This window comes from Aulostomus chinensis, chromosome 9 (assembly GCF_037954235.1).
Source record: "Aulostomus chinensis isolate RoL2024-O1b breed Wild chromosome 9, RoL_Achi_v1.0, whole genome shotgun sequence".
NCBI lineage: Eukaryota > Metazoa > Chordata > Actinopteri > Syngnathiformes > Aulostomidae > Aulostomus > Aulostomus chinensis.
In genome coordinates, this window is record NC_141328.1 from 22,971,507 (window position 1) to 23,083,073 (window position 111,567).

At 41.2% G+C, this 111,567-nt stretch overlaps 4 protein-coding genes and 1 long non-coding RNA gene across 6 annotated transcripts; 1 reads left to right on the forward strand and 4 right to left on the reverse strand.

The window, feature by feature from the left end:
* Positions 1 to 7,940: 7,940 nt before the first annotated feature.
* Positions 7,941 to 23,208, reverse strand: LOC147256384 (uncharacterized). The gene is made up of 3 exons (XR_015117761.1): positions 22,974 to 23,208; positions 22,399 to 22,797; positions 7,941 to 7,994 (listed from the first exon to the last, which is right to left on the reverse strand). It is a non-coding gene; the product is annotated as an uncharacterized LOC147256384 (long non-coding RNA).
* A 599-nt stretch (positions 23,209 to 23,807) lies between these two features.
* Positions 23,808 to 26,151, reverse strand: LOC147256385 (transmembrane protein 26). Its single transcript, XM_086215010.1, has 3 exons — positions 25,958 to 26,151; positions 25,054 to 25,198; positions 23,808 to 24,545 (listed from the first exon to the last, which is right to left on the reverse strand). The coding sequence occupies exons 1-3, from the start codon at positions 26,149 to 26,151 to the stop codon at positions 23,808 to 23,810; spliced, it is 1,077 nt and encodes a 358-aa protein (XP_086071136.1).
* Positions 26,152 to 31,164: 5,013 nt separating this feature from the next.
* Positions 31,165 to 53,253, reverse strand: gabrd (gamma-aminobutyric acid type A receptor subunit delta). 2 transcript variants are annotated; one of them, XM_086214318.1, is made up of 9 exons: positions 52,848 to 53,253; positions 39,917 to 40,032; positions 37,846 to 37,913; positions 36,931 to 37,151; positions 36,005 to 36,087; positions 35,339 to 35,476; positions 34,690 to 34,845; positions 33,525 to 33,736; positions 31,165 to 32,136 (listed from the first exon to the last, which is right to left on the reverse strand). In XM_086214318.1, exons 1-9 carry the CDS (start codon positions 52,913 to 52,915, stop codon positions 31,879 to 31,881), a joined length of 1,320 nt encoding a protein of 439 aa, XP_086070444.1. In that variant the 5' UTR covers positions 52,916 to 53,253; the 3' UTR covers positions 31,165 to 31,878. The 2 variants fall into 2 exon arrangements, with proteins under 2 accessions (XP_086070444.1, XP_086070443.1); XM_086214317.1 differs by having other exon boundaries at positions 31,165 to 32,202.
* Positions 53,254 to 56,340: 3,087 nt separating this feature from the next.
* On the forward strand, positions 56,341 to 106,310 carry cfap74 (cilia and flagella associated protein 74). The gene is made up of 39 exons (XM_086214319.1): positions 56,341 to 56,451; positions 56,809 to 56,894; positions 57,002 to 57,107; positions 57,365 to 57,517; positions 58,920 to 59,018; positions 59,115 to 59,219; positions 60,636 to 60,809; positions 61,049 to 61,159; positions 62,216 to 62,318; positions 63,149 to 63,306; positions 63,504 to 63,717; positions 63,795 to 63,938; positions 65,455 to 65,601; positions 65,741 to 65,859; positions 71,536 to 71,602; positions 72,238 to 72,327; positions 72,485 to 72,670; positions 73,322 to 73,400; positions 74,551 to 74,666; positions 75,948 to 76,070; positions 76,151 to 76,272; positions 81,524 to 81,652; positions 86,209 to 86,296; positions 89,386 to 89,559; positions 97,832 to 97,965; positions 98,077 to 98,317; positions 99,524 to 99,640; positions 99,832 to 99,965; positions 100,380 to 100,514; positions 101,387 to 101,496; positions 101,579 to 101,634; positions 102,134 to 102,253; positions 102,495 to 102,650; positions 102,866 to 103,004; positions 103,579 to 103,733; positions 103,858 to 103,990; positions 104,868 to 105,001; positions 105,110 to 105,244; positions 105,940 to 106,310. The coding sequence occupies exons 1-39, from the start codon at positions 56,348 to 56,350 to the stop codon at positions 106,051 to 106,053; spliced, it is 5,010 nt and encodes a 1,669-aa protein (XP_086070445.1). The 5' UTR covers positions 56,341 to 56,347; the 3' UTR covers positions 106,054 to 106,310.
* LOC147256388 (uncharacterized) lies at positions 89,568 to 92,819 on the reverse strand. Its single transcript, XM_086214321.1, has one exon. It carries the CDS (start codon positions 92,699 to 92,701, stop codon positions 90,983 to 90,985), a length of 1,719 nt encoding a protein of 572 aa, XP_086070447.1. The 5' UTR covers positions 92,702 to 92,819; the 3' UTR covers positions 89,568 to 90,982.
* Positions 106,311 to 111,567: the final 5,257 nt, after the last annotated feature.

Here is a 111,567-nt window from a genome sequence, read left to right on the forward strand (position 1 = left end):
CATAATAAAGTCATTCCACCTTCAAGCTTAAAGAGTTTGCAGGAATTTTTTAATGTCCCATTAGCGCTATCCCTGGAACGCCCGGAGGGAATTTCTCGAAAACAAACATCCGCTGGATTGAGGGATGACGTCAAGGCCACCGTGGCAGGCCGAGAGTGATGCGATAGTTTTTGTGACTGATCTCCCTCCGACTCCCCTAGTCTCACATGTAAAAAGCGGTATGTATGTTTAATATGTAGATTTTAATACTGTGTGGAATTCGATTGACGGCGTTTTGAAGCTAAACATATCTGACATAAGTAGCATAATTCTGCCTAAAGTAAAGCTGTTCACACGGGGCTCATATCTGTCCTCCTGTTGAAGGGATGACTCGTAGCAGTAGTAGTAGTAGTAGTAGCAGTCGTAGTACGCCTCAACACTGAACAATACCTTCCACTTCACTCTGTGGATTAAAGATCTAATGCTTGTAATAATGCAACCTATAATCTACCGCCAGAATAAAAGAATGCTGACAACTCAAAAGAAAAAAAAAAGACAATTTATACAGTTGCTAGACACTGGATACGGCTTTAAGAGGCTTTAAGGGCATATTAAACTAATAACAATGGATTGGTGCGCCGCATATGGAATGAATATTAACATGTAATGCATTCATGTCTAACTAATAAGGACTCAGAGTAATTTAATAATGATGGCATTAGAGTGATTAAAGCTCATTACCATTAAAAGTAATCACTTTGGGTTTGGTGAATTCCAATGTAATTAATTAAGTCCAAGATGTAGCCACCTCTCCCCATGACAGTCACAATGTAAACACACACACACACACACACACACACACACACACACACACACACACACACTCTGAAGATTGAGGAACACAGACAAACATGGGACAAATGTACACGCTGCGTTCTTGTTTCCCTGTTGCCAAGCGACTGAAGCCTAGCTGATGAGCTGCTGTCAATCATGCCGCCAGCTGTTGTTTATTGTGTTGAGTTAGAGTGTGTTAGCCTCACAAGTATTATATAAAATTAAAAAAATGGTTCCAAAACTTTTTTTTTCACTTCCAGGCTTCTGTGGTCCGCCCTGAAGGGCCATTTCTGCATTCATACAACTGGTGACCAGAGAAAAGACAAACAAAAACAATGCATTGAACTTGTTCCCACTTTTAGAGCCCAAGGCACTCCTCTAAAAATAAAATTAAAAAAAAAAATGCAAAGGTGCCTAAAGCAGAGGGAAGCAAGCTGCAGCAGAGCCTGTAGCAAACACAGAGTATGAGGGGCCGAAGGCAGATAGATTGGAGGCCCCTCTGTATGCTCTCCTCTCCTCTTTCACTCGCTAGACCTTCTTTAAAATTCACCAAACTCTGGCGTGCAGCAAAGCTTCAACCATCTATTGGTATTTAAAACGAAAAGTTAAAACAGCGCCGCAAAGGTTAGCAAGTGCAAGTGTGTTTATCTTGTTTACCTTGAAATACAAATGGGCCAAAGTGCACTTTAGAAGACGGGCTGCCGTCACCATTATCATCAGCAGCAGGACTGTAAAGAAAACAAATGTTCATTCCAAGCATGTACCAGTTCCTCTGCATTTTTACCTCCCAGTCTCTCAGGATGCTTGTACGCTCGGTTGTTTTAAGCAACATCTTCAAACCAGATTGAGGATATAAAATGTGGAATGAATCTTTCAAAGTCCCAGGTGAGGAGAGATTAGCTGATCTTCTCAAACTGATGGTATAGAAATACAAGAAGCAACCATGACCTCTCACTGCTGGCGCATCTGTTTAAATAGCATGGCAGCGCCGCAGAAACAACCCTAAATAGAAAATCAAATAAACAGCGCAGCACTCTGTTGTTTTGTAGTAAAACTTGATTTTATCCACTGACGGCAATCACTGAAAATGACATTCACTGCTGAAGCACAATACTCAATGTGTCAGTGCAGTCAAGTGTCGTTTCCTGTCGTTAACGCAGGAAACACACACACACACACTGGACAAAAAACTGTCACAACATGTGAATATTTCCACCAATTTCCTGATTTTAAAGCTGCGGTGATCACTATTGAATTATATAAAAGCGGAATTGTGAAAGGTGTGGCTCATCGTGACAAACCGTCAAGACAATTATCATCCACGCTTGCGTTTTTTCCATCAGCTTTGCAGAGCATTTTAATATCTTTTCATCTCATTGTATCAGTGTCATCTCAGGTTTCACAGTCTGTAGCTACTCTGGTTCACTCTCACCTCCCTCATCCCGGCAGCAGCACACAGATGTTTTCACTGAGAAGGAAAAAAAAATTTTTTTTAAATGTCTGCACGCTGCCTGCCCAGGAACAAGAGGCTGACATCAGATATGGTGGTGCATATAGCAATTAAGAAACAGATTTCTGTCTGTGGAGATTAGGTCATCTGAAATGTGCCTTTGTGTCTTCTTTATTGCGGTGGGGGGGGGGGGGGGGTAAGGATTTGAATTAGAGTGACATTTTTCACATGGACACATTGTGAGCTCCAGGCAGTTGTCCTTATATCTGCCTGTGTGTGTCACTCACATAATACGTCTCCCTGAAAACGGCAGCTCTGTTGCTAAAAACGTCTCATCATGCTGGAGAAACTGCTGCCAAATCCAAAGTAATGGCTATGAACTAAAAGGCTCCAGACCATTAGTGACCATAGAGCCATTGTTACTGCACAGTAGCCCACATGGGGAAGCTTAAACCCCAGTTCCCAAATTCAGATAGATTGGAGCACTGCACACTTTCACATTAGACCATTAGTGGGTATCAAAACTGGACTGCGGAGGTGTATCTTGTTGTTTCTTGTGCAAAACAAACTTATCACCCACATGAAGAGATTTCTGCATTTGGGATATCTGTTAAAACGAGTTTATCTTGTAGTGAAGTGATTTTTCCAGTATGTCAAAGTGAGAAATCATACAGAGGAAGCTACTGAAATGAGGTTAGAACTCTGTAGGAATTGTTTGCTCTCTAAAATTGTCTTCCACTGGACTGTTTTCAACCCAGATTATCAACAGATATATGCTGGAATATATCTCCTTTAGCTGAGTGAATAATTAAAACCCCTGGCTTCACACGTCAGGAAAGGCTGATGTGTACTTCTCTTTGAACAAGCTGGGGAGGAAATGAATAAATACATAAATAGCGTGTGTGTGTGTGTGTGTGTGTGTGTGTGTGTGTGTGTGTGTGCGCGCGCGTTTGCAAAAGATACACACAAGCAAGGAAGACACAGAGTTGAAATTACACAGGGGGATGAAAGCGAGAGGTAATTTTAACATAAAGCGTGAACTGTCAGGAAAAGCTTTCTAACTCTTCAACTGTGTGGCCTGTTTAGCACTTGTGAAAAGACACATCCAGCTCATCACTAACAAGAAGCACCGCAAACACACACTGGAGTTTGGCTTGACATCCACTTAATTTACACTTGATGGTCCAGTATCACCAGGATTAAGACAACCGTCTCTTCAGTATATTCATGTAAATGTGATCAAGTCTGTGACAGCAAGGCTAATGTAAAATACAACAACATATGAGATTAACCGCAATTCGCGAAACACACAAAGACAAACGGGACTACACAACAACAATTAAACTTAACATAAGACCAGACAACAAAGATCAGAAAACAAAAATGGGTTTGTGTGTTTTGTTTTGTTTTGTTTTTTTCACACAAAACAGCAAAGCTACATGCCTGGTCTGCAAAACCATGAGCTAATTGTCAGTTTTCAATATCATACGAAATTTTTTGAGACTTCATACACAGTTCCCCACGAAAATCAAACAGGTGTCGGCCTTTTCTCGAACACAACCAAACCAGAATCCATCCGCACGTTTCTCACAGGTGCAAACACTAACTGCTGAATTGATCACTAACCAATCACTTCTTTTGTATTTGTGTTTGTATTTGAAGGTCAAAGGTCAATAACCTGTTTCAAGCAATGGATGTGAAGATTGCAACAAAGTAACTGGGCTTTTATTGAAATCTGTTCTCATACACTTTGGGTTTTGTTTTTTTTGTAACCCTCAATTTAGTCTTACAGACAGGAATCAAAGCCGGCCAGTGAAGCTCCTTGCTCCTGACATCTATTTTGGTCACCTTGTATCAGTCCTCTCCTCCCATTCATGACTGTGAGACGAAATTCAAGAACAAATTTGTATGTAAGCTCATTTTACGAGGGAGGCCCAGTATTTTTTTACTCCTCTAACATTTTGCTTTTGGTTATTTTGTTTTTGTGCAAATTCCCATATGGTTGTGTTTACTGTGTCCACAAAACTACACAATAGTGCAGTAATGTTCTGGAAAAATAAATATTTGAAGTTTCACCACTGCATCTGTGTTTACTGTGTACATTTCAACCCCCGTCCAACCCTGTCCCTTCATTACTTTCACGCTAGAACGTTCTACCGAATTGTAGATATGCAAGAACAGAGGAGAACAGCAGAGTGTAAGCGGCATATCTAAAATAAATTGCAATGATGAAAGCAGTCTTGGCTGTTTGATACGTACAAATACTTGATTTTGAAAATACAGCGTTTAATTTGGCAGCATTCAGGATTTTGTTTGTTCAAATCTTTTATTTGAACAAATGAGACCTTGTTTGAAAAAAAATCACGCGTAGAAGCAGCTGACAATTCGAATCTCATTTCATTTGCAAGTTTTAGAGGCCAAAGTGTAATGTTTCTGAGATATTTGGATCTACATATCTCCCAAAGATCAAGGCAAACTCTCTGTTGCAAACTTTCAAACAGAAAACCTCTTTGTGTACGTGTGTGTGTGCGTGCACGTGTGTGTGTGTGCATGCTTGTGTGTAAATGCATGTCGTGTCACTGCGTGGGCACTGATGCGTTTTGTTGAAGTGGTTTAGCTCTACAGTGGATTTCTGATATCTCGTGCTTGCTTCTTCATGACAACTTTGCCTCTCTAATTGGTCACAGTTCAACTTTGTTGTAGACAGCAGTCTGTTCTCTCCATCTGAAGGTCAAAGGTCACTGTATAATAACAAAATTTTCCCTCAGAAAGGAAGCAGATTACATTGGGATGAGTTTCCCTTTTAGTTTATATACACACACACACACACACACACACACACACGTGAAGTCAAAGAGCAAAGCCTCCAAGATAATCCGCATTGATCAGTCTCTGTAATTGATTTCATGATAAACAATATACTGTCACTAATTTGCTCAACTCAATACAGCATTCAGTTTTTTCATCAAAGCTTGCATTTAATTTTTTTTTTACTTTAACCCAAATTAAATGACTCCCAAAAGCATTACCAGTGATATTCACCGATAAAGTCGAAAAGAAAACAGACGAGTTTCTCCAGAAACTATCTGGCACGTTTTTATGTTCTAATCAGCAATATGAACAGCAGGAGCAACAGAGAAGGGATCTGTACATCACCCATATCTATTATGAGATTGTTAGATATGTGTGTGTGTGTATATATATATATATATATATATATATATATATATATATATATATAACAGGCTGGTTGTATTAAAAATGGACTTAAAGCCATGATCAATGAACTCTGCATTATCTCCAGTAATAATCCAATCTACAGGCTGTCAACTCTGTAGAGGATTAGATCTCTCATGGTAAAATCATAATAAGCAAACAACACCATTCAGGTTATTGAAGTGTGTAAATTACTAAAGATGTGCAGCAGCATATTAAATGTCTATATCATATTTATTTGAAACATAATTCTTGAGTTTGCCCATAAATTCTAATACATCCTTGATATCATTGTCTGTATAATTTGTTCCCATAAAGTACTCTCATTGGAGAGACTCTACTCTGTAGAAAAAAAAACACATTGTGGTTGTACGCTTCCATAAAGTGTACCGTGACCTTTGACTGCAAAATATTTTTCAGTTCATCCTTGAGTCCCAGTGGATGTTTGCATCATATTTGAAGAGATTTCCTCAAGGTGTTCCAGAGATATCATGTTCATGTAAAGTGAAAGTGACCTTTGACCTTTGTCAAACCATTTCAGTTCATCTTCTGAGTCTCAGAGATCGACTGTGGCAAATTTGAGGAGATTTCCTTTGTTCGGCACATATGAGCCCCGAAGTATTTTGTTAATGGGAATGAACATTTTTGACAGCCACTTTCTGTTTCAGCCTATGTGTCAAAGTAAAATGGTTTTAGATTAACATTGTCTGGACACATACACTGCCAGTGGTGAAATTCACCGCAGAAGAAAACTGAAAACAATACCCTAATATGATGAAACTGGTAAAAACAACAAATAAATAAATACACAACAACCATGTATGATGGTCCACTCACTGGTGAATTTATTAGGTCCTTTTCCATAAAATAAATGCAGTATAAGACAACAAATTAAAGATTAATTTTTATTAAAGTGCAGCTGTGGTTGTAACAAAAAGAAAAGAAAAAACAGCCCAGTGAGGTACTCTGGTTCTCTAGTGTGTGAAGTGATGCTTAAGAAAACCTAAATAAGTCATCCTCCTCTAATACTTCTCTCCAAGTATTACAACGTGAAAGTTTTCTCTTCAAAAGACTGATGCAAGGCAGGATGTAACACACTTGTAAACATTTTAGCTCACATCTTAAATAAAGCGAATCTAGTGGGAGTCATTAAACAAACTCTGACCCAATTACAAAGAGCTTACTCCTGAAAACAAAAGATAGCCTGATATAAAGTAACTCCACCTGAGTAAAAGCCTGCTACTTCTTCTTCTGTGTAATTCCAGCGTGTTTGAGCAGATGTCTCATGTACTAGAAAGTCAAGGCCAAAGGGACTGTCTCCAACAGTGTAGTGGGCCTGTCATTCAGCCTCCATCTGTGTGGCTCCCTTACCTCCCTCCATTAGGCGGAGTAAATGAGGTGCCAATCAGACAGGCGGGGTTTTGACTCCACACAGAGCAGAATAAGCACCTCTGTCTGTTGTCTGGTTATGGTGAAATCTTTTTGAAGGCGGGCAGGGGGATTCGCTTCACACTTAACGTTGTGGGAGCGACAAACAGAAGCACTCACGGCGGTTGCAGGCTGGGATTTGGGTGTGTCTGCTTATTTTCAGGGTGAAAGTGCTACACAACAGAGAAGGGGGGGGGGGGGGGGAAAGCACACAGAGAGGAAGAGAATAACCGTATATGTCCGATCTACACAAAGCATTCAGGGCACCTCAGGGTGTTTCTTTCTGTTAAATTGTTTGAGATGTTTAACATCCTCTCAGATGTTGTCTCAATCCAGGCAGAGTTGCAGGTTTACATGTATATCATATGCCCACAAAGTGTTTGGTCTTTCAGTTTCGTCTCGTCAAACATGTGCTCCAGCCTCAATGATAAACCAGTGAATTCGTTACTGCCGTCAAAAAACACCCGTTTCAATGTTTTCTGCAACCCCTTCTCATAGTACATTGTCAAGTACATTGAATAGCCACAGCTTCTTAAAGGAACATGCCACCTTTTTGGAAAATAGGCCTACCCTGAACATGCACCAGACCGGGTGGCATTATAGATGCAGTCGCGCAGTACAGAAAGCTAGCATTCCTTGTACATTCATATATGAATCTTACTCATACGTATTGCTAACTCGTCTTCTTCTCCGGAGCCTTCAGGAGATTCCGCTTCCCAGATCCCGGGTGCTGCTGGAGGAGGCCACAGACCTGAAGAGCCTCAAGCTGCCACCCGTAGCTCCACCTGCTCACCTCCCCGTCTGTCCATCAGTCTCTCCTCCTTTCTCTCTCTCTTTATCTCTGTCCCTCTCTTTCCTTCTGCATATCTGTCTTCCTCCATTCTGTCTTTGTCTCTGTCCCACTCTCCTGCTCTCTTTCCCCCCAACCAGTCAAAGCAGAAGGCCGTCCCCATTGAGCCTGGATCTGCTCGACGTTCCTGCCTGTTGAAAGGAAGGTTTTCGTCGCCACTGTTGCAGGATGTGCTTGCTGATGGAGAATTGTTGGGTGTAGATTCATTGAAGGAGTGAGGTACTGGACCTGCTCTACCTGTAAAGTGTCAGGAGATAACTTTTGTTGTGATTTGTCGATATACAAATAAAATTGACTTGACTTGACTACAATAGATAAGCTAGCTGGTAGTCAGTTGTCCGGTGGTTGTCTGGAGTTTTTGCATGCAGAGAGGAAATAAAGTTATATGCCTGTCTGACACTAAAACTGATGGACAATAAGCACACTTTGACGTGACGTGACGTGACGTGACGTGACGTGACGTGACGTTGCTCAACCAAGGAATTCAAAACTACAAGCAAAGATCCTGCCTAACTTACATTTGCATTGTTTATGCTCAATGAGGATGTTTATTCATGTCCAATATCATCACCACTTTCTGACCCACCTCCTCTGTGGTGTATTTGGTTAATAGAAAGTCAAAATTAAGAGAAGCCAAAATTGGCTGGAAGCAGGATGCAAACCACAGTATCACGTGTCAAAGGCAGACGCTTTGCAGAGTTGATACTATAAGAGTCTGAACATATAGTTCCACTGCTGTTGTTGTCAGTAATGAGATTCCTCCACTTCGCCTCTCCATTCTCTGGAACAATGGTAGCAACAGAGAGACAAAATAACTATAGAGACATGCCAGACTGATAGTGAACAAAGATTGCCTCAATCTGTGTGCCTTTGTTTGCTTGTATGAACGCCCTTATAGACTTGGCAAGAGGAATGGTAAGGCAAACTCTTCTCAGACTGCGAGGCGAAACTTTATAGCAAGGTGACAGAGGGAAATGACGCGAGGCGTAGGGAGGGATGGGCTCCTGGGGTCTGGTCTGCTGGGGTCTTAACTCTTGAAAAGCCCTGCTGAGCTCTTCCCCTCCACAAGTGGCTGAGAGCCTTAGCCGTGCATACAAGAGCCAAAATGATTAATGTGCTTATAAAAACGGCCGGGCCAATTTTTAAGTGTTACAGTAGATCATCTACAAAGAGAGCTCCAACATGTGCACTGGAGCGATGCAAAACTGGGAGTAGAGAGAAGTGCATCGGAAACAAATCTCTCACCAAACTTTGATGTACTCCTCCACTTGAGAAGAAAATCCTCCTCTGTCATCTGTCTGTGAACATCCTTATTGTCTCTAAAGTGTTGCGCTGCTGAGGTTAATATTTTCCATCCGTCATTCTGTACTACCGCTGTTCTCACATTAGAAGTTTAATTGGGTTTTTTTTTACTTTAAAGAGGCAACAAGTATGAATTTTATACTCCCATGACGCAAAACACAGCATGTTACAGGATTGTGGATGAGTCCCTTTTGAATGATTCAGGAATCTTTTTTACTGCGAGATGAATAAAACCCACTGCCTGCATACATGCGGATCCTTCTCCTCAACATTATATTTACAGCAGCTTCGCAAAGGACAAAAAAGAAACACTTCTGATAGCACACTGGGTTCCTCTTTATTTCGATTCTTTTGGCATCATTTATGCAGACTCTTAATTTGGTGTTAGATTGCTCTGATAGTTTTTAGCTACACATGCTAATGATGATATGACAGCTCTTCCTGGACGGGGCTTCTTGGCCTCTCCCTGCAGGAGCCTGGAGGCAGAAGCCAAGGAGGGAATTCGGCTCACCTGACTACCTGATTACTTTATAAGCCCCTGGATGTCAGCCAGCTTTTCATTCTCCCCTGGCTTCCATCGCTCTGATTTTCTTGTAGCTGGTTTTGCTTTTTGTTCAAGTTCAGTACAATATTCTTACTGGGTCCTATGTTGAGCCAGATGCTAACAACAGCTAGCTCAACTGTGGATTTGGGGGGAAGTTTTTGTGCATGTTTTTTTTTTTCTTTTGTTTTTTTTTAGTTGATATTATTCCTATATCACATAAGAACACTAGAGGGGTTCAGCAGCTGATGATCTAAAAGAGCCACTATAAAGCACTGCAGGGATAACATCTTAGTCCACTAACCCAGAGGTTAGCATTGCCAAGGGTCCCTTCCACATGAAGCCAATGGGATTCTCACGTTTAATTTTGGATTCTTGACAAAATAATCTTTGCGGTGAGCAAAAATTCCTGAGATGTTCTATTTCACGAGTTGATCATCACTAATAAACATGGGATATTTGAAGCGTACGTGCTGTTGCGCGGACTAAACAGCTAACTTAATGCTCATGAGCTACACTGTGGATGCTTAATATTAAAGTTGTCATAGTTAGGTTCGAATTTCTTTTTCCGCTTTTCTCAAGACACATGGATGCTTCCAAATTTACAAGTACAGTATTTTCTAACCTATTTAATGCCTTCCAAGAAAATGTTGAATTCTAAGTTTGTGCTCACCACTGATCTTAGTTCAGGCATATTCCTGACAATCCATTCATGAATAGTGACATAACATCTGAAGTCCCCATCAAGTTTAACTTTAAAAGGAAATTACAGTCTTTTTCAACCTGGGTTCCGCTGTGTGTTCCAGTGTTTTTCTGTCTAAATGTTTCACAGGGACTTGTTCAAATTGTTCCATTACTGAATGAGAGCGCTAAAGCCAGCACCTGAAATATTGCTGCAAAATAATGTTATGAGGCAATTATCCGAATGAAAGTCTGTTCACAACAAGCATTTGTTTTGTTTTTGTTTTTTTTCCTCTCCAACTGTTATTTTCAGTGTCTGACAGCATCATTTAAAGAATTTATGCAGAAAGCTTTCTGTTTAAACCTTCTGTTTATTTCTCTGTCCTTACCAGTGTGAGGGGGAGACTTTTGTCAATGTTGATCCCTCAGTGTGGAACACTTGAAGAGTTTTGGTTTTGTGCCTATTTTGACCCAGAAACATAAGAATTCAGAATGCAGAATTATTCCTGAATTTTCCTTTACCACTTGTCAGATTCTGACCAAGGTTTTGTGATTGTAAGCCGGACATGCCTCTGAAAGGGTTAGATATACAGCGTATTCACATAATGATATGCAGTAAAATAACATCTATATTGTACTAAATATTTAATGTTTATCGTCAAAAGCTGTAGAAAAATACTCAGAATTAAACCCCCTCCACATTTTTTTGTCTGTCAGCAGTGAAGATAAAACAACAAGAAACTGCCGTGCCTGGTCATGCAGATCGCAACAGGTCCACAGGTTCCAATTAGTCGACACTACATGATAGCGAGTGAAAAATCTCCTGCATTTTAAATGTCTGATAGACTCAAAGGAGACAGAAATAAATGTTATATTGCAATGAGGTCTTCCAGGCCAAAGCAAAAAAAAAAACATACCTGTAAGAAAAAAAAAGGCACTTGGTGTCCTTGTCCAATGATCAAACTGACATTTTTAATGGTACTTTCAGGGTAGCAGCTATATCTCAAATCAGACACTGGATCCCCCCCAAAGGTTGCAGCCTATGAAATTGGGTCCTAAGGGATTTTTAAAAGCCAGAAAAATTCTGTGGCTTCCCTGTAAATGAGATGTCTAGCCTCACAGACCACACACACACACACACACACACACACACACACACACACACACACACAATTTTTAAAAAAAACTCTGGAGCGGCTTATCTTTATCAACTTAAATTTACGAGTTTGTGTCAGGAATTTGTGTGTTAAGATGGGTGAATGGATGGGTCACCAGAAAAAAAGCATGCATTACGGCAGCAAGTTTGCCATGTTAATGGCAATATTTCACTTCCAATCATCAGGAACGTCAACTGTGCTAAAAATGGTAAAAACGCTACTCTCCGATTATCCAGACTAACTTTAGATAAGGAGACAAGTTAGGGTAGTTTTAAATAGGCTCTATATGTAACTGAAATCGAGGTAAACATCATGGAAGGACTGGCCTAATGTGCATTCTCAAAGGGAACAGTGAGAACGTCACAGTGGCCGGAAGTCATTTATTTTATATGAAAGCTGAAGTCTGAGTTGAGCAGCAGCGTATAAAAATCCACTGAAGTGTGGCCACCAACAGCCAAGATACAGACCCAGGTGTCAATGGTGTTTCTGAGGTGGAAATCTGGGTGACTTTATGGTAATGAGTCATGATGTGGGCCATTGGCAAATAAATGGGATGTGGAGAGCCTATGCTCGAACGAATTAGAGAACAAAACTACCTTTTTTCACACCTGGAAGCTACTCGATACCTCAGTCTGACTTGCAGAGCAGTCGGGGTTGGGGGTCTAGCACCCCACCCAGAATCATCCTGCCTGACAGAATATTGAACAACCCGTCCTCTAGTCACGAGACTTCCTCTGAGTTTTTTGAATAAGTTACAGTGAAAAACCTGAAACCATTTTTTTGGAGTTATTCCACTGATGTGAACCCCCCCCCCCCCGACAAAATCTTTCTGTTACTAACATGTAAGTATGAGTTGCGTTTTCTTTGAACAAAGCTCGCGCATGTTTCACTAAGGACATTAGGGAACCATATTAGGGATCACTCAAAAATACCAAATTCACACATGCCTTGACCTTTGACCCATATTTTGTTTCAGGCCATCCTTTAGCCCCAGCTGGGGTTTTTACCATAACTGAAGATATTTCTTCAAGGTGTTCTTGAGATATCGTTTTCAAGGGAGGTGACAGCGACCTTGATCTTTGACCACTGGAATCTTTTCAGTTCATCTTTGAGTCTCAGTTGACCAGCCTAAAGGCATATCTGCTGTTGCAGGCGAGGAGACATAGAAATGAATCTTATCTAAGTTCGATTTTATGGCGATAACTGAGGGAAATGAACACATCCTGAGAGGAGAGTTTCATGAGCAGGGGATGGATACACTTCAACGATCAGCAATCAATTTTAGACCATGGATTTCGCTGTCACTTACTGTTTTATTTCAAACCATTGCGCTGAACCTGAACAATAAATATCACCTATGTCCTTGTTCATCTGCAGAGCGTGAATGTAGCTTTCTAATTGAGTTTCTTGAGGTTTGCTGATGTTCCCGATTAAAATGAAACGCCATTAATGAAAATATTGCTAATCTCTCTCATCTCTTCGTGTGTCACTCCTTACGTGTGTGGTTCTGATTGAAAGTCTTGACAAAATTAGCGATGCTGTTGAATTCGCCACATCCTTTTAAAGTCGGTATGTATTGACACGGCTCCCCGTCTTCTTTCCTTCCTAATATCCTGAAGGCGTTGGGGAGGCAAATACAATTATTTGTTGAAAAACAAGGGATCAGCGAAAGGATTCTGTTCAGGTCTAAGCAGTCGTTTAGTTAGCTGTGGGGCACGCATCACGCGTGTTCTATAAGGAAATGATTCCTTTGTAAGTAAAGCAGATCCTGTTTTTTTCCTGCTCCTTGTTCATGCAGATTTCATATTCTTCTGAATATATTGTGTTGGTTTATTCCCCACATCGAGGAGCAGCGACACACTCATATACACATGCACTCTAAGCCTCTTTGCTTGTTATCCAATGCCAAATAATCTGTTTGAACAAAGTCTCTCATTGCTGCGGATACGTTGGATTCATGTGGGCCAGTATTGACATTGACATATGAGGCCTGGTTGTTTTTGGATGGATGGGAGGTTACAGAGTCTGCACTGTAGCTACAGCTCCCTCCTCCCTCTGAGCTACTGCTCTCCACTCCTGGCGAACACACTGGGGGAATGCTGCCGAGGTTGCCTTCAAAGGCTTGTTTTTAATACATACCTGCAACTCAGCACATCAAAGTGAGTCTATCAATTAGAATATAAGTAACACGTTTTAATTCACCTTAACTAGTGCAGAATACTACACCAACACCCAACTGGTTAACTGTGGATTTATGTGCACCTGCGTGTGATGTCATGTTAAAGAAGTACGAACACAAGTCCCTTCAAAAGCATTAGCTTGTCAAATTGTTTTTGACTGGCTTTGATTTCGCTTTTATCCTCGTCTGTCGCTCAGTACGAGTGAGGCGAAGCTGTTATCATGCGATGGAAATGGAAATCAGGTCTTAGCCCACAGTACAAATGCATGGGAGGCTCTTTGAGTGGGGCATAAAAAAGAATAGGCTTTATCACTTCACAGTAAGTGGGTTTCAAGGACAAGTCCAATAATACTTCAGTAGCGCATTAAGAATGCTGTGATTAAATTAATGCAGACAGATTATTTTGGTTGTACATCACAAGAACTTCCGTTTCGACATAATTTTAGTTTACTTTGATGGTAACTAGACGTGCCTCAACTATACTGCAAGTTTTGATTTGAATATGGGGAGTTTTACTGAGAGCAGCGAGAAGAGTTCTTTCTCCGATAGGCTTTGTCCTCGAAGGCTCTGGCTTGTGGACTTCTCCTTCAAACTGGACTGAAGGATTTTAATCAACTTACCTACACTTTGGGCCTTGTGGTACCACATGGACCTGGAGGAATATAGACCATGTCCTACTTTGCCCTTTATTCCACAAGCTTTAGAGGGCAAAGTCTTTCATATAAACTTCTGCAGGGATGATGTATTATTGTAGGCCAACCAAGAAGCTAGAATCCCCATAGCTTCCCTTGACCAAAGGCCAATGGGTTTTTCACGCTGGATTTTCAACTGTTGCAATTGTTAAAAGTACAAAGTCAGTGTCGGGCTACGCACGAACTATGCTGCATGGTAATGTTTGTGGTCTGTTTTAGCCACTTAGCAACTACAATTTTTAACACATTAACCCATCAAAAATGAAGCGAAGTATTTTGTTTCGTTCCATAAAAAACATGAAATATAATTAGCTTGTATGAAACACTAAGCTTATTTCAGGCATTTTACCCCAAAATACCCGCTGACTTAGAGGTGAAGCAACAAGACGTTCAACAATGCTAACTTACTTCCGGGTATTAAGACTCATTCATGTGCCGCCATGTATCCTCTTTCTCATCAAAATTACAGGTTACACCTATGTATGACCTACTTAACTTAGATATTTGTTAAGTACACTGGTACACTACACTAGTACAGATTTAAAAACTGCAGCTTGGTGTGTACCTTCTGGATGAATTTAGCGTGCTTAGCATTTAGCGTGTGGAAACAGCTAGCTTGACTGTCCCAAAACTGAAAACTAAATCTCCCAACATAAGAACAGAAAATAATTAAATAATAAATTGGTTGCTTTTGTCAAAGAAACAACAACCCTGCTATACACATAATATACAAATATTGGGCCTCACATATCTGTTTAGGCTGTATATGCTTACTTTACCCATATGACACCCAAAATGTTAATTATTGAACTTCATGCGCTGGTAGGTATGTTTTCCACATTGGGACAGGCCAAGGTAACTGTCTAGTCTAATCACCAAGTAATTCGTTATTGTTTAAAGGATTTTATAAATGAGAACCTACTCTGAGAGCTGCTCGCTCTCCAGGACATGAGTCATAGTATGACTTAAGACGTACATTATACAACACACCCGTTAATGCTTTTATCCAAGCTGAGATGTGCCTGATATGGTTAATCTCACCATCTACAGACTCGGGAGCACCAGGGGCTGTATGGTGCAATAACAAATATCCTAATGTGTAAAATATGTGTTTATTCTCTGAATCAAGCCTCTTCCCCTCACCACTAACCCACTTCCTGAAATAGATCTGCGCCATTCACTCTCTGAAGTGTTCCAAAGAGAAAAAGCGCTTCTGGCTGCCCATGTCCTACATAATGTAATTATTTAAACCAAACCAAGAGAAGGAATCCGTGCACCAGACAATCTACCACAAGTTCAATGGCAAATCATCACTGAGAGCTGCATTGAGATGGTTGAATATGGTGTTGTATCCCGAGGAGGCTTTTTTTTTATGGCCTGCTCTCGCTATGAGGTTTTAATTCTGATTGATTAAAATGTCTTTTATTTATGCATATATTTGAAGGTGGTCTGCTTATTTATGACCACAGCTATTTTACGAACGAAACCACAAGATGTCTTATGTCTTGATGAAACGCCCCCTTTGAAAAGTCATCATTGTGATGTTGGCAGTGCCATAATATTCTCACACACACGCATACACACACACACACACACACACAGACACACACACTCACTCATGTATCACACATGCAAATATCCAACTCATGTTCTGGATTTTGCATATGTTGCCACATACGTCCTAGAATATGGTTGAGTGTGGGGAATTCGGAGATTATAACTGGTTTTGAAATGGATATCTAGATGTGAGTAGAGGATTGTGGTGGTCGAGGGAGACGAAGCAACAGGGACGTAGGCTGGAGGAAGAGCAGCACTGCAGCATGTCTGTAGCACAGCTCATTGGCCCAGCCATTAACAGGAAAAGACCCCTCTTCCCATCTGCAATGCATCCATTGATTATATTGGCTCACTTGAGGACAACTTGTGCCTTTACAGAGTGGTTCAATCTGCAAGCGTGTACAACATTCATTTACCTTCTCTTGTTAGAAGCGGTAGTTGACAAACAGGAAGTTTCATTAAAACCACTCTCATTGGTTAAGTTTGTTTGGTCAGAAGATGAATAAATTAAGGCAATGAATGTTTTTTGGTTGTTTTTGTTACCCAGTTGTCTGTTTTTCCTTTCCACGAGGTGTTTACACTCTGAAGTTCGTGCTTAAGTTTAAAAAAAAAAAAAAATTTATTACTGAAAATTACTTTTGTGACTGGAACAATATAAAAGGAGAATATATACATGTAGTAGACCACTTTAAAGATGAAAAATGTTACAAATTTGTAGGTATATAGCCCAGATATGATTAAGTAATCATAGCAAACAGATTATCCAAATGATTAAGAATATAGTTTTCAAATTGAACTATCTCTGAAACTTGAACAGCAGTGAAACTAGAATAAAACTCAACTCTGAAGCTGCTTAAGAGATGAAAGTATTAAACTATGACATACCATAACAACAAGATAAGAGCTGTTCATCCTGCATCTGCAGGGTCTCTGAGCTTTACAGCAGGCAGCTGTTTCCAGGAGCACTCCCTTCAAAATCAGAAGATAGTGAACGTCCACTCACAACCGGCACACACCGAAAAACCCCTCGTGCACCAGTCTGGAGATGACTGGTTCGGAAATGTCTTAATGGAACTGTAGTGTCAAAAAACTGACAGTGTGAATCCAAATTTGATAACCTTAATCCCAGTATGATCCCATCTGAGATGACATGATGAGACAGAAGAATGAGGCAAAGTGTTTGGAACATCCGGCCGAGTACCTTGAAGAACTGCTCGTACTCAGGAGTATTGCTGCCATTTGAGAGGCATCCATCCATCCATCCATTTTCTACCGCTTATCCTGTCAAGGGTCGGGGGGGGGGGGGGGCTAGGGGCTGGAGCCTATCCCAGCAGCTTCCGGGCTTTTAGTGGGGTTCACCCTGGACAGGTCACCAGTCCATTGCAGGACCAACACATAGAGACAGACAACCATTCACACTCACAGTCACACCTACGGTCAATTTAGAGTATCAATCAGCCTCGTCCCCTCTTGATGTCTTTGGACTGTGGGAGGAAGCTGGAGTACCACAGAGAACCCACGCAGGAACAGGGAGAACATGCAGACTCACACAGAAAGGGCTCGAACCCTGAACATTCTGGCTGTGAGGCGACAGTGCTGACCACTGCACCACCGTGCCGCACCATTTGAAAGGCAAAGGGTGAATTTTGATTTAAATTTTTTTTGTTATCTTCCCGTTGTATGAATAAATAAAAGCAGTGTGACACCTGGCTAGCGCCACATCATCTAAAAACTCTTGTTTCACATATTCATTAATGATCTCTGGTGAAGGATTTAAACCTCTATGGCCATGGACATTAATGTTCCTGTATGGGACTTCTTTTTTTTTTTTTTTTTTACGTCCTCATTTATTTAAGAGCTCTTGCCTCTTGTTCTTCCCTTGTTTATATCATCACTTGTCCTTTGTGTTGACAGTCCAGTTTCCAGGGGTTAATACATCTTCATAATAAATGGCCCATTTCCAGTCTTTTGCCTAAAAGATCCTAAAGGCTCCACTGGTAACAAATATAATTTGGAGTGTCCAACCCCAGCTGGAGAGGACAGATTCAGGACTTCAGCGTCTCTCTGTAGGATATCACAAGACATATGGCTCAAACACAACTCCAGCTAAATTCTACTGTGTGTTTGTACACTGAGTTCTCTCAGCTGTCCTAATTACGTCGTCCAGTCCGACTGTATTTCCTCATTAGAACTGGTGTCCCGACGTGGCCTTGGCCTCTATGACCAGAGGCCATGTTGTAGGAAATGAGTGAAGTGGCAGCTCTCCCAGCTCAGAGGGGCTGGGGGATGGCAAAAGTTATTAATATTTCAACAATACACCCTCTGTGGCCTCAGATTGACTGACTAAACTGTTGGCTGTTAGAGCAGTTATCTCCCAAACTGCCATGTGGGTTGGAATTCCGAATGCTCTGTTTAGAAAGGGATTTCATATTCCTTACTCACTTTTGCATTCTGCATGAAATTGGTGACAGAAGCAATTAACGCTGGAGAAAAATGGAATGAATATGAATAAGGCTGAGAGACAACAAGTCAAAGTAGCTAATAGTCTTTCCCACTCTGGTTTGTTTCTTTGGATCAGCAATTAAACGTGACAACATTTGACAACAACAGTTCAGTCTTGGCTTTGAAAACAGTGAAACGCCGCTGGTTCATGATATTTTGTATGAACCAAAAAATATTATCATCACGTTGATATTCACATCAACTAGAGGGGCAATGCACAGAGCGCAACCTGAGCCAAGATCCATGCAATATTTCATACTCATGTCACACAGCAGGCCCTGTATAACATATTATATCTACACTGCATCAAGTAAAATGTATATCTCAATTTTCCGGATAGATCAAATGTATGTAGCTGCTATGTAGCGTCTTCATTATCATCAAGGCTCTTATCTTTACCTCTGCTTTTTCTCCACAATAAGAATAGTGAAGAAGATGAAGTGGGTTGAGAGCTCTGACATCCCTTGACATGGGAACATTTGCACATACTGAAGGATGAGAAATGTGTTTGCTCCGAGCCAATAAGTGTGTTCATTATTTAATCAGGCATATGGGTAGATTTTAAAAATCACAGCCACCACATCTACTTTTTCCTCATACTATAGGAATTACCGCTTTAAACCTTAGTGGGGTTTTTTTATCATTAATGAGCCAATATTGAAGATAAACTTGATACTTAAAAAAAAAAGAAGAAATATTTGGCAAGTCACACTGAATTACTCAGCCCACCACCATCAACGGTGTGTTTTGAAGAACTTCAAAGCTTCCATCCCCAGAATTCTGTCTTTGATGCGAATACTAGAAAATGAGAGGTTGGGCTTTGACAAGCAGCCACCACCAACAGCTGGAGAAATGTTAACCTCAGTGAATTGATGAGTGATGCACACTGAATGCTCTCACAGCCTCGACAGCAAGGTTCCTCGATGTGGCCGCTCCTCTTGGTGATGTTAGCAGGCCAGCTAAGTCCTGCTATGGTGCTGTCTGGCTTGGATACATTTCTCCTTATTTTTTTCCTGATTACTAGGTTGTTGTTTTTTTTTTTTTAGCCCTAAAGTTAAGCTACCGTTTTATTTTTGAAATCCACTCCCCACTTGTCCTTCCTGAATTCCATTTCCTTGAGGGAGCCATCCCAAAGGGATCAATAAAGAGAAGTCTAAGTCTATCCTTGTCTGTTTTGTTCACAGATCACCTTTGCCTCCTCAGCTGCGCTCCTGGCGTCTCCTATCCAGTCAGATCCTTCCTTGCCCTCACGTTCTCCCGCCTGTTTCTTGTTGTGTGATTGGTAGAGTTTGTTTTCCATGTCAGTTGTATCATCTGCTCTAGTTTACAGTACTCATGTTCCTCAGGTTTTATGTAATGACATGTCGGGGCCGGCATGGCTCGAAGGTAGAGCGGCCGTCCACCAACCGTCCATCCATCCATTCGTCCATCTTCTATACCGTTTATCCTTTAAGGGTCAATGGGAGAGGGGGGTGCTGGAGCCTATCCCATCTGACAATGAGTGAGAGGCGGGGTTCACCTCGGACGGGTCACCAGTCCACCGCAGGGCCATCAGGAGCATTTAGGGGTTCAGTATCTTGCTCAAGGACACTTCGACATGGTCACCGAGGGAAGTGAGGATCAAACCAGCGACCCTTCAGACTCCACCTCCAAGCCATGGGGCCTCTCCATTTTCCGATGTGATGCTTCAAAACGTGCATAAAAACAGGGTGATGGAGACCCCTGCTACAATCAAGAGTCCACCTTGTCCACTGGTCGAGGCAGAAGGCCGCCCATATAGAGCCCCTGTCAGCGGCGATGTTTCTGCTTGTTAGAAGCCACTTTTTCATCGTCACTGTCACCAAGCACTTGCTCATCTGGAATCGTTGGCGCCCTTGACCTGACACGATCACGTTGTTCTTCAGACCGCCCGATCCCTGTGGTGTATTGTCAGGCAAGGCATTAACAAAACCATAACTGCAGTAAAAAGACTGTGATTTTCCAAACATTAATGGAACCCTGATGTCACGCCGTTGTCTGTCTGACAAGTGTATATGTTGAGTCAGAACAAGACAGGCCGGCACAATTCGTGGTCAACAAGCAGCGAAGTAAAGCTCATTATTTTGCCGTCCATGGTGTTACAACCCTCAGCTGCCTGTCAGAAAGTTGTGTAGTTCAACTGGATATTGCCTTTGCTTCACTCCTCCTCTATCTCTGTAAGGGTTCACTGGCATGTTGACGGGTTCATCTGTAGGACTGGAGGCTGATGAGGCGCACCTTGGCGTGTTTGGACTTTCTGATTAGTTGACACAAAATAGGGAAATTGTGGCATGTGGTGAAAACACTCATGGGAAATGAACGTGCTCGGTTTGTTTCTCTCAGTCTCTACCTCTGTCTGCTTTTCTGTCTCCAGCTTTCTTGACTTCTACACAACTCAGATGCTGTTTGAAATAGGAGTATGTCTACTACAAATGTTAAGTGGTTAAAACGTGTCAGAGTCTTGTTTCTGCCTCTTTTTTGCTACAGCTTACTCATAAAATTAGCTGCTATGGGTTGAGGAAAGTTAGCTCATGCAGCTAATTTCGAATTTGCAAAGCGATAGGAACCACATATTGAATCTGTTTCTAGTACTGCAGTATTCAGTCACCTATAACGATGCAATGCCCTAAATATATTCATGTTTAATCAGACAATAACAGACAAGCACCGAACCCAGTTTCTCTGTTGGTCCTTCTAGTAGCATACAACAAAGTGCATGCTATGCACTCCAAAAAGAGAGCACACATAAGACAGGGTTGAGGAGGGCAGCCTGGCCCTGGGGCCCTCTAGAAGTCCAGCTCCGCCAACTTAGCCACTGTAAAAAAAAGTGGGTTCATTTTGTAGTGAACCAGATTTTGAGTAAAACTCACCTAAATGTGCAACTGGTTGCATGCATAAATCTCACTTCCACTGCATTTCATTCACATCAAGACAACGTTCTTAAAACATTACAGTAATGGTGTCATTTAAAAAACACGCACACACACATTAAGTGTTTTTATCTTTAAAATTTTACTTTTTTTATCTTAAAAAGCACCTTCTACAACATGTAACGGATTCATTGAATTTAATCAAATTAGCAAAAAAAAATAAATAAATAAACAAAATTCTCTTGGAGTTCCAGAGATAAAAAGATTTACTGTTGATTACATAGCAGAACCATCATCCTAGAAGTATTTGTGAGGAACAGCCTGAGTGTATCATAGGCTTCCTTGCTCTCTGAAGGGCTTAATTAATTGATGTAATCAGTGATGTACATGCAGGAGCTTTTAGGAAGCACCTGAAGGCAGCAACACTCCACATGTGAGCAGACACTCCAGGGCTTTTGAGGGTGTTTTTTTTTTTTTTTTTTCATGCATGTGCACTAGAGTTGCAGGGTTTTGGTTTCCACGCTCCCTTCCTCTCACTGTGTCTATGTAGGGCAGCCCGTGGATCAGCTGACATCCCCATCCTCCCACATGCCCACACAATCTTGTTATAGCATGCAGTTAATCTGAAGAGGAAGAGGACTCTCTTCACAAGCAAGCGGCTCTTTCATCACCCCATTATATGGCCAACATCACGTTGTCACACAAACTCAGGTGCTGGGAAAGGGGTTACGCCATCCCATCGGCTCTGTGTGATGTCCTTTTTGTGGGGGGGGAGTGGCTTTGCACAATGGATATAATCTTGCACTTTAAGAGCAGAGGCAACATTATAAGTCTGAGGGAATTAATATTTCATTTGAGACACTATTAATTTTTCGCTTCCTTTTCTTAAAACTTGGCTAAAGCATCGATAATTTACACCAAAGCGCTGCCATGAAGATGACACAGAGGGAAAACAATTGTACTCTGGAGGCAGCCTGCAGTTGTCGATTTAGGGAATCATGCTCACACACTGTGCATATATATGTGAAATTACACATAACATAGGGAAGAAAACACACACACACATATGCTCTTCTAGTCTGGCTTTTTATGTCTCGCTCTCTTTCTTTCATTGAGAGCTCATTGAAAACAAAGTGTTCCACCTCATTCAGAACATCGCCAACTAGCTCCATTTTGCAGGCCAAGTGAAGTGCAGCAATTTGACGGACAGAGACACAGGGCAGCCTCTGATTGAATCGCCACTCAGTGCCAACGCTGCTCCTTTTTTTTCTCCCTGCTTGCCCAACACAGGGTGAGCGACATCGAGTGAAAGGGTCATCCATAAATGCAGGAGGGCTGCATCCCATTCCTGGTTTGACAGGAGAGGCATTGCCTGGACTGAGAGTGGGAATGTGCTGCGTGTGTTTGTCCCCTCGTTGAAGTGGCTCAAAGCCTCGAGACCCCGGGCTTTCAGCTCAAACACTTATCTGTCCTCGTAGGCTCTCTGAGATCTCTCTCTTTTTATGGGCTGCAGCAGCATCTCTCAGAAGCACCTTCCATCTCTCAAAAGACAGAAAGGGAGAGCAAATCATGTCGAACTTGAACAACTCCCACATAATCACGAGTGTGCTTTTTCAGACATAATAAAAATGCAGCGAGCTCTCAAATAGTCTTCTGCAGGCTGATTGTGCTCAAGAGGAAAATGAACCTTGAAAAATGAAGAAAACCTCTTCCTCACCTCCTACTTGTTCCTGTAGAGGATAAAGTGTCTCGAAGCCGACTACATCTGAATACTGATCACACATAAACATAACCTCCGATTCATTTACCACGAGTCGTATCCTCCTATAACTGTATCATCAGGTCTTACTGAGGAGCCTGCAGGGAGATTTTTCATATCAAACACCACAAAAGCTTAAGTTCAACACTGCTAGTGTGCTAATGTCTTGCTGTCTCAGTTTATTTTTTTCTCTTTTTTCCTCCATCTACGTAACTGCATGCATGTTCCAGTGAAATAAACACTCCAGGCTGTGTTTGTGTGTTGCTTTGGTTGACTTGGCAACACTGCCATCTCATGGTGATCAGAATAACAAAACAGCACACTACTTTTCTGAAGCATTTTTATTATAAAACACATGTTATTGCCATAATCGGTTCTTAGCCATCACCCAGGACTCACATAGATAAGATAATGAAATCAGCTGATTAAACGTAATACAAATATGCTCATTTGGTTTAAATTGCCTTAATATTTCCACTCATATTAGACTCATGCTAAAATTATTGAGCTAATTTTCTTCAGAGAAAGAACATCCACTGATGGAATCACCACTTTCTCTTTTTTTTCTTGAGAGAGAGAGAGGTTTTATCAAATGAGTTGTATAAATTCAACTCTGATCTTTTCAGCGGGGATCTACTCTCTCCTCTCTTGTGGTCTATTTCTATTCCCCGAACCCCCAGAGAGCAGAGACTGTCTCTGAACCGAGTTAAAATGCAAGAGATGACAGATGGATTCAACTTTTCTTCTGGTGTGTAAAATCCATCTCTTCCCCTTGAGGGCTGAAGTCATGCCTCATGGCATTTTAAGTCTTTCTATACCTGGACGCCTCTCTGAACTCCCAGTCCCCATGTTTGTGTCTGTATGACAGCTCTGCTCTCCACAACACTCCTCGCTGTCCCCTCCCTCCTGTTTTTCATCCTCACCGCCGCCCCCCTGGGTTCTACACCGCAACACCAGAGCAGCACACCTCTCCAACCCCGATTCCCCAGGCCGCTGCTCGCACTGCACCACAAAGATTCGATAAAGTTCCAGGAGGACAATGAGGATGTTCTTGCAGGTGAAGAAGATCATCAGCTGGTTGAGTACTTGCTCTTTCACCATGAGATACAGTCGATAAAGAAGGAACGGCCCGTCTTGGAGTCCCACTGTGAGAAGCAAGCTCCACACGTCACTGGAACAGCAGGAGACCAGTGCAGACGAAGAGGCAGGGCAGCAGAGGAGAGCCTGCGGAGGATCGCCCTTTGGGGGGCGAGTCTGAGTGAGCACCAGGGGAAACTGCATGAGCGCCCAGGAGAAGAGGGTCAAGCCGATGATGACAACCGCCCGGTTGGTTTTGACCTCAGGTTCTTTGAAGGTGTCGAAGATGTCCAAGATGTCAGCTCCCAGTCCCACGTAGACCATAAGGAGCTGGGAGAGTTGGTCACGGGACATGTCCCCCTTTGGCATCAGCCAGCGACCAAGAACCAACACTATGAGCATAGTCTGCTCCAGGCCAACCACCCAGTTCTCCGGATCCAGATCTACAATGCCCTGGGTGAAGGAAACATCATTTTTCAGAGTGAAGAAGAAAGTTTCTTCTTCTATTTAATTTCTTTTGTATCATAAAGGTTATGCATATTTAAAAAAAAAAACTTATATAAACAAAATATCACTGTAATCTTGTGAGTCAGCTCCTTATTGTGTCAGGGTTCATTGAGTTTATCCTGACAGCACCCCTCGACATTTCAGAACGTTCCGGAAACACTCTGTCTTCACGTTTCAAACGCTGCCACCCAGCCTCGAGCACAGCCATGGGGCAAAAAAGCTCCCAAATCCTACATGAAAGAAACTGCACTAAAACCACCCCAGAAGGAGGGAGAGATCAGAGTTTTTTAAACAGGCGCCTATCTGTACTTCATCTCAATGTGTCACATTTCCTGCAACTAATAGTTTATCCTCCCCCTTGCTAGATTTAAATCTTATCTGATGTCAGGTGTTGCTTTAATGTGGCTGCATGGAGGCTGTGGCGGCCAGGGCAGTTTCGTGCCGGGATGCCTACCGCTGTGATTGGGATGCCAGCCAGTAAATGAAGCTCAGGGCCTGAGGAATTGTTGACGGGCAGCTTGGACTGCAGCAGGCTCAGCTCCAGAAACCAAATGGAGGGGATGACAGTACTGAGGTAGAGGAAAACCATGGGGGAGAACCTAAAAGAGGACCGCCAAAGGAGAGGGAGAAGGGTGGGGGGGGGGGGCGGTTCAAGTTATTTTTAGTTACAAGCTTGTGTTTTAGCCACCCACTAAATAGAAAGAGGACTGCCCCCCCACCACCACCAACACACACCCCTCCAAATAAAAGAAGCATCGAATTTCAGAAGGGCAATTACTCTCATCATATATGCAAATCCCACTTGACAGTGCAAAGCCGTCTCCACGAGGAGAACTTCAAAGTAAGACTCGGTGAGACGGGGGGGGGGCTGGAGAAAGCTCGCGACTGACGGTGCTCGGCGCGGGGGAGACGCGTCTCCGCGTTGAATGAGGTGTGACACTAAACGCTCGTATCATTTTTTGAAGCTCGCAAAACGGAGGTCGGCTTCAGTTTATGTTTACTCGAGCCAAACCTCCTCCCTCCCACTCCCTCCCACCCTTTCATAATTTAATAAATAAATAAGTGTAGCTGGTCAGAAACGACTCGAACGGGAGGGAGGCTTTTTTTATGCGAGGAGGAGAGGAGGGAGTGACACAGGCTCGGTGGCGGGCTCTCAGAACCAGCTCAGCGGAGGACAGCGGAGGAATACGTTTGTTTTTTAACGGAGGAATGAGCTACGGAGGAGAGCAGAGAATTTGGCGGAGGAGAATATTACAGGCCGTAGCGGGGCAGCCTGTCAGTACCTCGAGCGGATGGGTCGCAAAGTTTTCACGCAGATTAAGAGGAGTTAGTGCTTTGCATGACCCGGTGGTTGTTACCATTTCCACTCTGCGTTGCGGGTGCACTTGAGAGTAACGGCCATCTCCACACCCAGCAGAGCCACGCCCGTCAACAGCAGCCAGTAGAGTGGTTCTCCTTTAATGGCCACCACCCTCCACACTGTCACCACCCCATGGACCACGAACAAGAAGCGACTCAGCAGAGCCAGCAGAATGTTCAGGGGGCGACACATAGTTTACCTGGGTAGAAGAGCTTAAACCTAAACGAGGGCGATAAGATGTGTGCAGTCGGGAAATTAGAAATGATGGTAGTTAATAACGCTGTAATCAGATGTGACACTACTGGAATCCAGTCATAAAAAAGCGAAATGCAAAGGAGACAGTCCTCTGCAAGAAAAAAAAAGAAAGAAAAAAGTGAACATGCAAAATGTACAACCAGCAAATGGAAATAAGAAAATGCAAAAAAAAAAAAAAAAAAAATTAAAAAGAGATTATTTCACCAAAAAAAAATAGTTTTTCCAAAAGAAATATGATGCATCACTAAAGAATTTGAACAAATTCAACACCTTCATCCTGCTTTTCAGATATTTGGTAAAGAACAAATAAATATACACAAGTGATCACATGACCTCATTGGTAGAAAAAAAAAAGAGAAACGTGCATGGAAACACATGCATGGCAGTAAATGTAAGAATTAAAAATATAAACAAATAAGTAACTGAAACTAAAATAAATATACATATACAAGAAGGATTGAGACAATGCAAAGCTAAAAAAAAAAGTGCTTCATATTTTAAAGGTGAACTGACTGTAAGGTGGAAGCTCAATGGCACATCTCCATATTTCAAAAGAGTTTTTGATTGCTGAGTCAGCTACAGAGGACACATCAACCCTTGGATCATGAGTAATAGTTCAGTCTAGCGTGTTGAATAGAATCCATTGTGCTCTGCACCTTTAGGCGTCATCCGCATGTAGATTAAAATGACCTAAATTCATAATGATGTCCCAAATGAAAAAGCCTAATATGGTGACCGGGGTTATAACCAGTGCAGGCAGGATTTAATCGCAACAGAATCGGGATCCACAGAGCAGAAATCACCAAAATGGATGTTTCTGTAGCTCAGGGCGTCGGTCCTGGAAGCTAAAAAGAGGCTGGCAGTAAATATAAAGCTCCGAGTCAACACTTTTAAAGGTGAAATTGATCATATAAGTTGTGAAAAGAATGAAATCGGCTTTACACTTTGAAAATTTAAGAGCAATGCGTCAATGCAGCAATGAAGTGTTTTACAATGTTGTTTTGAAGCTATTGTAATTTCCCTACTTCACTTCTGTGATAAGCTGAATGTCTGATGGTAAAACTCTTCATGCAGTAAAGATCGGACAGGCGCCAAAGGCCTCTTCAGCGTGATTGCATTTTTCCCAGAACTTTCAAGGCGTAAACTAACCCACAACGGGCAGCGCTAGATGGGAAAAGTAAACCAAAAAAGAGAAACGGTAAGAAACATAATAACGCTTTATATCAAATCTTTCATTATCACTTACGAGCACACAATGCCAGCGTACAAACAGTCCTCGCTGCCAATTAGCGAGCCGGATTAAAGCCTCTGAGCTGCGAGGGAATTCAAAAATAAGCGGTGATTAGAAAGCAAAAGTTGGGGGGGACTGATCTGCAGTCAATATTAATAAAGGAGTCTAGGAGGCATTGCGTGAAATTGCTTTTGATTCTCGGGCTGTTGGTGGATCATTGATCAAGAGTCGGTCTTCTAATGAGACAGGTTTTAGTACAGATAAGCCTCAACATATTATGATAAACAAACCCACGATGAGGCTTTAGACAAAGAGAGTCCACTAAGAACAAACTCAAAAATAGAGGGACGTAAAATGGTACAAACACTTGCCACCGGAGAGGGTGTACTTCTAAAAGACAACTGTGTACCTCTCAGTTCACTTTGTACTATTTCTGTCAGTAAAAGGTGCTTATCTGGGAGACCGATATTGTACTTTTGAGGTAGTAAATGTACCTTTTGAGGGAACATTCTTCAGTAAACACTCCTTTTAAGTGTGATGAGCTGAGGTAGAAAAACATGAATGAATAATTGCAGGGTTTTGCCATGTCATGTTGTTAGCAAAGTTCTCTGTAACTCCAAGTCCTTTTTTTTTTTATTAATGCCTTATAAATTAAAGCATTCATAAATCTTCAAATGCATTAAATGCTTGACAGTGAGCCAAATTTAAAAAAGTCAAATACATGCCTGTTTTTTTTTCTTTCCCTGTGGTTTGTGTGCAATCTGGTAATGAATCAGTGGAAATGCCAATCAGAGAATTAAAATTAAATAAAATACCTATGGTGCAGTTGCATACCTACAGGACTCCACGCTGATGTCACTTCGGTTTCTTCAGTGTGGCTCCAAAAAAGTTCTCCAAATTTAGACACACCACCACACAGGCAGTGAATTAGGCTGCATCTGTCTGATTTATGCCTTTTAAATCACAGCCACCTCCACTGAATGAGGGGCCGTATCAGCTTTGTGTGTATGGGTGTGTTTGTGCGTGTCCATGTGTTCACCGGGGAGTGACTGCTGTTCACTGGAGGAGCGTATCAGTTGTGTGTCTCCGTCCCCTTGGTGCCACTGTAGGAGATAATGCTTCCTGCCCCGTGCGCCTACATCTTCATCCTCATCTGTCATGATGTCATCTCTCCTGGCCCAGAACAAAGTTATCTCTCTGGGAGAAGCTGGTCGGCCGCGCTCCCTGTTCAGAGAGCAGCCAGCCCTGCCCTGCTCCCACCCAGACCCGCTCTGCTTTCACACTCCTGTCCCTGATAACAGACTGCTGGCTTCTGCACACACCAACACACGGTGTGACGACAGACAGGGAGAGAGAGAGGGGAGATGCCGATGGCCTTGAGGGTGATCGATACCAGAGTGTTTGGAGATCACGTTAGTGTCATTGCATCAGAATGATGATGCTGCCCGGGAACATTTAAAGAGGAAACAAGACAGATGACAAATAGTTTTTATTCATTCGACCAAAAATTTATCAGAAAGGATGGCGATGATGGAGGAAGAGGCTGAGAGAGCCTCGCAGTGGTGCACCTCATCGAGTCATGGTGAATAGGCGCTTCACTCGCGGTCGGGTACGAACCCAAAGTTAGAGGTTTTGATTTGTGAGCAGGTGTTTTGGTTAGTTAAATGACAAAGAACACCTTGACATGCGGACATACAACCTAGTTCTGTAATCGTATTTGAACATAAAGTGTCAGTAACACTTTTAAACTTGTGTTTCTATCATCACAGTTCTATATGTACAAGACGGAACAGTTAATTCCCTCAAACGCTCACAATATGTCACCCAGCTGCTACCATTCACCACGGCGAAAGAGAACGGGAACCCTGGTGTAGATGCGGATGGAGCAGCTTGTCCTCGCCACAAAAGACATTTAAGAAGCAAAAAACTGATTTATGTATTGCTGACTGACGTCATCTAATGGCCATAGTAATTATGACCCCAGGAATGTAAGGAGTCACATGAGGTCGATAAAGGCGAATCCTCGGAGGAGGTGGAGGGAGCGGTGCAGGATTTCCTGAAGGATTTTTTTTTTTTTTTTGATACTGTACTATCCCTGACGTGGCGTTGATACCGTGTAGCTCATTTGAACCCAAACTAGGATCTTTTTCAGAAAACTTACCAATTTTGTTGGTGCCTAAACCCAACCAGACCATACTAAAAAAAAAAAAAAGTACCAGACAACTACGAAAACTTCTAAAGCTGTTGGAGGACTCCACGCGGTGGTGTCAGGGTCAGTGTACTTGGAACAGCACTTCTCTCATGAAGAGTGATTGCAGTGGCATCTCCACATCCTTGAAAATCACATCTTAAAAGCGCATTGCCTGGTTTAATGGCATGAATAAAATTTAATCACATAAATGTAACAGGCGTGTTCCTGTCTTTTCAGCTCATTGCCTGACAAGAATTGGATGAGAGTCCTCCTGATACAGGATTTTACAGTCAAAGACACCCCTGAAATATCGATATTCTAGATAGCACCATATTTACAATACTCTCACTCTCTTTGCTGTCACACTTCTTTGATAACTGAAGAGTTGAAAACTTGTCTGTGCCTCAAAGGATATAGTGTGACATTGATTCTCAAGTAATATATCTTCAGCATTCTTGTAGTGCCAAAGAGATATTTCATAACAGAATATCCAGTTTACAAGCTGCTCCCAAAAATGTGTCCTCGCACCTTACGTGGATTAATAAAAGCAAGTTTTACTTCAATTTTAACTTTTAATCGATCGTTTTGCATCAGACGATAGACCGGTCTGATATTTACTTCACTGCTTGTTGGTCTAAAGATCTGGTCGTACCGTATTCTCACGTTTCCTTCTTCTTTTACAGTCAGAAGTCTGAGGGCCAGCTTCCTGTCTCCGAAAGGGGGCGGAGCAGCCCAGAAACTCATGTGACACAGATACTGGAGAGAGTTCTTCAGAAGGTCGTCCGGGTTCTAATCTGTATCCGACTGTGGCTTCTTGCTATCTAAATACTCCAGAAAAAGCTATGAACTTCGTTGCTGAATTGGATGTTCAAAGTCCCCAGATGATGAATCTTCATATTTTAAGGATGCCTCAACATTTTCTGAAACCAGCAGGGTTTTTTTTTTTTCCTCACCTTTCCCATGGGACACACTGGCAGCTTTTTTTTTTTTTTTTTCAATTCAACCCACAGCAGGAGGCAATGGTCGTCAGAGTCCGCATCCCCAGAAGACCCGCCCACATCCCCTGTGCGTACTCCGGTTTGGGACTCATGGTTTTAAACTACCCAGGACTCATTTATCTTCATTACAGACTGAACCATTTCATGCTTACCAGGGGACGGCTCATTCACATTTTGGCTAGAGTGCTCCCGTAATCTTATAGTCCTGCCAGGATCTAACAACAGCAAAACAACCATATTTGTGGTAGATTTGGTTGATATACTGAGTATACATAACATGCGTAATCCCTCAAATTAGCACTGCTGCCATTTTTAATTGAGGATGTCCGATCCCAACATGATGCAAAGACAATGCTTCAGTGCCAAGTGGTTTCCTTCATATTTTTTTCTTTTTAAATCACATCCAACAACTTTTTGAATTTTAGGGGCAAAGTGACGATTTGAGGCCAGGAGGAAGAGAGATACACACGCACGCACGCACGCACGCACACGCACACGCACACACACACACACACACACACACACACTGGTAGTGGAAGAAATCTTTTAATGGTGAGGAAACAGGCAGAACTGGAAGAAGGAGATAAGAAACTCCAGACGGTGTCCTAAATGAAAAAAAAAATGATTTGAAAGAAAATAGGTGGTGGACCAAAGAAGAGAGAGAGAGCGACAGAGACAGCGAGACAGGAAAAGGTGGACGGGGAGGGGTGGTGGAGGAAGAGAGTGAGAGAGTTATCAGCCATGCAGAATAGTAGTACACCTCATCTTGTTACACTCTTGTTTGGGCGTTGCTTTTTTTTACTTTTCCCGATAACAGGCGGTTCACTCCAGATTGTGGCTTTGAGTTAAGTTAAGCTAACAGTGCTTATTTGTGTATGCATGATGTGAGCTTGTGGTCAGGACTGCAGGTGTGTGAGCAGGATGAGTTACTACTGTGTCCTGTGTTGAGTTCAAATAACAGGATGACGTGTAGTAGTCTGGACAAACCTCCAACAGGCAATGCAGTCCTTTATCTTTGTACAATACATCTCTGTATTTAAAGATTAAAAAAAAATCCTGCTAAGACTTTTTTAAGCTCTACTTCCATTAAAGATCATATTTCCGTATTGACAGGCTGGAACTCTTCTTCTGCAGTATGAATCAGCTGCACCAGTCTGCCAGCGCTCGAGCGGCGCAGCTCCAGCAGTTTCTTATATACAGCCTTGGATGGAAGCCTTTCCCACAGATCGACCTGTTGCCCCTCCTCACATGGTGTACGCCACCCAGTAGATCACATTCACCACGGCAAAAGTGAAAGGGAACACGGCCCTGGCGTAGATGTCGATGGTGTCGGCATCGATGGGCTTGCAGACACACTTGGAACAGCACTTCTTCTCCTCTTCGCTCTCCTCCACCTGTCTGGACCTTCTCCTGGACTCCGACTCCACCTCAGGACCACCCTCCCCAGGGATTTCACTGCTCGATCGCTGCGTCCGGCCATGGCGGTTGGAAATCATCACTCCCTGGTTCATGCCGGTGACAGACAGGGAAAAGAGAACCATAGCCTGTTTGCCATTCTTCACGATGGACTGCAGGGAGACAGAGAGAAGGCTAAGCTGTCAGGTAAATATGATATTTGGGGTATCCAGATTGCATCCAGACTGACTTAAGATAGTCTGGACAGCCAAAAACCACATGGAATCTGATCTAAAGTACATCTGGTGGAGGTCTGAAATCAGATTCAAATCAGATTTCTAGGAATGCGTCAAAAGCCTTGTTTAGACTGCAGGTAAATCAGATCTCTTTCTTTCCAAACTTATTTGTAAGGGTGAGATCAGATTTGTTGTATCAACTGTATTTACAAGATACAAACTTAAGTCAGCCAATATCAGTGGAGAAACGAGTTGCAAGAGATGCAAAAGACACTGAAAAATCCTATTTGCGCATTCAGACTGAGACGCATCTGTGGAATCTGATCTGAATCAGCTGGAAACCGCCTCCAAATTTGGATTTGAGGCAGATTAACAAAAGTCTGATTTCATGTGGTTTTTGGCTGTCCAGACTGTCTAAAATGAATCTGGATACACCAAGTATCACATTTGGGGTGGCAGTCTGAACAAGGCCTTAGACTCAACTGGTCTCTCCATCGATACACTATATGCAGTCTGACCAAGTTTTACATTTATCGTGAATAATCGAGTGTGAAGTATTAAAGTTTCCCTATTTTCTAACATGAACACTTAAAAGCACTTATTGAAGTTTTGCATCCCTTTTACTTTACATTAGCAGGACTTGATACTTTTAATTTGTGCCTTTTTATTCTAACCAAACACTTTAACTGCCTTCATTATAGGAATAAAAACACATTCAAGGGCACTTGTTTTGATAAGAACACATTACAGCAGCATAGAACCACTCCAGAACCACCGCAGATCATGATGCCTTTACCTATCATTAATGGCAGTATTAAGTGAAGAATGTACCGTTGATGTTATCTTAGCTGTTATTAAAGTAGCTGTGGTCATCATTTTCAAGACTGTCACATAGCAAGTAAATGCTGAGAATGGGATGACATTGAAACGCTTTAAAAGTCATTCTACTCATCAGCCATATATGCAGTGTGTTGGTAAATAGCTTTTTTTTAGAGACAATCTATCTCAATGTGAAGGTAAATCTCAGTGAGATGCCTCAGCAGCCAGGGAGACAGCCGCGATGATAAGATCACTCTTAGTCCCTGGAGGGAATTTCACAGTCTCGCTGAAGGTCAGTGGTTCGGATGCTTGTCAGCGCCGGGTTGTGAAGCCCACCCACATGTCTATGTTTGAAAGACATGCTCATTATTTCGAACACCCCCCTGAGCGGCGCAGGATTATCAGATGATAGGGGTACATGATGGGAATGGATTCCTCACCTCTGAGCTGAGCTTGCTGGCCTTCACCTTGGCCTTCTCTTTGAGTCTGTAGTCAGCGTTGTAATGAGCAAAGGCGTACTCGATGAGCGCCGCAAACACAAACACGTAACAGATCCAGAAGTAGACGTCCAACGCCTTGATGGCTGACGCGCGTGGCAGGGATGAGCGGGCGCTAACCATCAGCGTGGTCATGGTGAGAACAGTTGTGATGCCTGGTGGGAGAAACGTAAAAAGGCAGATGGGGATTGTGTGATAATGACGTGGCTTGATTCACAACTTCTAGCTTGGCTGCTGATGCAGGCAGACTTCTGCAGAAGCAACACAGACCGTGACAGCCATGATGTCAAATTTAGAAAACCATTATTGATTCTGCATTTATTCTGCATTTTCTGCTCATTTTTTCACATTAGTTCCATCTAAACCCTTGATTTTCCTTTCTGACTCGTGTATTTACTCTGGATTTTGATTGTGTCTCGGGTCTTGTATATTTTGAATCCCTCCTGTTTGTCTTCAGCTCTCCCCCCTCGCCTCTTCTTCATCGTCCTCAATAGACCTGCCCTTCCTGTGTCTTTCTCAGCCAATCAGCTCTCCTCCTGCTCACTTGTTCTCCCTCCCCCGATTAGCTCTGTTTATCCAGTGTGATCCAGTAAACTCAGAGGGAAAACAAATAGACCTCTGGCATGGAAAAGTGCAATGCAATGGCCATTCAAATGGGAACTTCAAGTCATGAGTTAGCAAGATTAAGAAGCGCTCCCCTGAACGCCTACTACCGAGTCCATTTTTTGAGTGTCGATGGCACCACACACACACACACACACACACATGCTCTCCCAGTGCTGATCTGACAGAATGCCACAAAAGTGAGCAGATCAGATTTCACCTTGAACTTGAAATATCTGCCTCAGCGAGCTGCATCATTATGGCATTTGCAACTCTACAAGGATGAGATACTTCATCATCTTTTGCACAGCAATAGACATTTTCCTTTAACAGGGATCAATGTTGCACAATTAATGCTCCTTTGAATCACACAAAAAAGCAATACACTCCCAGCTGTAAAATTCAACTAAAACCTGCTGTGAGTACAATTAAATTGACCAGTACGCCTCACTAGATTCACGTTCATCATTTTAAATGCCGAAGTTAAATCAAACTAAAAACCTACCTAAGGAAACACGAGCTGGCACTGCAGACTGGCTGATCCAAAATGACACCCAGGACATGGCAACCAGCAATATGGACGGCATGTATGACTGGATGATGTAGACACCTCGGTTACGTCTCAGCTGGAAGCGCAGACTGAGCCTTGGAAATCGTCCCGCTGCAAAGAAAGAGAAAGAAAAAAAAACCCAGTGTTTAATTGCTTTGTGGGGGGAGGTAACGAGCAATTACGAAACTATCTTTTGGTTGTTCTTCAAAAGCACTGAGGACTGGGAACGCCTGCCTGCTCGCTTGTGCCTCTAGAGGCGAAGCTTTAACACGTAAGACACAAAACAGGGTTTCAGGCTGCATTTTAGTTTCCAGCAGCAACTCCTATCATCTCCTAATCCTCTTGCCTGGCTCAGCAGCAAGTCAGACTTCATCCATTCCTTCTGTGCATAGAATATAACCACAGAAGTGACTGGACTTAAAAGACTATCTCGCTTCAAAAAGATACTCAGTTTTTCAACACAAGGCGAGCCAAGTCCACAAAAAAAAAAAAAAACTCAAAATAGTACAATGCATAAAACACTCAAGACGCTATCTTTCAGACAGCTGTGCTGGCGCCAACCTTGACAAGAAGAGGGAAAAAAAGAATAAAGTAGAATGCTCACCAGATTTAAAATTCATCATCTCAGTGACAAAGCGATAGTCTGTGATGGTGAACTGGGAGAGCTCCAGTTTGTCCAGGCCATGGATGTGCCTCTGACTCTCTGACCAGTGGTACACAATATCCTCCGAGGAGTAACCATCTATAAAACAACAGAGAGGGATGACAAGCATGTAGGATTTTAAGTTTCTAGAGTAAGAAAAGCAAGTTTATTATCTTTTTCAAGGTGTTGATTTAATTTAGATTTGATTTGGGTGCTGAACACAACACTAAAGAGCACTGATTAATCGCTAATTATAATAAATAATGTTGTTTTTTTATGGGTGCTGAATTTCAGTATCTGACATCTGCATCTGGGAGTAAGAGAGAGAAAGAGTGAGACTATGTGACCACAGCATGTTCAAGTTCACACCATCAGGGATGATGACGCACAAAACACTCACTGCAATATTTTGTGATGCAGGTCATGAAAAGACGCCTTATCGAGAAGATGACGAGCGCTAACATTAGCGACGCGCATTGCAGTCGAACCATTAGGATATTGCGTTTTTGTGAATGTAGTGAAATTAAAAAAGCAAAAAAATTGTAGTTATGCAGATGCAGATGACTCTTTTGCTTGAGTATGTTGAGAAAAAAAATAAGTGAGTATTAAATATGTATTCCAACTTACAGCTTTCCAGGTCAAGCATGCACTCCTGTTCATCCATGGGGTACTTGGTCAGGTCCATGTCACACGCCACCGTTGACGTGATTCTGGAAACATGAGAGCCCACTTAAACAAACTTGATACACATAATTATACTTGTTTCTTCATTTATCTGTAGATACACAAATATTTTTACCCAAAAAAAACACAAAAAACCCACAGACCTGCTATCCTTGCTCTGAAATTACCATCAACTTATCTTTATTAGTTACAGTGTCATCACATTATTTTTTTTATTTCTTTTCTTTTTTCAGAAAATCTCCAAATCCGTGCAGAGAAAAGGCCAGTCTCTGGTTTCCATTATCTCCCAATATAGTTGTGTCTTTAGTTGCTCCAGTGTGACCAGCAGCTGGTGGCTAACGTTGCCTGTGAGCTGTTCGGTGGTGGGTAACGCCACTAAACAGCCGCCTTTGTCTAGGAACTATGCTAATGAGAGGAGCAAGAGTATAAAAGTAAAACTGTGAGTGGAAAGAAGCTGAATCTCTCAGTAGAGCAACACAAATATTGATAACAGCAGCTTTAAGAATATGCACCAAAAAAAAAAAGCCAGACTTTTACCAAGAAAGCAGCTGTTGTCTGTTCAAAAACTTCATTCCAAGTTACATTAAAATCTTTATTGTTCATTTTAATGGTAATTTATTGTTATTTGATCAGTGTTTTTGTTTAACATCCCAGCACCAGCCAAACAACTACGTCTTTAAGGTTACAGACAATCTGTTGATGACAGCAGGGTACAGACTTCAGGCTTCAGAGGCTGTCAGAGCTTCAGAAGCTGAAGCTTTAGAAGAGACAACTCTTTACTCCCGGATCCTACACAAACACATCAACCGAAAGACGTCCCCGAAAGTTCACCTAGAAGAGCAACATCGACCTAAACTGCTGTCTCCTACCGGCTGCTGTACAGAATGACTCCGTTGGGCTGCAGGCGGATCAGCTTGTTCTCCACGGTAACATCATGGAACCAAGCAGATTTGGCGTTAACGATGAAGGTGTCAGGCAGCCACAGCTTGTCCACGAAGCGACTGTCCAAGCCCAGCGTCTTGTTGGTGTGGTTGTAGGACAGGCGGTCATCGTGCCAGCTTTGCCGCAGGAACACAGTCATGGTGTACTCCTGCCAGGAAAAAACACACACACACACACACACACACACACACACACACACACACACACACACACAAAGGCTGAGTCATAATAAGATACCAAGATCAGGGTAAACATAATAAAGTGATCATAAAACTTTCAAGAATTACAACCGTAAACCAAAACTATCTGATGTTTTCAGTTTGGGCCTTTAAAAAAGTTAAATGAAGTCAGTTTTATTTCAATAGCAACACTTATAACTATTATTTTACTCTGAAGAGATCCAAACATTCCCCATCAGCCAGCAGCCTTTTAACAGGCAGAACCGTCGGGCAGACCTGGGTTGTGGGTGGACGGCCATCTGCCTCGACCAGATGAGGCAAAACAGAGCACAAGGGACAGATTTAGAAAGAGAGGCACAGAGGCAAAGAGAGAGACAGAATAAATGATTCCTTTGGGTCGATTTTCACATCTTAAGGAGGGAAAAAGAAGTATTTGTTTATGCTGGGATCAATATCGTGGGAATCTTCCTACCAGATGTGATTCATACGCTACAAAATCCATGAAAGTATCAAATTATCTCACAACTCAGCCAATGTGTCATACTGAGTGCTTTCAAACCCTCAAGTGGGATAAATCAGGATTATGCAAATGGTAAATCTTTGATCTTTGCCGCAATAACGAAGTTCGGCGACGATCTAGGGAAGGAAACGATTGTACTTTACCATGTTGGCCTCAGAGATGTGGTCGATGCTGGCCACCTCGATAGCCATGGCAACGTTCACTGGTGGACCTGAAGGAGAAGAGGTGAGAAAAGACAGCAAACATGCGCCCACCCTTCGATAAACACTCACACACACGTGCACACACACAAACACACACACACACACACACACACACACACACACACACACCTTCTCTTACTGATGAATCCCTCCCACCCTCGCTCCATCACCCATCTGTTTCCCCTCATCCTCCCTCATCTCAAACACTCCCACAGTGCACAGAGATTAAGCACTTTAACCATGCTAAGCGGCACATCACGCTGCAGGCCTTCACAAACAGCACCGGGCTTTCACGGACTCGCACAGGGTGAGCTTCAGCCAGCATTCATTATAATACACACACGGTGGTGGTGGTTGTGGCGGCGGCAGCGGCGGCGGTCTTGCTCCACAGATTGCCATATGATTAGAATGGAGCGTGTCTCTGAGATCGGATGCTGGAGGGCAGAATCTACAGGGGAGTTCGCTGATGCGGCGCAGAAAGGCTATTTACGCTGAACATTAAGGAATCATACATAACCATTTCCCCGCCATTCAACAACTTCCCATAATCATTTATGGCGAATAGTGTGTATAATAGTGTGAGGTGATTTACAATGGCGTGTTTATTGTGAGCCAAGGTCAGCAGAGAGGAGCTAGAGGTGATGCAATAACAAGCAAGGATTCCACGTCACATTCTGCTGTGGAGCTGCAGACATTCTTCATAATACACAAGTGGTTATTTATTTAGGCGCATTAGAAACTGTGATACTCACACTCCAGAGGTAAATTTGTGTCATAAAACATCAAATAAATAGCATCCATCAGTGGTGGAAGAAAATGCAATGTCAAGGTATCTGTATTTTACTTGAGTTTTTATATTTCAGGAGCTTTGTACTTCAAATCCACTACATTTCAAAGAAAATGCTGATCTTTTTACTCCACTACATTTATCTGAACCCATCAGTGACTTGAAAGAGAAAGACTTCAGCTAGAAAATAGAGTAAAAATCCAATGATGCACATTTAGAAGTCAAAGGCTCCAATTGCTGAAACTCATAAACTTTCCTGTCCTTTCAATTGTAATACTTATTCAAGAAATGTAATGTCAACTACTCTACATTTAAATCGGTCCTATTTTGAACGCTAACTTGAACTTTTAACCGAGTACTACGAAACTGCCTCGTACTTCTTCCACCACTGACCACATTACACAAACACAGTTAAGATTCACATGTGCTTTACAAATTCAGGAAATGTTGCATTTGCACAACATTTACAAATACGTTGAATCTTGAAAACATGCAAGAACGTACAGACGAATACAAGGATGGCGCGTCATCTTGTATGTGCCGGGATTTGTGGATTTCTTTTTCAAAGTGTAAAACATATCTGTGAATCTTTTTTTTTTTTTGTGTGTGTGTAATTTTTTTATACTTATCTGATGTTTCATGTTGCTACAGGAGCTGAGATGAAGGAGGGGAAATTATGCCAAATAACAGATACGATTCCTGAATGGTCATAACAGCCTTTCATTTTTAAAAGTGTGTTCCATCAATAATGTGTGTGTGTGTGTGTGTGTGTGTGTGTGTGTGTGTGTGTGTGTGTGTGTGTGTGTGTGTGTGTGTGTGTGCACGCACTTGCGCCCTCGCTTCACATTTTCACCTTTGCTCAGCTGAGTTAAGCTGTGAGATTGAGAAATCTATTGCTGTGGTCATTGGATGTTTCACATCTTGCAGCCATTCTTAGCAAAGTCTGCGGGGCAGTGCTCAGTGTTAGCACCGCCCGTTTTCCTCTTGACATTAACAGGGTAAAATCACCAATAAACCCTTCAGCAAAGCTTCTCTTCACCTTTTTTTAAGTGTCCTTATGAAGAAAGGATTCACATAAATACATGTTTGCACGAGAATAATGACAGACATCTCTCTCAATCATGGAAAATGACACCTAATGTACCCTAGTTATGCTAAGGATGGCCGTAAATGCGAGGGGATGAAATGCAACCCAACGCCACGAGCAGTAGATCTCATACTCACCTCCTATCCCAGGGCGAAAATTTCTGGCATAGCCCTTCATTAAATCATCCAGATTAGGTAACCAGGATATTTCAATGTCTGTACCTACATAGTCCCCAATGTCACTCAGCATGGCCCTAAAGGAGACAAACAGCAAACACAGCAGAGGACGTTCAGCCACTTGACGTGTTCACAGGTAATCCTGGGAGAGTCTCGAGTACTGTCAAGAACATTCACAAGATAAAAATAAACCTACAGCAGCGGTCGACTGGTTCCGAGGTCTGGCCCTGAGTGACCTCAGCTTTAAGCTCTAAAAATGTTCTGTTTCAGCAGGACCTGCTACAGATGTCGTCACATTATCACCTTTACAACAGATGAAAGTACATCCAGTGTTTATTCTCCCTTTAGCTCTATTTTAGTTCAACATCTCTTGAGGAAAAGTCTATTTCTTTAACCGCTTAACATTTTCCGCTGTGAATCCTCCTCCATTCACAACAAATGAACTCTTTCACATAACAAATCAGTTCATCCTCTCCGTAACATAAACAAAAAAATGGATAATAAGAGTTGAGTATGTTTAAATTTGCATTTTGTATTCAGTACAAGGAAAGGAATTCCACCGCTGTTCCAGGAATATAAAACACAGAAACCTATCTGATTTTCTTTCATAAAAATAAGAACAATAACACACACATTACCATAACTCCCTATTCTCGAATACATTTTTCCCTACACTATGTAAACCAATGTTCTTTATGATCTGTCACTTCACTTCAATAATCAGAACAATGTACATTTAACTATCTAAACTCTTAATTTTGTCAATATCTTAAGATCGGTTATATTCGAATTAAAATCTGGAGAAATGTTGCCATCTGTTGGGGTTTTTTAAAAAATGAAAATGACAAAGTCCCCATCACCCCCCCACCCCCACCCCCTTACAGGAAATAAAATCCAAGCCATCATCTGGATACTTCCAAAAACACATCAAGCCACATTTGATAAACGTGCTTGGCAGGTTCCTCAGTCACATCTCCACGCATCCACCAGGAGGCTGACAGCAGATTTCATAGAGCTCTTCAAGCTGTCCCTCACTTCACAAGCCTCCACATTTCATTTTCATTTGAGTCAAAAGGATTTTCTCTTTCGACTCCGCAAAAACACACACACACACACACACATATTTCATGAATTTGATTCAGATCACTTTGGCACCTTTTTACACCGCTGTCTTCCGTTTAGAAGAGTGACACCTCAATTCACATCATCAGGTGTTTTGTGTTTTCTTTTTACTTTCTGTTTCGTTTAACCTCTCCGGAGAGTAATAACAGTGAAATTAAAGCTATTGTTGGACAGAAATGGATCCTGAGGGGCCGTAAACTGGGGCCCATTCTGAGTCGGTCAGATCTCAGAGCAGCACGGCACCCAAACCACCAGGTGGCAGTTTTGCATTCTGAACTAGCCAGGCTAGAAACAGATGCCATGTCTCATCTGCGTCTACAGTGCAGTCTGCATTATTTTTCTTTTGCATCAGAGTTGAGAGGATAATCGTCATTTATATAGTTTCATTTCTTACACCGACATTTAATCACGGACCGACTGTGATAGAGGATCCTTTTTGGAGGACATGCTGCTTTTGTTGTTGTTGTTGTTGTTGTTGTTGCCTGTTGTTAACAGCCAACAGGGAGCATTGACAGGGGAAAACGAGGGTTTGATCCAAGGCGTTATAATTGACCGAGAATTCTGTGACCTTTTGAAACATTACTGACATTTGAGAGAATTCCTAGAGAACAACACATCACACCCACAGCTACATGAAAAACTTCCACAACAAAACAATATGCAGCACAAAATGTCTCGTTTGTGTCGGGGATAAGCAGCATTTCTGCCATGTCATTAACATTTTCCTCGGTGAATCCATTTTGTAGTGACAGCGGTATTTTTAGTCTGGCAATCACTGTCATTTCTGAAATAAATGGGAGCACTGAGCGAATTAATTAATCACTGTGTGACTCCTGGATTTTCTTCACTAATTGGCAGTTTCTAAATCTGGAAATGAAGAGCTTTTGCTTTAGGAAATCTGGTCAAACAGGCCTGCTCTCATAGAGGGATGTGACTGCAGGGGGAGTAAATCCCCCTCATAGCCTCCGTAGACACGTGCGTCATGTTTATGTGACTGGATTAGAGAGTTGACAGGGACTTTAGAGTTACGTCTCATTCCTCCGCTCACCATGTGCGCCTTTTACTGGATTATTCCTGCTGTTTTCCACAAATCAATGCAAGATCATAAAATTCAGGTAATTCTGGAGTGTGGACAGTTAACTTTTATGTCGTGAAGTCTTACGATCAGCCGAACCGATAAAACCACAAGATAGGTTTTGTATTGAATATCATTCAACAGCCTGACAACAAATCAGCCCTTCATCGGGAATGTAATCTTCAGGTTTTACTGAACCTGTATTTTAATGGTCATTTTGAAAGATGTAGTTTGTGGTGCTGTTGAACTGTATTGAGCTTTACTGATAAGTGAATCTAGTATTTTCTCCATCCCATTATATGAGGTAACATTTTTTTTAACCTTCATTTATGCAAGAAAGTCAAACATTTGTTCCACAAAAGAGTCAAGATGACAAAAGAAAAAAATACTGTTTGTATAAATACATATGTATATATATGTATATGTGTGTATATATACATTATATATGTGTGTTCATATATATTTTTATATATACGTATGATGTACACACACAGGGACAAGTATCGTCACAAAAAAGTGCAAAATGACATCGCACACATGAATAACGAGAAGCTAAAAGGATGTATATCAAAAATCAAAAGAATGAACTTTCAATAATACCATTATGCCATCAATGTAACATTTACAAAAAAAAAAAAGTTAAAGAGAATTTTTCAAGCTCTTTCCAGATCCACAACAGGCAGAAAAATAAAAAGGTTGTAAAGACCCTTTTTCATGTGTTTGGATATTTGGGATCAGAAGAAGGATTTTCTCATGTAAAAGAGAATATTTTCCCTTTTTAGTTTTTATTAAAAAAAAAAATTCCCGTTGGCCAGTGATCGCTGCTCAGACACACTGCTTCTATGTTTCTCAACACGTCAAAAAAAAAAGAAAAAAAGAAGAAGCTCACTTCCAATTTAGGCTTAGCAGATGTTGAAAAACCAAATTATATCAAATACAAACTAATAGACATTTACATAAAACATCATAGATCGTTGCTTTAATTAAATGCTGCTCTCTAAAGAGCAGTTCAGCTTTGAGTAGAATGATTCTCTCTGACTTCGTCAATCGTTTCAGGAAAATGTGTTTCAGGATTTCCTGACCTGAATTCACCTTTTCTTTTTTCTTTTCTTTTTTTTCTTACGACCACAGAAACTCTCACGAGGAGCCCAGAGGGAGAGAAAGTATCACTGTACACTGTTAAAAGATGTGATGAACATTTGATTGCTCTCCAAAGAGATTCATTAAAACATTTGCACCCCTCCATCCGTGACCGACGGTTCACAGAGTGACTTCTGCAGACACTTCTCATCCTTCTATATTTCACTTTCATTAAAAAGCCTCTCTGGAGGCCTGGATCTACACCCGTCTGTTTATGAGCTCACATTAAACAGATGGGGAGAGGAGACGGAGGAGACCAAAGATAAAGAGCAGCAACCTCTCTCAAATTCACGGCGTTCTCTTCTTTTCTTTTTTTTTTTTGTGAACACGATGTGCAGCACACACTAACGAGCCTAATTAGTTTTATATAGCGCACTGCTAGTTACATGAACAGGAACAGAGCACCAGGCCCCTGATCCTCCCTCTGTGACTCACTCTTTAATTTGTTTTATTGGCAGCAGAGAGAATTGAACAGCATTGTAGAAGCATAAATATCCATTTGGATAAATCAGAATAAAACATAAATTAGGAGTGTGTATCAGCATGTGTTGCTTTTCATCCAGCAAACACTTTATGAACAAACCCTTTAGACATTAATACTTTACTAATGTTTAAGGCATTAAGTACGGAGCCCCAGAAGAGACATATTTCACAAACACTTTGATGCGTTGATGGTTTAAATGGGGAGCAACATGAATACCATGTGCCTTCCTTTGGTCACGTCATAAAAATGGAACGAAAATGAGTAAGAAATGTATCTTGCACTGTGTTTTGTTGTGCACGTGTTTATATTTATCTCCTTCCCATCTTCCCAAGACCATTTTTTATCAATGCAACAAGTAAAACAGAGTGGAATGAAAGTAACAATAGACAAAAAAAAGCAAGAAAACACTGAAAGAAGAAAGGGATACACGATAAACTCTAAAGACATAGGGGGTGAATTATGTATTTCTGGTGTCAGGGATACAGACAGGATTCATTTTAATACTGTTACAATAACGATAAATAATGCTAAAGAAACTAGCTATTACAAAGTGGCCTTTGATAAATCTACACACACACACACACACACACACACACACACACATATATAAAATAGAAAATCAAATCAAAGTAGAAATCCTTCTTTTTTAACTGCATCACTGCTTTGTGTAGTTTAGTGCACATCTTGCACCATTAATAAGGGCGGTGCATAAAAATAAAAATACAGTTGTAAACTTTGTAAAGCTGGAGGTTTTTGTTTTTGTTTTTGTTTTTTTTTACTTTTCTCAGGGGGTCAGGGTTGAAAAACCAGTTCTTAAAAAAAAAAAAGAGCAGATTATCATAAGAAGACCCAGTCCACAGACATCTTTCATCACAGTTGCGGAGGTCGGAAGATTCCCAGGGTACCCAAAACATTGGGATTAGTGATCAATCAATGCCACATATCCAGTCAGTGTCCCAATTCCTGGCAAAGAGTTTTCATAAAGTTGAGAAGTACATTGCAAGATTTTTTTTTTTAACTGTGATTTAATGTTAATTTGATTTAACGTTTAATTTAATTTAATGTTTGCGTAAAGTTTGAATATATTCTCAGTTGTATGTTCGTATACATATTCGATTTATATTTCTGCTCTATGTATGCTTTTATGTGTGTGTGAATAAATGTTAAAATAATAAAAACAATAATTGTAATGAACAGCCAGCACTGCCTTACACAGCACGAGACCAACAAGAATCCACTGAGATCAAATGTACCACTAAAATATGTGTCCCGGCCCACACAGACTCTAAAGTGCCAATAAACCACACTCACTATCCAATTTTTTTAATCAGCTTTTAATCCTCAGCCAAATTAATAGGCTCAATATGTGAAATTATTAATTCCAGAGCATTTTCTTGAAGCATTTGGATGGACAGAGATAAATCCCCTTAAAAACTGTTCTACAGAGGATATCTACAGTATACAACTTCCTAATAGACTTTAACATCTATATAAAGATTTAAATGACAATATGTCATGTGGATAAATTCTGAATCCTTATTTATACAGTTATTGTTCATATCCCTCTCTATTTAATGGCAATTGAGTACAAGTATCGGCTTGAAATATTTAACTCGTGTTGTTAATTTTTCAGTACTAAAATACAAAATTCCAACAAGCACCCCAGAATCCTCAGTAACCTAAAATGCAGTTTTATCAGACCAAAAACTCTGGCATATTTGGCACATAATAATTTCTCTTTCAATGTAAGATAAGTCCATCCATCCATTTTCTACCACTTATCCTGTTAAGGGTTATGGGGGGCTGGAGCCTATCCCAGCAGCCTTCAGGCAAGAGGCAGGGTTCACCCTGGACAGGTCACCAGTCCATCACAGGGCCAACACATAGAGACAGACAACCATTCACACTCACAGTCACACCTACAGTCAATTTAGAGTATCAATCAGCCTCGTCCCCTCTTGATGTCTTTGGACTGTGGGAGGAAGCTGGAGTACCAGAGAGAACCCACACAGGAACAGGGAGAACATGGAGACTCTACACTGAAAGATCCTGTGCTCCAGCCGGGGCTCGAACCCAGAACCTTCTTACTGTGAGGAGACAGTGCTGACCACTGCACCACCGTCACAACCACCACAATCATCTTAAATAAAAGTACAACTATACATAGGCTTCATTCATAGAAACGCTCACAGGCATGTTGTCATTACACTAGAAATTCTAACTCTTTTTTTCTATTATTGACACTTTTAGCCACTTCTGTCACAACCTGCTTGTGTACATCTGGGGCGTAAAATACAGATAAAATCAAATTGACTGGACACTTTTTTTTGGGGGGGGGGGTGCTTTTAGCAACACATTCAATTCAAAACACAGTCAGCTCACTGCCTCACCCAGCAGTGAGCAGAGTCAGGCTTTGGGGTCAGAGGAGTTATGATGACATTCCAGTGTTATTTGGGATTTATTTGAGATGTGGTCTCTGCACCATGGGTGGGTGGGTGAGGGGGGGGGGGGTATCCACTGAGTTGGCCTCTCTTACAGATATGAGTTTAGAGCATTGTGTCACCTGAGATTCAAGGAAACAAAGAAACGTTGGGATTGAATCCTGCTGCATCTCAGATCCACGTCCACGTACAAACAAAATGTCTCCAGAACTGTTTACACCAGTGTCCTTTTAAATGTCATATTCTCTCTCTGTCGGTCTCTCTGAAAACCTCAAACACAACAGAGTTCTTCTGTCTATTTAGCAGCTCTTTTGCTTTTGTACTCCGGACCGTAAACTATTCTTAAACAAGTAGCATTTAAAAACTCCCATACAGCTGGCAAAGGTCACAAAAAAATAAGCTACGTGAGTCCCGGTGCGGCTTTTAAGCTCTCGCTCCACCTCTGCAATCATGATCTAAAATGTCTCCCGAGTGTTTCATGTCAGGTTTGGTACCTTACTGGGCCACGATGTTCAAGGTCTGCATAAAAGGGTCAAAGTCTCCACCGTCAAACAAAGTGTGTCATCATGGATACAAAAGAATGTCCTGTCAGAAATAAGGCTTCTGCCTTTTACACTGGAAAAATCCCAACAAACGTCTGGCTTTTGGTGTGAAAGGGTACACCCACTATTCATTTCTGCAGAATCTTCCACTTTTCTTCATAATGATATTATAACATGATGCCTAATCACACAAAAATCGTCGACTTGACACAATGCCGCCATGTTTCTGGGTAAACCTCATATTGGCGTCTCACTAGGAGCCTCTGACACTCTCTATATTTAGTGGACCCATCCACGCTTTTAAAAAAGCACAAATTGTATCTAGAAATTGAACAAGTGATTTTTTTTCACTGCTCTTTGTCAACCAGACTGCAGCCAATATGTTGCCAATACTTCATTGATCGTAGCCAGACAGACTTGAGTGAGTTGTATTTCAGAACTGCACCTAAATGGAATAGAAGCATCTTTAACTAACCTTTACATTTTTACTTTCTATAAATCGAATGACCTATAATGTAAACAAAAAATGGTCTCATTCTGTGGTTTGGGTTTTAAACCAACTCCTAGAATAGACAACGAATGTGTATTAAGTCACTTACTACAGTATGGCGCTTCGTGTTTACCATTTGTGGTCATGAGCAGCAATGACTTAAAGGTTGGAAGAGTCCAGATTGAAAGGTCACTGCTTCCAGTCTCGGAAGCGGCAGGACAAAAATGTAGCTGTGGAGAAACAGCATTCTCCCTTTCTCAACATCCGTGGCTGAAGTGGCCCTCGAGCGAGGCCCTCAACTGCTCCCTGATCCCGTGTGCTCACAAATGGGTTCGATGTGCAGCGTCCTTAAATCCCCTTGAGGATTAATAAAGTATCCTTATCTGTCTTCACTGTTTAATGTGTCAGAAATCTGACTGTGAAATTTGAAAAATTCATGCCCTATATAATGCCCTACTAAGGTCCCAAAATAGAAAGAAAACAAATTGTGCGGTACGTACGCTGTCCTGCGCGAACAATCCTAAAACATTTATGGCTGGGAACACAGCTCCACCTGTTACGTTGTGATATTATGATAATGAAGTTGACTTATTTGGAAAAAATTCCGTGCAACATTCTCGTAGTATTTAGTAATAGTTTTATTGTTTGTAGTTGTCATACACTTCTAAATTTAATGGTTGCTTTTTCAGCTATTTTCCCCAATATGTGTGCAGGGAGTAGCTGTTTTCTCTTTTGACAACAACAACAACCTGTACATTCATACGCATGCATGTTTAGTATTTTCATCTCCACTATTTGTGCTGCTGCTGAACAGTAAACCTTATTTCTTTGGAGTATTGTCTTTCTAATGGTACATGATTCACTTATCCAGTCTGCAAACTGCAGTGACGCATGCAAACGTGTCCCATTTCTGCTCTGGCTACTCTGGTCGCACGAGGACCTATAAACTGGAGTTTCTTCTAAGTCGCAAAAACGCACACTTGCGGAGGATCGTAGGGCTTTTGAGACAGGACCTCAGTGTCACTGGATTGTGTTTCGGGATGGGACAGTATTCACTGATATCAATGCGTTTAGCAATTCTGCTTATCAAGACGATCCTGTATCGATTCCCTTTTTTAAATTTCTGATCGATGTTTAGGGTGGAAGATAGATAGATTCGACCCACACAGGTTTTCTTATCAATGCACAGACACATGACATCATTGTTTTGCAACGAACAACTGTTAGGAAAACATGCCAGCACAGGGGAAGGGGGGGGGGGGGTAGTCTCCCCCACTGTAATTCTTCAACAGCAAGCAATTCTGGAATCAAGCTGCCACCACCAATTAAATCCTCAGCCATCACATCCAGTATTCAGCACAACCACGGGAGTCGAGAGACATTCTGAGTGGGAATTTTGATATTTTCCATGCATACTTTCCAGCCTGTCACTAACCCTCGCGTCCCAGGATTACTACCACCTGCCTGTCCGGCTTCTGTCTGTTCCCTGTGCCTTCAGCCCACGCCGCCTTCCTGTTGAATTCCTGTTTCACCCAGCTTCCTCCTTCATTTATTCACTACTCTAAATCCAATCCTATCACCATCCTCATCTTACCTTTATTCATTTGTTATGGTGAGTCTCACAGTTACAGTACTGCAGGTATTTCTGCCGCCAACTACTTTATTACATTTAATAAGATACATCCAGTCTCATCATTATCCTATTTTAAGATCGGCCTTTGAACCACAGACAGTAAAATATGTGAGAACGTGTTGTTCGGTTGTTCTATCCAAGCAAAAGCTGAACTGTTAAGTTTTGTTCACAATCAACTTTTTTTTTTTTGGCGGGGCGGGGGGGGGGGGGCTCAATTAAATCACAATACAAAGTCAATTCAAAGGCGTGTCTATTCCCATCCAACCAAGCATGATGTGTAGTCACAGGGCAACTTCATTCACATATTTACTAAAGTCAAAAATATTCAATTGGAGTGAGAAATACCCATAAAGCTGTGAAAGCCAAATAAGCTGTTCTTGTTATAATAAGACATTCAGTCGAGTCAGACAGGAAAGGCCAAGCTAAATGTTGAGAGCTGATATGTTTAACCCCTGCGGAGACTAAGCTAGCAGATAAAACTGACTTGCTGATTCCTGTCAGCGAGGGGCCGCGAGCGCTAACCACCTGGTCATTGTAAGCTAGCAGGTGTGTGAGCATAATAGCTGTCTGGGTCTTGGTTTGGTTTCCCCATTTTCCATCCATCCATTTTCTATACTGCTAATCCATTAAGGGGGGCTGGAGCCTATCCCAGTCCATCGCAGGGCCATCAGGAGCAATTAGGGGATCAGTATCTTGCTCAAAGATACTAGGACATGGTCACCGGGGAAGTGAATCAGAATCGAACCACCAACATTTTACTCGACAGCCACGCTGCCTCTGAGCCATGCCACCACTGGCATGGTTTCCCATCCTCAAAAATGAATTGGGGTAGAACTCATCTCATCTGAGCTGGCAACAAATTTCAGGATGAATAGCGAAAGCAGCGCCAATCTCAGCATCCCGGCAGGAGCTGACAGCAGCTAGTCCCAGCTAGCTTGGCAAGGCTTACCGGCAGTTTACAGCCAGGCAGTTGTCTGTGATATTCCACCACCAATAAAACCCTTACATGGGTAATTGAAGTTGAGGTTTACAGCTGGCTTCAACGTCTCCGAAGTGATTCAACATGAGATGTCAAAGGCTTAGGTCCTATGAATGGAGGCCGCTAAAAAATTAGCCTGCCTTGTTCCCCAGGCAGCAACCACAGATTGAGGGCTTACAACCGGACATCATCGCACCAAAAACAAAAACAAAAACAAACAAAAAAACCTGGTACAACATTAAAACCAGTATTTCTTTCAAGAAGAGAAGGAGTTTATTTGACACTTGAGAACAGGAATCCACAATAAAGCAGTCAAACTCCTGAAAATAATGGAAATAAAAATAAAACATCAACAATTTAAACTCCCGCAAGTAAAACGTGTCAAAAATTCCCTTTCCTGCTATCCTCCACAATTCATGTTTTTCACAATATATTAAATACAGAGACGTCATCGATTAGATGTAAATGTAGTTTGAAGGGTGAGTGACACTTGAGCTGGAAAGAAGAACTGTGAAACTCAGGGCTCAGTTTGTAACTTTCACCACCAAAGGCAAAACAGTTATTATGTGTGTGCTTCAGTGTGTTTCAGAGAGAGAACGAGAGCTGCTGACACATAATGAGGTGCAAGAAAAAGCCTACACTCTGAGTTGTACTAAGAACGAAAAAATAATAATAACAATAATAACAGAACAGAAACAGAAAAATCCCATTACAATGAAGAGCCAAGGGACAATAGCAGTGATTTGCGGAAATTAAACCCAAAGCTTAAGCAGCTTCACCCTGTGCTCCTTTCAGTGGAGGCACTTACTGGCTTTGGGAAACAGGGTCTTGGTAGATAGATGCTTGTGAAAGCTTCTGGACAAGACCAAGTTAATATTTTAAAAGACCACACGTGAATCTAATATCGACCTTTGGTAAAAACACAAGATATATTTTAAGTTTAAAGCACTAGAGCTGTTGTTTAGATGGCCTGAATCCCCTCAGCTGTACCGTAAAGGCACAGATAGTGAGGATGCCATGGGCCAGCAACTGGCTAGAGATGCAAATCAAGACCTGGAATCTTTAGTGAATGTACATCTCGCGCCCTTGAACTTCTGGATTCCTATTATTTTTGCAGCTGCTTATTACAAACAGTAATGTCATGTGTCTCTGCACTGAGAAGTAGAAGAAGCAAGATGTATTTTCACGTGTAAAGATGTTACTGGCCGATATACTTTACATCTACTGTACTACAGTGCTTCCCAAAACATGTACAAGTCCTTTACCTCCTGATTCATTCAAGCACCTGTTGTTTACCTCCTCTACCTTCATAGACGGCGCTAGCAGCACCAGTGGCTATGCTAACACAGCTAACAGAGATTGTTTATCCTCAATTCAGCACGTTAGGTAACACGGTGTCCACTTCCCCAGAAGACCCACCTACTGTCACAAAATGGGTCTTTGTATAAAGCAGGTAGGAAAAACATAAAACATGTTCATTGAGGGTTTTGAGACGATACTACAGTTTTTTTTGGCGTACCCCTTCAAGTAACTGTACCTATCCCAGGGGAACTACAGTGTGTACACGCTGCCAACATCTCCTTCTTCTGCAACTTTCTTATCATTAATTTGCCACTTATTCAACTCATGTGCATTCCAGCAGCCCTCTAACACTGAACAGTCAGTGTTAGAGTTTGAAAAACAGACTGGAGTAAAATTTATAAAACTGTAACCAAGGAAACAGCATCACTGCCTTCCATGCTGTGCTTTCTACCAATGAGTATAGAAGCCCAAGATACAAACCACTGTTGCTTAGTCTCCTTGTCAATGTCAGTTCTTTGTTTCTGGTAAACTGCTTGTTTCTGGTGCATTGACAACAATCGTGACTTCGAAGTTGACGCACTAGGAAAGGGGAAAAAAAAACCTGAAAAAAAACCTGTCTACTGGCAATGGAATCTGGGTCCATCAGCTTTTTTAACAGGTTTACAAGAACCTGTGTCAGGTACGTGCGGTTGCTAAAGGGTATCAGGGATAATTAAACAATTAAAAAACCTCTGTAGGCCTCCTTTTTTCCCACATTGCATATTGATCAGGAATCAATATGGGAATCAATAACAAACATGAACGATAAGCAGCAACGCTTAAAAAATTCGTATCAATTCTGATACCTTGAACAAGTAGGGGTCCAATTTTAGATGTTTCCTTTGGGGCCTGAACTCTCTACCTGCTCCCCTGCTCAGCTGACATATGTTTTTTGGGTTGTTTTTTTCATGTACAGTCAAGACGACGCAAACATGGATGGAACATGGCACCTCACTGTCGGTCTGATGAATACTGTAAGACTAAATTAAGCAGAGGAAGTTCAAAAAAACGAAGCGCTAGGAGTCTAAATCAGGAAGGTTTTGTGTCCTTCCCCCCTCATCTACTGTGCTTCTGTGGAGGAGAGTCATGCATGAGCAGAGAGGCCTCTTCTAATAATGCACTAGCTGATATTTGACTTCTACTGAACAGGCCTGGAGGTGGGTGACATTAACTGCCACACAGACTCACCTGACATTCATCTGCATAAGGAACAACAACTACAAAAAAAAAAACACAAAAAAAACATCACCATGCATATACATTATGCAAATGCAGTCATCAGGACCGTGTGCCCGGAGGTAAATCAGAAGAGAAAACAGACTCCAGGTTGTGGGTGCAGAGGACTTTTATGTAAGCATGAAGAAGCTACATCAATTTAATGTGGGTTTAGGATGAGATAAAGTCGTGGGAGGCGACTCAGAACGATCAAACTTATAAGATAAACGGAAATAGCAACCCTCGGTTTCCTGTGAATTTGCTGCTGCTTTCATCGTGATTAGGGCACAGAGATGCTGCGGATATTAAATGGTGTCCTCAATTACCGTCTTTATCCAACTTTTTTTTTTACCTCATTTTTTGAAATTAATTAAAGAAAGCGACATGGTTATGAAACACTTGCAGGAAGTTAAATCAAAGCTGATCTCACCTGGTGAAAATATCCCCTCCGACAAAAAACAGAGCAACACTCGCCATCAGGAAAGTTGGCATCTCCATTCCACAAGCCTGATGATGAACCAGAGTTTGAGGTGAAAAAAAAGAGGAGAAAAGTTTCCCGGAATGTCAAACGACGACAAAGGAAAGGGGAAAAAAAAAGCCAGAGAGTTTTATTTTAGTGCGCTCTCCTCGTGATCCGGCGCTGCGGAGAAAAAAGTAAAGTGTGGTCCTGCTGCTGCTGAAGATGCCAAAGATGCGGGCGATGAAGACCCCATGGTCAGCTTCCACATTCCTCTGCGGCCAAGAGCGCACCGGAGACACGGAGGAAAAGTCCCTGACGCACCGCAACAACGAGCCGATTCACCACCACCTCTTACCGCCTGTCCTCCAGCAACAGCGCAGAGACAGAAGAGAGGAGGAGAGGGAGGGTTGGAGAGAGAGAGAGAGAGAGAGAGAGAGAGAGAGAGAGAGAGAGAGAGAGAGAGAGACGCACTAATCTGTCCATCCCTCCGTTGCTTGGCCTCTAAACGCCAGATTCAATCCGGCCGCGGTGTCACGAATGTAGGACTTCAGCATATTATGCAGCATATTATATAATGTTTGACATATATGATCATCTCCATGGTGCCTGGCTCTGTGCCAGGAGTGTTGCAGGTAGCTCAGGTGTGCTTCACTCCACCAGATGAGTTTACAGTTGGACAAGTGGAGTGCAGGTTTTGGTCATCAGAATGAGGAGAGGAATTTACACCCCCACCCTTGACTAAAAGCACATGTTATGATTTGTTTCAAAAATAAATGTTCCATTAGCACATAAGGTTTTGTGTCAGGGGGCCAAAGACCCCCATTTGAAGTGATGTAGTGTCAAATCCATTAGAATAACACGTGATAGATTAAGAGCAGCGCTGCTACTATTTGAAAGATACCAGATGAATTCAGCTCCATTAAAGGAATGTGCCAGCACTTGAGCAAATTTGCTGTTTTTTTTCCCTTCTTTTTTCTCAGATCCAGACAACAACCATGTGTATTAGGGAGTGGATACCAGAAGAGAGAGACTGAATGTTTGTTAGCTTAGCACAATCAATGATATCGGGTGGGCAAGTTAGCATACCTTTGTTTTGCCTATTCAACTTCCAAATCCTGTAGTTCCTCCTTTTTGTATTTTTGTTCAAATAAACAAGGTTCAGGATCCCCTCACTTACAAAGCTGGTCGTGATCAGTAGTTGCAGTATCTCCCCTAGTCGTCAACAAACATTGTTTTTCCAGTGACTAAAATTTTGCGGTGCTGCAACAAATCACTTAAATAGTGAAGCATTTAGCTGTGATTCTGATTCTAAAATCACAATATCTCATAACTTTAAAGTATTGCAGTGCAAATGTTATACACGAACCGAGTTCTATTAACATGCGAAGACTGTTCTGGAGTGAAGAAAAGTGTTAGTTTTGATGGTGTGCTAACATTTTCTCCACTACCATTTATCGCGCTAAGCTAACTAGCTGTCAGTGGGTCTCAGCTCCCTAATGCACACACGGAAGAGAGAAGGAAATCTGTCCCCTTGCCTGGGAGGATGGACTACATTTCCAAAAAGGTCGACACGCTTAAGAAAAGAAACGATTGTAAGTTCCACGCTGAATCCGTTATGTCACCCAGTTTGATTTTTTTTCATTATTTTTAAATTTGAGGCTAAAGTCAGCTTCATAACCCTAAAGACTACAGTAGAAAGCTTTTTCTCCTAATGTTTTATATTTCCATAATTTTTTGAAACTCTTATTTCGATAGTTGTGTCATGTCACCTATTTATTAGAATCAAGTGTTTAAGCATTTGATCGTTCATTATTTTGTCCAACCCTTGTAAAACCTTCTGAATATATACATACAGAATTACAAGCATAAGATAGGAGATAACGGAAGTGAGAATATGTAGAATACTGTGACAGTGAAAACAAAACCAGGAAAACACAAACACATCTTTCCCTCTCTGGGAATTATTCTATAATTTCCAGAGGATTTGCGGCATGATCCATGAGGTAATCACAGCAAGGATTTAAATCTCTCAGTCTGATTAAAAATTGAATATGGAATTTAGTGCAACAAGGATGTCGAGGAATTCTGTCTACTGGGGGGAAGTAAAGGGCAGAGTTGCAGCGGTGCGCCTGACCCGGTTCCTGCAGCCTCACCCCTGGGAGCAGGACAGTCACTGGCTGTGGATTCAAACCTCCAGGATTACCCAACGAATTTTCTTTGCAAGCAATTCTGTGTGACAATTCTACAATTCACTGCATGGGATTGTTTTCTCTGTCTCTTTCATACACAAACTTATTCCTTTTGTTCCTTGTGTATTCTTTGTCTCTGTATCGGTAATCTAGTCTTGGTGTCAGCTGGTGTCTTTGTTTCCCTTGTCCCCATCCTTTTTGCACTGCCTTCTCATCATGCACACACACACACACACACACACACACACACACACACACACACACACACACACACACACGCTGTGTATTTATTCAGTCTCCCATGGAGATACTACAGTAAATATTCCTGTTTCTCAACACTTCAGAATGATACAACACACTTCTCTTAACTGCCCTCTTCGAATTCATCTTCAGTTTGATCAGTTTTATGATGAATTTACAGACAGCCTCTTACAGCTACATCTTTCCGCTCAAAAACAAAAACAATCCCACAATCCTGATCAGCCAGAATGTAATGTCCTTTTCCAGTGGAGCTAAATCAGATAGAGCGGGCCTATCTTGCACGCCTGACAAAAGATTTTGCATCATCCACAGATTTAACATTCTCTCTAAGCCAGCTGAGACATTTTCTGCTGAGTGTGGCTCGAGGAATATCAGTGCCTGGAAATACAGCAGTGTTACTGAAGGCATACAGCCCATACCATAAAAAGGTAACCTAACAGAAAGTGTTTCATTAAATTTAAAAATAAAATAACGTGTTGAAATTGAAGGATTCTAATGTTTATTTTGAACATGCAAAGACCAAGAAACAACTAAGGAAATATTTGAAGAGCAGTAGAAGTATAAAATTACTCGACCTTACTCCTTTTCCATTAATCACATTTATCTATATATTCATTTCTTTTTTCCTCCCATGATGTACTGTACATTCATTCATTAATATGCAATACATAATTAATTCCTATTTGATTTTGTGTATGCTGATTATCTTTATATATCAAAATATATTTAAATAATTAAAAAATTGTCTATATTAAGTTGTTATCTCACATCATGAATTTGCTCATTAAAAAATCCTACTTAACATGCAATAAAAAGTGTATGGAAAAAAAATATATAAAATAGATATGTGAAGTTGGATCATTCTTTACTCTTCTTCTTCTTATTTTTATTAATAATAATAGTAATTTACTTTCACGTTTGTAAACACATGATCATACGTGGAAATTACTTCGACAAAAATGGTTGCGTGGTCAGATGTCACGTGGGACCTCACAGCCGCGCCTCCTGCGTCTCGTCTCCATGGAAACACAGAAACCCAACTATGGCGGATTCACTCGAGCCGAGAAGAAAAAGTGTTATTTACCAGTTACCTTGAAGAAAGAGGAAATGCAGAGTTACGTCAGGTTAGTTGTTGTTTTGTGAAAAAGAACCTTTTAAGTCGCTTTCCCCATCTTAGCTGACACCTAACTAGTAAACCGTATACTAAACACCTGTTGCAAATCTAGCTAGCTAACGATTAAAAAAAGTAACTCTTCAAGTCTGCTTTTACATCACATATAACTTTAATTTACTTAAACACATCTTTTAAAATGAAACGCCAACTTCTCAATCACTTAATATGAAGACTATAAGCCAGAAAGTTAAATGTTAGTCCCCACAAATTTGCTTCAAACGATTCAGTGAGCTAATTATGTAGGATGTGTTTGAAGTATGTGGTTACAAGTTAAGGTATTCATGATTTACTGTTAATTATGTTGAAGTGAGATGGAGGCAGAAGAGCAAGAGAGTGCATCTGATTTAGACCAACTGCTGATATGGATGAACAGGACTGAGGACGTCAGTGAGGGTGAGTGTTGCTTCCCTTTTTTGTGCAATATTGTCTTTATTTAAGAATTCCGAAAAAGCTAGTAACTTTACGAGTGATGTGACACATAAATATCTGTTTTACTTTAGAGACTGAGATATCTTCACTTAATTCAAATGGCCCAGGCAACGAGACCTTTCCAGATGAAGAGTCAGCCCTTCCTCCTGGTTTGGAGTGGTTAGAAGAGTTGTCTGAGTGGGTATTTGTTGCTATTCTCTCAGTCATATCACATTTAGACATTATAATACAACCATTGAATGTATTAATCTGTAAACCTCCCATTCTAAGTTGCATACAGAAACCACTATAAGTCAGTGTTGTCCCCCATATGATACGAGTACAAGAGTCAGTTTTCCGTACTCTATTGCTCAATGATATTTTCTACATCACAAAGCCAAAAGAATGTTCACTGATCAAACTGTTCCTAAATATCATTTAACATCTGCCCCAAGAGAGGACGACATTGTTGGTGACCTTGCAGTTGCCGCCAGCGACGCTAAGAAGAAGAGTATAACTGAGACAGCACGGATGTTCAAGCTGAGACGAAACCTGGACCAGCTGGACAGCTTTCACCGACAGAAGGAGTGTGACGTGCTGAAAGCCAGGTTTGCACCAGGCAGGCAACCAACAGACCTCTAGCGCCACAGTATCACCTTAACCCCTCATCGAGGCACCTGTTCTCCCCTAAAGTCTACAGACAGATGGATTTCTATCATCTTTGCTGAAATAGTTTCAGTGTCACTCCACTTGGTCTTCCCCCTTAGGCCCTCTTCCACCAAGGGCCAATCATTTCTGTATCAATTGATTCCACAATTTGGAGGAAATCATTTCAGCTGAAGAGAGAACAGTTTCCAGAATGTCCGCTCTCCCCACTGTAGTGTGAGCCATTAAGCACTCAATGACCTGTGATACAGTCCCCTGCATCTTTAGCACAAAACATGAAAGGTCGACATGGAGCTTTACTGTGCTCGGCTCAAACTTGAGTGGAATGCACACCTGGCTTTTAACCAATCTGTAGCCTTAACCGCATGCCAGGTGCCATTATTTTCTTTCTATGACAGTCTCTTATCCCAGTCACAGATTGTTGTGTTGCACGCCATTACACTGCACAAAGTGCCCTGATGTTGTGGTGTGTATGTTTGTGTGCACTCTGTGTTTCAATGTGCTTATTAAATTACCTCATTGGCAGACAGAAAAACGTTCTTATTGCAAGAGTGGCATGGGAATGATTATTAAAACACCAAAATGTATTTAGTTTATTAAGTATTTATCAGGGATGTTGACTGTCCTGGGCAGGAGTATCCAAAGAAGAATTATGGCATAATTAAAACCATTACACAGATTCGGTCCATAGATTAAAAATGACATCTTATTAAACTACAGTGAATAAATATACATCATACTAACATTAAATCAGCATTTTTAAAGGTCTGGTTCCTTCATCTCCAACTCAATGGGCTCTTGATTATATACCTGAAATGAGGTCTGGGGTTGTCACGAGCTTGATATATTTTAATGTTTTTATGACATAAAATACTTCAGTAAGTACTGCACCTATAAATTGTGAAGTGTTTATGTGGCTTAAAATTGGTTGTTGCTATAAGTGGCTCGACAAGACTGTGTAAAATTTGTGTGTCTGTGTTGCCGTTTCTTCATGGCACAATATTAGCTATGTATTTATATCGATTGCATTTACGCTCCAAATATCTTAAAAGCAGTGTCCATGGGTGAGGATTATCTTGCTGAACAAAATACTTAAAACTCATATACTTTTGTTCACTTAAGAGTAAAAATGCATTTTGCTGATGTTAGAAGGAACCCATGGTGACACTAACTTGAAGGTTGGCCTCACAAAAATAAGTAATCTATCCCTGCTTCTAAATGGAGATTCATGATCCTGATGTTCTCAACACGCTGTACTTGATCAGGCTTGAAAATATTGTGATTGTCTCTGATTTGAGACGATTGTCAACACTCCTGCTGTTTTTTTGTACGTCGTGTTTCCAGAGGAGAGCTTCAGCTGGTACGCCAGAACACTGAGAGAATGCTGGAGCAGAGGAAGAATTTGGAGAAAGAAATAGAGCAACAGAAGTCAGCAGAGAACAAGTCAGTTCAAAATGAATAACAATTGCTCGCTGCTTCATAATCATAGATAGATATTACTGTCATTTTTTCCAACTGATGTACTGTTTTATTCTGCAGTGTGGCAGTGTTTCGATTGCTAGCCCAGCATAAGAACCTGTGTCAGGAGCTGCAGAATGAGGAGGAGGTGGAGGCCTACATCAACACTCAGCTGAGGCAACAAGAGTGAGTCTTGAGGGAAAAATAGGTGTTCTGACAGGTAGCAACACGTGGAGAAAAAAAACACAGCCCCCAAAGTTTATTTCAGTGGAATCATTGCTTTGACACAATAGGTGGGTGCAACCACAGATGGTTCCAGAAAAAAGGTGAACCTGGCTCAGCTTCGGACACAGCGCAATTCAACATTATCCTGCAGTGTCATTGCCATTGACAATCAGACACATAGTACCTAAAAATTCCTGGTGGATTAGTTTTTACCTTGTACTTGTTTGAGTGAGAACTTTACAGAAGTTGTGAAACCATCTAAATATGTTTTAATAGCCCTTTACAGTGTTTAGCCTTCATACTTATACAGCCAAACTGACTGGCCTTCTTCTTTGTGTTTCATCATCTGAATGATACTTGAAACCCAACACCCACTCCAATGCAGCTACTTGTGTTTTATTTAAATGCTGTAGTGCTGTTTTCAGTCTGCTTACACAACACTTTCTGCAGCTGCTTCACAGTAATAAAAGCTGTAAACAATCATCTTCTTTTACTCCTGAGCTAATAACTTCTTCATCTGTGCCAGGGTTTAAGTAAGTTCATGGAGATTTGGATTTTACAAAGGGCTAACTTAAAGTAGCTACTAGGATTTTTTTTACTTACCCATGTGGACAAGCAAGACCATCAGCTAATGTCCTGTTCAGCTTCCCAACAAAAATTCTGATTACCAGTCATCAGAAGCTTGGCTGTTAATCATTGCCTTACGTAACACGTGGTCTAATTGTATTAAAGCAACTTTGGCCAGCTGCACAAGTTGAGTTTCACCTTTGTCATATTGGTTTTTGTTGCAGGTATAACAAATACAAGGAGGAAGATATTTTTAAAAAAAAAATGAATGTGAGAACTAAGTACTGTAGAAATAACCTTGCAAGAATAAATTTGACATTAGCTCGGTCACCTCCCCCTGTGCTGCACGGCAAGATCACAATAACTTGAAAACGTGAGATGAGACTTGTCATGAGTTTTGATGGTAGGCTCCGCTCACAATGATAAATGCTGTTTTAGAATGGTAGAACACCCTTTATCATTCCATCATTTTTATAAATGCGGGTCATCAAGACTTCTTCAAGTTGCTTCCTTCTGGCCATTAGGGGGAATGGAGGTCTCAGGCACCTCTGCACTGACTTGATTTTTTTAAACAAGGGAGCTCTGTCTATTTCTCTATCCAGTCTGTGTTTATTGTCTTCATACTGTAGGTTACTGTGTGGTCAGTATGGTGGGTGTAAGGTTTTATTTCTTGGGGATACTAACGAACGAGCTTTTGCTATTGCCTGAGGGTTTGTATTGTCTCTATTGAAATATGAGGGGACTTTTCTCTGCACACCCGCAGTCTTGTTCTGTCCAGGTCCATCTCAAATCCCCTGTCTTGCTTCTCAGGCTGGAGCTGAGTGAGGTGGAGCTGGAGCTTGGCAGGTTCTCCTTACTCCAGCAACAAGTGCATGAGGAAGTGCAGGTCTTCCAGGACCTTAAGGCCCAGAAGGCAGCAACAAGGCTGCAGCAGGAGAGAAAAGCCAGACAGAACTTGCAGCGCAAGATGCAGCATCTCAGGCAGTAGGAAGCCCATTTACACTGAATTGTTTTATGTTAGAATTAATGATCTAACCCTGTGGGCAAGTTAGTAGATAATGGAACATCTCATTTGAGTGAAGTAAATGAACATTGTGAAATAATTTGTGTCTGTAATTGAGATCAAATGCAACCTAGTGCCTTAATGTGCATTGAAAATGAGGGAATTGGGTATGGAATCCAGGAATTGCCTCTAACACTGTGTGTATGTGATGTTCCGATAGTAAACAGGAGGCCATGATCAAAGAAGAGGAAGCCGTTCATCAGAAGAAAATTGAAGAGAACCGAGCGAGCCACAAGATAGCTGCCAAGCACTTGAGAGAGACCATTAGAAGGTAATCAGCTTTTAAGCCAGAGAACATGACGGAGACTGAGACAAGACTATGAAGATCTGAGAGGACTCTTTGGAAAGTTGACACATCCCATTGATCATTTGCTCTTACTGGCAATATATATTGCAAGCAGGCTTAAAGTGACACTTGAAAGTGCTAAAAATTAAAAAGCAAGGCATTTAAGCTCAAAGGAAATATCAGATTAGAGCAGTAAAAAGTGACTCAAGTTTGGACATTGGATACTTCCTCCAAATCAGTGTGAAAATATTAAATGAGTTTTGGAACTTAAAAGAATAGCTTGCAGTGTTCTGTATTTGTTCATTATTTGTCAGAAAAATTCAACGTACAATAAATGATTCAAAGGATAATTTGGGTCTTTGTCTCTTGACATAGACCTCTGGTGTTGTCTAAAATAAATGTAAAAAAAAAACAACAACAAAAAGTGACACTGCAGCTGTAGCATCAAAGGGATACTGGTATTGCCCAACTGGAAGTGTTATAGTTTAATTGTTCTTAGGTCAATTTTTTTGGGGGATTACTGAGCATATGGCTAGATAAAGAAGATGGGGATCATAAAAGACAATGTGCTTGAGAGTCCGTAAACTGAAATTTTCAGACAGTTGTGTCGTTGTTAGCTGTCAGTTGCTATAAGCTTCAAGCTAAATATATGTGGCTGGCTTTGCCTGCATTGTGGAGTCACAAAGAAGTGATACAGGAGGGAAAGGAATGTCTTTGTAAGCTCAATACAGCTATTTTTGAGTACTTGAAAGGAAAAATGCAATTTTGGGGTGAATTATCACTTTAAGGTTAATTGTTAATGAGTGTTATTTTGTATGTAAAACAGTGAAGAATGTTATTTGTCTGTCCAAAAAGTTTAACTGAAAATTAGTTGCACCTACCAGTTAACCATGCTTGAGTATTACATATATGGTCATTAGAATTCAAGTAGCTGGGGAGACTGAGTTTCCAACCTTAAGTTCCCACTAACAATCAGAATTTGTAGTCTAAATGGTATTTTCTTGTACTGCTCACCATTGTGATTGTCCCTGTTTCATGTAGGATGCATCAACAAGATGCGGAGATGGAGCAGCAGAGGCGAGAGTTCATGGAAAAGAGAATGCAAGCTGTCACCTCGCTGAAATCAAACATTACAGCCACGCAAGTAAGCAGCAGGATGGAAGAAAGATAGAATATACCAGCTAAAGCTCTATATATTATTAATATTATCTATATCTGACACATCTGTAGTGCATTACATGCAGCCTAACAAGTATAAACTATATTCATTCATGCAAGAACATAAAACTTTTAGAACAGTTGATATATATACATATATATATATATACACACACAGTATATATATATATATATATATATATATATATATACACAGTATATATATATATATATATATATATATATACACAGTATATATATATATATATATATATATACACAGTATATATATATATATATATATATATATATATATATACACAGTATATATATATATATATATATATATATACAGTATATATATATATATATCTTCTGTTTTACATATATATATACGTACTTTTATATATATATATATAAACTGAACAACTGGTCTAAAAGTTTTATGTTCTTGCATATATATACTGTGTGTATATATATATATATATATATACATGTATATATATATATATATATATATATATCCCCCCCCCCCCCCCGCTTATCCTTATAGGCTCGGATGAGATTTGTAGAAGTAGTTTTTTTTTTGAGTATTCTTTAAAATAATATCTGGGATAATGCAAATTGTTTCAGTGTACTGTTGTTGCAATTTTGCATTTAGCAACATTTCAGTCCATCACTCAACTGTTAGTTGTTTTGTTTTTTTTTGGTATTCTTACGAACAAATAGCTCTGAGATTTGAGTTTCTCTTCATTCAACACTTCATGTTCCAGGCTGGTCAAATATAGCTTCATCAATCTCACGTTGTTTCTTTAGGAGAGCATACGGGTCCAACAAAGCCGGGCCAAAGTAAATGCCCAAAAGAAAGAGCAGCAAGAGATACAACTTAAAGAATCCCTGCAGGCCCAAGGCATCAACATCACCAGGCACATGTACCAACAGAAACAACTGGAAGAGATGAGACGAAAACAAGAGTATGCTTCTCTTCTCTTCTCTTTTCTTCTCTTCTCTTCAATTCTATTCTCTTGTCTTCTCCTCTCTTCTGCTCCCACATGCATGTCCTCCACTCCTACTCAATGCAGCAGCGTGTGGGTGTATTCTCTTGCTGTGCGCTGAGGAATACATGACCCCATTTCTGTATAATGCAGTGTTGTTGATCTGTCCTTCTCAGGGAATTGGAGGAGAGGCAGAGGTCAAACAGGATGGAGATTGTGGACAGAATCCTTCAGGAGGAACACCTTGCAGAGAGGAGAAACAGGCGGCTGGCACGGCCACCTCAACCCTCAAGCACTGATGGGAGGGCATCTCAGAGGAGGGTGAGCGATAAGCTCCAGTACTACCTGGATTCCAGCCCCCCATCAGCCGCAGAGGAGGGGGCCATAGTTGTGAGTGGAGCTTGTCATCTGAGATTCATGAAATTACTCTGTGCAGTTTGAGTGATCATTATGCATTGCGTGTCCAGGAATTAAGAAAGTTCAGTGACTCCAGCGGCTCCTCTGACATAGAGGTTGAAGAGGAGACAGTCCAACAAGAAGTGGACCACCTGAGCCTTGCTGACAGCTTGGCTGAGCCTGAGTTCTGTGGGCTGTGGGACCAGAACTACAAGGTGCCAAAGCAAATCCCCTCAAGAAGCTAAAATTAAACACTCATAAATCATGTTCCATTCATAGCAGGAACATCATTTTTCTATGGATGTGCCTAGTGCATATTTTTCAACACATAAATTCCCCACCTGCATTATGGAACACAGTTAAGTATCACCAATGGAAACCATTTTTTATTTTGCTCAAAAACAGCTTCATAGCAGGTTTAACATTGACTGCAAAGATGATACACTTTTAATCTACTCCCTGATTTACTTGTGATGGTTGCACAGGCAGGGACCAAAATAAAAACTAACACCTTTGGCTTGTCAGTGTATTCCAATAAACGTGCAAAAGTAATCAGATAAAAGCTCTGTGTCCATTGCAAAATTTAGTCAGTTGTTCCTCAATACAAGTTATATCATTCCCTTAATTTAAAGATCCATCTGCAACTTTCTGAGTGATCCTGCTGACTGTCAGACCCACAGCCGAGATAATAGTGGAGGTAAAGAGTCAGTAAATCAATTGACAAGTTTGAGATGATGGACATCATAGTGTCTACCTTTTTCCTTTATTTTGTGATTTTATTGACAATTGGTGAATAATTAGAAAGACTGACAAACAAGCACATCAACAGACACCAATGAATGAAAACAATTTTCTTGGCAGAGGTAATACTGTCGTGGTTAGTTATGTTGGGACCCACGTATAGACAGAGGACCCTGGAGATCTGGCTAGAGATGTTATTGCAGGCAGATTTGAGTGCTGGCAGCATTGCATTTAAATGGAGGTGGAGCACCATAGTGGAGGTTGGGATCCTGAGCAGGGTCAGGTAAACTGTTACCCAGGGAGGCCATTCAGCTGTCTTTGACGACAGGAGGAGTTGATGAGTAGTTTGATTTCAGGTGAGAAGATGAGCCAAGAGGTGCAGGGAAATCCTGCCCCTGCCACACACAGACCAATGAGAGGACTCAGACTAGCAGGGGAGGAGGAGACACAAAGGCAAACATGGAGACAAGAGATAGAAATCGTTTACCAGCAGTGCCTTACTCAAGGGTGGATTGAGGCGTTCTTGTTTCTAGCTCACTGCCATGGAGGTGTGTTTCCTCATCCGGCACCCCCCCACACATAGAATGTAGGCAGACAGACATCACTTCTTATTATGCTGATGCCTTTGAGGCCTCGGAGCGAGTGCAGTGCAGCTCAGAGCTCTGAGTAAGTGACAGGTCGAGTGGAAGTGACTTCCTACTAACGCACTGATCAGACTCATGCCCTTATCAAAGGCTGCTTCCCAAAACTGTAATGTTTGTAACAACGAAGCAAAGCTAATGAGCTGATTCACAAAGAGGACAGGGATGATGAAATGTTGGGACTTTACTAAGTTAAACATGGATTCAATTCAGGAATGAAGCAGTATTCTGAACTATGTTATAACTTTAAAATCCATCCATTTTGTTCTGCTTATCCTGTTAAGGGTCGCGGATAACATTGAAATATTTTATTAATATTATATTGATCAGTTTTGTCATGTTCTTACAGATCCCTGTGAATGAGAGGACAGTGCAGCTGGTGCGAGACAAACCTGTAATGGCTTGTGCGAAGATCATCACTCCCAATAAAAAAGTTGGTGGCAAAGAGATGACAGGAGCTTCGTTCATGAGCAAACCAGAGATCATCCTGTTTAAGGTAGCTCCCAAATGGCTGCAGGAATTTATGGCTTTTGAGTTAACACATGCTAATGACTATGGGCCATTTTAAATCTACGTAATTTTAATGAACAGATGCTGGTTTTTGTTTTTGTTTTTTCAAATGCTGTATGTTATAGGATTTTGAAGTTGGGGAAACGTATAAGAAGAAAATCATCCTGACAAACATCAGCTACATCATTAACCATTGCTCGTTTCTTGGAGTCTCGGCTCAGCTGAAGGGTTTTATCTCAATCAAGTAAGATTTTTACATTGTCAGAGACTGTTTGTCATATGCAAGACAATCGCATTGGATACGGATGAATGAATGCGAGCTAAAAAGCTACAAGCTGCCTTGAGAGCTCATGTCAAGTCAAGACAAACTCCCTGAACAAAACGTTTATATTGTATGTACTAGCTAGTGTGATCTGAACAAAAGAAATGCAGATATTTTAAAATATTGTATTGCTGCAATTCTACACTGACATATTATTTGACTGCAATAGAGGTATCATCAATCTATCATGTTGACAGAGATGGAAAAAAATAACCAAACTGGTAACTCATTACATTAAAGACCACTTTTTAGTAGCAAAGAGAATTCATTAGGACATGATGGAAATCAAATCCTGACATGGAAAAGATGATAACTTTGCTTCATATAACATTAGAAAACAAATCTGTGTATCATTAAGGGTTTTGTTTAGCTCCTGTCACAATCAATAAACAAAATATTCCAAAACAAAAAAGGTATGTAACTAAGCAGAGAGGCTTAAACTTCTTTGTAGGACTGTTCCTTTTAATTTACCGTTCACATAGTGCATGGTATCAATCCAGTTGCTATAATTGACTGCATATTTTACAGAGCTTTAAAAGAAGCCAAAAACTTTGTCGTCACACTGGGACAAATCAATCTGGTGGGAACATGTACATATATAGCATTTAGCATCCCACCACAAATGTACACAAATCTAAGCTCAGATAAATATGGAAATCATCTTACAGAGATAAAAGAGGAAATTAAGCACCGCTGTTGTTCAGTGGCATTGTGTCATAGTTTTTTTCGTTGCTTTGAGTACTTTACTTGTTTTGAATACCTAATCTAGATCTTAGAATTTGGGCTTCAAGATAGAATTGTGTTGCGATTGACCAAGAGCTAGAGGTGTTTGCAGCTGCAAATTTGAAAGCTGTATGAGTTGAATAGCTTCAATTATCGCTTGGAAACATCTGCTCCTGTAGCAGCACTTAGGGATTCAGTACAACCACATCTTGTCATTTTTAAAGACGATGGAGTGGACTTGAAAGAAAAGCCTGTCCTCCCACATATGGACACCAGCTTGGATCACCACGCTCACAGCTCTTCTTATGAGGAGACTCAGCTCAGTGAGTCAGTCTCGTCCTCTCTCAGCCTGCCAGCAGCCCACAGGCCATCAGAGATGCATTGTTCTCCAGGTCACTCGCTGCATATCACTTTCCCATCAACTCCCCCGTGATATGATGTGGTGTCTTCGTCTCCCTTCTTTCTGCCTGACTGCATGAAGAGTCTCCCAGGCTAGTTCAGGGTCTGCTGGAAACCATTGATGCTGTTCTTGAGCCTTCACGCTGGACCACTTGTCTAACCGCATCACCTCTCGGGACTCTTTCTATTCTTAACTCACATGTAGCAACCACACACGTAGACGTACACATACTGTAGACTGTACAGTATATACACTCTCTTGTAACTCCCTCTCATGTTGCTGAGATACAGCAGTGCAGTCATCTCTCAGTAAATGTGTCATGCAAGTGTCTGAAAAAGTCCATAAATCTGCTTCAAAATCATTGAGAATATACACTTCTTACAACTCCAGAAATGGACTGAGAATGAGAACACTGGCTGGCTGTATTTTTGGAGTGTGCCACATTCAAATTCAGCTGAAGGATCAGAGAATTTTCAAGGATGGACCAGTGGATCCTCGGGAGTCCTCATGCCCCCACAATACTCTGTACACATAATGTTAGAAGTAACAGTGCATAAAAACCGAATTGACGCCATTGCCAATTAGTTTTAGTTTTCTTGATTTTAATATTCCAACCTAAGACCTGGAAAAGGACTACAGAGGCAGAGTAGCCTTTGGGTTATTTTATGCACATTTAAAGGAATATTCATTTATATTCACAGTCCCTGAGAAATAAAGAAACTCCATAAATGTTAACTAATCAATGTAGAGAATCATACCAGACAAAAATCTCATTCGGGTGAGCTTTTTGGTTGTCTAGCTTTCACTCTGATCTTTCTTGAATATGTTGATCTAATTCCTTTTGGAAAAATAATTTTGCTCACATTTTTCAGGGACAGTAAAATGGGGCTGTCTCTGTAGACCTGTAGCTCCTTAAACAGCAAAACTTATTAAAGTATGGAAAGGAAATACACGAACAGAAATGGACATGAACGTCAGTAATTCAGGGAAAGTACAGTATAGTTTCATTGTCCAAGAGTGATTTTAGTGACAGTGTGAAGTTCTTATTGCAGACCTCACGAAAGTCAAAGTAGAAAAATACTGAACAATTTGCAAAAGAACAGTTTGTTTGTACTGTAAAAACTGAAAATGGCATTTGAGATTACAAGTAAAATTTAAGTTGCAATAAGAAAATGGTGATGAGCAAGTAATTCAAGGGGCTAAAAATACATGTGGGTGTTAAAACAGATTGATATTAACTTTTCGTTCTGAAGCAAACCGCCATAACTGTGCAAGGGTATTTGACAACATAGTAGAGGAAGGATGTCGTTTGATTTCCATCATAATCAGGAAATGGATTATTTAATAGATGAACAATGCTTGTGGAGTGTTGGTCCACGGTACCGTACCTGTCTCTCAACCTCCGGAAACACTAGTGTGTTCATACACTTAAAACCTACATTACTGAGATGAGTCGTGATTCAGAGAGAGAGAGACAGAGAGAGAGACAGAGAGAAACGTGAACCAGAAACACACTGGGCTCTTTCACATCAGCCCACGGTTCCCTGTACGCCCCCTTAGTTTCTAAAAACTGCCTCACAATTCCCCCTCCCCTGACCAGCGTAGGACCAATTGTGCCAAAATGCCATAATTGGCTCTGCTGTATTTTTTTTCCCGCTACTGGGATAAAAACAACTGGCCAGGGTTGCCAAACCTGATGAGAAATGATTGTAAAGAAGCTGTGCAAATAGTGTCACTTAGGTACAGGGATTGTAAAGGACTAGCTGAGAGGAAGACGCCCCTCTGTGTTGTGATGAAGCTGTGTGCCGGGGCTGCAGTAAAATGGTGATACTCAATAAAACCCATGAGTGAAATCACACCTACTGTTTGATTAATTGCTCCAAACTGTGCCAGAAGCAGAACAATTGTTTCACTTTGTCTGTGGATATTAAATCTTGTGTTTATTTATTAGCTACAACACACAGTTGCTGATTGTCCATGAGCAGCATTACAAGATCTGAAATATTAGACGTATCCATAGTAATAATTGTTGTGATTGTTATTTTTTGCCTTGGACATTGTAAAGCACTTTGAGTACCGCTAAGTTAGAAATGCACCATATAAATTTGGTTCATTTACTCCTTTCTGCTTGATGTATTATCATGGTAACTACACACCTAACCGGCTGTGATTCATCTAAGAGATCCTAAAATACAAAAACACCACTTACTGGCCAGTCAGTCCTCTAAGAAATCTTGGAGATTGATACGAATATTGATTTACACATCAGAAGAATGCACTTCCTTCATTTACAGGAATATTAACTGAAAAGGTGAGTTCATTTAAGGAGTCAATAACCACGTTGGTGATACCGTAGGGATATCCTGGTCGTTGGCTCACACTTTCATCCTTCATTTTTAAAAAGAAGCCTGATCAATACATTGGGCAATTATTTTGGTCAGCATGGATAAATTTAGCATTTTTGATCCCAAGAGGAAGCACTTCCTTTGCTTGTTTTATTCAGCAGATGCTCTCAGATTTGGCAGCTTGCTTGCAATACAGTCCAACTGAGAACATAGCAAATCCCTTTGGGATTTCCCTGAAAGGGAAATTCAACTCGTCAAAGTGGTCTAGACTTTTCATCTGAAAAGCGTGTGTGACTCTAATATGGATTGAGACTTGACATCTGTGTATTTTCTCATGGTTATGACGAAACCATCCAGCTCAATAAATTTGGTTAGGGCCTCATCGTTTTCTCAAGGGCTTGAAATCCGTCAAAGGAAAGTTAATTCCAGTGGCTGCTATCAGGAAACTAAAAGGGAGCTTGTTATTTTATTTATCGTCTCTTGTAGCCCAAGGAATGGATGAATGAATTCATAAATAATTTGATGTGAACATCGGTCAAAACTGCAGCTTGGCATTATATCCTGTGATACGTTCACGCTACTTACTAATTAAAAACACTCCATATCTCAGACCACATCCGCATCTTGTCAAATTCAGTGAGATTTTCAGCGGTTGGAGTGTCACTATCTGCCTCAAGAACCAATCGTGATGAAAATAATCCCAAAACTATGACTCTAAAGCTAAAAGCATTTAGTTACAGATGAAAAAAGATGCAAAGAGAACAGTTTTCACTTCAGTCTCACTGTAGTTTGCTGTCAGAGGATGTTATGAGCGTGTTTAACTGGGTAATTAACTGAGTGTGCATCGATTTAATGTAGGAGGAGCCAACAGGGAGCATCCTGGATATGTGATAAAAAAGAAAATAGACTGATACAGCCACACTCTCAACTTCATCACTTTTACAATGCATATAGTGTAGCGTGTGGCCTCATTTGCAGCTCTTTATATAGGCCTCTACTAGGCTTTTTCAAACATTGTCTCATTCAGCAGTGAATCCCTAGTGAACTGCTCTATTTTACTTCATGTGTCCCTTCATACTATCTACTGTATCTGGGAACCAGAGCAGACGAGTGGGACCAATAAGGATGTGATTTGCCCCCCCCAAAAAAGAGAGAGAAATTCTGATGCGCATGCAATGTGACATTTATAATTATTACCTGACTGATCAAACCAGGTGGACTCCTTTCATACACTTCCAGGTCACAGTGGTGTGCTGGATGGCGGCTTCTGCCAGGTCACTCCATTACCTGACAGCTGGACTGACAACTTCAAAAGACAGGCTTGACTCTAATGTTTTGGTCTACATTGCATTTTCAAGTTTGCGCAAATATTCAAAATCCTATATCTCCAGCTATGCAACAGTGAACAATAAAGCCCTTTTTTGAGTTTTCCAAAATTGCATCAGAACCAAACACTATATATAACCCCTCGAGTCAACATGGCAACAGTTTGCTAACTATTATAATCTGTAGCTACAGCAGCATCCTATTAATACTGCATGTTGCATGTTTTTGTTTATCTACTGAGTTTTGAGAATCTCCGGCTGGCTTCTGGCTTCTATTGATTGGCTCTGAGAGAGCAACAAGTTTTGAAGCCTCCCAGGGTTTGGTGTGAATAAATACATGCTGTCAGAGTCAGATGTTGCTTATCAAATACCTCACAGAACTCATATTTATTTTCCAATCCAATAATAAACTGTAGGTTATTACTATTGTTTACAGTGGAATATACTATAAAAAAAAACAATAGATTGCGATACTATAAATTTCGCAATATGCTACATTGTTTAAGATTTCCTTTCAAAATTAGTGCAATATTTGCAAAATTGCACAGTTGTACACTATTACTGAGCACACTTACTATGCTGCCATAATATACATTGGTCATGATGATGGTTTTTTTTTTAGCATAATAAATCACAAAACAATATTGATACTGTATCATGAGAAAAATTGTGATATATTGCTGTATCAAGTTTATTGCACAGCCTCACTGCATCTACAAGCTGAAAAGTAATGTCTTTGATGCTACATTTTATGTTATTGTTAAGCAATACCATCTTCATGACTCACTGTTGCTTTGTGTTTCAGCTTTGAACCTCCTGGTTCTTTATCTCCTGGGATGTCCTGTGACCTGCTGGCTATTTTCCAACCCATGGTTAGTAACACTAGATCAAGAACTTTTTAAAGGAAGTTTAACCTCGTAAGACCGGGCTGTATGTCTCACACTGTAATTGTCCTGAAAAACTCCCCTTATCTTTCCAGCCAGGCTAGTTTTTCCATTGTCTTAGTGCCAAGTTGTGCTAACCAGCTGCTTGCTACAGTGTTATGTTTAATGATTAAATGCTAGCATGGTATCAATCTTCTCCATAACCCATATATCCTATTTTTGTCCTTTTGTGTTCTGGAAATCAGTTTCATGAACTTCTCAGTGTATGTCATTTAAAGTGTTTATATCACATGTAGATTTTCCTACTGCCGTGGAGGAAAATATAAGAATTAGCTAATATATCCTCCTTTAAAAGGTCATAATTCAATACACAACTACATACAATCATGAATGGTATTGGCCGGTAGAGTCATACCAAGTTTACTGCTCATCCGCATTACTTTGGTCATCACTCATTCGGAGCAGGAAATTGAAGTCCAAGGTCTCTCTCCTCCCTCCCTCACATTTTGTTTGTTTCTGTGCTTCTGCCACTTGATCTAAAAATCCAATATTTATCTCCACTTCAGTGTTGGGTTGCCAGGATTGATTTAAACCAACATATTCCCACTATCTGTTCCTTGCAGATAAATGAGGACCTGCAGGGAGAGGTCCAGTTTGCATCAGTAGGGGGTCCCTTCTCTGTGCCTGTCAGATGCACCATGAAGAAATGCCAAGTAAGCAGTTTTCTAGTAGTAAATGTGTATATTACAACTGAGTACCTATGCAGTGGTCCTGTCTTGCTTATTCTTACATCATTCTGCAATGTCCTCAAAGTAAATTCTCTGGCAGCTCTTGATGCTGAATTCTGTGTGTGTGTCCTCTCTCCTTCAGCTGGAGGTTGACAGCCAGTTTCTTGACTTTGGCTCGCATGTGGTGGGCCAGACTATTTCACGGACTATCACCTTGACAAACAAGGGTGCTCTGGCCACCCTCTTCAGCCTGGACACGTCCACATGTCCCACTCCAGAAACTCACCATGCCCAGATGCCATCCCAGAACTCTGCTAATACATGCCAGGTCAGACTGTCAATCTGCTGTGTCTTTGATGGACCGAGGGAGAACGTCTATAACAAATAAATGTATATACGTGTACTGTATGTAGTTTTATTTACAAGAGGCAGTAAGATCTAATTTGGAGTCCTGGGGTCATATCTCATTGAAGCTATTTAGAATTAAAAAAAAAACAAACAAACAGATTTTTGGGCATTGAAACATCCATTATAGAATAAAATATTCCCGTAAAATATCTGAGGCAATAAAATACAAATCAGAGAAGTGTGTCCTTGACTACTGGAACTAATGTCTGACTTGTACCCTCTCGTTATAGAAGCTACTGAAAAAAAGAGGAATTTTCTAGTGTATCCAAAATGAGTTTTGCACTAACATAATAACATAAAATACAACAGGCAATACAATTGATGGTGTTAAATCTGGTATTGATTTGGAGTCCCAAGGTCACATAGTTATAATGTATATACCTGTAGTGGCATGGGCCCCTAATTTGTGTTCCTCTTGACAGTGTTGAAACTACTTGAAGGAATTATGACAGTGTTATAAATATTATTAATGATTACATGCTACTCCAGTCAACTAACTGTATCATGGCCTAAAGATAGTTGTGAATATACTGTTAAAAATCAAACATATGCATGTATTGTTGACTGACAGGAGACAACATCTGATGACCAGAAGAGCTCTGCAACAATTATACAGGATCAGAGTGCTGAACTGCAGCAAAAGCAAACAGGTAAATAGCACACATAGTGTACAGATAAAATCAGGGAAATGCTCTTTCCACTGGGAATTGTTTACCTGTTGATTAATATGGAGTAGGGCTGTAGGGTTTGAAGAAATAACTAGTTGGACTAGTTTTTACTGATTTGCAATTCTAATACGATATTAGAAGGATTGTTAATTTCATCATCATTCTCATGCCTCACTTTGCATGTTTCTTAAGTCTGTAGAATAGGATGTGTTGGCAGGACATCTCTGCAGCACCACAATATTTCATTGAAAATGTTATGTAACAAATGCTGAGCAGCCGTTACATGGATGTTTTTGATTGCCAAAGCAGAATGACCTGTATCAAAGTGCTCTAAAACATCAGCTAGGATGTTGAGCCTTTGTTGGTATTTACAATCCTCTATAATGTCTCTGTAATCATTATAGAGATGATAGCAGAAATGTGTTTATCATGCTTTACAACATCAATTGTTGTTGGAAAAACAAATCAAATACAGTGACAGTGAACCTTTCAGACAGTCAGGATAAGAATATTGTGGTGTGTCGAGGTAATGAAAATATAAAATGAGTAGCATCACATCCACCTTCCAAAAAAAATGAGCCAGTTCAGATTGTTTGTTTTTGGGAGTGAGTAATAACTGACAAGATCTCCTAACTAAGGATGATTACACTCCTCTTTCTATTGCTTTTGGGTCTTTTGAGCCAAAGTAAACAAACACACACAGAAAGCGAAGAGTTCACCTTGCTCTCCCAGCTGGTGACAGGGAGCCTTCATCTCTCTAATGTTCCCTCCGATCTGAAGTCTGCATCGCTGCACTCAGCACTTTCCTCCGCTGATGCTTTGATAAGCTGCTCATTCTTTTGTTTCTGCTCTGTTGGCGTCGGTTATAAAGTGGCTGGGTTTCTCTCTCTCTCTCTCTCTCTCTCGCTCTCTCTCTTTTTTTATTTTTTATTTTTTTTCAATTTTAGGGAAAGGTTTTCTTATCTTAGCCAAATGTTTAAATTGCTGGTGTTTGCACTCCAGTTGACAGTGGTTATGTTATGTTACCGATGTCTCTTCATGTAATGGCATGATTGAATGTTGACCATTTGAACACAACGTGTGTGTGTGTGTGTGTGTGTGTGTGTGTGTGTGTGTGTGTGTGTTTTGGCAGTGTCGGAGGCTTCAACTTCAGGTCCAGCAGATATTACTGAGTCTCATGTACCTTCAGATGTGGACGTCCACATAGACAAGACTCCATCAGACTCCAGTGACATCAGTCTAGGAAATGTAAGTACTGGGCCATGGAACAAAAACACAGTTATGGCTTAGAGGAACACTATTACTTTCACCCAAACTTGTTTCATAGTGATGAAATCAACTTAAGTTTATGACTGACTGTTGTATAACACAGTATGAATAAATAATGTGAGTAGTTTTTAAAGCTAAATTCATCACATAAGTTATTTGCAGCCTATAGTGGATAAAAACCAAGTCTTTCAGAGTAATGTAAGTAATTCAACTGACTTCTTTATTCAAGTTATTATGCAGTGATACTTGTTTTTTTTTTTAAGTAATTAAGCTTATGTTCTATTTTCATGTTCACAATAAATTGCTTCAAACGATGGATGTTTATCAAATCGACAGAATTGAAACTCAGATGATTAGTATTATTTTCAATATTGTCAGTGTGGGGGTTTTTGTACCTGCAGATTTTAGACAGCAGCTCTGTCTCTCGGGAGTCAAACCATTGTCTTGTCTTTTATCTGTCATTCTCTGTGTGCCTGTGGCCCATGTAAAGTTCCTGAGTTGTTCAGGGTTCATTACAGTTCTCCAGTAGGGGGCTAATGGTGCATTTCCTCTCCCTCTGCGCCGTCATGGCTGTGTGTACCGTGTTGCATGTTCCTGCACGCCTGCGGCTCAATCCCTGTCATTTTGACTGATAGTTTCATGTTTTGTTTATGACGGCCGCTGTGTTAAATGGCGGATTATCCATCAAGCTATCATGGTTCTACATTATTGAGTTGGTCGTTGCATGAATTGCTTATTTCTCTCTTTTGTTTTTGTTATTGCTCTCACCGCTGTGGTGCATTGTTGCGGTTTGATTGCATGCCATTTGGAGTTGCACATCTGAGTGATTTCAGTTAAACCCCACTTGGATAGAAATGGTTTTGTGTCATGAAGTGAAACGGTTAAACTTAACAGTGACATGTGTGCTCTAAATCACCTTTAAAACTCAGAGAATGCGCACAAAGCTCTGAAAAAAGATATGCATTTATAGGTTTAAATCAAATTTTTGTGTTCATTGTTTTATTTATGACGTTATGTTAAAGATGTTAAGCGTGCACATCCACTATGGCGATTGGGTGTATTGGGCAAAGGGAAGAGCATCGTCTTGTTTGCTATCCTGCTGGTGATCTGTGGGATTAAAAAGTTGATTTCCACATAAATACCATATAAGGGTGTACATTAATTATGCAACTGTAGAAATGTGTCCACTGCTAAAGATTTGCAGTACAATTGCCATGCAAGAGGAATTATTTTATAAACTAAATGTGCACCCTTCTATAGGTAAGAGAGGGGGAGATTGGACCTTTTGAAAGCATCAAACTGGATTTGATCTTCACTCCAACCGTTCCAGGAGAGGCCAAACTGGAACTCGACATCAAATTCTCCGACCTGACCAGCAGCCCAGTAAGATATGGCAAGTTGATGATCCTGTGAATGTCATAGGAACACATTATAACTCTTTCATAACTTGTTGATTGAAACAGATATGCATCAAGGTGAGGGGCGTGGCAGTCAGCCTGCCTGTATGGGTGGTCCAGCCGAGCATTGACTTGAGAATCTGCATGTTTGACCACCTCTATCAAGACAATATAATCATCCAAAGCAGGCGAGTCCATATAGGCATGAATAGATGGTTACATTTCTGCATGTTGGCTGTTTCATATGTATTTTTACCACATACACTGTTGTTAGTGCTCCTATTACATCATTCCTACAATACTTTAATAATTGAATGATAAATTCATTGCTTAGACATAAAGAAGTAAATTAGAAAGCAGGAACATAAACTACAAATGAACTATGCATTTTCTTTAACCTCCTTTTCAGTGTCATATTCACTTTTAACAGTCAGTGTAACTCAATCTAGTGATTGGTGAGATATTGAACAGCCCCTCTGCCCCTGTAAGTGATTCAAGACAGATTTCTATCCTCGGATGTTTTTCAATTAGCTTACATTTATGATTAGTTCATGTCTACACACACCCTGCCTCACTAACTTATTTGAAAAGGAAAAAATAGGAGGTGACATGTAATCTACCACCATGTAAGTGTTAATTCCAGTAATCAGTAATAACAGTTAGAAACCACATTAGCGCATTAGAAAGCTATATTTGAACTACATTCAGAGTGATGTTGCTAGTAAAGGCAATGGGTAACTGTTTAATCACTTCACACAGAGCATCAGCACACCCCTTTGGTTCTCTTTGTTTACTGTTAATTTCTTCTTTTCCTCAAGTTAAAACATTGACATTTTTTTATAATTCAAGAGGTTGCATAAATCCCTCAGCATAATGGCATGACTGTAGAGGAGTGGGGCATGTCGTATTTCCGTTTGATTTGTTTTCATGCCTGAAAACATCCCTGGAATAGAGTTTGGAAAGTGGCATGCACTGCTGATGTAGCATGCTGGCTTATCTACTGAATGCAACACTCAAGCTCCCTCACATAATCAGAGTCTGCCAAAACAGGCATTTTCACAGAAAAACAGCTCATAGAAATCCCTTAAAATTGACAGGACCAGCTTACTCTTTAGATAGCCCAACAGTAAAGTAACAGGCTGACTAGGCTGCTCCAAGTCATGCAGCATATTGGTACATTCAGATGTGCATTTATAAGAAAAAAATCCATGGGATAAAGATGTAGTAGCTGATAGAAAAAAGATGACCTGAAGGAGCCGGTGTTAAGCTAAAGCTAAAAATGAAGTGAGAATATTGCCATGCATTGTTCTAGTAATGTTCTCAGTGGGAGGGTTTTTTTTTTTAGCATGTGTTGTAGTTGCTGTAAAGGCAGCTTATAAAATGGTTTATAAAATGTTCTATACCAAAAATTCCTCAGTTTGTTGCATGATTCCTCAGACTTTTTTAAAGTAAATATTTAAGCTTATTTGAAAGGATTGTCAAAAAAACCTCACTTCAAATTTTTAAGTTTTTAACTTTAACCGTGTCAGTACTTTATATTATCAATATATTTTATAGTAAAGTATAGCCATTTTTAAAAATTTAACAATTACTTTTTTTTCACCAAGAACCTGTCTGCTTTCTTTTATTCACTTTGGAAAAAATAATAATAAATAATAATTTTTTTAAAAAAGCGGGGCGATTTCTAGATTAAAGCATTTCCTCATAGACACCATTGAAACTTTTAGCTAATGCTGATGTTGTGGTAAGGTTCCCTGCTAGCTGGGATATCCCCCATAATCCTCTCTGGCTTTCAGTAGCATCAAACTAAAATCAATCCTTTTTAATTATGATGTGATACATTATGTCCCACCCACGAGGTCGAGAACACACAGCTTCATTTGTAGGTATGTTGTCGGCCACCTAGCTAGTCATTGTGCCATATCGGGAGGGTGCGGTTGGTTGGGAATTTGTGACAACTGCCATCTGGTGTGACAACATCCAACAACACAATGACAGCATCAGTGTGAACCACAGGGGGGAAAAAATGTTAATGCTAGCACCAGTAAAATGTCAGTCTGCTTCCAAGACAGTAATTTGGGCACAAAATAGCTTGGCAGGTCTTTTTTTTTTTCTTTCCAAGTGGAACAATAAAGGAGCTGCTGCTTTCATCATACACTTTGTCATTTTATCCTTTGAGTAGATAAGTAGATATCCCACAAGCCCTCCTTTGTTTTTGACAGTTTTTAGAGAAGAGCACAAAGCATAATTGAAAACGTCTCTGTTGTCTTTGAGCCAGTGATTTGAACACTACTCCTACTAATTGAAAGAATTTTTAAGAGGCTTTAAAACGTGAAGTGTTTGACTTTTGCTTTTGAGCCAGCAAATATTCTCAGCATAGTTGGCAGAGTTTTTCTTTTTGGGAACAGTGTTGTTTTCTCCTCTTTTTTTTTCTTCTTTTCTTTCCTTTTTTTTTAAACACTAGCCCGGACTTTCAAACCCTCCTCCATTGACACCTGCTGGGAGAGCTGAGCATTCCCGCCTAAACGCTGGCCAGAAAAACACAACCGGCCTTCTGTTCTTCATCTCTTGGTTTTCCTGCATTTCTAATATACCTACTGTATCTTGTCATTGTCCAACTTTTTCTATTTTACTGGTGCTGAGTTAGAAACATATGATGTGATATAAAGCCAACAGTGGTGCATTATGGGCCGAGATGCCTGAAATCCTTGCTGCTTGATCCCTTCAGGCTTTGGAGGGCATGTGGAGTAAGGAAGTGCAGCCACCTGCCTTTCCAGTGGTGAGAGGCTCTTACATGAACTCATCTACACAGCCTGTTTTATGTATTTATGCAGAATCCTGTCATTGTTCTCACTGTGGCTGCACTGTGACAGAAAACATATCGCTTTGCTTGGTTTTCTCTGGCTTCGGGTTGCCAAGAAACAGTTGTTCTGAATGCAGAAGACTTGTTTACTTACTGGAAACTGAGAGTGGTACTTCACTCAAATGGTGTATTTTGCCTTTCAAATACTCACAAATGGGTGTATTGAGTTCATATGATGTTTTCTTGCCCTCCTGGGTCATTTCTTAGTGACTCCAGAATCGCTCAAGTGAAAGTGTTAACGGATTATGAAACGTATGGCCGTATGAAGAAGACATGGGTTGAAAGATGAGCTCGAGAGTTTGCAAATGTGAGCTTTTGGACAGTTTTGCTGTTGCTTGCAGTTTGTGGTCATCAGTTGCTGTTAGCTTCAAGCTGAATATACATAGCTTGCTCTTTCTGCTTTTAGGTGTTGCAAAGAAGTTAACCAGTGTTGAAAAAAAAACATGTTGCTGAGCACAAGATTCCTATGTGTGAGTACTTGAAAGGCAAAAAACACTTTTTGGGGGAAGTACAATACCACTTTCATGTCCTCCTGAAAGCAGAGGTCATCAAAGTCGTGTAGTTGGGGTGCTTTTCCATGTGCGTCAGTGCTTTGCTGTATGTTGCTCAAGGGCACTTCGACACAGTCTCTGGTCAAACCAGTGACCCTTCGGTTAGTAGTTATTCAGTCTACCCCCTGAGCCATCCCTAACTTGAGAAGAAGCCTCTCCAATGTTTGAAGAATAGTAAAAATAGACCTGGTTATGTTGTTATATTTGGGTGTGCAAACATTTGGAGTAGAAATGATTATACTACCAGTCAAATTACACTGAACAAACACTGGCTCAGACGGAGCAGGGACTGTGGGAGGATGGAAAAGTACACACACACTTGTTGGTGTTGTTGAAGTGTTGTACGTCAGGGCTCTCTGCAGGCCAGTGGACTTCCTCCACGCCAAACTGGGAAACACTTTTCTTTATCGTTGAAGTTTTTCTAAATATCATTGCAAGTTGTAACGTTACATTTTAGTGGCAACTATGATTATCAGCCCCAGACCTAGTCATTAAGACTGAGTGTCCACAAAAAGGTTTTTTCCAAACCAACAGGGAACTGATCCCATGCCCAGTCTTTCTCTGAACATTTCAGACTGCTCTCACAAAAAATGAATTGGATCCGAACCACTTACTTAGGTTCACAGCAGCAACTAAAAAGTACTAGAGTTTTGTTGTTGTTGTTGTTTTTTTGGACAACCATGATGACATCTCACCTGCCTCTCCTCTCTCCATTCTCGGTGATCCACATGTGACACGTGTACCCAGTTGCGCACACGTGGAGCACATCACTCACGTATGAGCCGATGAAATAAATGAATCTTGTTAGTGATTAGGTTTTGGTTGTTTGTTGAATCTCAAATATTCAGTCTGTAAATGTGATTTTATGGACCTGGGTATAGTGGCAGCTCCATTTGGCTTGTGACTTTGTCATGTTTTGTACAAAGTTGTTCATCTTAAACCAGGTGAGAACAAACAGTTTGTAGACGGAACCAAGGACCAAAGGCTAAAAATTTATCCGATGTCAATGGTATCTTTAAGAACCATGCACATACAGTACATCGAGTTCATTTGAAAGCAAATCATGTGCATTCCTCCAAACTCAAATAATTAAACTGGTCACAGTCAGCAAGTAAAAAAGTCAGCTTGTGAAAAGGACAAGATCAGCTGAATTCCCTTTTTAATTAAAATGTCTAATTGCCCTAACTGCTGTATCCTTGAATATTCCTCTGAGAGTGAGAGATCTGAAGGTTATCGCTTGACCAGAATAAAGATAGCTGCATAATCTCCCCCAAGTCTCTGTGAGAGTCCTTGCCTCAGGGAAACAACCATCTGGTTGACCTTGCTGCTCAAAGTGGGTCATTTTTATTTGAATGGGGGGATCAAAAAAATGAAGTTTCTCTCACTCGATCTCGCCACATCTCGTTCATTGTTCACCTTTGTGTCTTTGATGATGAAAGCAGACATGACAAAATGTCACTGCTGTATTCACAAATCATTTTCGCAAAGTCATGGAGTTTTTTTCAGCATGTTTTTACTCATCATCATATAAAGGTTTGTTAATAAGGGCTGGATGTGTTTGAATTCCCAAGGTGACGAGCCATTTATACCACCAGCCTTAGCTATAACTGCTTGTAGCCACAGGCTACAAGCCATCTGTTGGAGCTCCTGCAAACTGGGTCACCTAAATGATACGGACTTAGGGGACATCTTTCAATTCAAGACCATGTCTGCAGGTGTCATACAAAGGCCCTTTTCTGTCCTGGCTGAGTCTAAGAGAGATAAGAGGTTTACTCTGTGATGTCCAAGGGGCAAACCTCCTAAAATATCTGTTTAGTTTGTATGCGACGTGCCTTCCTGATGCCATTTACCATCTTTAACCATTAAGACCCGATCTTTCAATAAGCTAATGTCATGTAAATTATCTTGCTCACGTCACTGTCTGAACATTATCTCTCAATAACTGCACAGATTGTCCTGGATTACCTTGGAATGCACCTGTTGTATTAGCATTATGTTAATTAAACTGTGTCTCTTACATGACAGTGCCAACACAGCCTTGAATCTGACCTTTGAGGTGTGCCTGGAAATGAGGAAGCACATAGAGATCCTACCAAAGACAGGCCTTATCCAGGCCCAATCCAGCTTTAATGCACAACTCAAGTTCCTGCCGAGGTAAGGAAGGACACAGAGGATGCAATGATAATGGAATCACTGGAGCATTCCTAATCTTATTTTAGACTGTAAGCCTTTTAGGATTATATCAACCTTCTATGAAAGTGTAAAAAGTTTCTCCCAAAGGAGACGTGATGTTCTTTAGACATTGTGTTAGCCATTGTTATTGGAGTAGCAGATTTTTCATATTTACTAAATTTGTAACTTGCTCGCTAGCCAGAAAATGCATATTTTAGGCAAGCAAGTACCTATCCAATTTCTGATAAGAGGACAGATATATTTCACCTTGACTTCTGTTAATAACTTAGGACATAAAACACATCTTAGAGTTTGACATTCTAATAAAAGCCAACTCTGAAGACTTATAGCTACAAAAGTTAACATATGTTTCTGCAATCATCAGCCAGCGGGAATTAAAGTGTTGCTTCAACATACCTGCATTCAGAGCTCAGGGGCAGGCCAGGCTCTGCGAGTGGTTTCTAATGACTTTGAAGGACATGGTAATTCTTTCTACAACAATACAGGCTCTATATTTAGATGGAGAGGCAGGAGTTGAACTGCGGATTGAATGCCAGAAGAGCGGCCAGGGGACCCCTGGGCAAAAATGAGAGGCGTTCAATATGTAAAAACTCAACGTGGGCGCTTGTATTCTACTGCTCACCCCTTTTTTTTTTTTCCTTCACAGTTCAGCAGCCTTATCTGTTGATAGCTGGGAAGATACTGAGCAAAATAATGAAAAGATGTTTTCTTTACACGTGTCAAAGTTAGGGACACACACAGTCATCGTTGAGCAGCAGGGCAGGAGGGCGAAGTGGGGAAATGGCAGTAATCTGCTTTAGTGAATCAGCAGAGGTTTAATACAAGGATTAGACCGCAACATTACTGGTGCTGCTGCTGAGATGGTGCAGCGTTCACCAACACAGCTATAGCTTCCACCCCCTCCCTGCTATCACACTTTCTCTCTCTTTCACTCTCGCTTATGTGCCGTCTTCTCTCCCACTCTCACATGTACTTCTCTTTTCTTGGCCTCTCACCTCTGTGCTTAACTATACTTTCCTTGCTTTTCTCCTTCTCTACAGTCCTCTTTCTCTTTGCTCCTTCACATCCCGCTCGAACTTCACATCTATTCTGTCTCTCTCTGTTATTTTCAAGCTTCTCTCTATGCATACACCATCAACCACTGCTTATATACTGACCCTCATTTTGCTTACATAACCTAAGCAACCAGACCCTGTTCTCTGTGCTCTCAGTGACTACATTGTTGACCAGGATAGTTCATGGTTGGCTGGGATTTCCACAAGACTCCTCTAAGCATTTGTGCAATATTCCATCCATATTCCACCAGCGGGAAAAACATAATTAATACTTTTTAAAATCTATCAAGCTATTAATACAAGGAGTCTCTTTAGGTTTGTCTGTATGACTTTTACACGACTAACTCAGTGGTTGATACAATTAACATCGAACTCAGCATGTGTATTGCTGGCACAGTGAGGACATGCAAGTTTGAGGGTGTGACATGACACACTGGGATGACAGAGCTTTTGAGATGACCTTGCCAGACAAGGATTCTGGATTGCTTTGATGTTGTCAATATATTTGTACCTTGGTATTTCCACTCAACCTTAAATGAAGCTAGAAACAAAAGTAAGATACATATATATCTACATATTTATAAAGTTGCACTGTATCTACTCTCACTTTCCTGCTGGATATGAAATGCAGTTGACACGTGTGTCACGTGATGAATATTCCCACACATCATGGCATGACAAGGGCAAATATGTGTGTTTTCAGAGCATCAATAAGCTATGTGTCATTGCTGTCATGATAGGATCTTGCCCTCCAATCTGTTGATGTTTGCTTTTGTTTATGCAGTGGCGGTATGTCATTTACAATGGTGCTGCCAAGACTTCCTGGCCAGGGTCTATGATTGGATTTCCAAATCCTCATTAGCAGCATTGCTTTCACTCACTCTTGTCCACACACTCCTATACTGTAACATTGGCTTTCTGAAATAGTGACTCACAGCTTTCATCCTCTACACAGGTGCTGGCATCTTGCTTTCCCTCCTCTGGCTTTTGGGAGAGGATGAGCACATTCTTGCTTCCTGCTCTGAAGGATTGCGCTCAGCCTGCCCACATCCTTCACCGTCTTTCCTTTTGCTTCATCCCTCTCCCTGTCTTCCTCCACTCTCATTTGTCACCAACCAGCCCACACTTTTCCCTCATATATCCAGAGCATTGTTCCATATACTACATAATCCGCTTTGTCAAGGCCAATGGTTCACGTTTGTGACCCTGTTCAGCTAAATGGAATGCTGCTCATTTGCTGTTAAATGAACAATGACACTATCAAGCATTGTTTTCATGTTAGTCTTAATCCTTTACTTGATCCCATTGCTAACTTTATTTAATGACCATCAAACAAACTATTCTAGTGACTGAACCAAGTGGAGATATGAGCAGTAGTTAAATTAGGGGAGACGTCATCACGTTAATGTCTTGGAGTCAAAGATGGCATTGACTAGGACGGAAATACGCATGTAAGCTCCATCATCTAGCCAAGCGATAGTTGAGCCTGTAATTATGGCCTCAGAACTGATTCAATTCCTCCTTCTATGAGTAGAAACACATTTTAAGGCTTGAACTCACCTTCCAGAGGGAATTTTTAAAGAGCAAGAGGAAATTGGTTTCCTTATTTTTGTGAAATCCTGATGGCAAGATCATTAGAAAAGGATCCCTTGAATGAGTGGGTTTAGGTGTAATCTCTGGAGAGTGTGTCAATGTGTCCCACCGCGGCAGTTCCGGCTGATAAAAGGGAGATTACAAGGATGATTTCCTACAGATTTGCTACAGATTACACTGAACAGCTTGACCAGTACTTTCCCTGCAATTTACATCACTTAGGCCAGTTTCGACATCTTTAATTATGTGTGGAGTTGCAAAAAAGTAAGAGAAAATAAAAGATCGGGTTAACATTATTTGTTCAAATTCCTTTTAGATCATTTGAGGTTTTGTGCGTCCGTTTCCTCATAGTGAAGAAAACCCTTAAGCCTCTTAATCTGTTTTGTAATCCTTTTCATAATCACTTTTTAATGGTGAAGTGAAATCCAAGCAGAAGTCCATATTGAAAAGGATGGTATTTATTTAAGATACACAATTTTTGCTTGCATGAATTGGAATGTAGCCTCTGTGCAGCCACTTTCCTAAACTCATCAGCTGTGAAGGTTCCCTGATAAACAAGTTGTTAGGATTTTTTTTGAGTTCTAGATGCAATGTTGTGGATTTTAAGTGTGCCTCATCATTGCAACAAGAGGATGAGAATTGAGCCCATGAAGTTGTGTGTTGTTACAGTAACATCAAGTGAAATATTTACACCATCACACATTAAAACAACTGCCCCAGTGTTTAGGTCATGCTCTAATCTCACAATCATCATTAAAGACTATGGGGGAGAATTACTTTTGGATGAGGCTTGGAATAATCTGGCAACAGAGAGGAAGGATTCACAAACAAATCTGTGCAGGACACTGACAAATCTCAAACCTCATCCATCCACAAAATTCTCCGAGCATATGGGCCTGGCGACGTCCCACCAGGCTTTTCCACTCTGCCCTGCCAAGCTAATTCAAGAGTGACTCTCCAGCAGCGATTCTATTAGCAGGCAGGACAAAAGTGCTTCCTTAAATACACCCTCCGCTCTCATTGGTCACGCGTATTTTCATTACTCCCCTTTGTTAAAGCAGAAATTGTTCTTTTAATTTTACAAAATGACCTTTGAGTCAGAAAGGCCGTCATAGTACATTTTAGAGCAGCGCCTTGGAAACCTGAATATGACAGATTTGTTGAAGACGAGGTTTCCTTCTAGCACTTGGAAGCACACCGACATCTGAAGAGCCTTAAAACCACTGACATTTACAGCATTAGCTCTCAAGCCTTCATCCAGCATTAAGAGTGCAAGAGGGAAAGAGAGAGAAGACCAAAAGGAATTGCAAGAAATAGCAGGAGAGAAAGTGAGAGGTGGAAAGAAATGCATTTGACATTTGACCACTGTTTACATGGTAATGAGCTACACAAACATACATGTAAAGTTCCCTTGTATAAATATATATGTGTTGATCAGGAGAGCAGCTCCTGGCACTGAGGGATACTGGGGGACTGGAGTTTTACATAAGCCTGTGCATGACTACTGGGCCTCTTTTGAATCATACTTACGTCTCCTATCACCATGGCTACAACCTACAGTAGTGTGGAGGCGCGCTCTACATCTCTCCGCTGCTTTCCCTGGCGAGCTGATCCTACAGTCGTGGGTTAAAGTAACGTAATCGGTCTTCAGGGTCTGAATCTTCATCTTCCTTTGAAGAGCTTGACAGTGGCTCGTGGCTTTTGACTGTCAGCACTGGAAAAAAATGTAACAATTTAAAAAATCCTAGGTTTGTTAAGATTGGAGTCATTTTGTTAAGATTAGAGTCATTTTGTTAAGATTGGAGTCATTGTTCTCCTGTTCATAAATTTGATGTAAAGACTTACATTGTATATTTTCCTCCCTCATAGATGCTCCTTATCCAAAGATGCCGAGAAGTATTTTGACAGTGATACTGGAGTCCTGGAGGTCCCAATGACAGTGCAAGTGGCAGGCCAGGTTTGTATCACACCCCTGTGATTCTGGAAACAGTGAGCTCATCCTCCAAAACAAGGCTTGTGTCCTACTTTGTCCCTAAACAGAAGCAAAGCCACTGAAGGTTGTAACCTATTTTGTTGGTAACAAGCTAAAATTATCTTGCACCTCCGAGGCCCGGTTATTCCACTGGCGGTAATAAGCCAAGTGTAAATGTTATTCAGCATTCTCTGTTGGAAGAAGGTCAAAATGAGGAAGTTTGAATTTGTTTGTGTTCTGTAGCCCCTGATGATAATGGTTCGTCTTATGATAACCTTGAAGGCCCTGTAAAATGCAAGTCAGAGCACTGTTTGTTTCCACAAATAGCTCTCTGACTTTAGCTCTCCACAATCCTGATTAGCCAATAGTGCTGAATGTGCATGACTGCATAGATGGCTAGAGGATGTGCACAAGAAAGTGACACTGACCAGATGAGCTAGGCCTTCATCATGTTGAATGTGAATAATAGATTAGTGTCTTTATACCTTTCAAATGGTATCAGACCAAACAGGTCGCATCATGGTAGTGAAACATGTCATTTCATCAGGGTTGTGTGACACTCGGGGGGGGGGGGGGTGATCAGTTGTTTCTAAGCCCCTTCTCTCAGAATGCATGTGTACAGGAAAGTCTTTTAGAGTTGCAGAGCATCATTCAATGGCATCTTCGTTGCATGCAAAATTAGTGCACAGCCCTCAGTGCAGGATGAGTCATCACGTTTAAATTGTTTTTACCGTAACAGTAAAGGGGGACAGAACAGGCGTTTTAGTGTTAGAACAATCTGATACTGATTTTTTGATACACATTTGTCATATGTCGAGAGGTAAATGGACAATTAACACAGGGAAAATGTTGTTGTTTTTTTCATGAGAATTTATAAGAGATTCCTGCATATATTACAACAATGTCATAAATTTCTGATATATGCTTCAGTTTTTATGATTTCATCTGTAAAACTGCATTAGTCTGGCATAGCAGATGGCTTAAAATATTGTGATATGAGCCTCAGCCACTGTTGCTATGGAGAAGAAACAAGATCTTTAGCATATTCAGGATGCTTTCTTGTCCCAAGTGAGAAAATAATAGCGCCAATGTTACTGAATGTATCAAACAAATTGCTCTGAACCTGAAAAGAAGTTAATTTCAGCTGGATCGTGTTACCAGATTTCAAAAGAATATATTTGGCTTTATTCACACAGACAGTATAACTGAATTGTAGGCTCAGTGAATTATAATAGTGCATGGCCCTCAGTGCAGGATGATGGGAATAATAATAATTCCCACTTTAAGTAGTTGTCTTGATGTTAGGATGACGATTTAACCAGTATAGTCATACAACTATGGTCTAGTACAGTTTTTCGTTTTTATATTTCAAAGAATAACTGGTGCATGTTTTGATGGTGGCAAGTATACTGTGTACATAAGTTGACATTGACACATATTATGTTTCTAAATCAAATTTTCTTTTCACATATGTGAAATATCCTTTTGTCAGGGTCGACATGCATTTTGAAAAATGAAAACAGTCCTCGAAGGAAAAAATAAAGCGCCTCCAGCAACTGAATTCCTTCATCCAGTCTGAAGTAGCCTTCATTAAAAAATACAGAGCAGCTGCTTAAACATTCGTGCTGCATTGGTGCCAGTCCTCTTTCTCAGTAAGTCTAAATCTGGCTGGTCTTCTTGCCAAATCGTCACCTTCCTCTTCCTCCCTGTCTCTACATGGACAAGGAGATGGGAGGAAGCAGCACTCTGACAAGGAGCCAAAGACCGGGCCAGGATGCTCCTGTGGTGCATCAAAGCTGTTGCCCCCAGGCCCTGAGCTCCTGGCATTAAAGCATGCACACATACACACACATGCACGCACGCACGCACGCACACACACACACACACACACACACACACACACACACACACACACACACACTCACGCTGTTATATGGTTGCAAGCACCCACCACAGCCAGCAAAGCAATGATGCAAAGATTAATAAACAAGGTCATCTGCTGAACGCTCACATGACCGAAAAGGACGTCATCTTGAAGATTCACTGACAGAATGTTACACAGGTCGGTGCTGAGGTTTCACTTTCTAGCTTTCACATTGTGCCTGTGCTCTCTTTTAGAATGCACACACTCTCTCTCACACACACACACACACACACACACACACACACACATACACACTCATTCATGCACATCTTGTGTCTCAACTGTTAAAGTATAAAGTTTGAATATATACATAAAAGCATTACTCCATTTCAGTTCATGAAGCTAAAGTGGCCCATCCTTGAAGGAACAGGTTAACTTTTATTTTATTGGAATGTGCTAATTGTCCATCTCCTTCAGAGCCAGGCAGTAGAATCCCTTCTCTCTTATGACCCACATAGACTAGCTGACTGCTAGTTAGCACAGTGCATGGTTTTGAATGGGCTGTGTTGCAGGGTCATCATGTACACTATTCTCCAAAATAGCATTCTCCTGTGTTACTGTTTTGTGTATAATATTCACTGTTAATTTATGACTATATTTAACAAAATGAAATTGATAGGTTTAAATTGAGAAGATCTACTTTCTTGATTGTGTGCAGTGATTTGTGCAGCACCTTAAAATTCTGGCTATCAAACCAAAACATTCAGTGTGGACTAGAAAAAAACAATTGCTTCTACTATTCATGGCTGACTGTGGAACAGAGGCTGAGCAGGACTCCCTCTGGACAAACCGAGGTCCTGAACCATAACTGTATGAACCAGAATACACAAAGGAGGAATTCCAGGTTTTAGAGCCTGGGCAGGCAAGACGGAAGTATGCTCACCTACCCATCCTCTTCTATTCATTGTGATAAGCTAAGTTGCTGATCTCTGTTGGTTTCGGCTATGAACATGCAGGCAAGAGAAGGGTGCCCATCTTCTTGTCTGGCACTGGGATGACAGCATATAAGTGTATAAGAATGGTTCTTTAAACATGAATTGGATTTATCAGATACTTCAAGTACATATGTTCATGTTAGCACAATCACAAAGTTACAGAATTGCATGAAATGATTCCAGAGGCCTTGCATGCTTTTTGTTGATGTGTTCAGGTGCAGCCGGTCCGTTTCACAGTTCAAGCAGTTGTGACATCATCAGACTTGAAGTTTGACAGGACTGAGGTCGACTTTGGCTACTGTTCCATTCATCAGTCCGTCAGGTGCAGCGTTTGCCTCACCAACCTGTCCCTACTGCCCCAAGACTTTGGCTTCTTGGATATTCCAGAGGTATTTAACACCAGGCCAACAATGCAGATCAGGACATACAAGAAGTTTGGCTTTAACAATGACTGTGTTAGTATTGTTTTTGTGGATGTACGGTGTAATCTACACGATAAATCGGACATATACAAATAAGCCTGACAAACAAAGGGACAATTAAATAACAGATTACAATGTCAAAGTAATTAATCACAGAAAAAGAATAATGCTTTTTTTTTTTTATTATTTCTTACTTTTATTTTGTAAATTCTTCTGCTGGATACTCTGTTTTGATAGTTCATCCAATAGAAATTAGAGTGAATAAAATGACAAGGTCATTTCCACCAGCCAGAACAGCCTCGCAGTAAGTAGTTCCGCCCTCCTTCTCAGTGTTAGGGGTAGCTTGTTTGTGTGTTAGCAGTGCGCACACAAAGACTGAGAGCACGATATTGGAGCTTCGGTGATTGCACTTTGGTTAACCCCAGATGTTTTAAATGTGCTCTAAAAATAAAGTTTGAGTTGAGTTGATTAAAAGGTGAAGAAAAGGAAAATGAGATAAATAAAAACTGGAAAATATTAAGACAGACTCGACTGAAGATAACTGTCACCTAAATGGTCGCTAGGTAAAGTGATTCCACCCAAGTTTATTCAACTCGGTAGCTGTGGCTAATTTATTAGCTCCCTATTGATAGCGCTTGCTTGCCGTGCTAACTAATAGCTCTTGTCCGCTACGTTGGTTGAATATGGAGATTTCCGTGGTTTTCATCCTTTACTGCTTCAGGAAGTGAGGTATGACCCTCATGTATCATGTAATGTGTGTGTCTGTTAGTCTATTTATTTTCTACTGTATGTTGAATGTTTAAATGTTGCATGTAATGATGGAAGCTATACCATGCTGTACTGAAAACAAATTCCACCAGCCTGGCTGTGTGGTCATTACATCAAACCAAATCAATCACTCTAATAATATACAGTCTATGAACAGTGTATTTTATTTTAATTCAGTGGAAAAATCAAAGCAGACATCTGGAATGATTCAACAGTCAAAAAAATGCTTTATGTTAGGAAATCCCCTAGTGGCTTACTGGGCGCTGCTACATTTTGTGCTGTGCTTGACCCACTCAGAGATCATGAGCATGATTTGTTTTTCACTGAAGAATTCATTATAATTTGCACTTTATTGGGTTATTATTGTTCTGTTCTGCAATACTTAATGTATAGTTTTTCAAATATAAGTTTTTTTTTTCCAAGGCTCTGTCTCAATTTAGTCAATCCCTGTAAGCATGAATGTATTTACAACAAATAAATGGCCTGCTGAATAGACATTAGAGGGAATGAAAGAGCAAGTGGCCAAAGGGGATCATGGGAACAGAGCCCACAGGTGGCTGCTGAGAGGCAGAATATCCAACAGCAGCAAGAATGCAGAGCTCTGAAGGCCCGGGGTGGCTGACTAGGTCATCTCCCCGTCACCCAGAGCAGCCAGCTCCTGTGCTGCCAGCATCAGCTTCTTCTGGAGTTCCAAGTTCTCCTCCTCGCAATCAGTGAGCCGCTTGTCAGTTTCTGTAAACTGAACAGCTCGCTCTTGTAGAAACTGCCTGTGGTGATTCCGCTCTGTCTTAATATCTGACAGTTTAGCATCCAAAATACAAGCCCGTTGCTGGTTCAGGTCCTTGAGGAATCCAGGTCCCTGTGGTGCAGCTTTGTCTTGCACTCCTGATAAGCGCAGCTTGTGCATCTCCATGCAGGTCTTTGCGTTCTCCTGTCGCATCTGGACCAGCTCCTTGCCCAGCTTAATACGGTCCTGCCGGGATGCAGCCAGACAGTCCTGCAGCCGCTTCACTTCCTGCTGGCAGGCTGACAGCTTCCTGTCATGGGTGAACTCCATTTTTTTAAGGGTGGTGTTTAGCTCGATGCTTATCTCTTCCTTCATCCTCTCTGCATCGAGACACCTCTGACGAAGGACACCTATCTCCTGTAAATCAGACTTTCCCTGGCTGTACTGCTTGTACATCTCCAGTTTCTCCTCGAGGTGCTTCTTCTCTTGTAAGGACCTCTCCAACTGTGCGTGTGTCTCAGCACATGTCAGCTCCAATGCAGACAGCTGCTCAGCCATACTTTGAATTCGCTGCTTGTACTCCATAAACAAGTCATCCATCTTTTTCTCGCTGAATTGTTTGAAATCCTCGGTTTTCTCCTCCAGAGTCTCTTCCAGTCTTTTTATTTTGGACAAAGCCAGGTCCTTCTCCTTTTGTGCTTCCCCAGCAAGCTGGAAATATTCACTGACTTTGTCGTTAGCCTCATCTATCTCCTTCTCCAAGGCACTGTTACGCTCAGAGAGTTCCACAACTGCCTTCTCCAATGCAAAGTTACAGTTGCCAAAGTTCTCCATCCTGGCCCACAGCTCCTTCAGTTTGTTACTCCGGCTCTCCTGCAGATTAGCTACCTCATCTGCTTTGTCTACGGCTGTCTTCCGCTCAGCATCGGCTAATATGACCTGCCGCTGTAGCTCCTTCCTCTCAGTTGCCTGCTCTGACACAGTCTTCTCCAGTTGCTGGTTTTTCAATTCCTGATCCTGAATCAGCTTTTGGAGGGTGCAAGAGTGCCATTCCAGTTTCTGATTGGCCTCTTGGAGAGTGTGAGTTAGCTGCTCAGACTGAGCCAGTTTATCCTCCAGCTGCTCTACCTGATTATGGAGGAGTGCTTCATCAGCTTTGGCCTGCCGGTAGATGTCCGTCAGGTCTCTCAGCTCCTTCAGGGCCTCCTCCATCGTAGTGTCATATGACTCATTTGCCTCATGACACAGCTGGAGTTTGCATTCAAGTGAGCTGATTTTTTCTCCAGCTTGAAAGAGCTTCCCTTCTGACTCCATGAGCTGGTGCTGTAGTTCCTGCCTCTCAGCTGCCTGCTCTGACGCAGTCTTCTGTAGTCGCTGGTTTTCCAATTCCAGTTTCTGTTTGGTCTCTTGGAGTATGTGTTGGGACTGAGCCAGCTGATCCTCGAGTTGGAGTATCTGAGCGTGCAGGAGCTCTTCAGTTTGTGTCTGCTGGTCCTGGACATCTGTCTCCTCCTTCTGCACAGGCTCAATAACCCTGTAGCAGCCCTCATCTGTCTTTTTGTTGTCCTGTTCCTGCTTTCTGTGTGTCTTTGGCTTTGATGATTTGGAGCCCATTTTCAATCACTTTCTATCATTTTCCTCACCCCCACTAATTCTCAGTTCTTTCTTTACATACTGACAAATCTTATGACATATCACACAGAATCTTATGACATATCTCAGAATTCTGTGTTAAATCACAAGATTCAGTGATCTGATGAATCTTATGACATTACAGAATTCAGCTTATCACAGAAATCAGCTAAAAAAAAAAACCACTTAGTTTTCAGAATTCAGAAACAAAACATCCTGAAATTAAACATGGAAGTAAATCTAGAATCAAACGCAACTCTAACATCTAGGGCTGTAGCGATACACTAATCTTGCCATACGATACGATACACGATATTCAGCTCACGATACAATATATATCACGATATTACACTCATGATACAATTCGATACACTTACATCCTTTTATGAAAGATATTAAAGGGACAAAGTGATTTGGTGACATCTTGTGAGTGTTCCATTGACTTGGATTGAATTAATGGAACTGAAAGCATCAATTACACAACATATGGCTCTGACTGGCAGCTTGTAAATGCTGGACAAAATGAATCGAAGATGTGAAAAAATTAATTTCATTTATTGAAACTGAGTGCAAATTGTAGCTTGCAAGCTTTTGAAAAGTAAACAATGGAGAGTTTAAGTGCAGCAAATGGCCGTCTTTGGCAGCTTTTTTTTTAGCTTGATACTGAACATATGAGGTAGCTACTAGCCCGTCTAGGCACCAGGTTAACTACAAATAAACCATGGCAGCCAATAATTCAATTCGCAGGTGACACTAGCATAGCGGGGCTCCATTGCGTTCACCATGCGCCTAAAGCCGGTGTTTTCCACCACTGAATACGGTCTCAAATCCTGACAAATAAAGTCGCAATGGACTCCGTAATTTTCTGCGACCTCGGTGAAGAAGATGGGAACTTGTGGCAACAACCGCCATCACTGTCCAGCGTGGTTTGTTTCAGGTCGTGCCGCAGCTTCTTGGGCTCAGTCTCAGTTAGCATTACCTTATCCAGGTGATAACGTTTTAGGTGGGCTCACAGGTTGGTGGTATTTCTAGAGTACTTAACGTTTGTGTGAAACAGTTTGCAAACCGCCATACTTTTGTCTAAATCTTCGCTTTCTTTTTTGTTTTTGAACCCAAAATGCTCCCACACATCAGCGTTTAAACATGAAGGAGCTGGATTTATACTCACTGCCAATGTTCCCTCCAAGTGCGCGCTTGCACAATTGTCCACCCCTCGCACATTCTTAGCCTACAAGAAAATCGATGCAGCACATAGACTCGGTGAGTGGCAGGTGTCCAGCCAATGACACGATATGGTTCACTTAGGCTACGCAGCCAATCATAGCATTGACAGTGCTCACGTATGTGTCTTGACCATACTCACCGTGCCACTGTGCAGGTTAGCTAGCTAACAACAGAGAGACAGCGACGGTAGCTCAGTGGTTGAGTTGTAAAACCCCTGAAAATATTAAAGGTAAACTAATTGAAATTGCTGCTGTAATTTGATTCTTTTAATAAGCCGTGTACCTTGCTATGCTCCCTGGTGTTGGAACAGGTGTGTGGCCACAGCGTGCACAACTGATGTTGCTCACATTGATCCTCAGTGTGCTCAGGTAGCTTGTGTGTATGCCCAGACGTGAAAAATTTGAGGGAACATTGAGAACGATTCTTGCCAAACAAGAGTTATCCATCTCTGCTGCAGGAGAATAGAGCTTTCCAGCAGGTTATGCAAGCGGGAACTGCGGCAGATTAGATGTCTCTAAATATACGTATATTAGATGTCTATAAATAGACGTATATTAGCGGTTATTTAGACGTCAATGTCGCGATAAGATATGTGTATGACTGTGCTTCTGTAGTCATTTTCAGTTTGTTGTAGTTACCACTAGGAGCCCACCAGGGGTCACTGTCGAGTTTGTCTTTAGCCTTGATGAGCGAAGACTTTTATCAAACGAGAGTTATCCATCTCCGCAGCAGGAGAATAGAGTCTGCCAGCAGGTTATTGGCCCAGGCGACGATGGATAAGAAAGTTTGGAAAGAGTACATGTCTAATGCAAGCGGGAACTGCAGCAGTTACCACAACGAGCTAAAGTAGCAAGCTAACATCGTTGAGCCGAGGAAACTGCCGGCTACACAGAGCTACTAAGATGGAGAACGTAAAGAAGAGCAAGTGGCCCACATTAAATGGACAGGTATAACACGTATATTAGTGGTTATTTAAATTGTTATAAATTGTCTAATTTCTATGAATGGACGTCTATTAGACGTCTATACATAGACGTATATTAGCGGCACCGTGCACCTTAGCTAACTAACAACAGTGCGGCAGAGATAAGAAACGGCAAGTTCAGCTCAGCGGTTGAGTTGTAAACCCCCGAAAATATTAAAAGTAAGCTAATTGAAATTGCTGCTGTAATTTGATTCGTTTATAAGCCGTGTACCTTGCGATGCTCCCAGGTGTTGAACAGGTGTGGCCACAGCGTGCACAACTGATGTTGCTCACATTGATCCTCAGTGTGCTCAGAGAGCTGGTGTGTATGCCCAGACGTGAAAAATTAGAGGGAACAATGCTCGCTGCCATTTTCCTGAATCTTTCAGCTCTAACCGGATGAGAAAGGCGTCGGCGTCTGGTTAACTAGGAATGCTTTACAGCGACACCAGCGGCTGGCAGACCTAATTGCTCTTCCTGCATAGTGCGGGACACTGGGATTTGAATGCGGCTAATGTATTGATACTCGCGGCTTAAAAATCGCTACTCACAGGGGAAACAAAATATCGATATGCAGTATATCACAGAATCGATAAAATTGCTCAGCCCTACTACCATCAGATTCTACTGAAAAGATTTGTGAAAATAGTACAGCAAAAGTGTTTTAATTCACATCATTCCACACAAAGTATTGGACACTTACTTTTTTTAAGCTAATAGACATTTCTAACAATCTGTTTTCATAGCCTTTCCATTACTTTTCAACATGTCAACACTTCTTGATTTCAGTCCAGATTTCATGATTTAAGCATATGTTACTTATAAAAGTTGATGTCAGTACAACGAAAAAATACAACATTTCATGATGTAATTACGTTCAAAAAGGATATGAGATAACTCGTGATTTTCTTCTGACTTTTTCTGTTGACGTGTCTTTTTTTCCCTCTGTGTGTGTGTTTATTGGATTGTTTCCTCATGTGGACCCATCCAGTGAGATAGATGGCCACTGAACAGGTTTTACTGATCTCTACAGTGTGGTAGGCTTAGTACCTGCAGACACCCCTACTTGGCCCCTATGCAATTCCCCTCTTAACCCTACCACCCCCCTACCCCAAACTTACCCATCTCCTCATGAACTCTGAGCCCCCCATACTTACCTCAGGAACTGTAGAGTAGTGGTTACATGAAGGATATCCTCCTTACTGAATGGTGTTTGTTATTAAACCCGGTGTCTCTTTGTATGTTGTGATCTTTGAATTTGATAAAAGCCCACTCCTTACCCAACCTCGGGGCCTCAGACCACACCACCGTCATTTTAATGCCTGCATACAGACAACTGGTTAAAGTCGCAAAACCAGTTAAGAAGATTCGGATTGTGGCCTGAGGGGTCTTCAAAGGAACTCCAAGACTGCTTTTCCACCACATTCTGAAACAAATTCAGACAGTCGGCCACCTACAACAACACCACAGACCTCCAGGATTACACAGAGACCGTCACTGCCTACACAAGGAAGTGTATGGACGACGTAACGGTCTCTAGAACCATCACCATTCGGGCCAACCAGATGCCATGGCTAACGGGGGAAGTCCAAAAGCTCCTGAGGGCTTGGAATACCTCCTTCAGACGTGGGGACAAGGTGGGCCTAAGGACAGCCAGGGCCAACCTGTCGTGAGGCATCAGGTTGGCTAAGAGACAGTACTGCAAGAGGACCGCTGATCGTTGCAATGACAGCGGAGACACCAGGAACCTGTGGAGGGGGATTCAGACCATCACAGCCTACAAGCCCTCTGCTGACCCAGTTGAACGACCTCTCTGTTCGCTTTGAGGCCAACAACAGCACCCTGGCACAGAAGACCCCTCCTCCTCTAGTGTGCTGAGCCCCCTCCTCTTCACTCTGCTGACCCGCAACTGCACCGTAGCATTCAATTCCAACTTCTTCATAAAGTTTGCAGACGACACAACTGTGGTGGGTCTCATCAATAACAGCGATGAGACTTTCTACAGGATTGAGGTGAGCAGGCAAGGACAACAGTCTCCACCTGAATGTTGAGAAGACAAAGATGAAGTCTATGGGCCAAAACCAGGAGGCTCAAGGACAGCTTTTCTACCAGGTAGTCAACACCCCCCACCCCCCGGCTTTCCCCTCAAGAACTTCCCCCCCATGGACTCTGTCTGCACCCCCCCCCCCCCCCAAAAAAACAACCAAAAACCCACACACAGACTCTGCCACCCCCACCCCTCCTTTACATGGCCACTCAGCAAACTCAGAACCCAAGTTCTCTGCACATTTCGCTTTCCCACTGCACTATTTGCACTATACCGCACTACCTCAGAAAATACCATCAGTGCCTTTTAACACTTGAAGACTGTATGTCAGATGTTGAATGTTTCTTTCAAATGTTGTTTGTTTATTTATTTTTATACGAGTCACTGCCTGGTTTTGCACCGTGGGTCCTAGAGGACTGAAATTTCATCCATGCTGTATGTCATGCACGTATAGTATGCTTGACAATAAAGTTGACTTTGATAAGGGTTACTTGAATCTGAAGTTGATGCACAAAATGAAGGTTACAAGGGTGCACCCAAAATAGAAATATCGGCCAATTTGATACTTTTAAATTCACTTGGTTGATGTTCTTGTGTAATAAAAACTTGTGTTGTGAACTGTTCTTATTTTTGTCTACTAAAAGCTGTAATACAACTAAGTTATTTTCTTGTCTCTGAGTCTCATTGAACACTCCTCTGGGCTCCTGCAGTCGAACCTACTGGTCCATCTGTTCCTCAGTAAGCGAGTATTACTCATTAACCCCTGTCAGGTATTACTTGGATGTTACAACATACAAGCAGAAACCTGACTTTCTGTGTTGTTTTGATAACCCTCAATTTGAAAAGTGAAGATTTCTGTGTTCCTTGTCTTGCTCAGTTTATCGAAATCCAACCCAATGATGGCTTTGGCACTCTTCTCCCACAAGAAACCATCCAGCTCGACCTGACTTTCAGTGCCAGTAAGGCTAAAAAATACAATTTCCAGCTGACCTGCAAGTCTGGAGTTAACAGGTTACCTTATGATCTTTTGTGGTACAGATATTAAATGTCATAATTGAGGATTTGTTGACTTAATGGCCTGATATATGCTACAAGTGAATGATATTTTTCCTTTGTCCCTAGAGATTTCCCTCTTTCTTGCCGAGGAGTGGGTGTCGAACCTCCATTGGAGCTCTCTCATTCTCTGGTCAAGTTTGGTGCGACAGCAGTGGGTGACCATGCCACCGCTCTGCTTCACGTGATTTACAGTCACTCCGGCTGTAGCAGGAAAGCCGCAGCACCACCCAGGCTGTTCTCCTTTACCCCACCTCCAGATGCAGACATCAGGATCTCTCCCTCCACAGGATGCCTTCTGCCTGGAAAGGTGGGTATAACATGGGGATGTTAAAGGGGCAGTCCAACAGTTTTACACAAAATAGTCATCATCAAGAGGACAAGAGAAAACAGCTTGATCTTGTCTTCCAACATAATCTCTTCGTGAGTTTGCATATTGACCATTCAGGTTCTAAACTTAATTTTTTTTGCTTATTATGAACTCCCTCACACTTTGTCTACAGAAACCAATCAAACCGTTCTATTCTTTAGGGACAGCTTATCTACTTTTCAGATTTCTACTATTTACACTTTTAGGAACATACAGATTTTTTTTTTTTACATAGAAAACGAAAGGAAAATAATTTAAATAGTGAATGGCAAATTATAGATCCCACTCAAGACAAGACAAGGTGAGAACCAAAGTCAGAGATTAAAGTTGGAACCTCAAGATCAAAGTCGAAAATCAAGAGGCGTGCAGACAAATTACTGCTATCACTCCTTGTTCTAACTCAAAATTCACACAAAATCATTTGAATTTCACTTGTGAAAATTTACTTTGTGTTTAGGTGGGCACAAAACGAATAACGGGAAGAGGAATTTTACAAAGGTCTTTTATACATTTGACTAAGTAAAATGGTTTATAACAGACACAGTTATCACAACTGCAAACTAGTGTCAGAGGTAGTTTTTCCAGTCCCAGATCCACTGCACAGAGTTGTAAGGTGTCACACTGATGCTTTTAAAGTGCAACAACACACTCTACTGGACATCTGATGGGAGTGCTCGTTTTTCAACTCCATGTTTGTGTGAAGTAAAGATTCAATGTGTAGAGGATAGGAAACAATTCGCCTTTAATTGCTTTAATTACTTGTAGTTATCAAATCATTTAAAGTATTTTGAAAATCCTCACTATTGTTGTAGTTTGTGACTCTGAACAGGAACTACTACAACTGCCACAATTAATCTTTGGAATAAACTTTTCAACTGCTTAATAGAGGTCAGGTGGGAGAAATCCAGTAAATAGACTGCAACTGGAAAACAGAGGGATTATCTTCCTCTGTCTATTTGAATTGGTCCACGCTAGAGAAACTCTGCAACAAGAGACGGCCCAAAACCAATTTAAGGTTTAAATTAAAAATCGCTAGGGTGTAAGAATTTCATCATCTTAGTGCCATTCTAAAGTTTCCTAAAAATATGTGCAATTTCAACTGGAGTTTGGGCTTCATCCTTCAAAACTGTTGTTCCCCTGCTCTAGAAATGTCTGGTCCAGGTGACGTTCAGACCCAGACTGGCACAGCAGGACATCAAAGACGAGACACTCCGTCTCCTCAGGGAGGAGAAATCTGAGAGGAACAGACACACTGAACAGGAGGTACCACTGTATTCCCACCTTCTCCAATGGGAGGGTCACTCTCTGTAGCCACAGCAGCTTTAATTGGGAACATGTCCTCACCAGATTTATTTTTTCTTCTTTTATCACAATTCTGCCATTTATACAGAATGTTGTTAATATTTTTTTCTTATCTGTGTATGAATCAATTTCATATTTTTGTGTGTTGTAAGACTAAAAAGGAGATCCCATTGGAGACCAGAAAGGGGAAGAAAGTGTCTGTGAATCAAAAGAACAGCAAAGTCTCAGACGCTTCTCAGGCTGACAGGGTACCTGAATCCCCAAAACCTGCAGACACAGTGCCAGGGTAGGAGGTGCCACTTTTTTCTTTGATGTCATCAATGTTACTGCATTTTTTTTGTCTCAGAAATTACTTTGGAAAACACACCCGGTTTGCTCAAATGAATTGCCATTAAAGAAAAATATTCATAAATAAATTACTGCAAAAAAAGAGAATAAATCATTCTTCAAGAACCATCCTCTGTAGCCCCGCTGAAAACATCTCCAAGTCAGAAAGTAGGCTAAACCCAATTAACAACTTGGACAGAAGTCAAAGATCCAACAACACTGAATATGAATTATGCTCAAAGCTGTTGCGTATTCATCAGTGTTCTCATTCCCTCTAATTTGCAGCGATCACGTCATCCATACTATGATCTCTGCTCAACTCATTGTGCTGAGTGGGAGAGGAGTTTGTTGACCAGTGTAATTCTCCTTCAAGGTCACAGCTGTATGAGAAGGCGAGGGGCTCTCTGCTTCGCTCCTTCACCCACCGCTACAATGACTACACCGTCCCCTGCTTCGTGTCTGATGGAGATCCTACGGAGGAAGACCAGGGGGCCCAACCGGTGTGGAGGTAACACTGTAGGCCCTTCCATGTCTGACTGAGCTTTTTACACCATGTTTTTATTCATTCATGATAAACTATAAAAGCAAAAGGAACTTTAACACCGATTGTCCTGTTGAGCTCCAGCTAGCCAGTAAATTCGTCAAAGCTCCAGAGTACACCGGTTGATTACATCAACATGAGACTGTTTGACTAAACACAAAGCACTCAGAGAGCATATACAGTAGCTCTGCCAAGGTGAAGCTCCAGCCCCTGGTGCTTATGTGCTCAGGTCCTCATTACAGCTGCAAGCAGCGAAGAGCCGGCATGGATCTAGAGGGAAAACACACTTGATAATATTTAGATGTTGCATGAAGGAGCAGACTGTCAGTATCACCTGGTGCCTGTGCTGGGGAACACAAACACTATGTATAATGTTGCTGTACATCACTTGAAGACAACACAGTGTAATTTCTTACTATTCTCATAAAATGTAATACTGTACTGGCATTTCAGCTGATGTGCTAAAATTTGAAAAATAATATGCGATTGAATAATTTATCCAGAACTGCCAACACGCAGAGTTGATCAGGACAGGGAAGATGGAAAAAAGGGTCTATATAGCAGGAATTCAGTTGAAAATATAAAGAGGTTTGATTTCATCTTAAAAATATTTATTTTTGTTTTATAACTTCATCTTACCTTATTTGGCCTCATGAAAGGCTATTAATAATTGACAGAAACATCATTGTATTTCAAAAGAAGTATATTTTCTGGTACTTTTACTCATGAAGAATACATATTTGGCATTTTATGGTGATAAGAAATCATTTGAATCTTTTGATGTGCTGTCTGTTACACACAGTCTATTTGATAGGCTGTTATGTCCTATTTCTCCTCAGTCCCCTCAATACGCTCCATCTGAGGCTACAGTGTCCAGCCGTACGGCCCCCTCTAGTGGTTGTACCACACAAAAGCAAGAATATCATCGATTTTCAGCAGGTCGTTATAGGCGAGTCAGTTCAAATGTCTTAACAGCACTTTTTTCATCTTACTATTTGTATGTATTCATCATGTTGCATTTCTGTGTTCAGGGGAAAGAGTGGTTAAAGCTCTTACAGTCCAGAACATTTCCAAGGAATCTTTGGAGGTATTCTCTCTCCATTGAATATTGATCAACTGGTCTTAAGTCATGACAAAAATGAATGTACAGTAGAGTAAAAGCCTCGGTTTATTATTTAGTTTGGTAAAATATCTTGATCTGACCATGAATGGCTCTTGTGAGCTCTCGTACAGTCTCAGGACTCTTGAGTAGTTAGTTAACATTTATCTTGAAACAGTTTTCTCTAGATTCATTCTGCACACATTTGAGCTCTGATTTTCATAAATCTGTGACAATTACAAGCAAAAACGTGTTTTTTTATTTAATCTCTAAACCAATAAAATGAAAAGAAAAGTTTTCACTCGTGTTATGTAAGCAAAAAATATACCTTTATATCTTCTACTTTGAAACAGCCATCCAGAGACACATCCTCCAGTTAGTGCAATGCTGCATCTTAAATCACTTTTATCACTGCTGTGACAAATACTACTACTGCCAATAATTCTAATATTAACTTTTCTCATCTTTGTCTCTGAACCTTTCAAAGCTGAGGACATCACTTCTGGATTTGTTGGGCCCTTTTTCGCTCCTCCGTCCTCTCAGAAGCGTCAGACCCGGTGAGACGTACAGTCTGGTTCTGGCCTTCTGTCCAACTCTGGAGAAAAAGGTGGGTTCATGTTTTAAAATTGTCCACTGGAATAGTTGGCTGACACTGATCCAAATGAGCATATGAGCCACTCACCAGTTTTATTTGTCTGTCTTTAGAGAGTGAAAATGAGCGAATGGAAGTTATTGTTACATCTCGTATTCATTGACTGATTTGCTGCTCTGCCCCTCACTCTGAAAGAAACAACACATAAAAGCCTCAATCCCTCAGAAACTATTTTATCTCCTCTACTGATCTGCAGTACTGCGAGACTCTGGAGGTGCAATGCAAGGAGATGACGCTGGCTATGACACTGCAGGGGGAGGGCGTGGTCCCCATTGTCACCTGCTCCCACCCTGGAGGCCTCCTTGACTTTGGCTTTGTGTTGGAGAAGGACAGCACCTCACAGGTCCTGAAGGTGTGTCAAGAGAGCGCCACATTAGCAGTTGGGAGACAAGATATATGAAAGCAGGATTATATCATATTTGTCTTGAAAGAAACATTGAGTGATCCATATTTAATCAATTATTACCGGTGTCAGTCAATCAATCAATCAATGGTTGAAGCTGGAGCTGAAAGGGTGTATTGAGATGGCAAACCTGGTAAAAGCTTTAAGTCCCATCTCGTGTGCAGATCCAGAACAGCTCAGCTGTAGGCGTGGGGTTCAGGGTGCTGCTGCAAAGCCTCTCCCCCTCCAGGCCTCGAGGTGGAGCTGAACAGTTGGACATCCTGTTGAGCAACTATAGAGATTCTGGAGTCCAGCCTGTCGTGGGTAAGATAAATGACCTGAAACTTTAGCCCACAGTGGAGTTCCCACAAAGTCCCAGATGGTTCAGACGGTTAGTGAATGCAGTACATGCAGGTGGATGGAAATTGAAAGGACAACCCTGTATGAATGAGTGGCGAATGTCAGTTAAGGAGACAAAAAGGTCTCAAACACAACTACACAGAGGATGTATAGTAACTCCACATACATACTTACTTCCTCGTGTTTTTATACTCTGAGACATTGAGTAGAACACTACAAAAAAAAATTATACTTTTTTTTGGGATATCTGGAACACATCTTGAAAGGATATAATCTGTGTCTGCGTACCCCTGTTTTAGGAACCCCTGAGCTATTCACATTTTTATATCTGTAACGCTGATAGTTTGTCATAAATGTGACATACTGTTTGTTATATTTGCTGACAACTGACAGTGTACTCATGAACCCTTGTTGACTCTCCTGCCTGAAGCTCAACCCAAGATCTGTAGTGTTGGTCTGATTCTAGATGTTGAGTTTATCATCAGCTGTAGTTGCAGATCAGCAGAAGTAAGAATGGTGCCTCTCCTCTGATGCACAGGGACCCAGAACTACAGTGGCCTGTGTGTTTTCAGTGCAGTGCCAGGAGGGGGCAGCATTGCTCCAGGACAGAGCCAGGACATCACTGTCACCTTTGAGCCTGACCACCCATCTGTTCACTATTCCGACAAACTCACCATCCAACTCATGAATAAGGTCGCACAAACACATTTCTACTGATCTGGTCGATATTCATCTCACACTCCAGGTGAAATGTTTTTCTGTTTGTTGTCTCTCGGCCTCTTTTATTTACACTTTCCAACACTGGTCTGTCTCCCAGACTAATGTGTGTGTGATGGATCTGAGAGGTGCAGCATCATCACATAACATGTTTCTACATGGTGGAGACCAGCTGACGGTGCCTATTGAGTCCCTGCTTCCTCCGCTGACACCTAGTCAATCACAGCTCGCAGGTACATCTTCTAGACCGGGGGGGACAACCATGTGCCATGGAGAGCCGTGTGTATGAAGGTTTTCCTTCCAACCAAGTACTTTAACAGGTGATTCCACTGATTAACACACCATCAGCCACAGAAGAGTGTTAATCAGTGAGGTCACCTGTTAAGGTGTTGGGTTGGAAGGAAAACCTGCATACACACGGCTCTCCATGGCACATGGTTGTCCCCCCCTGGTCTAGACTCTCAACTCGACTAAATCTAACATCAGCTGGAAAGAGAGCAGAGCAAGACTACTGGTGGAGACAGAAGCCTGTCTGTAGTCTGCACATTAGGAGTGTCTTCTGGTATTGATAGTTGTACTTTTGCTTATAGCGGATGCTGATGAGCTCTCTTTCTTTGTACATGTTGTTTTTGTTGAAATAATCATAAAAAGTAACTCAGCAATTTAAAAGTCTTTTTAGCCATTTGTCAAACAATCTTTGAGGATGAATTCAATGCCATATTTGACCGCTGTCTTATTTGTCTATGGTCAATTGTAGTCACAAAGGCACACATTGGATTACACTGATGCTCGGCCACAGTATAGACGCGTCCCTAGGATGATGGTTTATTCAAGTATTAAGTATTTAAAAATGTGTTTATGCTAGAGACTGCAAACAACAGTCACTATGAAATGATGGAAAATGTATTCAAAAATCAAAACATAAACATGATGTGTCAGATTTAACTTAATGGAAGCTAATGGATGAGTCCTGGTAGCTGAACAGTAAACAACTACTACACTGAATACAACTGGGAATATTTGTTGGATGTTCTTCCTCAGTCACTAATATTTCCCCACAGCATTTAACTCTGGATGAGGGACAGTAAACTAACATGTATGCATGTGCAGAGTCAGAGGGGATGGAAAACTCCAGCATCCCTGTGCTGGTGACTCTCCGGGCCAGCATCAGCAGGGAGGGCGTCAGACCTGCAGTCAGGGAGCTGCAGGTGGGCTGCATCCCCTCCACACAATCCAGCAAGAAGGTACTGTGGTGCATTATACACTTTCACACTGTAAACAGAAGAGGCATGACATGAGTTTTAAGTGTATGTGTGGCTTCCAATTGAGAATAATTTTTATTCTTTTCTCAGAACGTTGAGTTTCAGTGGGATAGCATAGCATCGCTACAACAGCAGGGCTTCACTGTGGAGCCCAGCAAAGGCAGCGTGGAGGCTGGACACAGACGCACCATCACTCTCACGTGGACCCCCCAGGGTGGATACAAGGTGAGCAGGAGATCAAGCAAACCTGCATAACTTCTTGCCTGTGGTGTACACATAGAGTATACATGGATTATCAACAACTTACACATCTTTCACTGGGCATGTTTGTTTTCCACATCACATCCAAAGGGATTTTTATGGAACTAATGACATTTTTTGTAAACTTTACATTGCTTGAACATATTCCTTCGATGATATTATTAATTTATATAACAGTTAATGTATACTTTACCAAAATTAATTTCCCTTGTGAAAATGGAGCTTCGACTTTAAAGCATTTTGCGTCACACCTTCACAGCCCACCTGTGGGCCCCAGTAGGTGGGTGAGAAACACTACTGTAGACTACCCCATGCCTCCTCCATCACATGTGGAGTAGCTTGGTCCAGAGCTATTTTAAGGTACTTTAGAAAAGTTTTTTCAAGTACACAAAATGCTGCTCACAATAACCTTTCAGTGTAACAATTTTTAGTTTAATTGTGTTTCATCTTTAAGAGGCTTTTCCTCTGACAAGTCAAATAAATGAATCGTCGCCATTCCAACTTATTTACAAGGCAGTAAAATGAGAATCTCTAAGAGTGCTACCATCAACTTTCATTCTCCTAAAATCCTCCCTCAACTGCACCCTGCATCAGCTGATTACCTCTGTGTGTGTGTGTGTGTGTGTGTGCGTGCGCGCGCATGTGTGTGTGTGTTTCAGCCCTACGAGGTGGTGCAGGTGTGTGTGCCTCTAACAGTAAAGGGGGACAAGACAAACGTTTACAGAGTCACCTTGATGGCTTTGGTCTCCACCGCGACTGATGGAGGACACTGACACAAGAGACACAGACAGCAGATGAGTTCATCGTCTTTCTTCATGACACAGAATTTTACTGCAATAAACTTTAGACAAATCATCACATTGACATCCTCTATCAGCACACTGAATACTAGCAAATTAGACATACAAATTAACGATGATTTGAAATATGCTTGAAATTCACCTCTGCATGTCAAATGTTTTGCAGTTGCATTGTAGCCCTTCTCAAGTCAGTGTATTCACCGTCAATATGCAAAAAAAAAATACAAATATTTTGGAAATAAAAAAAACTTTTTTCAAATTCACATTGAAGTGTTTTTAATGTGTTAAAAATGAGTATCGTACGAACTTGTTTGCTTTAATATAGATAACATGGAATTCAGCAAATGTCCTCTATCAGCTAAAATCGGTTCAAAAATATTGGCAAAATAAACAATATGTGCACTTCTAATTGGAGCGGATCTCGGCTGTGGTGGCCTTCAACAGCAATGCTGATTTTCTGTAATTTCACTCTAACAACTTCTCCACTCAAGGACGCTGCTGCAGGTTTTTGACGAGGCCTCACACCTTTGTTCTTTGTACCTGGACCCTGGTTGAACCGGATCCTCCTCCAGGTCCTTACAACATTGACAACACTGAGTATTGCGGAGTAACAGAAGTCCCAATATTAAATACAGACCCTTATTGTTACTAACTGTAACTATTTAAAGCCCGTTGACCTGCTGCAGCAGTTTTAATCCAACTGTAGGAACCTAATTCCACCATCAGGGGGTGTGAGAGAGCAGCTGAGTTATGTCAGCCTTGGGTGTGTCAGCTGATGTAAGGCAGCAGATGTATACAGTACATGATAGTGTAGCCATGAAGAGACGGGGTCATGCTGAGGCCAAGCGTGGTGCAGCTGTCAAATGTGACACAGAACACGCATGAGGACTAGACAACAATGGTTTGATGTTACAATGATCAGATGAACCGATATTAATCCAGTCTCCAAATGAGGAGAGGTAAGCTTCACTGATAACAGGAAAGGGCTGCTGTTCATCACTTCCACCATTACCACTTTTCTTACTATAACGTGTGTCAACAGCCCGCACATTTTTTCTGGCAAGTCTCTTTCAATGACTACTCACAGTGTATTCTTGATGATATTCCTGGATGAATAATAAAAGGTGATGCAAATGTCACCTAATTTTGACAATAACCAAGATCCCCTCAGCCTGTCCTTACATCACTCCCATCAGGCCTGATGACAGTACTTGCGAGTACCTGCCTCTAGGGGGCTTTTACCGTCCCAGTTAGTCATTCAGGGGTGATGGAATTTCTGGAATGTAAAGGAATTTGAATTTGTGTAAGATATTTGAGACAGACATTTGAGAAAAGATTAATTCAATATATTTATTCTATCCACAAATGTCTTACATAATTAAAAAAACAAAAACCTCCATCTAAGCACTAAAGCATCAAGACATGGAAGACAACAAAGCAAACAATAACAAAAATATACTGACATTCATAAATAGCTGCCTGCAATTGATTTTGGTCATATAATGGCCAGATATCATCAGGAACAACAACCTTTGGCAGCAAACACGGCAACAACCAGAAGAAGAAGAAGAAATAAAAAGATGGGAATGGACTGGCCGCAAATCAAGAACCAGTTTCACCGGGCAGTTTCACCTTAGATGGAACCCCCAAGATGCAAGAAGGAAAGGCTGGCACAAGAACACCTGGACATAGAAACAGCTGTAAGGGAAACCCAGGACTGAAGACGCTGGTGGGCTGTGGTCAACAGCCCACGATCCCTGAAAAAGGCACTACATGCATTAGAAACTCTGAATCCACAGCAAGACAAACTGTTGCCGTCAGGAGTGCTGAAATCTCCAGAATTCTCCAGACCTGCCTTTCACATCATGGATGTAAAACCTAGTTTTAAATGTTAACGTCTCCACACCAGTGACATCCACGGAGCTGGAGGCAGGATTCTCGTTTCCTTGATATCTCAAGAACACCTCGACGGAAATCTGTCAAATTTGGCATGAACAATTTTTGTGGTCAAAGTCACTGCGACAGGCAAGCAACTGCAATGCAGTCTTGCTTTTTCTCTCAAACGGCCTGATGGAAATTCAACATTTTGCTGACAGATATGAAGGAATATGTACCTCCCACACCTATGCAACAAAAGGCCGAAACACAAGAAAAAAACGCCTCAACATCTGGGTTTTGTTGATTGTTTAAGTTCTAATTAAACAACTGTGTGATTAACTAATTAAAACCAAACTGCACACGATCAAAACGCAATAGAGGTACATTTATAACATAGTTACAAAACAGATCACATGCGCGTGTCCTTCTGAATGTACTGCAGCAGCAGATCTTACGTGTTTTGGCCCTCAAACATTCACTGTCCAGACCAACAGCAGCCTTTTCTAGCACATCTGTAGACAGAGCCAACTGGAGTGACAGGATCCAGTGTTTTGGTGACTCCTGCAGCAGCAGCAGGAGCATTCTTGCTAACTCGAACGAGCTGCAGTTACCTGTAAAAACAAAAAAGTCAAATCTAGAGAAGATAAATGCATGTTTTGTTTTGTTTTGTTTTGTTTTTCCAAATCCTGCTGAGACATACATCCCTGAAACATTCAGATATCTGTTGGGTGACAGCCCGCTGACTTTAGTCTCTCAACAAAGGTCGCGCTGGAGCTGAATTTGTTTTTTTCATTCTCATTTGGCTCCAAAAACATTAACTGCCGTTTTGAGTTTATTCGCTGAGGAAATTCAACAAATTAATACTTCATCAACAACAAAACCTGCAACGCTTTACCCCAAAACACACGACACTACGTTATCTGTTTTTAAAAAAAATACTGTTATGCATCAAGTAGGTTTGAATTTCGTGCTTTAGCGTGATGGAAAGGTATGGTTCCAAAAAGAGTGAGTTTTCACACTTTGATTTCGCCTGTCATTGTCATATTTGTTTAACACATTCTTTTAATTCTTTCTTAAAAAAAAGATTCTGTCTGGACAGCAGCACCAGTAGAAGATCTTTTTTTTTCTTCCCAGCATTACTGACCCATTTAAATGGTTCACTTCTTGAAGAGAGGAGAATGAACTCGGTGAATTGTGAAGGGTGTCCCGTCCTTTACGTGAACCAGGCTCTGAGTATGTGAACAGCAGATGTCAGTAATGCCTCAAAACGGACCAATAGGCTCTGACCTCTCTCAGAGATACATGCCGTAAGCATTTATCAGAGATTGTAGGAGATTATGCTAAATCAGATTACTGCACCCCAACCTGCCTATAAAAAGCAAGGTCATTATGAGCTTAGCCTTGTGTAATGTCACTGGTTTTATGAAATGTATGAGATCATATTAGACAATATTTGTGTTCCCATTTTGCCACTTTTTCTAATCTGATTTCTCCTCTGATCTCTCGCTAATACTGTGAGATAGTGCTACTTACGGGCTGCGGCGCTGCTGGCAGGCGTGTGTCTGCGGCTCCCGGTCAGGGTTAGAGAATACGCATCTATAAAATCCGAGCTGGAGCGTCAAAAGGCTCAGAAAAGTCAACTTAAAGGGAGTTTATGCCAATGTGAAGAATGCCAACTACACACAGTTACAACGAATATATTAATTATGATCAAGACAGGGTACCTCGTTGTAAAAGCGTATGCTGTATGTCCCTCATAGTTTTGAGTGAAGTTAAAGGACTTTTTTTTTTTTATTTGCTCTTTTTAATCATTCCTCTTTATCACAATCTGGCAACTTTACATCTTTTCATCACACCTAAACCCAAGCTTAAGGGAGCAGCATCACAGTATGGACTGTTATCTTTCCGCTCTGCTCATCAAAAGGTCGAATCCAGACAATAAGCTTCTCCCCTGAGTGGTCTGTAGCTCGACTAAAGCAGCTTCACAACACATGCATGCAGACAGGCTGGGGTGTGTATCCAGGGGCAACTAAATCTCAGCAGCATTAACCTGGGCAGATGAGTCCCAGTGGAAACTCACACCCAGAAGTCTACCTGACATGCATACGGCACAGGGGCACTGTTTTCAACTCCACACTTGTTTCACACCAGTGAATAAATAAACAAAAAGGTTGCTAAACTACATACGCATGACCTCAAAAATCTAAATCACCACTACGTCTTTAACCCTCACATAAAAAGATGAGAGGTTTTCAGAAGCAGCAAAAATACACACATTAACTCAAATTAACACTTCATTTTAGGCAAAAAAAGAAGCTTTATGCTGTTATGAGTAGCAGACAAATGATCAGCTGTTCATTTAGAATTACCCCCCCCCCCCAAAAAAAAAAACAAAACAAAAACAACAGCAGAGCAGATCTCGCATGAACGGTAGTGACCAAATGTCGGGCTACAGGAGACAGAGCACGGCTCTCTCAGGACCACTCCTCAACCAAACCAAAGCAGAGGACTCTGTTGTCTTCCCCCATCGGGCTGAGCCCTTACACACTTGGTTATCCCAGAAGACAACAAAGTGTTCCACGTCTCCAAGTAACGCCTTAACCCACTGAGCATCAACCCCTCCTCGGAGCACTCTACCGAGGCTGCTGCTGGTAATCATCGTGTCATCCCTGTGCTGCGGTGACGGTCCACCCACAAACACTCTGCACAGGAAGTAAATCCCCACTGAGTTCTTAGCTCAGAACATAGGGGCATCAAATCTCAAACGCTAATACAACAAGGTTAATGTCCGCATTCATATATATTTTTACTGATACATTTAGCTATTTTCTTCATTGCCTTTTGAGGTAAATATTCCTGACAAGACACTCTCTGAAATGTCAGTTTACACATGTCAAATATACAAAAATCCACATCAGAAAATAACAGCGTATATTGAAGTAAATCAACCAAAAGATTGACTGAATTTCACTGTCCCAATAATTTCTGTGCCTTTATTTCTTCTCCAGGTCTAGAAATTACTATCTTCAAATTCCATGATTTTTCCAGGTTCTCCAGAAAATATTTCATCCCAGTTTTTATGGCCCAAATGTCTGGAGAAAGGAGCAGACAACTGTGAAGGAAGCGACAGATTAGAGGCAGAAGATCAAACTATTAAATTTTTTTTTAAAAGTTTGACATATTCTGATAGCCAACCACCACTTTCATGCAGCCTTATTACATTATTTCCATTTCTTTATAGCCTTATGAGATTCCAATTTTATTTTAAAACAGAGGCTTAGACAGACCCTACTGGGTTTCCTACATCTCCCTGAACTGCATATTTCTTTCTCTTTTTATTTAATTTGTTAACTTTTGTGTGTTTTAAAATTGTGCAAAGTAAAACTACACTAAACTGTCATCGAACGTACCACATATTTGTTGTACTTTTGTAGTTAAATTTCAGTTTTGTTTTGCAAATGAGCAACTGCTGCTGAGTTGATGTAGCAGTTGCTGCGCTGACCTGTTAAAACCTCTGATTACTCCTCTCCAACATCATAGCACACAGAAAGAAAATGCCTTTGACAATTTAGTCATATCTACAAGGCTTACACAGAAATAATTATTCGT

Bases quoted from the DNA above. Each gene is read 5' to 3' on its own strand.
- LOC147256385 (XM_086215010.1), bottom strand. From the start codon at position 26,151: ATGTGTCGCCCCCTGAACATTCTGCTGGCTCTGCTGAGTCGCTTCTTG. The intron at 25,199-25,957 runs GTAACAACCACC...GTCCTCTTTTAG, and splicing joins CGCAACGCAGAGTGGAAATG to GTTCTCCCCCATGGTTTTCC. The intron at 24,546-25,053 runs GTAGGCATCCCG...TCCTTCACCCAG, and splicing joins CTGGCATCCCAATCACAGCG to GGCATTGTAGATCTGGATCC.
- gabrd (XM_086214317.1), bottom strand. From the start codon at position 52,915: ATGGAGATGCCAACTTTCCTGATGGCGAGTGTTGCTCTGTTTTTTGTC. The intron at 37,152-37,845 runs GTAAAGTACAAT...TTTTCCTGGCAG, and splicing joins ACATCTCTGAGGCCAACATG to GAGTACACCATGACTGTGTT. The intron at 33,737-34,689 runs GTAGGTTTTTAG...TTCTCCCACCAG, and splicing joins GCCAGCTCGTGTTTCCTTAG to GCATCACAACTGTTCTCACC.
- cfap74 (XM_086214319.1), top strand. From the start codon at position 56,348: ATGGAAACACAGAAACCCAACTATGGCGGATTCACTCGAGCCGAGAAG. The intron at 57,518-58,919 runs GTTTGCACCAGG...TCGTGTTTCCAG, and splicing joins TGTGACGTGCTGAAAGCCAG to AGGAGAGCTTCAGCTGGTAC. The intron at 101,497-101,578 runs GCGAGTCAGTTC...TTCTGTGTTCAG, and splicing joins TTTTCAGCAGGTCGTTATAG to GGGAAAGAGTGGTTAAAGCT.
- LOC147256388 (XM_086214321.1), bottom strand. From the start codon at position 92,701: ATGGGCTCCAAATCATCAAAGCCAAAGACACACAGAAAGCAGGAACAG.